The sequence below is a fragment of the Lygodium microphyllum genome, chromosome 5, assembly GCF_053477565.2.
Source record: "Lygodium microphyllum isolate KBCC chromosome 5, Lygodium_microphyllum_v1.1.10, whole genome shotgun sequence".
NCBI classification, from domain to species: domain Eukaryota; kingdom Viridiplantae; phylum Streptophyta; class Polypodiopsida; order Schizaeales; family Lygodiaceae; genus Lygodium; species Lygodium microphyllum.
The window spans coordinates 39,577,578-39,721,756 of NC_141139.1; the positions used below are offsets into that span (position 1 = coordinate 39,577,578).

At 39.4% G+C, this 144,179-nt stretch overlaps 1 protein-coding gene and 1 pseudogene across 1 annotated transcript; one reads left to right on the plus strand and one right to left on the minus strand.

Annotated features, from left to right (window-relative positions):
• Positions 1-50,613: 50,613 nt before the first annotated feature.
• Positions 50,614-109,812, minus strand: LOC148035713 (MFS-type transporter clz9-like; annotated as a pseudogene).
• LOC148035714 (sulfite exporter TauE/SafE family protein 3-like) lies at positions 109,008-114,309 on the plus strand. The gene is made up of 12 exons (XM_087677717.1): positions 109,008-110,138; positions 110,849-111,008; positions 111,126-111,311; positions 111,460-111,524; positions 111,650-111,692; positions 111,770-111,819; positions 112,074-112,160; positions 112,253-112,303; positions 112,411-112,647; positions 112,787-112,880; positions 112,974-113,114; positions 113,215-114,309. The coding sequence occupies exons 1-12, from the start codon at positions 109,902-109,904 to the stop codon at positions 113,292-113,294; spliced, it is 1,431 nt and encodes a 476-aa protein (XP_087533843.1). The 5' UTR covers positions 109,008-109,901; the 3' UTR covers positions 113,295-114,309.
• The last annotated feature ends 29,870 nt before the right edge of the window (positions 114,310-144,179 follow it).

The following is a 144,179-nucleotide window of genomic DNA, read 5'->3' on the forward strand; positions in this document are numbered from 1 at the left end:
AGAACATTTTATGAGTCAAATAGTACTTCAAGACAAATAGCCTTGAGATATCAGCCTACCAACACAAAGAGAAATCAAGGAGAGAATGCCATACGCTACATCAAAAGAGTCGATGATCCACATCAACTAGTTGATTCTCTCTATAATCAACGCTTTGAGGCAAAAACCCTTGTTCATATCCATCTCATCAAGTGAGGGTTTTGCCTCAAAATGATGAGTCCTTGTACGGGTCCATCACATCATTTATTTATCAAGTGTGGGAGATAAAATGAAAAACAATGAGATCTCTACAATCATCATTCCTAATCTTAAGGAAATACATGAAGAACTTGTACAAATATTCATTTTTTTGATGCAAAAACCTCACTTGATAAGATGGAGTAGATTCTTAGAGATGAAGATTAGAGGTAAGAAGCTTTGAAGAACATTCATAATGGCAGCTCTACAAGTATCTTGACAAGCACAACTAATAAAGCCCTCTTTAAAGCAAGAGGAAGAAGAAGATTCAACAATAAAGGAGGAAGAGAAAGACACAAATTGAACCAACTTAGCCACAACAATAATCACCTACATCAAGAAGGTTATCAATCTTCTTATGGAAGAGGAAGCCATTCCTGTAGAGGCTATCATAACTCAATTCAATGTCATTATTATTAAAATTATGGACATTTTGAGCACATTGTTGGAAGAAACGAGATGATCAGAAGGCAAAATCAACCGGCTTTGTTAATGGAGAATGAAGCTTTTAATGCTTCTCTTAAGACAACTCTCTACCTATTGAGGAGACTACAAAAACCAATAGTATAAACTTTTAAAATCAAAGAAAAACCATGGTGGATTGATAGTGGGGCAAGCTTTCACGTCACTTCTCATGCTAAAGACTTTTCTAAATTGGATTCTACTCATAATAGTAATGTCTATACTGCAAATAGTACTCATGATGCTATTACACGTAAAGGTGACAGAACTATCTAGCTCAACGTAGGATTGAAAAAGACACTTGGAGATATTCTCTTGTGCACTCCTTGAGCAAGAACTTACTATTAGTTGGATTAAAGACACAAAAGATCACTACAAAGTAGTAATCAAAGGGAAAAAGTATGGGAAACTCTTGAGACTTGATGGATCACCTTCAACATTTGTAGCCATACAAGATGATTGAAGAGCCTCTCTTTCTCCTATTGAACTATGCATAAAAGACATGGATGCTTGAATTTTAGAAGCATGTGTATGTTGAAGTCTTGAGGCACAATTTTGGATATACCATCATACAAAGGACTGGCAAAGTTTGTGAAGCATGTTGCATTGGGAAGTAAACAAGAACTAGATTCTCAATAGGTACAAAGAGATAAAAAGGAGTCCTTGATCTCATTCATGCATATGTATGTGAATCAGCCCATACACCTTGAATAGCTAGACATATATACTATATCAATTTTACTAATTATTTTTTCAGGTATATTTGGGTATTCTTCTAAAATCCAAGGTTGAAGTATTTGACAACTTTCATATTATGGTTGAGACTATGACAGGTAGAAGAATCAAGCTACTCATGATAGATAATGGCAAAGATTTCTTATCCTAAGATTTCAACCAATACCTCTTAAAATATAGGATAAGAAGGTGGCTTATTCACAACTATATGCCTTCGCAAAATGAAGCTTCTCTATTGTCTCACTTTCTTCTCTTCTTCCTCTTCTTCATCCATTGTTTAGAGGGTGAGAGGTGGAGTCAAGTTGAGGTTGGGATATCTCTTCTTCTTTTGTATGCTTTTTCTCTTTGATGGAGCACTCATGGAGTAGATTAATTGCAACAGAGAGGTGAAGTGGATTGATGGAGCCACAACTAGATTGTGAGGTCACCGTCAAGACTTAAAACACATTTGGAATACAATGCATGAGGGCAAGAAGGTGAGTCTATTATGAGATCTTTGATGTTTCTCTTCTTTCTTTTTGGGGATAGTGAGGAGAGAGTAGATTGCAATGAGATTGAATCATGAGCAAACTATGTGAGAGGCAGTTGACTCGAAGGGCATTGAAGCTCCTAAAGCAATGGGAGTCCATTGAAGTCTTGATTATCATGTGTGTAACTTGACAATTATGTATATTTTCCTCTAAAATCTAGTGGATGGTCACTCTCACAATTCTTCACTAGGACATCTCTTGCGGTACATGCAAGGATCAAGATCTTGCTAACCAAATTAGTCATCAAAAGAGCTTGTGGTGGAGAGGGGAGTTTTCTTCTACATCTTTGATCACATGCTTCCATCTAATGACCATGGGAATGGACAACACAAGAGCATTCCAAATTCATCCATTGCATATTTTGGAGTGGTCCATGCCCAACTCATGAACCAAAGACAACTTGGAAAGAAGGATAGTATTTGGATTTCCATACAGCTACGATGAAGCATGTTATGGGGTCTAAATCTATAAGCTAGTTTATTTGCCCATGTACACTTTTTGGCTAGTATGTATTGTAGAAATCCATGAAGGACACTCACAATGTTCATTGTGTGTTTGTAGCCAAGGAGGTATTGAATGAGTGAGTTTTTTAGAGATAATTAAAATAGAAGACTAGGTTTTGAGAAGGGTGACAAATGTAAGCATAGGTTAGTTATGCCATCACTTACCATAGGGTTCAAGAGTTATTCTCTACATCAATTGGGATATCAAAGGTGGATGTACAAGAGGCTAAGGTAGATTCCATTGGAAACAAAACATGAGCGACTGCCCATTATTGAGATCCATGTATCATTACCAAATAGAAACATAGATATTATAATGGCTAATATGTTATTATGCTTGTTAGACCTTTGAGAATACATTCATGGTACGATGGATAGTGCTTTTTTTCATGCTTAATTTTGCATCAATTATATAAAGGTATCTTCATCTTATAAATTTACTTTACATTAGTACAATTTAGTTGTGCTTATTTGGTCAATAAATAGCAATGTTTTAATGTTTGTAAATTAATAAGCAAGTGGAGAGCTCTAGACAAGTTTGGAGTGATTGTGTAGTTGCATTGCAAGATGGTTGTTAGAATTAATAAAAATATTTTTATTATATAAAAGATAATTTCATTTATAAAAATAGATTTGGTATTACTTTGTTATTTGTTAATTTTGGTTTTATAGTTTTTCTTTTTGTAATTCCATGGTTTTCCTTTTTTGGCATGTGAACTTTCTTACAAGTGTCTTGTTAAGTTTATACTTCCCATTCATTTTGATCATCTCTTTGTGCAAACATGACTCATGCTACTAGGACAACTTTCACTCCTTCATTGCCACTACTCCTTTCAATAAGAGATAGAGGTGGAGCTCCAAACATCATTTTGTATAAGTAGGTTGATGTGCTTGGTATGTATGGCACATACTTGGAGATCTTTAGGTCTTTAGTTGAATATATGATGTTGGTTCTTTCACCCTTTGTAGCTAGGTTTGATAGTGCATCACAAAAGTTATGGATTCATTATAATTTAGGTTATCACATATATGCTACAAAATGTGTCCATAGGAAGAACTTAGATATGTTTATAGATCTAACTTCCATCAAACTATTGAGAGAAGAGCATGGAAGAAGTTCAAGCACTTATAGATATAGACACACAATTCATTTCTTGTTGGGAGGTGTGCTTTTTTTTCATTTTACAATAAGAAATTACCATGAATAAGGGTAAATATAGCTACTTATGTCTCCTGGCAAGCTTAAGAAAAGACAATTGGAGAGTCCACCAAAGTGGAGGAAGATTTTTCTAAGCTCGATAAAGCTAGGCTAGCTTGCTTGGAGAAATCTAATGTTGGGAAGGGAGGAAGCGAGAGTCCAAGAGGACATTGCATGGAAGATGTGTTGTGATCAAACCTACCCTTCCTAATTCTATATTTTCTTGTGGAGGGGATACCTCAAGCCATTTTTCATGACTTAAAAATCCTCACGAGATCCAAATACCCTTCCTAATTCTCGTGAGGTTATGTTATCCTCACTATCCAAATTGGCTTTAAGTATTTGGTGCTTCTAGGTATATGTTCCATCCATTGATTTAGATGATTGTGGTCTATCAAGTAAGAAACTAGGCAAGGTATTCAAAAGGCTTTTAAACTAGGCAAGGTGGTGGCAAGGAAGGGGGGAGAGGATGGCAATGAAAGGTCTAGAGGAATAGGAGGATGGTAGGAGAGAGAGGAAGGGTGATAAGAGAAAGAAGGGGTGGCAACATGATGGAGGAGGGAGGGTGGATGGTTGCAAGGTGTTAACCTCAACACAAGAAGAAAGAGAAAAAGTGAAAAAGCACAAGATGGGACCTGAAAGAGGTGGCCTAGAAGGAAATCAGACACAACGGAAGAAGCAAGAAGGGAAACGACTGAAATCACAAGGGCTGCCTCAAAAGTTAAGTCAAAGGAAAAATTTAATTTTTAAATACAAAGCGCCCCTAAAACCATTTGTAAAAGAGTGCTAGGCTCCCTCCTATGCAAATTGTAAAGGTCAATGGGCATTATGAAGGAAGCTAGGAAGATAGGAGAACAATGGAAAAGAGGGCCTAGGCCACATCTGGCCATGTAAAAAGGGGATGACCGTCCAAGAGAGATTTAGGGTTTTGTATATAAAAAGTTGAAAAGTGAATGAGGAGCTCATTCTTTGGAGTGTGGCAAAAGTGGACTCATCTTCCTCTCTCATTCTCTTCTCTTTGCTTGTTTGTGAGTGTTCGAGGGAGGGAGTGTGAGTAAGTGAGGGAGTGAGTGTGTGAGGGTGAGGGATCTGGGAGGTGAAGCTCTCCATCATCTCCTCTCTTCCTATTCTCTTCTCTCGTCTCATGCATGGCTATGGAGAATGGAGCTTGGAGGAGGAGGCTTGAGAATGCTTGAGCTTGCATCACGAATCGTGGAGATACCAGCCCAAGTAGTTCAATACATGTATACCCTCTATATCACGTGCATTAAAGGCTTATTTATAACCCTTTTCTATCAATCTGTAAGTAACTCCTTTATATGGGACCAATCTGTATGTAAAAATTGTATTTTAAAAATACCTTATGTTGAACTCACGTGATACAAACATATATTTATGACTGATCTCCTTGAGGCTACCGGAGTGCTTGAAGGAGGAGGCAACTCGTTTGGGCATCAAGGTAAGCTCACTACACCATGGTAAGATCAAAGGCTTATCGGCTAGGTGAGAGATAGCCATAGGTACTTGCTTGAAACACTTGAGGGAATAAGTGGTCCATGGGTCTTGGTGGTTGAGGGTGAGATCCCATTACATTTTGGTTCCATTGCCGGGACCAACGGATTCAATCTTGAGCACTTGCGCTCCTCAAATCGAGCATCAAAGTAAGGGTTTCATCCCTAAACTAGAGCTTGAGTTGGATAGGAGATTTTGGATTTTTAATATGTGCTACAAGTAAGTATTTTTGGTTTTGATGATTAGTTGAGTGGGAGAAATCATTTCAGTACTTTGCTTTTGATTTTTGTTGCATTTGGAGTAGGTCAAAATTGAGAAATCAGAGTGGAAAGCTTAGGGTTTGTTGCTATGAAACAGGCCCAAACATGGCATAAACAAGGAAAAAATGGAAAAAATGAGTGCTTAGATGTGTTGGAATTGCAAGGGGAGTGATCGGAAAGATTAAGGTTGTGCCCAGCAAGGGTTTAAGACCTTGGGAGGCAAGGGAATGCCTCATTTGTAATCTTAGCTTTGTGTGTGTGTGTGTGTGTGTGTGTGTGTGTGTGTGTGTGTGTGTGTGTGAAAGAGAGAGAGAGAGAGAGAGAGAGCTTGCACGCCACAAGCTTACATCGGATCATTCAGAGTGTGTTAGAGTTTTTTGCAAGATTCAGGTATATGAGACCCTTGCCCTACACCCGCGTTTGATTTTTGGAAAGTCTTGCCAGCAATCGTAGCTTGAGCTTGTATATTTTGATCAAATCGTAGTGGAATGTGTGTTTTATCTGGCAGAATCGGACAAGCTTACCAGTATCTGATTCTGCAAAATCAAAAAATTGAACCAAAGGCCTTGTCTGATTTTGAAAATTGGATTACTAAAATTGGACCATATTGCCACATCATCACTCGGACCACCCTGTCCTGTCCGATTCTGAGAATAGGACATGTGAGAATCGGATTCACTGCCCGGCCGAGTGGGACCCTTTTGATCTCCGAAATCGAACACATCCAAATCAGATCAACCCCATTTGATCGAACACACCCTATTCGATTTTGATAATCGGACATACCATGTCCGATTTTGACAATTGGACACACCTAAATCGGACATACCTGAATCGAACTAGACCAAATTGGACCATTGGTGAATCGGACATTTGATTTTAAAAATCAAACCTTGCATAATTGGACATACATTGACAGACAAATTTGGAAATCTGACACATCCCGAATGATGTAGACTGCATCCTGCACTAAGAGAATTCACCGAACGCCTTACAGGCAATTCCAGACCTAAAAATCGTAGCCAAATGGCCGGGAACAGTACTAACGTACTGAGCGGCAAATTCAACACGATTAAAGCCATTGTAGGCTGACCCAAGTGGACCCTAAATTGACAAAAAACTAACCAAACGACATGACATAGACCCTGGCAAAGCAGCAAGAAAGGCCAAAAACTGGGCTTAGAGCCCCATCAGGCCACGAACACAAGCAAGAGTGCGGAAATTGAATAGTCATCGTGTCTTCGCACTCATATTGTTTTCCAACACTTGAAGTACACTTAATAAAAGCTAAAAGTCTAATTACGTGCACGGTGCATAGAAAAGAGTACACACACACACACAGACTAAGTGACTATAAATTGAAAATTGCTTGTAATTAACAAGGAACTCACTCAAATGTAATAACTTGAAGGAACCCACCAGTAGGAGAAGACCCGAAGACATAGTTGGGTGATTAAAACCCCAAGCGTAGGACCAAGCTGAAAACGCAACAGAGAAGTCAGGCACAACAAGGATAGTCTCCATCGAAGAAGTGGATTTCCATGGCTTCCTTTCATAGAGTTGATTAAAAAACATTTGCTTATCCACACAATCTATTGCAATCAAGCTCCAATGAGAATTGAAAGAAATCATATCTCAACAAATTAGTAGGATAAAATCTCAAAAACTCTAATAGAATATTGAATCATTTACTTTTCATTATATGGAATTATAAGGAGCTTCAAAGTATCGAAGTCAATCAGATTGAACCACTCCTCAACAAAACTTGTATCAAGCTCGTTCCTCATAAAGAATGAGATAGATGGATCAAGAACCTCAATTTTTTGTTGCATATTCAAAGGAAACTCATACATTACAACCTAGAAAAGGTATAGAAATAGTGAGTATAAACAAGAAAAATCTTATTGTTAAAAAAATATCAAAAAGTAGAAGTAATTATGGGTGGATATACCTTAGGCTAGCAAGAATAATACTGTCATTTATTTCTCTTCTTTTATCCTTAAGAATCTGAACACATGCAGCATTAAAGGAGATAACCTCAGTTCTTTTGCCTAAGTCACCAGGTAAGAAACAAAACACATTGAATCCTTTTGGATTAGCTACTTCAAGAAGGGTGGCCAGCTCATTTTCAAAGGGCTCTAGTTGCTATGCTTCCCTTTCTTCAGCCCTTTGCCTCCTATACTCTCTCCATTTATCTGCATGTTCCTCTTTAGCTTTCTCCTCTTTTTCATGTTGCCTTGTATCCCTCTCATGGGTGACATCCTCAACCTTGGGACCAGAATCATCTTTCTTTCTCCTAGCTGGGGGCACATTAAGGATATTAAATGTCTTCTCATCAGTGAGGGGAATTGGCTCAAGGACCTTTGAAAATCTATATCTTAGCCTCCTAAGAATTACCATATTCTTGTCCATAAGTGTGAGCCTATGAGCATGAGCAGCACAAATATAGGCATCTTGAAAAAACTCAACTAAAAAATCCTCTGTGGCTTCTTGTATACAATTAAGGGATGTTCTTGTCCATCTGAAACTATCCAAACTATATTTGTCACAAATCTCCTTGGCAAGCCTTTGAAAAGACAGCTTTGGAATTGCATTGTTAAGAGCCTTTATTGCCTTCCTAATCTCCCTTAGGCACTTGACATTTTGAGAAAACTTTCTCTTTGGCTTTGACTTTCTAGAGAGCTTCTGAGGCTTTGAAGATTGATGAATCTTTTATGTTAAACCCCTAGGATCAATCTTCTCCTTCCTTGATGTTGCTTTAGTCCTAGCCATCTGCCAAAAAAAGACATGTTACTTCTTGTCCAGTGTGTCCAGTGAAATGCGAGTTTCAGAAGAGAGACCTCCTTGCAGCATGTTATTTTCGTGTTTCACTAGACAACACATAAATAGCAAAAGAATCAATAAAACTAAGAAAAACAAAACATTAATCTAAGGAATGCCATAACAATTACCTAAAATCTCTACACCATTAAAGCCATAGAAGCAATATTATAAAACATTAGGAAAAAATAATTATTTATAGTGCTCATAGGCTCACACTAGGGAAAAAGTCCATTTATAGTGCTCATAGACTCATAATGTTATAAAACATTAAGGAAAAGTGTAGAAAACCATACCTTGTTTGGCGCTTTGCTGGGAAAAATCCGTCTAAAACCAATTTTGTCAATAACTCCGTGAAACGCAAATGCGTTCTTCACAACCACAGCTCGAAAACCCTGCTGCATGACCACAAAAATGTGCTCCATGACCATAAAAATATGAAACAAATTTGGCCATTGTTTCCCTTTATTGGGGGATTTTTTAAAAATTGATGGTACATGCATTACTTGGTGAAGTGTTAAGTAAAACACGTGCGACGTATTCTGAGACTGTTATTCTCGAAAAAAGGGAGTGCGCACGTCTTTTGAGATATTTGATATGGTGTGTTAAGTGAGGCACGTGCATGCGTATTCTGAGGTACTTCGTGCGTACGAAAATATTGAAACGCGAAATAAGTCTCTTGTTCTGTATCTATTGACCGATGAAACATGAAATAATGTCTCTGGTTAGTGGTGTGTTGCTAGCTGTTGTGTTTCACCGGTGAAATGTTGAAATAACTCTCGTTTTCAAGTAGTGTCCGATGAAACGCTAGTTCTTCACCAGCTTTTGCCTCTGGACACTTGTTTTCGCGTTTCACCAGTCACTTAAAAAAATTTCTCCTTTTTTTATTTTTTGTCTTGGAAAACGCAATTTTGGGGCCTCTTTCCATAGTTCTATCGTGTTTTATTGGACATTGTTGCCATTCTGCTTTGTTTGCAGGGATAAATCTTTTGTTGGTCAAGATGACAAAGAGAAAGCTATCTTTGAAAGGAATGGATGAGGAGGAGCTAATGGAGACTTCTGATGAAGGCTCTTTGATTTCTTACACACAACTGGAAATTCTTCCACATTTAGCTAGATCATGGAAATTTTCAATGTTCCTTTTGATTTGAAAGATTTATTGGAGGATCTTGAAGATAAACTTAAGGAGTACAGAGATTTTTATGATAGACATGTGCAAAGTTTAGAAGTCAATGGATTTGTTCATTATAGTGATGTCATGGGAGCCACCAGTATAGCCAAGTTAACTTTGCTAGGCAGGTTCAACCTCATTGACGAGGAATTCAGGAAGAGAGAAACATGTTGCCCTTTCCACAGGTATCAACACCAATGCCTTCTAATCCACAAGGACGTTGGATTTATTATGTATCTTCAGTACATGGAAAATTCTTCTCTAGATATAGCCCAACAAGGAAAGCTAGAGGATATTGCAAGTATGGATAAGGAGGTTGAAGAGAAGGAGGAGATGTTCTAAGAAGATATTGAGAATCAACTTGTCAAAGGTTTTGATATAGGTTTGTTTAAGAGTGATAATATCACAATGGTGGAAGAAAAGGAGATCGAGCCAAGTGCACAGGTTGATGAAGAAGGTCCTCTTGCATGTGTTCCAACATTTCCCACTTATCTTATCAACAAGAAGAGATATGTGTTGTTAAATGATATTCAACATCTTTTTTATCTTAGAGAAGATTATTGCTTAGCAATCCTTGTAGGTTGGGGCCAAAATGACATGAATTTTATAGGTTATGAACAAGAACCACTAGCAAGTCTTGATGTTGAGGGAGAGAATTTCCAAGACGGCTCTATAGCCTTACATACATGTATTAATCAGATCGTAGAATACGAAAAGGGGGGGCTACCTATAGAAGAAGAGTTATTGTAGGTCCAAAAGAGACTTCGTATTGATGATGTAGGGTATGAAGAGAGATTGAAGTCTCCATCAAATGAGAAACCCAAGAGTTCAATAAATCTTTATGATGATAATCTTCTCAAAGAAGACGAACACCCTAAGGTATGAAATATAATTCAAAGTTACCCATTGATTTTATGATAGAATTTATTATGCATTATAGATAAATATATTATATCTTATACTGTTGTGGTTTGTTGTGTAGATTGAGATTGAAGATCTGGACAATTTTCTTGGAAGGGCCAAGGGCTCTAGGCCAGTGAAGCTTGGAAAAATCAAAGCCTTGGCCATTATATTGGAAACTTAAACAATCAAACAATTGTAATATATCATAGTAGATTGTCAAGCTCTCCAAGTCTACCAATGATGGCTTTGAGAGCTATCTCAAAGGTAATTGGATCTCAAGTTTTCAACAAAGGTTTGGACAATATCATTTTAGTGGAGAATGAAGAAGCCATAAGAGTTTTTGGCTTCATGCTTGGATACAGTGGATCTAGAGCTATATATTTTGGAGTTCTTGGCTCCTATTTGCTCTCTTATGTAGAAGATAGTAAGAATTTGAAGCTTCTTCCAGGCTATCGAAAACAGGAGTTTTTGAAATACAGAGGTCTTATTGAGTGGGATGAAACAAAAGATTCCTCTAGAGGCCCTGTCGAGCTACTTGAAACCAAGGACTCCTTTGAAGGCCCTGTTGAGGTGCCTGAAACTAAGAACTTCTCTAGAGGCCCTGTCGAGGTGCCTGAAACTAAGGACTCTTCTGCAACACAATTAGACTAGAAGATGCCAAAGATCAAGGGTTTCTTGAAACCCAACTTTTTGTTTGGTTTGTAACCATTCTATAAATCTTTGCTTTGCGCAAGAATTTAAATATATATCTTTTCTTTTTTGGGTAACAATTTGTATAGTCCTTGCTAAAGATGATGTATTGCTTGATGTGGTTGTATCTTTAAGCTTGAATTTATGCCAAATTTGTCAATAGAACCATTGAAAGACCTCTAATAAACTGTTGGCTTTGTGTCTTCCACCTCCATGTCTTGTGTGTCTGAAATATTTTGTTATTGCTTGATAATGTGATTTTTCCATACCTTGGGTTGACCAAATAGCTAGAGATCCATATTGTTTAATAAAGTATGGAGCATGGTTGTATAAAATATGATGCATAGTCAACAAATAAAGAAATTTATTAAAAAACATTATATGAGTTCGACAATGAAGAAACAGACATATACAAACTTCTTACCATATAGTGTAAGGTGTTGATCACCCCAAGCTTCTGTCATCACCTTTTTGAAAAGGTTCAATTGGTTTTTAAAGTCTTTGAGATCATCATCATTCCATTCAGTCTTATCACAATAAAAAAACACTTTGTCTAGTGTTTCCCAAACTTTAGCTTTTCTATTCCGAGCTTGTCCATTATTAGTGTGATCCTTAACTGCATTATGTAGGGATTTCCACTAATTAAATTTAATAGTTGAGCCACCATTTCTCGAGTTTATCTTGCCAAGTCTCCCATGAAAGCCTAGAAACCTTCTAGCCTTCACTCCACCAATAGATGGTTTTTTTGGGACACAATTACCATCCTTAGACTTCTGAAGATCTGGTTCAATAACAACATTGCCACCATGCAAACCAATTGCAGAGAGAACTTTTTCAACCTTTGTTATAGCATCTGTTCTAGTTGATAATGGCTTCAGCTTCCATGCAAATCCTATATAGAGATGAACAAGCTTTTCAATTATCCTGCAAAGTGCATGAAGTGTACAAATATGGGCATTCGCTAAAGGAATGTCCAAGACTGGTTTAAAATGTGGATCCTTATTGTGCCTAGAGGGAGCTCTATTCCAATTGCTTGAGTTTAACTCTGCAGAGCTGGCAACATACAGTATAAGCAAGGAGATCTCGAGTTGGCTCCCTTTGATACATTATACATACATTTGAGTGTCTTTAGGTCACCAGCTATGTGCCACTCAATCCTGTAATTCCCAAATCCTTCAACAAATAGCTCTTCTCTTGCTTGTTGCCTTTGAATAATATTAGGTATTGATGTTTGATAAAAAACCCAATATAATATATCAAAATTCTCAGTATCTACATCAAATTCTCCTAGCCACCAAATGTTATATTCAAATTGAACACTAAATTATATTGAGTGATTGCAATGACTTGAAGAAAGTGCTCTATTCATCAAGGTGATAGAGATTCTCTCCAATTTTTGACATTTCAGAATCTCACTTTCATCAAGTTTAATCACAAATCTAGCCACTCCATGTGCCTCTATTACTGACAAGTCATAAAATTTGATCATTAAGCATTGTAGGGTGGGCAAGTCAAGGAAAATATTGTTAAATTCATTGAATGTAACCTCGTTTTTCTTGCCCTTGAAGGTAGCCTTGATATGAAAAGGCTCACCTAGAATCCCCATCACTTTGTTATTAACTCTCTGTCTGATAGCCCTAACCACAAATGGCTTCGAAAGTATGCAATTGCATACATGTCCTTGCTTCATATTTGATTGTAAAAGCTAGAAAAGTTGCATATAAGCATCTCGACTGATACCAATACTATCCAATGTCTTCTGTACTAACTCAGAATCCAAAGAATGATCCTTTACAAATGACTCCAAGCATTGTTTTTTTGCCTTTTTAAATTTCTTCTTCTCCAAAATATCCTTTGAAACTACTGAAGGAAGAAGATGATAATAAAATTGAGCTGCTTTTAAAGAATCTCTTTCACTTGCATTTGGTTGTAGAAGAGATCTAAGCAAAATTAACATCACAAATTAGTGCAAGTAATTTAAATAAAGCCATATTTAAGATTTTCTAAGTGAAAAAAAATATACCTTGCTACTTGGATTCTTTTACCACAGCCTCCTCCTCTTTGTTTGAGATTCTCAATATTTTTAAGAGCTCTTTGTCGATTTCGAAGGCCTAATAAAGTTTGCTTTCGTTGATAAGCTTTGATACGCTTTTCCAATGAATGAATTTTTTGTTGACAATCCTCTAGCTTCTGCAACAATTCTATATTGTGTTTCATCAAAAGATGATTCTCTAGTCCAAGGATATCCTTTTCTGCAACAAGGTTAAGTGTATAACCTAAAAATCCATTGTAGCCATCACCAATAAACCTCATTAATGATGAGCTATTATAGAAAGGAGGAGTGCCATTTCTGCTAGGATCTTTGGGATATAGCTTTCCATCTAACCAAAGATCAATATTCTTATTTCCTTCAAACCTCAGTATATGTTTCATAGACTCTGTAAAAACCGTGATAGATTTTGTTCTCTTTCTTATTGGTTCATACTCACTATCCAACTCAATATGAAGATGATAGAGAGGTCTTTTATGAGAGCTACAGAGATCATTGGATGATTGATCCATAGCTGAGTTACAGAGATCATTGGGTGATTGATCCATAGCTAAGGATATGATTAGAAGCAAGAACGAAAACAAAGAAGAGACTACTAAGGAGGAGAAAAAAAGAAGAGAGAAACGATGGAGGGAGGCAATCGAGTATCCACCAAAATTCAAGTTGAATATTAGTTTTCACTTTAATGAGGAGAGGTAAGATCTTCATTATGACAACCTTTGCCAACTTTATGGCAATCTAGATTTCTAGGTTTGATGTGACCACGAGAATATCATGACAATGACTTATTAATAAATTTTGATATTTTAACTTACCAATATATAAACCTTTTAAAAAATTTATAAAATAACTGTATTTCTTAAATTATTTTTTATGCCAGGAGGCATATTTCATGGTGGATTCCGTGAGGTTTTGCGGTGGATTCCGTAAACTTTGATGACTGGGGCTCATACACAAAGTGGATTCTTTGTGCGAGAAGTTGATGGGGATGCCTGTCCTTTTCGGCCGTTTCATTAATTTAGTGTGTACATTGGTGATTCCATAGCGGGTGATTCTGCAAAATACATATTAAATTAATAAACGTTTATGAGTTTAGAGTGCGCACTCGTAATAAATTAAGGTTAGGATTTATTTCTAACCAGTTGATTTATTTATGTAGCTGAAGACTGCTAGGTATTCACTTTTGTCGGTTTAATTGTATTATTTTACTAACGATTGTGAATGCTTCAATTGATGTGTAGAGATAGCAGCAGTGGCGAAGGAAAGCATTGGAGGATAGCGAGTATTCGATTTATGGATTATATTTTGATAGGTGCCACACCTATATTTTGTCATGCCTATTTATTGAGGCATCGATTATTTATTATTATTTTGTATGCGCATGGGCGCACGGTTATGTTATTTCTATTTGGACATTGTATTGGGCGTGCCAGATTCTTTGGGCACCGTCCATTAGCTTTATTCCTATTTTGTGTTAAAGCAAACTCAAAAGCTAAAAGCTTGCTATTTTGTAAATTGGGCTATTATTTGAGCTTGAAGATGAAATATACATAAAATACATGCTTTGTGGAGCGCTCACACAAGGCATGGGGGGAGATTGCACCCAATTGGTCTCTTGCTCTTGTCGTTCATGCTTTTTACCTTGTAATTTGTGCAAAAAGTAGAGTTCCATTGTTCTTGGGGACCTTCTGCCATTCACTACGCGAGCATACAGTGTCGGATCTGCGCACCAGTGGTATTAGAGCGAAGTTGAGATCAAGAGCTTCCAATCGCTACCCATCTCGTGCGAAGGCGGAGCTCCTGGAACGATCGGGCTCTATGATCAATCTCATCGCGAACCGTCGATACAGGCAGATTTCTGGCAATCAAGAACCCCTGTTTCCATCATCGGATCGTGAAGGACCGGTCTGCAGAGGCGGAGGACCACTCCTACATCCTCACATACAAGTCGTCAAAAACCAGAGCTAAGTTTCATGACTATAAGCCTAAAAGCTTAAAAATCAAAAGTTATAAAGCTTAGTATTAAGCTTTAAAAAGCTTAACACCCAAAATTTCCATTCGGGCAGCGTCAGTATGTACTCGACATCTTCAAACGCAACGTCAACATGCCGCGATACCTCAAAATTACATAGGGCTTAGTAAGCCATAAGTCCCGTAACTAAGCTAAGTCATAAGCCACACAGGTCACACACAGTTAGTCTGATTTGGCAAATCTATCAAGTTGAAGTACTGCAAGTTCCATAAATCGACTAAGATCTGCAAGTCTGCAACTCTACAGGTCACATTAGTCTGGTACTCTGCAAGTCAGACAAGTCAACTGGAGTCAAAACTGACTTCTATCTAAAACTCCTAGAAGGGTTGTTCCTGCACAGAAACTCCGAACTGCAAAGTTGTTCATTGGAAGGTACTCTACGCATACACAAGTTTGCTGAAGCATTTTTAGCATACGAAGAAGGATAAAATGCAGATTTTTCGAAGATTGTGAAAGCCATACCCAAAAATACATAAGCCTTGTATTCCCGAACTTGAGCTACGCTCATCCCGCTAACTTGATTTTGAGTGAGAAAGGTCTTTTGAGTTTTGCAGGATGACGGAACCACATATGGATGATCTTATGGCTGAAGGTGACCTACCTGAGCCTACGATGGAGCAAAAGCTAGACTTAATCATGATGCAATTGGATGAAGAACGAAGGGCCAGGCAAGCATTGCAAGTTCAATTGGCAAATTTACAAAGAGCGTCTACCGACAAAGAAGAACGTCAAGCTGAAGATCTTATCTGACGTACCATCGATGCAACTCTCGAAGCTCAAACCATCCGCAAGGAATCAAAGATAAGTAAAAGAAGTTTCAAATTTTGTACTTTCAATGGCATACGAGAAGGGAAAACTGTTATTGCATTCATTAGTCAATTTGACGACTATTTTCATGAGGAAACCTATGCAGAAAAAGATAAAATCAAGTGTGTCACTAATCATTTAGTGGACAGAGCATCTCTTTGGTGGACTGTAGTACGCAAGAGTATAGATTGTCCCGCTACTTGGGAGAATTTCAAGAAGAAGTTCATGCAGAATTTCCTTTCTCCACAATTTCATGAGAAAGCTATTAAGCAATGGGATCTTCTTCAGCAACGGGATCGTGAGCCTATTCCTCAGTATATAGAGCGTTTTTGGAATGCATTACTCCAACTACGCATGCTTGAAGACGTACCTGAAGCAACACACAAGCGCAAGTATATGTCTGGACTCCTTGGGAATTACTACGCTGAAGTTAACATGTTTAAGCCTACTTCTCTTGAAGACGCCATTTCACTAGCTCACGACACTGAAGACAAGCTACGAGGTAGAGACAAACGTCCACAGCAATTCCAAGCCAATGGTAATTATGGATCTAAGCAATTCAATTCCAATTTTAGAAGATTTAATCCAGGTCATTTCTCTTCATCATCTTTCCATAAAAATTGGGCAAAACCTCCTGCTTTACCATCTAATGTCAATCCAAACCCTAAGCCTATTCCACAGCCAAATCCTAATGTCCCTAGACTTCCCACCATTGCAAACAATGTAACCAAAGCTAAACATATAGTATGCTATAAATGCCACCAGCCTGGACATCTAGTAGCAAATTGCCATTCGAAGAAGCCACCTGCCCATATCAACTACCTTGGAGCAATGGACGAAGATGAACATGAAGATATGCCTGATTTCACAGGAGATGAGGACGACACTACTACTACTTTGGATAATTTACCAAGTATGCTAACTCCATATTCTTTATTGACTATGAAATGTTTGGTGCATGGAAAGGAAAAGATTATTTTGCATGATGACGGTAGTACTCATGATTTTATTTTAGCAAAATTAGTAAAGGAATTGAAGTTACAGACTGTACTTACGCATTATCGCATCAAAGCAGCATTCTTAGGCACTAGGTATAATGGTACATAGGAAGTGCATGACTTAGAGATTCAAATTGGTCAATACACTGAAAGAAGAAATTTCCTAGTTGTTCCATTACAGTCAAGTGACATTATTTTAGGTATGCCTTGGCGTCACCAACATAACCCAGATATAGATTATTCCACACATTCAATGAATATTAACTTTCAAGGAAAATCTATTACATTATATGGTATGCATGCATCTAATGTTTTTCCACTACTTTCGCATACTCAAGCTAAACGTGCATTACGCAAGAGTAGTAAATCTTATCTCATTTGGGTGAATGAACTGCAAGTAAAAGATAATCATATGCACCCTAGGCATAAAGAATTTCTTGCACATTTTAAAGATTGTTTTGCCGAAGACCTACCACCTGGTTTACCTCCTTCACGTCCAGAAGACCATAAGATAGATTTGATTCCTGGCACACAACCACCTTGTAAAGCACCATATAGGCATAACCAGATAGAGCAAAAAGAAATTCAGAGTCAAGTTGAGGAATTACTAAATAGAGGATTGATTAGACCTAGTAGTTCTCCATTTGGTGCACCTGTTCTGTTAGTCAAGAAAAAGAATAATACCTATCGTATGTGCATTGACTATCGAGCTTTAAATAAGATCACTGTAAAGAATAGGTATCCCATTCCTAGAGTTGATAACCTTATGGACAAACTACAAGGATGTGCTATATTTAGTAAAATAGACCTTAAGTCTAGTTATCATCAGGTGAGACTAGATAAGTCAGACATATTCAAGATTGCATTTAGGACACAGTTTGGTCATTATGAATTTTTAGTGATGCCATTTGGATTGACTAATGCACCTGCTACGTTTAGTAGAATGATGAATCGTATATTTCTGAAATATCAGTCTTGTGTAATTGTCTTCTTTGATGATATTTTGGTGTTTAGTCAAAATGAGAAGGAACATTATGAGCATTTGTCATTGGTTTTTCAGTTATTAAAAGATAATCAATTGTATGCCAACCCTGAAAAGAGTGAATTCTTTAAAACAAAAATTGAGTATTTAGGTCATATTGTATCATTTGATGGAATTAAAGTTGATCCTAAGAAAATAGATGCAATATTGAATTGGCATGTACCTAAAAACGTGCATGAGTTACTCTCATTCCTTGGTCTTGCTAGTTTCTATAGGAAGTTTGTACGTAATTTTTCCTTACTTGCTTTACCATTAACCAAACTTCTGAAGAAAGGAATTGTATATCATTGGACCGAAAATCAACAGAAATCCTTTGACTTATTGAAACATGCATTAACCCATGCCCCTGTTCTACAGTTGCATGATTTTAATAGACCATTCTTTCTAATAGTGACCGATGCTAGTGGATCAGGAATAGGAGCTGTACTTATGCAAGACAATCATCCCATAGCCTATTCTAGTTGTAAGTTGAAACCCTCTGAACTGAAATATTCCACATATGACAAAGAACTATTAGCAGTTGTACAAGCATTAAGACAATGGAAACACTACTTAATGGGTTCAGAATTTATGATTAAGACCGATCAACAAAGTATTAGACATTTACTTAGCCAACCCCAAATCTCTGATCGACATATCAAATGGGCCTCCTTTATTCAAAGTTTTCATCCTATCATTCAATACCAACCCGGAAAAGAAAATGTAGTGGCTGATGCATTAAGTAGAAGACCTACCATTCATAATATTTCTGTTATATCTTTTGATTCTTTGATTGCTATGAAAGATACTTATCATCAGGATATTACTTTTCATGCTGATTGGAATAAATTAGTTCAAAATAACTTGATTCCTATTGATTCATTGTCATATAATGATGGATTTATGTTTTATGAAAAGAGATTGTGTGTTACAATTCCATTCCGATCTTTTGTTTTGAATGAGATTCATTGTCCCCCATATCAAGGTCATAGAGGTATCATATCTACTTTACGCATATTAACTGAAGATTTTTATTGGCCGCATATGGACACTGATGTATCTAACTTTGTTTCTGAATGTTTGATTTGTCAAAGAGTTAAGAGACATCATGGTAAACAATATGGATTACTTAAGCCTTTTTCTATTCCATCTAAACCTTGGAAACAAATTTCTATGGATTTCATTACTGGTTTACCTAATACTAAATCTAACCATGATATGATTTGGACAGTCGTAGATAGATTTAGTAAACAAGCATATTTCATTCCATGTAAGAAAACTTTAACAGCATCACAAGCAGCACAATTGTTTTTGAAGACTATTTTCACTAACCATGGATTGGTAAAAGTTATTATTTCAGATCGTGATTCTAGATTTTGTAACAACTTTTGGATAACTCTGTTTGCTAACCTAGGCACAAAGATTGATTTCTCATCTACATTTCATCTTGAAACTAATGGACAAACAGAAGCCACTAACAGTACAATTCTAGATCTTTTACGTGCATATACTATCTCTAAACCTCAGACATGGGACACACATTTGCATTTATTACAGTTTGTATATAACAATACACCACACACATCTACAAAGAAAGCACCGTTTGAAGTGATTTGTGGATATAGATTACCTACACCTGTTGCATCTTTGTCAAATAGAATTCAGAGTGCTGATGATATTGCTAGTATGCATAATACCATTTTTTATGAAGTTAAAGACATGATTGCTAAAGCCCAGCAATCATATACCAAATAAGCAAATAAGAAAAGACAATCAATGAATTTCAAAGTTGATGACTATGTTTGGTTGAGAATAGAAAAACGTAGACTACAAAGTGTAGATAGACACCCAGTTGTGAAATTAGCCCCTAGATTCTATGGACCATTTAGTATCATTCATAAAATTAACGACAATGCATTCAAGTTAGAATTACCACCTCACTAGAAAATTCACAACACATTTCACATTAGTTTATTGAGACCATTTAGAGGCCAATTACCTGTACACCCTGTTTATGAAAACCCACCTTTGTTAGAGGAAGAGACTGAAATACTTGAACCAGAAGCTATCATAGATACTGACTTTATGACCACTAGAACTGGCCGAAGATATTCTAGATATCTAGTTAAATTTAAGAGCCATCCTGTAGAGGAAGCACAATGGATGCACGCTAGAGACTTAAATGCTTTCCCCACTCTGTTAGCTCCACATTGAGCTAATAGCAATTGAGGTCAATTGCTATCCCACCCCGGGGGTATGATGCCAGGAGGCATATTTCACGGTGGATTCCGTGCCACAGTGGATTTCGTGAGGTTTTGCGGTGGATTCCGTAAACTTTGATGACCGGGGCTCATACACAAAGTGGATTCTTTGTGCGAGAAGTTGATGGGGACGCCTGTCCTTTTCGGGTGTTTTATTAATTTAGTGTGTACATGGGTGATTCCATAGCGGGTGATTCTGCAAAATACATATTAAATTAATAAACATTTATGAGTTTAGAGTGCGCACTCGTAATAAATTAAGGTTAGGATTTATTTCTAACTAGTTGATTTATTTATGTAGCTAAAGACTGCTAGGTATTCACTTTTGTCAATTTAATTGTATTATTTTACTAACGATTGTGAATGCTTCAGTTGATGTGTAGAGATAGCAGCAGTGGCGAAGGAAAGCATTGGAGGATAGCGAGTATTCGATTTATGGATTATATTTTGATAGGCGCCACACCTATATTTTGTCATACCTATTTATTGAGGCATCGATTATTTATTATTATTTTGTATGTGCATGGGTGCACGGTTATGTTATTTCTATTTGGACATTGTTTTGGGCGTGCCAGATTCTTTGGGCACCGTCCATTAGCTTTATTCCTATTTTTGTGTTAAAGCAAACTCAAAAGCTAAAAGCTTGCTATTTTGTAAATTGGGCTATTATTTGAGCTTGAAGATGAAATATACATAAAATACATGCTTTGTGGAGCGCTCACACAAGGCATGGGGGGAGATTGCACCCAATTGGTCTCTTGCTCTTGTCGTTCATGCTTTTTACCTTGTAATTTGTGCAAAAAGTAGAGTTCCATTGTTCTTGGGGACCTTCCGGCATTCACTACGCGAGCATACAGTGTCCGATCTGTGCACCAATTTTCTCTCTCTAGGATCTCTTTACAAGGCATTTTCGAGACCTCAAAACTCCCCTAAAGGATGCTTCTACTGATGTCTATTGATATCGGATCACTTGTGGATGTTATGCCTCTTATGTGAGACGCATTTGGAGCTGATTTAGCTTAGCCATTGACTATTTTGAACAATCCCAGATCTGTTCAAAATGGGTTAGCCACCTGTTACTTCAATTTTATGCTTACATGTCTTGGCATTTGATGCCCGGTTGGTGCCTATACATATGGGAATGTATGCCTATGGATTTGAGCTTGGATTGAGCACTGATTTGCTCAGTTTATAGAGGTTATATGCTGCTGGAAACTTCAGGGCTGAAGCTATTTATGCTACAGTTGGGTTATGCCTATTGGCCACGGGGTGCTCCCTGCTACTCGGTATGATGTCATGATGTATTTGGACTATGCCACATGTCTTGTTTATGCTCCAGAATGCTTTTGAGCTGAGATTAGAGCTCGATTTGGGTATGACTGTCACTTCTTTGCAAGCTGGCATTTCATCTATGACATGGTTTATGCCTAGGCTACCCAATACGGGTTATGGCGTCTTAGTAAATGCTTTATGCTTTGGCTGTGGATGGCAGTTGTTTGAGCTCGTCCCGACATTCATTTGAGTATTCCCTTGAGCAGTTGGACATTGACTTGGATTTTTCTGTTATGACTTGGTTTTTTCCATTACGACCTTGGATGCTATTGAGGCATTGTGTTGGTTACCTGTCTTTGGTACTCTGACTTGATTTGATTGAGGCATTGTCTTGGTTACCTATCTTTGGTACTCTGACTTGATTTGATTGACCTGTTGAGATCGTTTATCGGCCTTTTGTGCCAGTGGGAGCATCTCGTATGCTTGATCGACATTGAGCAAGAGGTTTATACTATTTTGAGCATTTTGCATATACTTGAGACTTTGGGATCTATTACACTTAAATGTTACATGGTTCATGCACTAATATCTTGGAGTTGCTTTTGACTTGAGCTTGGGCTTTACACTCTTGTGAGCATACACTTCTGGTGTAAGGTCTTTCCAATGTTATGTATACTTTACCCTATTGTCCAGGGGGTATTCCTACTGATGGATGCTTTGGTGACATGTTTGGGTGTTTGCTCAGGGTCTTGATGACTTTTTGGTGTTGATTTATGCCCGTTTATGGCTGGTCATGTCTTGGCTATCATTTCTTGACTTGGTGCAATGATTTGGTCAGCAATTGACTCTCATAATACCTTGCTGTCATTTATTACAGCAAGTGTATAACTCCAAACTGACATCGATTTTTTATACTAAAATATTCTGAAATGATATACTTTCACTAGTACTTAGTGGGCAGCAGCTTTGGTTACACTTTTCTCGCCATTTTGTCTCGATTTTGGTGATTTTTTTGTCATTTTCTACAGTAAACAAGAAGCAGTTTTGAACTGTCTATAGTCTTCCAGCATGTATTATGGCAAGTTCGTCCACTAATCATGCTATTTTCAACATCACTAAGCTTGATGGTACAAATTACTATTATTGGAAGAGCTAGATTTGACAGGTGTTGGTGCAGAAATCGCAGATCAAACCATTGAGGTTGAGCAGGCATCCGCTTGCAACTATGCCAGATGAGGAATGGCTTGAGCTTGATGAGTTATGCAAGTTCACTATTGTATTATCTCTCACAGAATAGGTTCATTACAATATATTTGAGGAAGAACAGAGTGCATGGAAGTTGTGGGATAAAATCAAGAATCTCTATGACAAGAAAAGTCCAACGAGTCAAATGTATTGGCTGAAGCAGCTTATGGATCTGTGCATGAGGGAGAATGTGACTATGTCTATGTTGAGAGTGGAAAAAGACTGAATTTTTGACTGATTTTTGTTGTTTTTGAGGTCTGAATGATTGATTTTTGATGGATTTAGAGTGGTGTATGATTGTTAATGGGAGTATTTAAGAGTGTTTTGGATGATATTGATTATGTTTGGAAGTTCATGATGATTCTCAGTGGAGATATGAGATTCTGTGATGTTCTGATAGGGTCTGATTGGTTCTATATACCTTCTGTATAGCTTCTGTTTTGTTCTGATTGTCTTCTGTATGAAGCATGGATTGATGATTGATGAATATTGAGATATTTTGAAAGCTTATTGAATAGTTTTTGGGAGTTTGGAATGGTTTGAGTATGATTTATGAGGTTCTGATGACCTTCTGTCTCTGCTCTATCTCTGCTCTCTCTCTATACTGTAATTGTACTGAAGCTGTTCTGATGTTGTACTGTGACTATTTTGTAGACCTTATGTAGATAATCTGTAGAATGTATGTGTGACTTTGGGAAAGTTTTCTAACCTTTGTAAAGGATGAATCTAAGTTCAAAAGAGCTAAAACAAGTGGAAGAAGTAGCTGCTGAGACTGAAGAGAAGACTAAGTGACAGTGATAGTTGTGAGCTGTGAAAAAACACTGTAGTGGCTCTGGTGACTCTTCATATCAAACATACCTCTTGATATGTGCATCCACGACCTAAGAAGGATTATTGAGAGTTATTATGAGAGAATTTTAGTGAGGATATGATATACTATTGATGGAGAGAGAGAGAGAGAGTCAGAGATAATCAATTCTATCAAAACAGTGTAACTGTATATGAGAGATTGAGAGAGAGAACTATGAAGACATTGAAGATGAATAATATGTGATTGATTTCCATTCAAAGATGGTATATTCCTTTTTTTTCTTTGTTCTATTGATGGATTCTATGAAGATGTTGAATATTACGGTTGATTCTATCAAATCCGTGGGAGAAATCTATTATGATGTTGCGTGAAGAATTGTTGTTTTCTTTGTTTTGATGATCAAAAGAATGAAATAAAAGCTTGTTGATGTTACAAGATAGATTTTCTTGCAAGATAATTCCCTTTTCTTTGGTATTCCTCTTGGGGCTCCACGTTTTTGGTGCGCAACCGAGGAAGCTTGCCATCAACAAGCATCAGAAGAGGCTGAAAATGAAGGAAATGGCATCGTCAAGAAGAGAAAAAATCAATGGATCTTTGTAAAGTTCCTTTTTCCACTAAAGAGTTGAAATTTCTCATCATCAAAGCCACTTTCCACAAGAAGTTCATCCCACAATGGCGGAAACATATCACCATCATGATGCATGCTCTATGTGGTGGACTGTTTCCTCTTCCTGTTGAAGCAGCAGAAACTTGCATCTTGGTGGCAAACTGTTTGGGAACAAACTACATGGAAGATTTGGCATTCATTGAGAAGCTTCCAGACATCATCAAGTGGGATATTGTGAAGAAGCTTCAAGAGTCTTGGTCTGTAGAGGTTCACGAAGACAAGAAGGAAAAGAGTTGGAATTTGTTCGTGGATGCTCAACAGCAAGATACATGGGATGCTTGGTGCACTGATAATCTTCTGTTTGTCCAATTAGCAACCCACTGGAAGTTGGTAGACAGAGTGTTTTTCACAACATACACTGTTGAAACCCTTATAAGCATTCATTATTATAATGATGCAACAACAATCCTAAGAAGAATGAGTTTTGATACTTTCAGAACAGAATATCTTCCCCTCTATAGTGGTTTGAAAGCTGAATTCAGAGATGTTGAAAAGAAGGAAGTAGAGGAGATGTTGGCCAGAGAATCCCTCAGAGACTGAAGCCCTCTCTGATACTATCCTATTGAGTCCAGAACAACTGGTTGAAGCCAACCCCCTGATGAATGACGCAATAAAGAGGCAAGCGTTAGAACGAGTCCAAAGGTACGTGAGAAGAGAGAATGCAAAAATCAAAGCTGAGAACGAGCTCGCAAGCAGAAGCCTCCTTTGACGCCCTAAAAGAACTCTTTATAGAAGTCCCCATGGCGACTCAAGGTCCCCTTCCTAGTCAGATTCGTCCTGGAAATATTAATGATAGGCCAGCAAATGTAGTCCCATTGCCAGTTTTTAAGGGAGAGTACAATGAAGACCCTGATCTTCATGTAGCAGAGTTTATGGTAGCATGTGTGGCTAACAATGCCAGAACCCCTGAGCATTGGTTAGCAATATTCCCCGCCACTTTCAAGGGCATGGCATTTCAGTGGTATGAGAGACAAGCAGTAGGAACTTTTGGGACATGGGATGACCTGAAGTTGGCCTTCCTCACTAAATTCAGGAGTGAAGGTTTTGAAGAGCGGATGTGAGAAGAGTTCATGAATCTAAGTCAGTCCTCTGGAGAAAGAGTAGAAGCTTATGTCTCGCAAATGGAATCCATCCTGAAGAGATAAACTAGCCATTATTTGGACGAAGGTATCCAGAAAGGAGTGTTTCTCAGGGGCCTACAACCAAAAGCTCATAAGTTTGTGGAATTGAGAAGACCAGTCAATCTGCAAGCTGCAGTGGAAGGTGCAAGATTGTATGACGAAGTTGAAGCAAGGCTATCAATGACTCCAGGAAGGGGATTCTTACCTCCTCCTATGCCTAGAATGGTATACCCACCAAATGCAGTCCCAGGGATAGTTCCCTACCCCTATCCCCAGATGCAAATAGTGCCGCAGTATAGTGCACCTAATCCAGTGTGGTCACCGCAGACGACAGTGCCTCAGATGATGGTTCAACCACAACGATAGTGGCCTCAAACAGTTCCTCCAATGGCGACTCAATAACAGTGGAACCCTACCAACTAGAATCAACAACCCCAAGTCTCAACAGGAGCTCTGAATCAGAGCTAGAGTAGAGGACCTTCTGGATCTATCCAACCAGTGTATGGAATAATTATAGAAGCTTCCCAAAACCCTACCACAAGCATTTCAAGAGGTGAAAATTTAAAGGACTACTTATCCAACTCAGTTGCAAGTATCAAGAAAGAGCTTCCGGATGTGATTACAAAGCAGTTACAGCCGCTGAAGATGAATACTGCCAATATATCCACTCCTGCAAGAGCTGGAAGAGATGTGATGCGCTCTAATACATGGTGCAGAAAGTGTCATCAAGCGGGACATTTAGCCACTGAATGTACCCAAAAACCAACCATTCCTAGAGCCTTCTGTTATTACTATTTGCGAAAGAATCATACAGAGGATATTTGCTCTCTGAAAGAGATGCACGAACGAAGAGAGAAGGATGAAATTGCAAGATTCAACTTGCTGGAATTCAAAATGACAACACAGGATATTGGACCCAAGCCTAGAGAGTTTGGTCCTAATTTTGGTCCAAGGAGGTTTCCCTCTCAAAGTTACAAAGGACGACAGTCTGGCGGTGGTCAGAGATCAGAGGTGGAATGTTATAGGTGTGGAGAAAAGGGACATATCTCCCCAAATTTTCCAAACCCTAGACAATATGTGGACTATAAGCCCTTATGCAGCCAATGCAAAGGAGAAGGCCACACTGCAAAGGACTGTCCCAGTCCACAGCTCCTGTAAAGGCCAATGCCACTGATAGCCAACAGAAGGTACAAGAACCTACTTCCAATTTGGTCAAGTTGGAAGTTGCCACTGTTACGTGCACCAAGAAGAAGGAACCAATGGTTTAGAATGGAAATGACTCTCCTACCAAGACTATGAATTTCAACCTACCTACAGAGAGACAGAGCAGTACAGAACAGAACAGTACAGTACAGAGCACTATAGTGCCATAGAGGGATACAGAGACAGTCCCAGAGACAGGGCCAGAGGCCCAAGAGATAGAAGATACAGAAGTACTTTTAGAAACAGAAGAAGTGCCAATGTTGCAATTGTTAGAAGAAAAAGGAAAGATGAAAATGGGTGTAGCCCCATTCCCCAGCCGGCTGGAGAAGCCTGTGGATCCTATTAAAGATTATGAATTGGTCAAAGACCTAGACACTTTTAAACCAAACCTAATTTTTCGGTAGTTGTTGATGCTGTCTCCAAGTTGTCAAAAGAGATTCAAAAGCATCTTGACACGAAGGCGTGGACTAAGGATCACTCCTTCAATAGCAGCCAAGACCAATAAGGCCCCGGAACCTGTAAAGGAAGTAGATGTGGCTAATGCCTTCCTAGATCCTGGAACCCCAGAGATTAGTGTATGGATAGAAGGATGCTTCATTTCAGATGCATTCATTGATGGAGGCTCATCAGTAAACATAATGACGAATGTCACAATGAAGGACTTAGGGTTGCAAGAAATTCAACCTACACAGTGGCTTATCAGATTGGCAGACCAAAGTAGAGTCAAATTGTTGGGCATCCTCCCATATGTAAAAACAACCCTTGCAGGAAGAGACTATTGGTTGATATATCTAGTGGTTAAACCAAATTCTTATGGGACTTCATACCCTCTGCTGTTTGGAAGACCTTGGCTTTTTGAAGCAAGAGCCAAGACGGACTGGTTCAAAGGAACCCTAACACTAGGCAGAGGACCCAACAAAGCAGTGTTAAAGCTATATGGATCGCAAAAAGGAAATGGATCCATATCCATTGAGGTAATAACTGACTCCTCTAATGAGGTAACAGATGGTACGTCAAGAGATGAAGATGTTGTTAAGCAAATCTTTCCTAAGAAAACAGAGACACGTTCCCTAACAGTGGGCACTGTAAGCCAACTGCCAAGGGAAGTAAAATCCTTGTCCATGGGTGAATATCTCCTGCCTCAACTAGAATTAACCTCTAAAATCACCTCTGAAAGTGAAATAGAAGCATGGATGTATTGCTCTCCTTGTTACATGACAGTCGCAGAGACAGAGCGGAGTCAGTACAGAGATAGTACAGTTACAGAGCAGAGTTAGTACAGAGACAGTACAGTTACAAAGCAGAGACAATACAGAGGCAGAGCAGATACAGAGCGGCTACAGAACAGAGACAGAGTGGATACAGAGACAGTTACAAAGACAGTAACAGATGCAAAGCCAGGGGCAGAAGCAAAGTCAGAACTGGTGACAGAAGCAGAAGCAGATGCAGAGGTAGACAATCTGTTCGTCTCCTACAGAGCCTCTACAGAAGCAGAGACAGAGCCTCCAGAGGATGAGGATGAAACTAATGAGGAAGAAAATGAAGTAGGCTATGAAAGTGCAGATGAAGAATTCCCTCTGATAGAGGATGATCTGGTTGATGTTCCTACAGAGACCTCAGAGGCCGAATATCTTAGGGTACTAGATGGAATGACCATGGTTCGGTTTTGGTTGATCAATGGACCACAAAGTATGCAAAATCTGTATAAGCAATGGATTAAAAGAATAAAAATTAAGTTCACCAGTGGCTCCTGTCGCCCTGACTGTTCAGTCCAAAGAAAAGATGATGATGATGCCCCCTATCAACAGAAGCCCAAGCCCTCAAAGCCACGGCCTCTAGCAGGTCCGTGCTATGTGACATTCCTGGATGCATCTTCTGAAGATGAATCCCTAAGTCCAGAAGAAGTTACCACTCACACCGAAGCAAATAAAGCTTTGATACCTTTCCAATAACTTAAATAGACAAATGAGTCATATGTTCAGAAGGAGGACACTGGTTCTAGTGGGACATCAGACGAGGATATGACTCTCTTGAAAGAGTTAGACCTCTATCCAGAGGCAATTCGTGGGACATTTATCCCCCAAGTGGAAGGTGAAAGACAAGTAACGTTCTGGGATGCTGAGGGTACTGAACATCACCTAAAAGTGGGTTTCAATCTTCCAGAAGAAGAACTAGTGGTCTTGTGAGACCTACTAAAGGAGAACTTAGATGTGTTTGCTTGGTCCTATAAAGACCTAAAGGGGATTGATCCCACAGTATGCCAATATCAAATTGACCTAGAGCCTAATGCCAAACCTGTAAGGCAAAGACAAAGGCGGATGAATCCTAATTATTCCGCTCTGGTGAAGGCCGAATTATTGAAACTTCTTGAAGCTGAGTTTATCTATCCTATGGCTAACAGTGAATGGGTTTCGCCCATTGTGGTAGTACCCAAGAAGAACGGGAAACTTAGAATATGTGTTGACTTTCAAAAGCTCAATTCGAAGACGAAGAAGGATCATTTTCCTATCCCTTTTACATACCAACTATTGGACACATTGGTGGCAGGCCATGAGTTGTATTCCCTCTTGCATTTAGAGACCCATCTGGGCATCGAAGTCCGGGTTGCATTAAAGTACCGTTTCAACTTAATAATTTGTAATTAAAATTTTAAAAAGGAACCATCATTTTTTTATTAAGGTTTATCACTTAATAACAAGTCACCCATTGTTAATAATTTATTAAAATGAACCCTTCATTAAATTAATTCTCCGTCACTGCACTTCTTTTTCCCCCTTTTTAATAAACTTGCTTTGTGGGATGGCATACAATTCTTTAGTTGACACTGATGGTCAAAGTCTTGATGTCCATTTTTATGGTAGTCTGATTTGTCTATGTGTTACGATTACGGGTACGGTGTGTAGTTTTTTATCTTTTATTGCCTGATACGGGGATTTGGATGCTTGCATGTTGCATCGCATGAAGCTTTCGGTCGCATATGTGTAGAAGTCATGCCAAAATTTTTCCAGGATGTGTATTGTCTGGGGTGGTACCTGGGTTAGTTAAGTCTATGTTTGTCTGCGTGTCCTTCTTTTGGATTGATTCCTTTTTGATAGCCCTTTGGCTATTTTGCAAGCATTCTTTGTGACTGTCTGTGTTGTGGTTTGTGTGTTTACCATCTGAATGGTGCCTCACGCTCCTCCCCCTATCCAGTATGTCCCACTGGTCAGTAGGGATTACTCTTCCCTACTCACTTTTGAGCCTTTCATAAAGGCGGGACTCGCGACTTTCATGGCTGCCTCTTTTCCATTGCTTCCAGAGAATCCATCCATGTATGATGAGTTCCTGGCCTCATACAGCAAGAAGTCGGGACTAGTCCATGGTACTTCCATGACTTTGACACCTCGAGGATTAGGGAAGGCTCTGTCTCTTCCCTACAAAGGTAAGCCCTTTGTTATAGCTCACCAGCTATTCTCTAACGAGGAGATTTTGAAGTTGTTACAAAAACAAACCAGGGAAATTCTGGATGTCAAGAAGGTGATTAACACTTCAAGAGTTTCCTTTTCCATGATCCACTGATCCTGTATGGAAGTTGGTCTGTTAGTTTCTCCAAGACAGGTTTATGCCTGCCAAGACACCATCCCATTACTTGTCAAAAGAGCTCTTCACAGCTTCAAGGATGGTGTTAAAAGGAGTAGCTATTGATTGGAGCACTTACCTACTCACTAAGATGGATCAACATTTCGTAAAAGTAACCAGGAGCAATGTTACCAATGTCACCTATGGATCCTACTTGTCTGCCTTCTTGACCTACTCAGGTTTACAGAAGAGTGTGCCTCCACCTCCTCCATCTGATCCAGTACCTCCTCCTCCACCTTCATATGAGTCAGAACCAATTGATATAGAGGATCTGGATTCTCCTTCTCCCCTGGTCATACAACGTAAACATTTGAAGCGGGTAGCAGATAAAGCTCCTTCAGTTCTTCCTTCAGTGCCCATTCCTGCTACATCTGGCAGTGATCTCCCTGCTTATCTCACATGTAACAACCTTTTCAAAGCACATCGAGAAGGCTCATTGGACATATCAGTCCCCTCACTGAATAGTCTAGTCTCGAGAGATGCCACTCCCTTCTTATGTAAAGACATTCAAAGTTCCATTGAACTGTCAATGAGACAGCCTGTGTTCAATAGCTGTACGCTTCCTTTTATGAGGAACTGATGCAGTCTAAGGACCAGTTGCGTAAGGCAACATCTGAGTTAGCCTCTGCTAAGGACACACTAGCAGATTTATTTAAGCAGATGGAGCAACAAACCCAACTGCTTGAAACCCAAAGAGATGAGATATCTTCTTTGAAGATTCAATTAACAGAGGCTCAAACAGAGGTCACTAGAATCTCAGAGGAGAAGGAGCGGATGTCCAAAGAAGCACAAGAGTTTCAAACTCTCTTAGATGTCAAACTTTCAGCCTTACAGACTGCTAATGCCACAATGGAATCACAAGCTTCCCAAATCAAACAGTTGCAAGACCAACTGGCAAAGTCACGGTCTGTTCCTCCAAGCCCTAATGTTCCCTTGATCCCTTCTCTCTCATAGCAAGACTTGGTAGTTCTTCAGAGACAGGCTACCTTGTGTCCTCTCTTCCAAGATAAAGTGGAAAGATTGCAGTCCAGGATGGATCTGCTATGGTCTACATTTGAGCATTTCCAAGAATATGTTCCTACAGACGATTCTTTCTTTGTCCACTATCAATTACAGAAGTTAGCCTTCTACATGAAGCTTTCAACAATGGATCTTTCTCTTCCAGAGGATGGTTGGAGTGGGGATTGGACTCCTGAGTTGCTGACAGAAGTGGTCCGTATGGTGTTCGAAGATTCTGTCACGACCGATACCATGTTGATGTCATATATGTATCTACGAGGAGACTTGTTGATTCCAAATGAAGTGGATATGGCCTGGTGTATGGGAGACGTGGTTTTACAAGCTGTTTTGTATGTCAACTATTTGGAGTTGTGAATAGATGACATGTTCCAGAGTTACTCCTCAAAAGTGGCTACTTGCCCTGATAATTCCTGGCACTCCATGATTGATTTTGTGGTCCTGAATCAAAGACAAAACACACCTTCTACCTACGTACCTAGTACTAACCAACTAAGGATGGATCTCTTAGCTCACCTTTCCAAAAATAATCCATTTGATTCCACCTTTTTTTATGCCTATTAGAGAAGATCTATTTTAGGTCCCTCTGTTCCTACCCTACTGTATTATCAACAAATAGCTCACCATTATGATATACATATTTCCCTCTATCAAACCAATTCCACAGCCATCTTACCCCTTCTTTTCCAACCTCAATCTTTTCCTCAAATTCCCATATTTATATATTGCTCTTTTATTGAAGATAGAGTATTTTCCCCTTCTCCACCTTGTCCTTCTCCATCCATTCATGTACCTTCTATCTTTCCTATTTATCAATTAACACCCTTCCTAAGTGATTCCCTAAAATTTTTAGCCACTCCTTCTTTAAACTATTCCTCATTTTATGATTTTGCCTACCCATCTCTTTATCCACTTTTACTTATTCCACTCCCATCTCCTGCCACTTCTATCTCTCAACCCCCTTAGTTGGTTAGTGAATATGAAGGGTTTGATCATCAGATTCCCAGAAGAAGGGGATGGAGCTCAAATGATTCTCTTACAGGACCTCAGCTAAAATGGCAAATTATTCCAGGAGATTGGACCAATGCCAGTCAAGCATACTAGAACTATTAAGTCTTCTAATCGCAGCATAGTGCCTGCAAAGTCCAGTGTTAAAATTGAAGAGATCAATGTTATGCAGCCTGAGGATGTTGATGATGATTATATCCTTGCAGCTTCTTCTAGTGCTTCATAGATGACAGAGATACACTCTATGTATGCATAGTATTGGCTCTTGGACTCAGGTGCATCCTTTCATGTGACACCTTACCGAGAGTGGTTTCATTCATACCGTACTATTTCGGGTTCTGTGCTCTTGGGTGATGACAGCTCTCTTGATATTGTGGGCATTGGTGATGTTAGGCTGCAGTTTCCTTCTGGCAGCCGTTTTGTTATGCAAGATGTACATCATGTACCTACTTTGACATGCAGTCTCATGTCAATTGGACAGCTTGATGACATAGGTTATCATGTATCTTTTTTGGAGACTCTGTATAGAAGATCACTCGTGGTAGACTTGTGATTGCGAGAGGTGCCAAGGCTGGCAACCTCTATCCCTTGATTGTATCCACTTCTTCCCTTGATCATGTTTGGTCTATGGGTTCTATCCCACATGTATCTCTTTGGCATGCCTGTTTGGGCCATATATCTTTGAAGGGAATGAAAATGCTTTCTGGTTTGTAGTACTTACCGCCCCTTGATTATGCATGTGAGCATTGTCTTTATGGCAAGCAGACTAGGTCTACGCATAAGAAGTCTGGTAGGCCACGCATGAGTGAGCCCTTGGCATTGGTACATTCGGATGTTTGTGGGCCCATGTCTTGTCAGTCTATGGGTGGTGCAAAGTATTTTGTTACATTCATAGATGATTTTTCATGGAAATTTTGGGCTTATCCCATTAAGCTGAAATCCGATGTCTTGGCTGTGTTTCAGAGATGTCTTGCATTGGTTGAGAACCAGTCTAGGTATAGGCTAAAAGGCCTAAGGACAGATAATGGGGGTGAGTATGTATCACGTTCTTTTGAGCAGTTATGTGATGAGGGGGGTATTAAGAGTCACTTGACTGCCCTGTACACCCCCCCCAGAATGGTTTGGCTAAACGGATGAATTGAACCATCCAGGAGCGTGTATGCAGTATGCTTAGCCATGTAGGCCTACCATAGAGCTTTTGGGCTGAGGCAATTAGTACAGTTGTGCATGTCATAAACAGATCACCTTCTAGTGGTTTGGATTTCCAAGTTGCAGAGGAGGTATGGACTGGAAAACCTCCCTCTTATGCGCATCTTCGTGTCTTTGGATGTGAGGCATTTTGCCATGTGCCCAGGGACAAGAGAAGTAAGCTAGATCCTAAGAGTGTCAAATGCAATTTCATTGGTTATGGGGATGCAGGCGAGATGGGTTATCGTCTCTGGGATCCGCAGGCACGGAAAGTCATCCGCAATCATGATATAGTCTTCCATGAAGACAAGATGCATCGGTAGCCTAAGAGAGTTGTTGAGATCCACAAGGTCATATTTCAAGAGGTCCCGCACAGCCAGTTGGACAGCCTACAGCTGCAGTAGATGATCATGGTCAGGGTGTTGGACAGGCAACTAGGCAGGCAGCAGAGCCTGTCGTGAGATGGTCTACTAGAGACAGACGTCCACCTAATAGATTTCAGCCCTCAATGCATTATGTCTTGGTTACAGATGCAGGAGAGCCTTTCACTTATGATGAGGCTATGCGCATGGGGTGATAGTCACTCCTAGGAGAGTGCTATGTAGTCTGAGATAAACTCCTTGCATCAGAATGAGACTTGGGATCTGGTTTCCTTGCCTCAGGGAAAGAAGGCTTTGCCATGCAAGTGGGTGTACAAGCTGAACATACAAGGCTAGATTGGTAGAAAAGGGGTTTAAGCAGGAGCATGGTTTTGATGAGGTCTTTTATCATGTGGTTAAGATGACCACCCTGCGCTTAGTCTTGGCTTTGGTTGCTCAGCTTGACTTGGATTTATGCTAGATGGATGTCAAGACGGCTTTCTTACATGGGGACTTGCATGATGAGATTTATATGGAGTAGCCTAAGAGCTTTGCAGAACCTGGCAGGAAGCACCTAGTGTGAAAATTAAAGAAAAGCCTTTATGGCTTGAAGCAGGCACCTAGGGAGTGGTATCATAAGTTTGATGCCTTTATGCAGTCACAGGGCTACAACAGGAGTGCTATGGATCTATGTCTTTACATGAAGAAAGCTAGTGATGGTTCTTTATTGATTTTAGTACTCTATGTGGATGATATGCTGATAGCAGGGAAAGCTCATGATGAGCTAGATGCTCTTAAGGCTCAGCTCAAGAAGAGCTTTGAGATGAAAGATCTGGGACAGGTCACACACATACTTGGTATGCACATTAGACGTGACAGGCATCAGGGACTCCTCTACTTGTCACAGAGGGAGTACATTCATAAAGTCCTTGAGTGCTTCCGCATGCAGGGCGTAAAGCCTATTGGCTGTCCATTGCCTTCTTATGTGAAGGTATCATAGGCTGATTGTCCGCATAGACAAATGAGAAGAGGGCTGAGATGGGCAAGATTCCCTATGCATCTGCAGTGGGCAGTCTTATGTATGCCATGATAGCCACTCGTCTAGATATTGCCTTTACAGTTGGTGTTGTGGCATGCTATATGGCTACACCTGGCAAGAAGCATTGGGATGCTGTGAAGGGTATCATGAGGTACCTGAAGGGCACTACATATATGTGCATATGCTATGGTGGCTAGGATACAGGAGTCGTGGGGTATACTAACTCTGATTATGCAAGACATGCAAATAGTAGGAAGTTCACTTTCGGCTATGTATTCACCTATGTTGGAGGTGCTGTTTCTTGAATTTCCAAGGTGCAGAAATGCATGGCTCTTTCTACTACAGAGGCCGAGTATGTTGCAGCCACACCACTGAGGCTTCCAAGGATGCCATTTGGTTGGGTCATTTGGTTGCTGACCTTGGTATTGATGCTATCCCTACACTGCATTCGGATTCTATGAGTGCTATTCAGTTAGCCAAGAATCCAGTAGCCAAGAATCTGGTCTTCCATGCGAAGACAAAACACATTGAGATGAGGCATCACTTCATACGTGGGGTCATTGAGGACAAGTCTGTTGATCTTGTCAAGATCTCAACTGACCAGAATCCTGCAGATCTGCTCACGAAAAGCCTCTCTACAGAGCACTTTGCCTTCCTCAGGAGGTTGATGGGCGTGGGATGAGATGACGTCTTTCCTCATCCTGTTATACATATGAACATGTTATACTATCTTTTTCTTTTTCTTTTCACTTCTCCCTAGGGCAGATTCGCCTTTAAGTGGGAGGTTGTTGGGGGTAAAGGCGCCTCTACCTAGCTGCCCATGTATTACTACACTGACACTCACCGCCACTGCACATTGCAGGTGGCGGGCACCCGTCACCGTCACTTTATTCTTTATTCTTTTAGTGACAGTTTGAATAAAGAAAGGCCCAGTCACACATTGTGACTATTGGAGTTCCCATTTCTTGTCTCTCTCTTTCTTGCTCTTGCTCTCCCACCATAGCTCTCGAGTGCAAGCTTCGATCCTTCTCACATTTCAACAATCGACCTAACGTTCTTGGACTAGATGCATGTCCTTGCTACAATCAGCCTATCGTTCTCGAACAATGAAGAATGTAAGAAAGCTGATAAGGCACTTGGTAAGACCCGAGGAGAGCCCTTAGTACCAATCTGGATGATGGCTAGGAGCGCGCAGAGAAAACCCAATCCTGCCATATTCCAAGTACCGAACAACAAGAAAGAGCTCCATGAGACCTTAGAGCACCTGACCGACAAGCTAGCTGGTAGCCCATCAACAAACCTTAAACCACTCGAATATCTCTTAAACAAACCTAAGTGGGGATGGACCAAAGTGCACGACTTAAATTTAATGTACAATCGGTCCTTAGTCATTGGGCCTTAGTCACACCGATGAGAAGGACAAGACATATCAAGGCTTAGGAGATGACGAGCAATCGGACGAAAATAAACTCTAACGACGAATACAAGGACTATTGTTCCTTCAATGACAAGATTGAAGGGAAAATTAACATGATAGAGTACGATACAGGGGAACGGGTGATAGAGCAAATATGAGTAGGGGAACTGCCTTTAGTATCAAAAGAGAAGTCATGCACATGGATTGTGATCGCACGTGGTTGGAGCACATAGGTGCAATAGACTTTGAGCAAGCTGGCCGAGCCCAACCAAGTGCCGTGCCATTGCTTAGGACAGATTCACCATCAAAGCTACTACAACCACCGGGAGAGACTCCCTCTTCTGGCAAAGATAGAGAGTTTGATTCCGAATCGGAAGTAAGTTCAGATAGTGATCCTGAAATATCTCAACCTTCTAAGACTGAATGCACCAAGCGAGACTTACCTGTCCACCTTAGGCACGGAAGCTTAAAGGAGGAAAGAAGGAAGCAGCCTAAGGACACGTAGGAAGAGGAGCAAAGAACACTACACGACCTACCAATGAGATTCACTAAGTTCAAGAAAGGCAATAGGGTAGTGATCTTGCTGGGAGCCAAATGCCAAGGGCAAGCAAGAAAACCAATAGAAGGACTCGCAAAGGTCAAGGAGGTCAATTTAGCTAGGGAAGGGAAGACACCCCAACCTATCTTTATAGTCGATGACCTGACCGAGACAGAGAAAGCAAGTCTCATTGCTCTCCTATGAGAGTATATAGACATCTTTGCTTGGACCCTAGAGGAACTCAAAGGGATAGATCCGAGTGTAGTGACTCACAATATACCCATGACACCCAATGCAATGTCAATCAAGCAGCGACTGTATCCCATGAATCCAAAGCATGTTCATGCTATCAAGGAAGAAATTGATAATCTAGTGAAAGCAAGATTCATCTATGAGATTGAGCACATGGACTAGGTTTCACCCATAATCATCGTACTAAAGAAGAAGAGGAAGATCAAATTGTGTGTCAAGTACAAAAAGGTAATCGCTGCTACGAAGAGAGATAATTATCCATTGGCGTACATCGAGCACATGCTCGAGAGAGTGGTAGGTAAAGAGGCCTATAATTTCTTGGACAGCTTCTCGAGGTACAATCAGGTGTAAGTGCACCTTAACAATAGGCACAAGACCGCCCTTGCCACTGAGTGGGGAGTCTTTGCCTACATACTCATGCCCTTCGGGTTGACTAACGCACCAGCTACCTTCTAGAGGCTCATGTGTGCTATATTCAAGGATATACTTAGGAAGGAGTTAGAGGTTTTCGTTGATGATTTGTGTGTTCACTCCACTTGGAAGGAGCACAAAGACAAACTCCGAGTTGTCTTTGAATGGTGTCGATTATATCATCTCTTGTTGAACCCCTTAAAGTGCCAGTTATAGGTGCAACACAGATGCATCCTAGGGCATGTGGTGTCAAAGAATGGCATTGCCACCGACTTCTCAAAAGTCAAGATTATCATCGATCTTCCACCACCACTGATTACAAGGGAGTATTATCGGTGGTTTATGTTGAACTACGCATTGATTGCAAAACCTCTATACAAGTTGCTGATTATATTCGAATGGACCAAGGAATGCCAATGCATGTATGAGGCATTGAAAAATACTTTAACCACTGCACCGATTCTACGAGACCCAGACTGGACAATCACTTTTCATGTTCACATTGACACTTCTAAGTTTTCTATAGGAGCGGTGTTGTGCCAGCTTGGTGAACAAAACTTAGACTATCCCGTGAGCTTTGCTAGTAGACAACTCATAGATACATAAATGAATTTTTCGATAACAGAGAGAGAAGGTTTAGCCATGGTGTTTGCTATAAAGAAGTTTTGACATTATCTTTTGGCTATTCCCTTTACCTTCTTTGTTGACCATCAAGCCATGCTTTACCTTGTTAATAAACCATGCGCTACACGGCGCATAGCTTGATGGTTACTTCTGCTTTTAGAATTCAACTTCTTCGTGGTTGTGTGTAAAGGAAAGCAACATTATATGACTGATCATATGTCTCACATCCCCATGGGAGAAGCCACTGGACAAGGCATCGCAGAACTACCTAATGCCCATCTATTTAGCCTATCGAGTGAAAGAGATTTGTTTAGAGTTGATTTGACGCCTTATTGGGCAGATGACATAGTCCAAGTTATTGAGTACAAACTCCCTGAATGAACAATGGAAAAAGCCCAACTTAGGTGACTCATTTTCAAAATCCAACCTTATCAGCTGTGATAATAGGCCAACTCTATCAGCTAGGGCAAGATGGATTGCTGCGTAGATGTTTGTGCGAGAACTAAATACATGATGTGCTTGCAAAGGCACACATCAGAATAGAAGGAGGACATTTCAACAAAGACACAACAACCTGGAAGGTGCTGCAATCTCAACTATGGTGGCCTACTCTTTTTCGAGATGCAACATGATTTGTAAAGCACTATGATGAGTGCCAAAGGACCAAGGTACTAGTTTGCAAGGTCAAAATGGAGTTGAGTCCAATCATTGCAAGGAAGCCATTCCTGAAATGGGGAATCGACTTCATTGGACCAATCAGTCCCGCAGTACAATACTCACAAGTGAAATACATCATTGTTTCCACAGACTATCTCACGAAGTGGGCGAAAGCACGAGCTACGAGAAAGAATGATGCTAGGACCACTACCAAGTTCCTTTGGGAACAAGTAATCTCAAGATTTGGCTGCCCCATCGAACTTCTTAGTGACCAAGGCACGTACTTCATCAATGAATTGATAGCTCATCTCCTATCCACCTTTCTAATTATCCATCGAATCCTCACCATACTATCCTCAAGCTAATGGCTAGGCTAAGTCTACAAATAAAATTCTAGTAAACGTCCTAACCAAGGTGGTCTCTGCTTCGCGTAGCGACTAGGATAACAAACTCATGGCAGCCTTACGGGCCTACTGCATAGCTTATAAAGCAACTGTGGGACAGACTCCCTTCAGGTTAACCTACAGGGCTAAAGCAATTCTACCTATAGAGTTCTTTGTTCCTAGTTTGAGAATCACTTATCAAGAGAGATGGGATGAAAAATAAGCATGGAGAGAGTGCCTAGTTGAGCTAGAACACCTATTAGAAACTCGACTTCTGGCCACCCATGTGCTAATATGCAAGATGGAAAGACGCAAAAGCTGGTTTGAAAAGCGCGTCAAGTAGTGCAATTTCAAACATGGAGACTTGGCACTGCTGTACTCAACCAAGGGACATAAGCAAAAAATGAAGCTTAGAGGGCTAGGGCCTTTCCGAGTTTGCTCCATCAGTCAAACTGGCAATTGTAGAACTCGAAACCCTAGAGGGTGAGGGCATAGGCTTTTTCAATGGTAGCCACATAAAGAAGTACTACCCTCCTGCCCACCCACTGCATGAGCCGCCAATGCTAGAATCTCCTATCAATGCAGTGGCCACTATCACAAAGATTGACAATGAGGATGAGGAAGCAGTAGAACCAACCTACCTAAGCATAACAGTCACTACCAAGCAAACACACACCTTCAATGCATTGATCGATAAGGGAGTTGACTTTAATGTCTTAACTCACGATCATTGGACTCACATTGGCAAACCGCAGTTGTAGCCCACAAGGCCAAACTTAGCCCATATGGGGGCCGATCATATGCACTCTTGGGAAAGTCCAAGGCTACAATCTCTATCGAGTCTGAAAGTATAGCAATGATCTTCTATGTGTTACCAAACACCAAAGATGTAGGTACGAAATTGCTGCTAGGATGCACATTTAAAAAGCAAGCTCATTGCAATGTCGACTACGAGTCCCAGTGTATCCAGCTCGCCATAGGCAAGGTATGTATAGTCACCGCTTTCAGCAAGGGTTGCATAACTCCTTCAAAGTCCACACATCCCGCCAGTAGAGAAACCCCTCGTTAAGTCTAAAGAGGGGGTTTGTGACTTGCCACCACCCACCAAACCCAAAGACCTACAACCCACTGAAGCCAAAACTAAGACCCCTAAACCAAGGTTTCAATGGACACATAAACATCAAGGCATGCCACCTAGGAGTTGACACTCATGATCTTGCAAGACTAAGGCCCCACACTCGAAACTAAGGAGGCCAAGACGAAACTATAGACATCAACGTATGGTCAAGCCATGATATGTCCCCAAGACCTTATTGCAAGCGCAAGGCTATTATGCAGGTAACACCTAGATCTAGGTACCTAAAGCCAAAACGGCCAAAGGCCCTACTCAAACCTCACTCAATCGCTGCCCTCAAGATTGACCACATGAAACATCAAGATAGATTAGGCACTCGGGCTACTAAATTCATAGAACCTTTGAAGCCTAGCCCCGCAGAATCTAAAATAATCTATAGGCCAAAATTGCAACTTGCTACTAACAAACTGTCTCAACCTAAGCCCACTAGTGTTGCTCAAACCTCAGAAGCACCATTAGTAGCTGCAAAAATCTAGCCTATTGAAAAACCAACCAAGCCACAACCTCAGAAGCAAGTAGAGCTACAACAATCAATTGTGCTGAACTCTCTAGTTTAGTCAAGCCACTTGCAGGCCTTAGACCCCCTTATGAGCGGAGATCAATTCTAACCTTGGCCACAAACTTCACTAAGAACACGAGGGATGACTTGGTTGCTTGCCTTAGATGCTTAGATGCCACCTTCCAGTCACTTGCTAAAAGCTATGACCGCTTGGACTTAGACCTTTCGGAAGAGCGTGTAGCAAGGAGGTGCGTATGCTACCTTGCTTATGGGAAGAATCCAATTTTGTATTTGTTAAGGCTGCCAAAGTAGCTGAGGAGTTAATCATCACCAAGATTTCCTACGAACAAGCACAAAAACGACGCCTCATCACATCATATGACAAGTGAACTACTTATGCCACCAACCAAGAAATCAAAGAATTAAAGCAACTTGTTGACAATGACTCTTCTTTCTTGAGGAAATGGTATGCTCTCCGACTTCAATGGGAATTTAAGGGCTGTCTAATCATGACTAATGCTAAACAAAGTCATGCTGTCAAAACCTCAGAGTATGACCCTACTTATGTAGCTCCAACCTCCTATAGGGTTTTGACAACAATTTGTAACAAACCCCTAGAAGAGCACCTCTTGACCCATCCATCTTTAGATCATATTATAACTAAGGAGGAGTTACACATTCCAATGACTTCCTAATGGATGTCCTTACCTACATCACTCACATAGGCATTTGACCTATCGATATAAACTACTATGCTAAAATGGAATATAATCCAAACTGCTATGCTTGGCTCATGTGGATGTGAAAAGCACCATGCACAAGCACTGAATACCCTTAACCATTTAACCTCTAATCCTAGGAAGGATTCTTCTCATTCTCAAGGGGGGAGGGGGTAAGGTGAAATCAAATAGGTAATGTGAATAAGACGTGCAAGGAAAACTAAAAAGCCTCAGTCAATGTCCAAAATAGATGAAAATTTAATTTTTGAATTGAGGAAAAATGTCATAAAAACTTGGAATGAAGGATTTCTTGAAGGAAAAGTCTACTAATGTGCTTAAGCATCTCAAGCCAGCAAGCCTAGAGTCTTTCCTTCTGTGAGTAATTCTTTTGAAAATCACTAATGGTGTGTATGGCTTCATGACAGGAAACCATCATAGCAGGCCAAGAAAAGACTAGCAAATTTCCTTTCTCAGAAGAAGAACAGGTGAAATACAGCCTCTCGGTGGAGACAAGAGCTTTCAATTAGTTTAAATTTCATATCTTCAGCCTACAAGATGTAGCCATCAAAGAACGCGCCATGAGGTAGATTATTGAGCAATGTAAATTGCAAAAATGCATGGAAGTAGTGGGCCAAGGGGTAAATTACATCCATTATGTAAAGTTCTTACGAACTTTTCATAGGAACCACGGCACCGTGACCGTGCGGGAGGGAGAAGACACTCGTCGGGTGTAAATTGAACTGACCCTAGAGTTGGTAGAAAGAGCATTGGACCTGGCAAACAAAGTGGAGAGAAAGCAGAAGAGAGATGTCTATGCCACATGTTGGGGATGGATAAGGTGAAGGTCCAAGCCAACGATGGCATCAGCTTGGCATATATTTTGGATCATAAAATCCAACTCCAAGCCAAGATGGTGCATGCATTGTTCTCTAGTTAGAGATATAACACAATCATGAGCTACGTTAATGTCCCCTTGCTAGAGAGCATTGCAGCAGCACAATCACTAAATGAGGTGAACCTCAATGGCTTTGTGAGAAAGACCATTGAGACCTTGGCAAAGGCTCTGGCAACAGGAGGACAGGCTGCAAGAGGAGAGTCCCTTGCCACCAAGGCTAAAAGGAAAGCTTCATCTTCAAAGGCCTCAACCATTGGATTCGGTGGGGTCCTTACCACCATCATCAGATAAGCCTTGGGGCAAGGGCGAGGAGAAGGAGAAGGAGTTGATGAAATGTCAAGCATTGGATTCGGTGGGGTCCTTACCACCATCATCAGATAAGCCTTGGGGTAAGGGCGAGGAGAAGGAGAAGGCGTTGATGAAATGTCAAGCAGGTTGCCACCTCACCAGGAACAAGAGGGCACAATCCAGTGAAAGGACAATGAGTGAGGATGAAGAGGATAGGAAACATGAAGAGTAATCTAGTCGTGGAGAGGCTAAGAAGACAAAGAAGAAAATTGCACAAGAAAAGCAAGAAGAGGAGAGGAGAAAAAAAGAAAAAGCAGACTTGCAAAAGGCTCCTAGGGATTCCAAGAAGGTCAAGGAGGAAAGAAAGAGAAAGGCAAAAGAAGAGGAGGAGGAGTTGAAAAGAAAGGAGGAGGAAGATGTAGCCCTTACAACACGTAGAGATAAGCTCGTTTAGAGATGAAGGGCCAAGCTCAAGTGCCCATGTGCTGGAACTCATACCACCTATGGTGCAAGAAGGAAAGGGCAAGGCCCCAATCATCCCCATTCCTACTCTCCTAGCACCCACCACCATATCCACACCTAGCTCTATGACCTAGGTGGATGCCAGCAACCTAATGGCCTAGGTCCAACACTTTGTGAACAAGGAAATGGCCAGCAACCTAATGGCCTAGGTCCAACACTTTGTGAACAAGGAAATGAGCCAAGGAGTAGGAGAAGGGACCCCTAGCTCTATGACGCAGGTGGATGCCAGCAACCTAATGGCCTAGGTCCAACACTTTGTGAACAAGGAAATGAGCCAAGGAGTAGGAGAAGGGACCCCTCTAAGCAGGAACAAAAAGACCAAGCAAAAGGTGGCAACTTCTACAACCTCCATCCCCGCAATAGAGATGCCACCTGTGGAGTACAATGAATATGTCAAGGAGCTTCTCTCTCAACTAGAGAAAGCCAAGGAAGAGAAAAATATAGGAATGCTAGAGCTAGAAGTAGAAAAAGAGGCCATGGCTGCATTTTAGTTGGAGAAAGCCTACCAGATAGTCATGGCCCAAAGGGAGATCAGTGAGGTTCAGGAACAACTACGTGCTAAAGAAGATAAGCCGAATGGTAGGCAAGATTGGACGAAGAGACTGAAGCCATAGTGTGCTTGCAGACAATCAACAAAGATATCATGGGGCTTTATGAGGACTTGCAAGTGAAAATGGAGAAGATCAGTAAAGCCACAGAGGAACTAGAGGCGTTGAGGGAGGAAAGAGCATATGAAAAAGAAGTGGAGAAATTGACACAAGAGGCAACCTCAGCACCACAAGAAGAGTAGCAGAGATTGAAAAGAGAAATGGAAGATCAAGAATAGAGGCTAACAGTGCTCATTTTAGAGGCAGGGGGAAAGCCTCAAGGAGATGATGAAGAGAGTAGACGAGTGGGCAACTCATAATGAAAGAAGAGTCAAAGCCTTGGCACGTGGTCTGGCTCAGGTTGAAAAAGATAAAGTACTAGCTGAAATCCGAGGCCGCCCAAGTGGGCTTCGAAACCCATCAATGTACCTTCCTCAATACATTACTTGAGGTCTCACCCAGACGAAGGAAAGGGAGGCCATTGAAACCATCAAGAAGAAGCTGTTGATTGCATGCAAGGCCTTGAGAGCAGGCCTATAGATGCCACCGCAACTTGTGGGAGTCAGATTAACCCTAGAAGAGCAACGAAGATACCTACTATTGGTAGGCTTGACCCCACTAGAAATCAATGCAGTAGGGTTCACAGAAGGGGTCCAACAGGAAACCTAGCAAGGAGATGAGGCTGGACCAAGCTTCGAGAAGGGGCCCCATGATGGAAGAAGAGCTAGCCCCACAGCCTCCTTCCCCACCACGGCTGGAAGACCAACAAAAAACAGACACATTTGAAGAAACAAGGGCCACACGTAAGGAAAAAGAAAACAAATGGTGGAGGAAGCAAGGAGAAGATTGAATGCTAGACCTGCACAAGTGCCACCCGTGCCTATTCCACCGAGCCATGATAGTTTCCAAGTGAGCTTCCACGTCGATTTGGTAATCTAGGAACAATAGGAAACTTCCAGAAACTCCTTCGATCTGAGCTTCCAATTCCCTGCCAATTTTTGTAGAGTTCTGCCGATCAAGGTGGTGGAAGAAGCGATCAACATTGGAAGCAAGATCGGGGAGAAATGGCTAACTGAGAGAGAACAGAACCCCACCCTCTAGGGCACAGAGGATGCAAAATTTTGGCAAAACAAGGTTTTTGAGGTCACGAGATCAATGTTGAGCTATGAGTGCTAACTGACATGGAGAAGGCATATATGTGACGTAAATATGGGCACTTGGGTGACTTTCTGCAACACCCTCCCATCCAAATGCAACAACTTGACATTCATGCCATACCCCCAAAGGATGGGAGTGGATTTTGACCCCAATGTCCATGGCTAGTATGACTCGCCGTAATCTAGAACACGAGTTGTACTAAGCTTGAAGAGGCCCTTATTTTCACCCCAAAAATTATGTATGACTCTATAGTCCCTTTTATAGATGAATTCTCCTGGTGTCCGGGCCCTACATTCATTACTACCTGTAATTACCTTAGGCTACTTAGAATACTACTTAGGCAAAATCCCACTCCACAATAATGCAACCTTCCACCCTCTACTTTGATCCCAACGCCATTGACTGTTGCACCATGGCTTGACTGATAATGTGCGCTGCTCTTCTCCCTTCGTTTTGTTTATCCCATCCAAAAGACATGAATGATAGCCGCTTTATGAGTTGCAATCATACATTTCTCTCTACCACCACTTTGCAAGTCCGCTTGAACCTCAAAGGGTACTTGTAAAGTTGGCAATTCTTGAATAAGTCTCTTAGGCCCCCTTCTCCACCCCACTCGGACGACGAAGCTTAGCTCTCATCATGCCTATGTAATCAAAAAGAAAAAGAAAAAAAGGAAAAATGGGAGAGAGAGAGAGAGAGAGAGAGAGAGAGAGAGAGAAGAGAGAAGAAGAAGAAAAGAAAAGACAGAAAAGAAAAGAAAATGAATGAGAAAGAGAAAGAAAGAAAGAAGAAAGCAAAGATGAAAAGAGAAGAAATCACAACGAACAGCAGTTTACCCCACATAGGCCACAGTCACTGCACCTAGGGGTTCTCAAGTTAGGTGCGTCTGGTGGCTTCGATCTCGGTCAGCTTCGTCCCTAACCCCCTAGCCTCATTTTGATTCCCCACTTCACACTTAGGGCACATCAAGGGCAGGACATACCTAGGGAGGTAACACTCATCTATGGTTAACCTGTCACCCTAAGCTACTACACGCATCGCACCTCCCTTAAGAACAAACTGGGTCCTCAAGCGTGGGACAATATCCAAGCTTACATGTGGTCAAAGACCCAGCTCTTAGTTCCACTAGCATGTGCACAATGCACCACACAATAAAGCAGACACACCCCCAGGTAGTGTACCTTCTTTTCTTTTCAGGTACAAACAAAGGCTGCAAACCCCAACTTCGAAGGCCCTATCATCCATGCAATGCACTTTCGACCTCCACCACCTCAACCGGTTGATTAGTTTCTTCCCAAGACCAATTTCCCAAGACCAATTTCCTCAAGACCCCATCATCATCGACTCACACGACTGTCCTTTTAAATCACCACACCTTCATCAACTCAAAACCACAAGTGTCCTGGAACTAGCATCTGTCTAGGAGGGGGTAATCTTAAACGACTTGTCACCATGCAGACGAAACAAAGCAGAGGCAGACCAAGGCAGCCCCAGTCAAAAATCAAATGAAAAAACTCATTTGAAATAGTGCAGGAGAAGGCAAGCTCAGAAAAAATCCGTCCACCCGCCACTCTCCAAGGGGTGCCATCTAACACCATCGTCAATTTCAAAGATAGATTTGTCCACCCGCCATTCTCCAAGTAGGGATGCGTCCAAAACCATCTTCAATTTCAAGGGACAGATCCACTCAAGGTCAATATCAAGGAGGGATCAATCCCAACACCATATTCAATTTTAAGGGCCAGTCCATCCAATACCATCCACCACAAGGGCTTGTATATAAACTCAAAAAAGCCATCTGGTTGCGCCCATCCCACCTTCCAACTACTACCCACAAGGCCATGGGACTAGTAGTAGGCTAAGAGAGGGGGGCAATGTTAACCTCAGCATAAGAAGAAAGTGGAAAAAGTGAAAAAGCACAAGTCGGGACCTAAAAGAGGTGGCCTGTAAGGAAATCAGACACAATGGAAGAAGCAGGAAGAGAAACGGTCGAAAGTGCAAGGGTGGCCTCAAAAGCTAAGTCAAAGGCAAAAACACATTTTTAAATGCAAAGTGCCCCTAAAACTGTTTGTAAAAAAATGCCAAGCTCCCTCCTGTGCAAATTGTAAAGGTCGATGGGCGGTAGGAAGGAAGCTAGGAAGATAGGAGGACAATAGGAAAGAGGGCCTAGGCCACAACATGTGAAAAGGGGATGACCACCCAAGAGGGATTTAGGGTTTTGTATATGAAGTTGAAAAGTGAATGAGGAGCTCATTCTTTGGTATGTGGCAAAAGTGGACTCATATTCTTCTCTCCTTCTCCTCTCTTTGCTTGGTTGTGAGTTTTTGAGGGAGGAGTGTGAGTGAGTGAGGGTGAGGGATATTGGAGGTGAAGCTCTCCGTAATCTCCTCTCTTCTTATTATCTTCTCTTCTCTTCTCTCGTCTCACGATGGCTATGGGGAATGGAGCTTGGAGGAGGAGGCTTAAGGATGCTTGAGCTTGCATCACGAATCGTGAAGCTACTGGAGTGCTTGAGGAAGGAGGCAACTCATTTGGGCATCAAGGTAAGCTCACTACACCCCGGTAGGATTGAAGGTGCATCGGCTAGGTGAGAGATAGCCATAGGTGCTTACTTGAAACACTTGAAGGAATAAGCGGTCCATGGGTCTTAGAGGTTGAGTGTGAGCTCCCATTACATAAGGATAGGAAAGGGGGGAGGGTGGGTGGCAAGGAGACATAGAAGGGAGAAATGGAGATAGTGGGAGGATGAGAGGAGAGGAGAGAGGGGAGAGGGAGAGGAAGAGGAAGAGAGACAGGGAGTGAAATGCAATACAATAAAATGATAAAAGTTGTTATACAATCCATGCATTACAAATAGAATTTATCAATTGGATTAACTATTATGGAATGCCTAAAAGATTATTTACAAAGTGCGAATCAACCATTGTACGATGCATAACACATGATTTACATGTAAAGCGTGGTGATCGACTTTTTGGTATAAGTAATGGTAGCAATCAAGAATGCACCACCTTGATGCATTGAGGTTGGTATATATACATTTCAAAGCACTCACTTGTACTTGATTTGTTGTCCATATTGATATAATAAAAGTATTGTGTATTGTTATGCATAGTCTACAACATGCAATTGAATATAAGGAATATTATATAATATTTAATTTATAATACATATAACTTAGTCAAGTTGCATGACAAGGATCGAGAAAAGATGTGTTCGCTTCAACTTGAAACTTATTCACATTTTGGACATAATCCTTTTCAAATTTTTTGGAAGAAGAAAATAAGTCTTGTTTAAATTTTTCAAAATAAGTTATACATGCTCATTTATGTAGAAAACATCATTTCAATAGATACTACTTCCTTCTTAGATGATGATGAACTTACTTCTTGTTCCTTAAAGTATTTTTTTCAAACAACGCCGCACGAGGTGCATGCAATATTAGAGTGTGAGGTGCAATGTTATACTATATTGTCTTGTTGTATAACATGGGTTTGTCTATGTAGTTCTATCATGCAACTTGATTTTATATACACAACCAATAACTAGGCTATTTAGCATGTTATATAACTTCACTAGCTACATCATGCATAGGTATTGAAATCAAGGACTCCTGTAGTACTAAAATGAAGGGATTGTTGATGCCCAATGGTTTAGCTCCCTACCATAAACGTATAGTGATTGAATACATATACTATAATATAACCTATATAGGGACTGATGAACTAATAATATAAGGCGAGTTACACACAAGGACAAATGGCCAAATGAGCATGCAAATGTAAGGGCATGGCGTTGACATGTCAACATTTGATTGGATACGCAGAATGCGTGGGATGACGAACACATGGGGACGAGGGAGGTCCTCTGGCGGCTGGCCCAAGGGGCAAAGGTGCAAGGCTATACCAAAGTGGTAAAAATACAATCACCATGACTAGGCACTCTGCGCCTAGACTCGCCCCGGCGCGAAGCTTCGCGCTGGAGCAGGTGCGATTTTTTGGGGGGGAGGGTGGGTGCTAGACGCGTGGCACCCGCCCCCGCGTTCTCTTTCTTTTTTGGGGGGAGGTGGGGGGCTGCCACGTGGCACTCGGCCCCCACCTCCCGTTAACTAATAGTATAGATGAGTAAAAGTAACGTGAGCAATGAGCATGACTCCAGACTCCAGAGTGGCTGATTTCTCGTCGCCCGAATGGATATACCCGGAGGTGGAAGAAAGCGACTGGAATCACAAAGGTCCTTTCGAAAATCCACGTTGGATGGTGGATCAGGCCAAAAGTTCACAGCACGCGCTTTGGATAAAGCTGGAGCCTGGTTTCGCTCAGTCTGACGTGGAAAGCAGGCTGTGGGACCCACAGTGAATAGGTATACTATATAGTACTTTGTCGGTCCGACTTCCTTCTTTCCACCACACACATCGTAGATACGTACGTGGTGTGTGTCCACTTCGACCTTTCCACGTCGGACTGCGCGGGCTGCGGACTCCGGAGTCCGGACCCAAGACGACAGAAAACACGGGCTGGCAGCTGCTCCGTTTAAAACACGGCATGGAAATTTGGAATATATTTATATTCACAAACGCATTGAATATATATATGTATATATATACTTCGTATGGGTTCAGGCATCCACCACCTGGCATCGACTCTTTTCCCTCCATATTTTTACCTACACGAGAGACCCCTCCCCCCCCCCCCCCCCAAAAATGCAACATTTAGATGTGACATGATTGGTGTTTTTTCTTTTCAGGGGAGGAAATGTTAATATGTATTAGAAGAAAAAAGAGTAGGATAAGGGAGCCAGTAAAATAACACTTGACATTTTGTGCTTATTTGAAATAGAGAAATGTGTTTTTGGAGTGACATGTGAGTTTGAAGGGGTCTATTCGCAAACATGCTATTTCTATAATTTTAAAAGTTACAAATGCACTTTGCAATGATTTAAAAAATCATTTGGAACAAAAAGGGCCTTCCAATTCGACACATAGAAGGGGGAGTTATATGAACGCCTACTAACACTCCAAGTCAACACTAGATACATGGCAAAGAGGTCCAGTTATGTGAAGTCCACCATGCCTATACACTAACACTCCAAAACTAGTTGGAGTACACACACACACACACAAAGTTAACCTTGGAACAAGAAAAAAGTGGAAAAAGTGGGGAAGCGCAAGTCGGGAGCTAAAAGAGGCATCCCATAAGGAAATTAGACACAACGGAAGAAGCAGGAAGGGAAACGGCCGAAAGTGCAAGGGCAACCTCAAAAGCTAAGCCTAATCTTTTTGTAAAATAAAGCTAGGCTCCCTCCTGTGCAAATTGTAAAGGTAGATGGGCAATAAGAAGGAAGCTAGGAAGATAGAAGGCAATGGGAAAGAGGGCCTAGGCCATGGCCGACTATGTGAAAAAGGGGATAAGGGGATGACCGCCCAAAGGGAATCAGGGTCAGGGTTTTGTATAAAAGGCAAAAAGTGAATGAAGAAGCTCATTCTTGTGTGTGGCCAAAAGTAGCTCTGATCCTCCTCTTCTTCTTCTTGTTCTTGCTTGCTTGAGCTTGTGCTTGAGAGAGGGAGTGTGAGAGTGTGAGGGAGTGAGTGTGTGAGGGTGAGGGACCGTGGTGGAGAAGCTCTCCATCTTCTCCCCTCTTCTTCTCTTCTCTTCTCTTCTATTCTATTTTCTTCTCTTCTCTTCTCTTGCTCGCGGTAATGGGGCTTGGAGTGTGGAGCTTGAGGATCAAGCTCGCTTGAAGCTTGCACTTGGATCGTGGAGCTATCAGAGTGCTCGAGATAGGACGCAACTATATGCATATTGCTTGAAAACTAGCCTTAATATTTGCCTCCATACATGAGAGCTTGAAAGCTCTAGCAGCTATGCCAACCAAATCAACCTTTGAAGCATGATTATTTTTAGTCTGATGTTGCCATAGTGCTCTCTCTTTCCAAAAATGTGTTTTTAATTACTTGAAGACTATAAGATCTAGGGGCTGAAGCTTGCATGATGTGTGGGCTGGCAATGTCACTATGTCTATGCCCCATTCAAATGCCATTTCAACCACATTTATGGATACACGATTGTCATGTCCATCAAGTATTAACAAGTGCCTGTTTTCAAATCCCATACTTCCTTGAATGACATCATAGAAGTGCTCCAACCATATGCTGCAGTAAACAAATCACCCATCATCCATGCCTTCTTTTGCATGGCCATGATAGGTCCTTGCTCACAATCTTGGATGTAGTTACACCCAACTTTTTGACACTTGAAAATGTAGTAGCCAGGAATAGCTTGACCATCAGCATATTCACACATCATAAGATAGTCATTCACTCCCTTGAGTCAGTGGTCAATCCATATACAACATTTATCCCTCTGCGTGCAAGACCTCTGATACCCTTATCTCGTGACCCTTGAAACCCAGTCTCATCTACATTCCATATGTGGGTTGGAGGGTAGTTGTGCTTCTCATATAGGTTCTTCAAATTCTCATGTAAGGTGTTAACAACTTAAAGTTGCCTTTACATGCTCCAATAGTTCATAAACTCAAAAGACAAGTTCTAGATGTTGTCTATGAAAACTATCCCACCATGACTTTCTCAAGATACTCCCTCTAAATAAAGTATGACTTGTTTGACATATCTCAACAACCTTCAAGTTAACATCAATGATTGATACCCCATGGCATGCTTCACATTTCTTCCAACACCAATCTAGCAACAAAGCCTCCTCTTCATCACTTAGCATGCTAGGTGGGTCCTTCTGCCTCTTGTATGTCCTCCCTAGCTCCCAATTTGTGATAGCTGTTGTGCTCATACCATACTATAATGAACACTTTCTAAGGGACAATCTAGCTTCACGTGTTTCCAATGCCTTAGCCATCTCTTCCTCAATCTAATTTCAAGCACACTTCTTCTTTGGAAGATGGGTAGGAGTTTGCACTTGATTTGTTGCTTACACATCAACTGATTGGCTAGGCTTGTCTTGAGAGGGATCGTTGAGATTGGCTAGAGACAAAGCATTGAGTTGGATGTAAGAGATAGCTCTAAAATGAGAAGAAAGTGGGGCAACCGATTGATTGGGATGATTAGAAGGATGATGATTAGTTGGTTGTGAAGCCTCACAACACTTGTTGTAAATGAAGTTGCTCCTACCACGCCTTGAAGATTGGGTTGCTCTCCTTGCCATTGAGAGAAGCTACCTAGAACAAAGAAAATTTATGTGAGCATTCTTTATACCTTGCATAGGTATAAACATGAACAATATTAAGCATAATAAAAGCATGAATAAAAAATGGTTGAGTACATGTTGCTGTAATCTATTTTCCGCCTCAAAGCATCAGGTAGGCAAACTCTTTCACAAAGAACTTCTTCTTTGCTATGGTTGGGATTTGGTTTGAGATGGGTACTTCATTTTTGTTGTTGCACGAATTCCAGGTGCCACCGATGAAGAAACAACATGAATTCGAGGTGTCATTGATGAAGAGGTAGCAATCAATGTTGAATGGAAAAATTTAAGTATAAACAAAGTATTAATAAAAAATGGTTGCGTACCTATTGTTGTAATCCGGTTTCCACTTCAAAGCATCAGGTAGGCATACTCTTTCATAGAGAACCTCTTCTTTGCTATGGTTGGGATTTGGTTTGAGATGGGTATTTCATTTTTGTTGTTGCACTGATTCCAAGTGTAATTATAAACAAAGTACTAATACAAAATGGTTGAGTTCCTATTTTTGTAATCTGATTTCCACTTCAGAGCATCAAGTAGGCATACTCTTTCATAGAAAAACTTGTTTGCTATGGTTGCGATTTGATCTGAGATGGGTACTTCATTTTTTATTGTTGCAAAAATTCTAGGTGTCATTGATGAGGAGGTAGTAGGAATTCCAAGTGTCACTAATGAAGAGACAGTAGTCACTGTTGAATGACAGTCAATAGATTGATTAAAAGTTGGGATTGCAATAATTGGGGCTATAGACTTCAACTAAATCTTTTGTGCTTTGATTGTTGATTAACATAAACAAGAGGGCTCCACATGGATGCATCCACAATGGTAGGCCCAATATCCAATCTTGTTGATAAGATTGTTGGTGCAGAGCAAGCTGGCAATAATAGGAAATCTCTCAACCAGACACCTTTTGCACTCACAAGGAGGTTTCATGGATGACATTGGGAGAGTTGATGTTGCCTACTGCCATGGAAAAAAACTCTAGGATAAGAAAAAAACCACACCACACAAGGATGGTTAGGTACAACTATAAGGCAAGCTAATAACAACACACAATATGGTTAGGGACAACTACATGAGAAGCTTACACCACAAGATGGTATTGATAGCCATTTGAGAAGAAGGAGATATGTCTACAGGAATGAGATTTCAAAGATAAGTCTAGTTATCTTAATGTTTCCTCAAATAGAAGTGTGGTCTAGCTCCCTTTATTGACTTTCTAAAAAGGCTCTTTTGTTAGAGCATGGTTGTAATACTAATGGTTCTCCTTTGTCCAAAAAAAGTGTCACTTGAATGGCACCCATTTTTCAATTCGCTCGTCTACCCTATAACAATCTTGAACTTTATATCTGAAAGTTTAACCCTAGGCTAAAAACTTCATAGTCATTTACATGCATAGGGAGGAGTATCCCTTGAAAGCTGATCAAAGTTTAGGTTTCAGAAGTAGTGCTCTTCATTAAATTTGTTCCATAGCATCATCAATGTTTGTGTAGATTTCCTTATAGAAATCCTCTTCTTTCTTCAAAGTAAAAACCACAAAGAGGATCCACAAAAGCCTAATCAAATACTTTTTTATTTCTACTCAACCATATGTGCCATAGGTATAATCCTCTGATCCAATTCTATATAGCTAGTGGATTCCATAGATTTCCCCAAGCAAAAGTTCCTTCCATATGATGGTTGAAGGGTTGAAGGGAGATATCTAGCACTCCAAAAAATTAAGATTGTTAGCATGATCTTTACAATACATAAATAGGTGTGGAATTGTTTTATTCTTAATCTTACACCTTGGGCAGATGTCATCAAAATTCCCATTTTGTATGCTTTGTTGTTGGTCCATAGAGCTTGGTGCAAGTTTAGTCAAAATACACAAGACATTTTGGGCTAAATTGTATTAATCCATACCACTTGGTGCTTATAATTCCATTGAGCTTGATTCTAGTTCATGTTTCATCTTTCATCGAGTTTGATTATCATCATCATTTATTTTTCAAATTTGGAATGGGGAGGAGGGGTTTGTCATCCCAACATATACCTCTTGAGTTGAATTCAATATTCAACAAGTTGATCTTGTAGAGGGATGGCCCCCATCTACTTATTCTCTAATATATTAGTTGGAGGTCATCTTGGGATAAGCTCTTGCTTTGGCCTATCTGCTCTAGCCCTACCTAAGACCCAGTTTTGTAATCCCAAAAAATCTCTCCATACGATTATTCCTTTTTTATTTAATGTGTGTGTCTAAGTGAGTTTGTCTCTTGCAAGAGACATTTTCCCCATGCAATATTTAAAGTCCCTCGTGAATACCTTCCAATCCAATTTTGGGTCGGCTTGGATCAATTGAATCTAATGTGCAAAGGAGGAAGGAGGACCCGCACGCATATGAGGTCAAGGCCACAACCTTAACCAATTAGAGCTTCTGATTATGAGCATCGGAATGTGCATTCAAATCTAGTGATTCCAACCTCTATCAAAGGATTACTCTCATTTAAAATACTATCTCTCTTTTTTGTTTGAAAGAAGAGGTTGAAATGTGGCCAATTTTTGGGGAAAACTTTTTGACATTAGTGTAAGGGGGCCAATTACAAAACACCTAAGAAACAAGCTGTATTTTTTAGGGGGGATTTCATATTTTGTAGACTTTTTAAGATTTGAATATATGAGCATGTAGGGGATATCAAGAGGAATCAAACAAGTCCAATACTACTTTTTTTGAAAATAATCTTTTATGCAATTTAAGAAATGCAATTTTGGGATATAGTAATACACTTCCAATAATAAAACACTTTTTAGCAAATCAATGAGTAACATCTAAGTAAGATTCTTGTCATATTCTCTTTCTTTTATTACATTATTAGCCCAAAGGTGTTTGTTTTTCAACACCTATTTCATAATTGGCCCCCTTATCCTAGCCAAATTTATAACTAAAATCTTGAAAAGTAACTGATTTTCATAAAATTTTAACCAATTTTTTCAAAGTCTAGTTAGGAAAACTGCAATTAAAGTATGATTTTTAATGAAAAATAGACTTGCAATTGATCGTCCATCTATTATCTCAATATAAAGATGAACAACATAAAACCACTTCTTTCTAACATCAAATTTATGTGGTTTAATGTGCATAACATGAGGGATGTTGACTAAATTTGAGAATCAATTTAGCTGGTTCAAACCCGAAATAAACTCTCTTTACAACACTTAACATACTTTTAATGCCACACTACTTTAAACTAAGGTAAGCACAACCTTACTTAACATTTCCTTTGTTTTCTAAGAAATGCTTTTCGCAATATGGTCTTTTACATGTTAGTTCAATAATTAATCATTTAAGTTTCCATGAGGTTTTGAAATATTAAGTGTAATTAATTTGTCTCAACAAAAAGTAATAGTTGAATAAAGTTTGAAATATTAAGCATGTTAATTTTGTGTCTCACAACTTAACCAAAAGAAGCAAGTTCAAACATAAGGAGCTCAATTTTAAGCATTGCTCAAGTATATTTTTGTGATCTATATAATTCAAAAACCATTTTGAGTGGCTTGTAACATTGTGCATTCACATCACCTAAAACAACTTACAAAAATCTAATTCAAATACAAACGCAATTAGTATGTGAGGTTTGCACCATATTATAAGTGTTACATATTCTCGAAAAGTTCTTATGCAATATTGTTAAAGGCATGATCAAGGCATAACCTAGGAGTTCCTTATTTAGTTTTGTAAGGGTATTTTAAACCTTTGTCTTGATTAGATGTGACAAGTCATCAGTAGGATGCATATGTTTTTGGGAAGTTAGAAGGAGAATTCGTGAGATTTGTGTGTCTCCGTTCACATCAAGAGAATGGATAAGCCTGTAAACGATGTTGTGATTATGAAGGAACGGAACAGATTTACCTGCCTCTATTTCTCTCTGTATTCAAAACTGTAATCTGTTTTTATCATCGATTATCTGAATTATGAAATGGAGTCTGTGTGGTCGAAAATGAGCCTGTTGATGAAGGAATGATTCAGAATTAATGTTTAGAACAGACATATTAGTCAGGGTTGAAAATAGATTGGATATGTTTATTATAGAGGGAATTGTTTGCTTTGGTTAAAAGTAGGGGAACCTTTTAGGCCCCTAATACTTGGCGATCCTGCAAATTAGTGTTTGGGCATCATGCGGGATGGTTCCATGTACAGAATATTCATGAGTTAAAGGATAGAGTCAGAAATGGATTCATGGGCTTGAGGAATTTCAATAGTGTGGAGGGTAAGGCCATGAACTGGTTTACTCAGTATGGTGCAACCCATTTTCCTAATACACAAGCATTACAGACATTATTTTTGTCAAGATTCAGAAAGTGGAAAACACCCACTGACATTTTGAAGCAGTTGAAAACAATGAAGAAGAAGAGACTTCTTGTGGAAGACTATGCACAGTAGTTCCTGGATTTGAATGGAAGACTTGCACCACCTGAAAGACCAACCAATGAGATGTTGAGGGAGTACTTCTGTAATGGGCTGAGGGAATCCCTGAGAACTGCAATAGCTAATACATATATTCCTAGAGGTGTAGAAGGATTTAATTTGTTGGTAGCAACTGCTAGAAGAGTAGAGAAAAGGATGGGAACCATCAAACACAAGAAGAAGAAGAAGTATGATAGTGATTCGGATTCAAAAAATGATTCAGACTTAGACTCAAAATCGGAGTTTGACTCAGATTCATATTTAGAGGATGACAATTCAGCTTCAGACTCTAAAGTTTCGGAAGATGATGACAGGAAATCCAAAAGTAGGAAAAAGAAAGGAAATAGAAACACATGAGTAAAAGTAAAGGAAAGAAGGACAGCAAAGCAAACAAAAAATCAAAAAGCAAGGTGCAGAATCTCAATAAGCAGATTACTGCAACTTTGAAGAGTATGGGAATCTCAACTTCCCCTAAGAAGAAGAAACCATATTGTAACACATGTCAAAAGCATGGGCACACATATGCTACCTGTTGGTACAATTCCAACAATAGGGCAAACCCAAGACAGCTAGCACCAAGGGAAAATGCACCAGCTACAAATGCAATGGATCTAGATAGAAATAGAGCAATGGAAGGTCCACCTAGAATATTTTAGGGGAGAAATAACTAGGGACCACCTAATCCTCAAGGAAATGGTAATCTGAATGATGACCCATGCACATATTGTGGAGAAATGAATCACAGGAAGGGTCCTAATTGCCCATTGTGGTGTAAACACAGAGAGAAGAGAGGTGTTCCTATTATTAGATATAACAATCAAAGACCACCTGCACAGGAACAATAGAATAGGCCACCACAGGCTAATGTAGTCATTGTGGAGGAAGCTAGGCAAGTGAATGAACCTGTGTTGCAAAAACAACAAGGGGACTATCTCAATGTGTTGCATGTCCAGTGTGATTTTTCAAATTGCATACAGGTGGAGGAGATTCATGAAAAATCAACATCAGTTTTGGTTATTACAAGATCAAGTGGAAAATATGTGGCTGATCCTGTTATATCCCATACGGAGATGAAACACCCTCATTATTGGGAGAATCAAAGACAGGTAAGACATGGGTGTTTAAAGGAAATTCAGAAGAGTTAGAAAACTAACTATGGTAAACATAAATTGTAGTAGCAAATACTTGATATACAGTTAAGTATTTAGGAGGAGATCCAACATCAAGAAATAAGGGAGGCACAGTTGAGATCTGAAGTTTTGAGGAATACCATTGTTACAATGGATCAGATTTTAAGTTTGGTTCGTGAGTTCAAAAGACATGTACTCAGAAATCTAAGGAGGAAGAGCATGTGGATAAACCTGAAGGCTGTTAGATTGAGGCTGAAGATGTGGACTACAAAGTGCCCAAAATCACTGTTAATTTTCAAGAACAAGAGATTCATGGAGCATTGCTGGATGGAGGTTCAGGCGTGAATATTCTACCTGAATTCATGTATGCCAGATTGAAGTTGCCTGAGCTAGAAGAAGCTCCTTTTTAATTGAAGATAGCAAATCAGAGGAGTATCCAGCCTCTAGAAATTCTCCGAAATTAGCAGATTACTGTTTCAGGACTCACATTCCCAGTGAATTTTTTAGTGTTAAAAATGGATGAAGGAGACAGCCCATATCCACTTCTATTGGGAAGGCCTTGGTTTAAGTAGGCTAAGGTTAAATAGGATTGGGGAGCTACAAAAATAACAGTCAAGAAGGGGAAGAAGAAAGTTCACATGAATATGGTACCTAATGCAACCTTTCCCAGAGAAGCCAGAGCCTTGTATGCATAGGGTATTAGCATGGTGAAGGAAGTTGATGATGATGAAGAAGATGCTTCCCTTAAAGTTAATGAATCAGTTGTACCTATTTTTGATATAGATGTGGTCAAAATTCTGGAACAATTCAAGGAGCAAATAAGGAATCTGTAACCTCTCAACAACAGAATGAGAGTAAACACGAAGATCCTATAGAAGAGGACATAAACAAGAAGTAATCTAAACAAGAGGAGAATATGCACATTCAGTAAGATCATTTAGGCTAAAAAGGCTTTTGAGGAACAGATGCCTAAAACTGCCAGGGTCCAAGAAGATGATTTACATTATCATAATTTAGGTTTTGAAAAGGAGCCTCAGATGGTCTAAGTCAGTGTTCATATGGAAGGCCACTTCAAAACAAATCTGAAGTAGCTATTATAGGAATTTAAATATATTTTTTGCATGGACTTGCACTAATATGAAAGGAGTGGATCCTAGATTTTGTATGCATAGGATTAACCTAAAAAAAGATGTAGTCCTTGTTATTTCACAGAGATACAGGATGAATCCAAATTATGCAAAGGCTGTTAATAAGGAGAAGTTTGATAAACTTCTGAAAGTGGGATTTATTTATCCTTTGGAGAAGGTGACATGGTTATCACCTATAGTGGTGGTGCCAAAGAAGAATGGCAAACTCGGAATCTATGTTGACTACAAGAAACTAAATGCAACCACTATAACTTATCCTTTCCCATTACCATTTCAGGATACTTTGTTGGATGCAGTTGCATGTCATCAGATGTACAGTTTCTTGGATGGATTCAGTGGTTACAATCATATATCGATGCGGCAAAAGAAGATAGAGAGAAGACTGCTTTTGTTACAGAGTGGGGAGTATATGCCAGTAATGTAATGGTATTTGGCTTGAAAAATGCTCCACCTACATTTCAGATATGGGTACAAGAAGCCTTTGCTCCATACTTGACAACATTCATGAGAGTTTTTCTAGATGATTTTAGTGTGTTTGGGAAGGTTGTGGATCACCTTAATCAACTCAAATTATTCTTTGAAAGATGCAAAATGGCTAGGTTGAGTCTTAATCCAACCAAATGTGATTTTGATGTTAAAAGAGGGATTTCACTAGGGCATATCATTTCAGAAGAAGGAATGCAAGTTGATCCTAGGAAAGTGATAGCTATTCAAATGGCCAAGGCACCAACAAACTTGAAGGAATTGAGAAGATTTGTTGGACAAATCAAGTGGCATAACAGATTTCTGAAATATTTATCTCATGTCTACATTCCATTGACCAAGTTGACCAAGAAGGATGTGAAGTATGTCTAGAAAAAAGAACATGAAAAAGCATTCAAATTACTGAAGAAGATGTTACAAGTAGCACCAATAATGAAACCTCCTGATTGGAGTTTACAATTCCATGTGTTTGGAGATGCCTTTGATATTGCAGTGGGAGTTATGTTAATGCAAGAAAAACAGAGAGGCTGGTTTAGACCAGTATATTATGCAAGCAAGGTCATGAAATGAGTAGAAAGAATTTTATTCTGTTACTGAAAGGGAGTGCTTGGGAGTTATCTTTGCACTGAAAAATTTCAAACATTATTCGTTGGGCAATTCAATCACAATTCATGTGGATCATCAGGCATTGATCTATTTGGTCAACAAACCACAACCAACAGGAAGATTGGCTAGATGGATTCTACTATTACAGGAATTTGATTATTCCATTGTGCATAGACCTGGAAGGGAACATTTGATTGCTTATTATTTAAGCAGATTGGAGTCAGGAGAACCTCCTGAAGGGATAACATATGATTTACCTGATGCAGACTTATTTCAGATCCATGCAACCAACTCAGATGATTGGTATGAACAGATGCTTAATTACCTTACTGAAGGGGTATTTCCTGAGGGAATGACCAAAGACCATAGGAGAAAGCTGGTATTAAGAAGTGCGACCTATTCAATAATTGGAGGATATCTGTACAAGAGAGGAGTGGACTAGATTATTGGGAGATGTGTTCCTGACAGTCAGTAGGCAACAGTGTTAAGTGAAGCTCATACAAGAAGTTCTGGAGGTCACTTTTCAAGTGACATAACCAATAGAAAAATATTTTAGAGTGGCTTATGGTGGCCAACAGTAATCAAAGATTCACATCAGTATGCAAAGGCCTGTGATAAATGTCAAAGGGATGGATATCCAAGGAATCAGGACAAAATGAGGCAGCATCCAGTTTTGCCATTGGGTCCTTTTGAGAAGTGGGGAATGGATTTTATGGGTCCATTCAAGCCAGCAGCAGAACTTTCAAGAAACATATATATTTTGGTTGCTACAGATTATTGTACCAAATGGGTAGAAGTTGTTGCATTAAAGGATAATAAGGCAAGGAGTGTGGCATATTTCCTGTACAATAACATAATGACCAGATTTGGTTGCCTAGTGGAACTTGAATTAGATCAGGGAGTCCATTTTCTTAACAAGGTATTCAAGTTCTAACTGAAACTCATATGATTAGCCATAAAATGTCCTCAATATATCATCCACAAGCCAATGGATTAGCTGAGAGCAGTAACAAGATTTTGGTTAAAATTCTTAAAATGACTGTTTCAAAAAACAGGAAGGATTGGGATCTGAAATTGAATTCAGTAATGTGGGCATTTAGAATAGCCTAAGGTCTGTACATGACTCACACCATTCAAATTGATCTATGGCATGGAAGCTGTGGTGCCAATGGAGTTCATAGTACCATCTTTGAGGGTGTTAGTTTCAAATAGACTAACACAGGAGGATTCACTTAAATAGAGATTAGAGCAGTTGATGTCTTTGGATGAAGACATATTTCATAGTGCTTATGTGGTTATTGTGATTCTTTAGAATAGAAGATCTACATGGCTAAATCAGTACTTGAAGAAGAATAAATTCAAATAGGGAAATTTGGTCTTAATGTATAACTCTAAATTGGGCAAGCATCTTGGCAAATTAAAACTTAGGTATGTGGGACCATATAGAATTTTTAAGGACTTAGGGTAAGGAACATTTCAGTTGACTGATTTGGAGGATAAATTATTGGCTAAACCTGTGAATGGTTTTAGACTAAAGTTGTTTTTGCTCAATAAGTTCCAAGATGCTGATTTGAATACAGTTGTAGTGGAGACATTGGATAGTGAAATTCTGAAGGCACAAGTGCAAGAGCTCAAGGATAAATAAGAAGGAAAACCTGTCTTTACTCATCAAACATAATAATCAGCAGGAGACATAACAGATTATCAGGGTAAATTTAAGACTTTGTTGCAATTTTTAGGAAGACATAAGGATGTGTTTACAAATTTTTTTGGTTTATCTGAATGTGAAGAATGGCAAGATGTTGAACATTTGTTATTAGACAGTGCAACAAATTTGGATTTGTCAGATCCATTAATTTCAGTGGAATTTGAAAATTCATAGGGTGGGGTATTGACTGAAAATTGGGCTATTGTACCTGTTGGGGAAGTGCAAACTTCTGTGCAAGAGGAGAATGTTATTTTAGATGTTCAGTATATAGAAGTGAATGTGATTGATACTCAAAAGATGTGAGTGCAGAAGATGTTCAGAAAATTGATGAAGTTGTTCCAAGAGGTGAGGAGGAAACCAAAAATGATGCAGAGATTGAGAAATCAATTCAATCAGTTTTAACTGATATTCATGCAAAGTAGAATTGACAGTCAGGAATGTAGTCAGATGGGTAGAGTATATGTTGTGTATTTTGTGTAAGTTGGATGTATCCAGCCATTGCACTTCATACTCTATATAATTCTTGAAGACCTAGATGAAATTATCAGAACTAAAATGAAAACAAGGGATTTTGTGGGTTCAAGTCCACTATTTTGGGGAAATAGTAACCACTGGGTGTGCCAATGTTAAAGGCATGATTAAGGCATAACCTAGGAGTTCCTTATTTAGTTTTGTAAGGGTATTTTAAACCTTTATCTTGATTAGATGTGAAGAGTCATCAGTAGGATGCATATGTTTTTGGGAAGCTAGAAGGAGGAGTCGTGAGATTTGTGTGTGTTTGTTCACGTCAAGAGAACATATAAGCCTATAAACAATGTTGTGATTATGAAGGAACAGAACAGATTTCCTTGCATGTGTTTCTCTCTGTATTCAAAATTGTAATTAGTTTTGTATAATCGATTCTTTGAATTATGAAATGGAGTCTGTGTGGTCGAAAATGAGCTTGTTGATGGAAGGAATGATTCAAAATTAATGTTTAGAACATATAGATTAGTTAGGGTTGAAAACAGATTGGATATGTTTATTATAGAGGAAACTGTTTGCTTTGGGTAAAAGTAGGGGAAGCTTTTAGGCCCCTAACAAATATCACAAAGACCTAGTGAATAGATAATAATTACAACACTTCACGACATACTAGAATCCCGATTAGAGTCTCTATGCATAGCCACATTGCACCTACTTACACATACAAAGGAACACAAAAGCTCACAAATGCATTAGATCATTTGAAGGCATGAGGGTAGTTAAAAGGCCTATCTTGGAGGCCAAGCATAGCATTCCTAGCAAAAGAGAGTTTACAAGATAGCTAGGGTATAAGAGAGACTTGGTTTGCAAGTGAGGGCTAAGCTATCAATATGCATGAAGCATATCTCAACTCTGTGGAGGTTTACGTTATCAGCTTATAAGGGATAAATTTTAAAAGAAACTTGTCAAAGCAGCCCCTCAAATGTAGGTGCAAAAGTAAAACAATGCTTAGCCAAAGGTTATGGAAAATAGAAAAATTAAATAGGCCTTCTACTCTATGTTGAAGAGCCCATGTCCATCATACATTCAACTCACACTCAACTAACAAAGAAACACCTATGCTCATGTTTCATATAGCATTTGACTTTAAAGTTTAAAGTATATAATATCTTCACATTGGGAAAATGGGAGGACCTTATTTGCTAGCAACAAAAGTTGCAACCTACCTTGCAAGCTTTCAAATGTTATGGGTCCTCCAAATCTGATGTTCAAAGGAAGAAAGGAGGGACCCATGCATATGTCTATCTGAAGGCTATCCTCCTCTCTAGATAGCCTCTTCTCAATCAACACTAGGCATTAAGAATATCCCCAACATGATCACATCTCCTCCTCCTCCTCCTCCTCCTCCTGGTAAGTCACTTGTTTTTATTAACCCACTAACCCAACTTCAATTCTCCCTTTTGTAACACCTATATTAAATGACTATGTGGGATGTAGGAGTTGAACTGAAGACCTTTTGGTCACCACCTTGTTCAACTTAACCAACTGAGCTACACCCATTTGCTCTCTCTCTCTCTCTCTCTCTCTCTCTCTCTCTCTCTCTCTCTCTCTCTCTCTCTCTCTCTCTCTCTCTCTCTCTCTCTCTCTCTCTCTCTCTCTCTCTCTCTCTCTCTCTCTCTCTCTCTCTCTCTCTCTCTCTCTCTCTCTCTCTCTCTCTCTCTCTCTCTCTCTCTTTGTGGACACATGAACAAGGTCTATGTCCTTATTGTTGGCATTGAAGGATGCCCCTAACACCTTTTAAAACATAAGCCTAATTATGGAGTTTTGAATTTATGACTAATGGACCATATTGGTGTGTTCTTCAAGTAGTGGAAAGATAAGATTCAACAACCATTCATATTCTACCACATCATCCTTTTCTTCTCATTTCTTACCTAGTAGAAACTCATATTGCATGTGTGCATATCCTAAATAGCTTGCTCCAAAGGTCCTAGCATAGTTCAAGTACATATGTCCCCTAATTTTGAATGAATTTGATAGGTGGTTTTCCAATTTTGAGATCAAATAGATCAACCCATGTATGTAGTACTCATTATGTGTGTGTTTCACACACACACACACACACACACACACACACACACACACACACACACACACACACAAAATAATGACCTCTACTCTTTCTACCTTCAACTTTTTTCCTTTTAATTGCATTTGTGAGGCATTCTTGTGATTACAATCTTCATTGAATTTATACGAATATATTGTATCTTATCCTTTAATCTTTCCTTTCCTTTGGAAATGAATTATTGCAAATTGTTTTAAATTCTAGTCAAGTTTCTCTAGCTTCACCCTCACACAAACTATTTATTTTTGCTACAATCTACAATAACTCCTTTGCAAAGTATTTTAAAATCTAGTCACATTTCTCTAGCTTCACCCTCATGCAAACTACTTATTTGCTACAATCAACAATGATGTCAATGACCTCATGACCTTGCATATAGAAAGTACCAAAAGTATATTGAATCATGAACATAGTGACTAACATAGTATATCTTGCAAGCACTAATGATGGGTACAAGAAAGAAAATAATAATTTATTTTCATCTTTGATCATTTAAGGCTTCATGAGTGTAACAAGACATATGAACAAGAGAAAGACAAGATATGAGAACCATCCAACAAGTAGTATTATATATATAGTATATTTTTCCATAGAATATATGCTACAATTTGATGAAGGTAGAATCATTAAGACTCATAAAGCTTTAAAGAGGCCTAGCATAACTCCTCTTATTTGGGCCAAATTCTTCATAGAAACAAGGAACACTCATATGTCTCACAAATGTCTAAAATTGCTCTCACATACCACAACTTAGAAATAGTAGCTTTGTGATGTGAGAAGTCATTGTGGCTCATGCAACTTCAAAATAGTAGTTTTGTGATGCAACAAGTCACTATAGCTCGTAGAACTTCTAAATAGTAGATTTGTGATATAAAAGTCATAATGAGTCACATCATGATGTGCTCCTAGAAAATGGTTTATGGTTTCCCCCATAATAAGTGACATCTCCCAACAAAAAACCATCTCATCAAGAAGCTTGGGACAATTTTGACATGTCCAATTGGTTCTTTCAACAAGAGGAGCCAAGTGTATTGAGGGTGATCTTGCTATAATGCAAGGTAGGCTTGGTTGCACTTGTATGAACTATAAACAACCATTCACACCTAATAAACTCTCCAGTTTTTTATGTAGTTGATATAACAACACATGAACCACATAATGAAACATGCTACCAATGCATGACATCAACTTAAAACTTCCCTATGTCATGGAATTCAATCAATGTCACTCCATTTTCAAGTTCATCTTAAAAATATTTCTCGATGTTTGGAGAACTTGTCTAATTCGAACATAAAATCTATCCTTTAATTATAACCTTATAGAAATTTTGATGGGATGTCACAAAGAAGAAACTCTACAAAACCAAGTGTACAACATAGGCAAAGACATGAACTATGACTTGTAGATTGTGAAACATAGAAAATGATGGAAAGACTTGACCCATGGCATGTAGATTGTGCAATAGAGAAAATGATGTTATGCAAAAGATGATAGGAATTGCATAGAGTCCTTATTTAGAATACCAAAGAGCTAAAGGCTCATAGTAAAGACTTCTAGTAAATGACCCAAAATGGAACTTGACCATAATAAAATTTCTCAACAAGTGCACAATTTCACTTTTAAGATGCATATGCTTAATCCAAGAGGTTCTTAGAAGCATATATACAATTTCACTTTTAAGATGCATATGCTTAATCCAAGAGGTTCTTAGAAGCATATATACACTCACATACATATGAGTTTTATTTAATCCATTGTCTTAGTAGCTTTATTCCCTCATAATCTTCCATAAAATGAAATAAGGCAATCTAATATAAGCAAAATACATGCAAATTTGCTTGAAATTAATTTTTAAAAAACCTTACTAAATAAAAACAATAAAATTAAAGCAATAAAATCCTAATTTTTCTTATAGATGAATCAATTTAAAGCCCCCTATCCTCTTGCAAATCAACTCAATTTTACTAGCTACTACACAAAAAAACTAAGAAATTAAGCATTTGACCATGGCTTGTGAGTATTTGTCTAAGCATAAAGCTCCCATGCTTTCAACACTTTTTGTTATCAAAGTTATAAGCCTACATATGACAAGTTACAATCATGTGGCAATTAAACAATATTGAGAATCCATAAGTATGAATTAAATCACCATCTTATTTTCTTGCAATTTTGTTATAATTTTGATAACACTCTTGTAATCATCATAAAATTTTTAACTCAAAACCCGACTTGTTTGGTTTTAAAAATATTTTCCAACATTTAATTTTTTTTTGGGATTTTGATTGGAATTTGAAAACAATTCCAAAGGGTGATTGACTAAGTCTACGAGATGTTGTTGTAGGTTGGAACCCTTGAACATAAGCTTTGAATTATGAAATCCCCTTTAATTATGTTGCATCCTCAAAGAGATTCCTTTCTTGATTAAGCAAAAGGGTTGACATGTAGATTAAGCAAAAGAGTTGACATGTAGAATCCCCTTTCTTTAGTTTTTAATGGAAAAGAATTTCTTTTCCTAATAAGGAAAAAAGAATTATATGTAACCACATGGACCTTTCAAGTAAGAGAAGATCTAGGTTTATATGCATAAACATATTTAACCAAGGCTACATTATATCCTCGCAATTCTACAAGCATAATATCAAGTCCTTGATCATGCCGATGAAGGCCATCAAACTTTTGCTCAATTTTGATTCATGAAACACTATTTAAAGAATAAAGATTTTCACATAATTTGTAATTTAAAATTTGAAAATATTAAAACGTATATTGCTTTTAAAAATCAAGAAGATCAACATAATTCTCAATAATATGATGTACATTATCTCAAGGTTTTTGTATGCAATTTCATGTTTGAAACACAACCATCAACACATTTCAAATGTGATTTAGCACTACCATACTAAATTTTAATAGAGGGGATAATATCATGAATCCTTGCAATAATTGACAAAAGTTCTAGAGCTATTGTGTGCTTAGAATTTGATCATAAGAGTTTTCTACAACATAATAATGTTCCCATGAAATCTTGTCAAAACCAGTTGTCTTTGCTCAATTGATATGCTCTATACCTCACCATATTGTTGATGTAACAAGTACCCATTACATTGGCAAGAAGGTGGAAAAGTTAAGAAGTAGGATAAATATACCAATACTATGGAAAGCTATGAAATATGCCAATACTAGGTACGGCTAGCAATTTTCTCCTTATGACTAGTATCAACAACTCATTAAGGTTTTATTTGGAATATCAAAGAGCTAAAGGCCCATAATAAAGATTTCTAGTTAATAACCCAAAGTGGAACTCAACCATAATAAATTTCTTAACAAGTGCACAATTTCACTTCTAATATGCATATGCTTAATCCAAGAGGTTCTCGAATGCATATATATTGAGTCAAGGATACACACACACATAATTCAATTCACAAATGAGTATGTGAAGTAGTTCAAAAATATTTTCTTATACTACTTTCTCTGTGAAAGGTAGGGCTTTAGTGGAAGCACATAAGCATAAGCAAGAGCTATGGAGGATTGTAACGTACCCGCCTTTATTACATGACGAGTAACATTTTAGTAGTCGCCTAGGGTTTACCTTCCACCTGATGCCATCTGTACTCTAACCAGAATGATATGATTTTGTCCGGCTCTATAACCCTAGGTCTACCTTGCAGGGAAAGCATCCTGCCATTTCCCACAGAGGACTGACCTCAAGGTTCCAAATTGACCTAACAGTCACCTATCATTAACTAGCTCACATCCGGAGGTATCCTTCGAGAGGCTTCTTGTCCGGAAGGAGCAATTGCTATTACCCTTGGTTCATGGAGTACAACACTTTTTTTCTGTAGCAGACTTAGGATTTTGAAATCCCTCGTAGTGCCTTGATTACATGATGAGTGATGTTTAGTAGTCACCCAGAGTTTACCTTCCAATTGCCGCCATCCATACTCTAACCAAAATGATCAGCTAGTTAACCCTAAGTCTACCTTGCAGTGGAAGCATCCTGCCGTTACCCACGAAGGACTGACCTGAAGGTTCCTAATTGACCTAACATCCACCTATCAACAACTAGCTCACTTCCGAAGGTGCCCTTTGAGAGGCTTCTTGTCTGGAAGAAGCAATTGCCATTACCCTTGGTTCATGGAGAACAACGCTTTTTTCCAGTAGTAGCAGACTAAGGATTTATGAAGTCCCTCACAATGCTCTGGCACAGCCGTCGTACCTTTCCCCTAAGATAATTTACAATTCGGTTTTTGAGACCAAACCCTAGGTAAGTCAACGAATCGGCCCTTCCTAGAGTTTCTTCCTAGCGTTCGTTTTTGGGGAAACCTCTTAGCTAACCGAGACTACCCTGCGGACTGGATTCATCAGGAATTCATCCACCCGCTTCCCTCTATGGAAGTTCTTACTTATCTAATTACCTACCACATTACGTGAAACATATAAAAAAAGTTTCATTAATTAAAAAGAGTCATTTTATGCACAGTTTTTTGTTTGCATAATTTACTCACAAACATACAATCAGAATAAAACAAACTCATTGATTATGTTCCATAATGTGTGTTTTCCTACCCATATAGGAGAAAATTTACAATTTCATGTGCTGCCTCATTTGGCAGTGCATCTGCACGTCATCAAGATCAAATCCACCTATAGCTAGCATTTTAGGTGTCCCAAGTAGAACTTGGTCCCAAGTAGAACTTTGGCCATACAGGGGACCAAGTAGTTCCTAGGTGCATAAAGGATTTACTAGCCAGAGCCCCCCTAGAGAAGACCTTTCGCCATCAGAGTCGCTCCATGCTTCTGCGGCGGAAAAAAAAACATCCCTTCTTAGCATGGAGATTCAACACCTATCCTTGGGAGAGGTATAGGGCTCCTCAATTTATATATGTTCCAATACTTAATTCAATCAGAATTTAATCTAGAAAATCACAAACAAGATTGATGTCTTCAAGCAGTTATGACTTCAATCAATCATGCAACTTTCAAGTGATGATTAATCTAGCAGTAATCGATACTTGAATTTCACATAATGAACTCTTCACCTTGGAACTTAACTAAGGGTATCTAGATTTTTGGGTCTCTAACTCCACAGTTTAAGGTTTATTCTTGTAACCAAGTTTCTTGGCCTTAAGTCAATTTCTTTCCGGTCTTAAAATCTTCTATCAAAGCTTCTAGATTGAACTATATCCTTGACTAATCCATCTTGAAAAATTCCTCATGATTTCTCTTGAGTTCTAGAATTTCATAGTTTTCCTAACAGTTTCTAGCCTATAAGATGTTCTAATAATTTACCAAGTGAATACTCTAAGATCGTAGTATTTCTTAAGAAACTTATCTTATTTCTATTTAATTCAATTTTATTTTATTTTGCAAAACTTGTGGTATCGCGATTGGTAAAGGGTTGTTATCTGCGTCCGTGACTCCGTTAGTGACTTCCGTGCTCGCAACTCCAGTTGTTCCTTCCACGTTAGTAGGGTCGTTCCTGCTTTCGCTTTTGAATTTTTTTTCTTTAGGGCCATGACAAAAATATGATTTGTAGAAGAAGAAGGACACAGCAGTAATACTGGTTGGCAAGGGTGTAAGATTCTCGATGATGATGGTGGTTATTGCGGGATTCAATGATGTAGGCCTCGCGGATGGTTCTTCTTGCCTTGTGGAGAGCAATAATTCTCTCTCTCTAGTAGATGGAATAGGGAGGAGAGTAGAGGTATGACTTCTAATTGGATTGATAGAATAGGATAAAGTTCTTCAGTGTCTTCTATTCTCGAAGAAGAGGATGAGAGACCTTCTGCGTATCCCCTTCCTTGGGTTGAATGGAATGATGTCTCTTCGTCTCGCAGAATAGAGTCTCCTCCTTCTTGATTAGCATCTCGTCCTCGTCAAGATTGCTCTTATTCCCCTTCTCTTGGTCATCCCCAAGTCCTCAATTTATAGTTTTGTAGAGGGGGGGTAAAAGAGAGGATGCTTTCTTTTTAGCATGTTTTAATGATATCATCGATGACAAAGAGAGAACGCTTTCTTTTAGTGCTTCTGATGACATCAGAGAGGGAGCTCCATTTTTGTAGCGCGAAGATAAAAATTTACGAATCTATGGGTGAGCACCGCATGGTGTGTCATTGAGCGGTCATCACTCCAAGGCTTACGACTAAGATGATGACTAAGGCAGCAACTTGGGCATCTTGGCCTTGGCATACTTAGCAACGGCCTACAAAGGCTTCGTTGGTGCCATTGGCTGTGCGCGAGAAGCTCCCACTAGCTTGTAGGAAAATCTTCTCGAGATGTCACCCATCCTAGCAGTGTCGTCACCCAAGTGCACTTAACTGCCAAGTGACTATCCACTAGGCTAGTTCGTTTTGTTGTTCTATGCTACAAACATAGTTTTAATAAGTGAACTGGCATATAATACCTCATTAATAATAATAATTATCTTCATAATGAGAGTTAGTTTCATAATTAGATCAATTTTCTTTGGAATGTATACACACATTAAAATAAACTAAGTAATGGGGACATTACACTCACTTACATAGACTACCTTATTACTCTGTGCTGCCAACACACATATGCTTCACATAGTTTCCTAGCTCCTTATCCTTGCCACATGTTTACTCTCACCTCTTTTATTAAACTCTAAATGTTCTCCCTTATCTAAAGTCTTTGTCACAAGATATTTCTATCACATCATGCAACACATATGTTCCATCCTTGTATCTTCATTAAGTCTAGTATTCACTCTCTCTTGTCAACAAGTGGAATGCATAGAAAACTCTTTGATGGACAACCACAATACTCTACTAAATGGAATACATAGAAAACTCTTTGATGGACAACCCCAATACTCTACTAAATGAAGGCCCCTCACATCTATCTCTTTGTCAATATTAAAAGAAATCATTATATTTTTCTAGAGAGGAAAAATGTTAGAATGTACTCATATGAACATGTACTTAGAGAATATCTAGAAAGACAATATCTAGATATTTAGAATAACTAGATAAGATAGATTTAGAACATGTGGAGGATACTTCACTAAGAGAACTTACCATATCTAGACCTTTATTGTATATATATGTGTACTCTCAACTATTGCAATGCAAGTGTGTAAGCAAGTGTGCAATAAAAATGTGTGATTCATTATTTATCTCATTGTTTCATTGTCTCTCTCTCTTTCTCTCACCATCACTTTCACTACAAGCAACTAGTATGGCCTTACATGCTGGGTTGGGGTATCTAGGGGTACTCTTCAACTTGTACACCCACTTGTATGGGAATGCATGTTTCCCATTGGACAAAGGAACCAAATCCCATGTATAGTTTTTCTGCAATGAGTCATATTCTGAGTGCATAGCCCTCTCCCAAGACTGACTATCACCTCTACAAATGCCCCCCTCATAAGTAAGGGGCTCACTAGAATTTGTCACCATAACATAGTCCACAGAGGGATTAAATTGGTCAGGCTGATGTTCTCTAGTAGACCGCAAGCTATGGGGCCTATACATCCTATCCAATATCATGATCATGGGCAACTAGAACATCAACTAATAGGCTATCTAGCTAGTTGTATGGTAACAAGAGGCTCCTCTTGAAATATCACCCTATGTATCTCAACTATCTACTTAATCTACTTATGCATCTTCACCTCATGGAAGACAACATCATGGCTACAAATGACCTTCCTAGCATGCACATTCCATAAGTAATAGCCCATCTTACCTTCACCCCCATAACTAAGAAAGGCGTATTTCACTGATTTAGGATCCAACTCATTGTATTTGTCCTTGGGAACATGGAAAAAACCCTCACATCCAAAGGCACGCAAATTGGCATATAATAGATGTTTTTCTCTATATCATACTTGTTTGCAACCTGACAACCCATAGTAGTGTATGGAGATCTATTTATCAAGTGTACAATAGTAGTAATTGCCTCAGCCAAAAAATGTTGCAGTAAGCCTACTTGGCTAATCATACTATAGACTCTCTCTTGAATTGTCTTGTTCATGTGTGCTACAATATCATTCTAGGGTGGGGTGTGAGGGGCAGTTAACTTACACTTAATACCCCAATCATTGCAAAACTCTTGAAATTCTTTAGAGACATATTCACCTCCATGATCTAACCTTAGGAATTTTAGCCTATACCCAACAAGAGAAAACCAACACTGAAAGATAGCTAATACATCCAATTTTTTCTTTATGGTATATGCCCACACCTTATGCAAATAATCATCAATGAAAGTCAAAAAATTCTTTGCAACACCTAGGGAACTAACAAGGCATCGAACCACATACATCAAGATGAGCAAGAGCTAGAGGCTCATCCATGTGTGCAATGCTAGAATTATTATGAGAATCGTGTATCTACATGCTATAAAGACAATGATCACATGAATCAAAACATTTATAGTCAAACAGTGGTGAAAGATATTGCAAACAAGAAAGCATTTTCATTCATTTTAGGGATATGTGCCCAAGGTGATGATACCATAAAGATACATGTGGTATGTCAACCACAGCCAAAACATGGTCAATTGATCTAGATACAAGGAAGGGATAGAGGCTGCCAACCTTGGCACCTTGAGAAAAGACAAGATTCCCATGAGTAATCTTCTATGCTAATTTGCCAAAAGATACACGATATCTTGCATCATCCAACAATCCAACAAAAAGTAACATAGAGTAGGCTCTTGGTCAACACCGAAACATGGCATACATCATGCAAAAAAAAAGTACTTCATGAAGCAAACATCACCAATGCCAAGTCATTTCCTAGTTTCACAGAACTTGTCATGTTGCAATAGGAATGAAACCAAACCCTATATAGGGTAACATGGAAAGAACTCTTTAATTAAGTAGCCAACATTGAAAAAATTTGGATAAGGCATTAGCCAAGTGAGTAACATCAAGAGAATAAGCTATCAAGTTATAATCATAATCAAACTCAAGTTCTAGGGCATTTATCTCCTCAATTTTCACACTAGACTTACTAGGAATGCTACCATTATCATACTTTTCCTACACTTTGCTCTTTCCTTTCTCCTTGTTCTTATCATCGTGCATCTTATGGCACTGTGGCCTAATATGACCTTGCTCTCAATAGTGATGACATATATGAGAGGCCTTATGACCATGGGACTTACTATAAGACTGCCCACAAGACTAAGACCTCATTGAGTCTCTACCACAATGGTCATTACTACTCTTACCACCATGTATGTCCCTAACTATCAATACATAAGAAGGATAGGTTGCATCCACATTCTTTCTATTTATCTCCTTTGTGGATAAGGCACCCTCAACATCCTGGAGTTTCAAATCATTCTTAGGTATATCAATATACATGGAAGTATAAAAAGTATCCCATGACTTGCGAAGTATCACAAGCAAGAATAAGGGAGGAAGATTATCCTTAAACTCAATGCCTTGAGAAGTCAACTGGCTGAAAATCAAGTGAAACTCATTCAAATGTGCAGACACACTAGTCCCTTCCTTCATGACTAGGTCCATGAGCTTGTTTCAACCAATACATCTATGAAGCAAGACTTTACTTGCCATAAAGATTGCATATCATTTTCCATAACTACCAAGCATTATCCTCAAGTGCCACAATATTGAAATAAATATGTTTTGATAATGATAATATAAGAGTGGATTTACATAGCTCATTCAACTCATCCCAAATATCTTGATCAATGCCTTCGGGTTTTACACTCTTGGTTTTCAAAGGCCTAACCTACTTCTTTCGCACTAGTACTTGCCATATTTGTAGCTTCCAATATGTAAGATTTGTGCCATCAAGATTTTCAATATTAAAATAGCACTATCATTTGAAGAACCAATCATGATGATAGTATATCGATGCAAAATCCAAGAGAATGGGCTATTATAAATGACTACAAATCAGTCCCCAAAACTCGGCTAAAACAATGTTAGAACATGAGGGAATAGCAAAGTACAAAGTTACCACCAATTGTAAGCAATAAACTGCCAAAGTACCATGTTTGCTCTCCAAGACAATGCTAAAAACTATACTTACAGCAATGCTAAAATGAAGATAGCAATCTATGTCAATCCAACTATGGAAAAATAGCCAAGAAAGCAAGCTCCCACTATCAAGGATATCCAAGTAGCAATCGGGATATAAAGAATGCAACTAGCAGTGACTAAGCATAGACCATTAGTACCAAAGACTATCACAAACTCAAATTGTGAATAAGCCATACATCCCATAAGCATATACATCACTAACAAACTACTGGACATAGGTAAGTACTAATGTCAAAAGCATACAAAATCAAATCAGCCCACAAGCAAAGGTAATTGCATCCAATATCATACAAGAGAGTATATACATGAATCAAGAGTCCCAATGTCTCAAAGAACCAAGCTCTACGGAAGTAAGTACAAGCATCTCCCACTCAAAGTGAATTTAAAATGCAAAGTGAGCAAGAAAAACTCAAGACACATGCATCAAAGCATCCAAGAAGTCCAAGTGCATCACATATACATCTGGGAGCATAAGTGTCCAGTGAAGTTTCAATATCCTTATAAAGTGAGTAAGCACGAAAGCAGAAAAGAAACTAACCAAATCCCAAGTACATCAAATGTAGCTCAAATCCAAGTTCTAAAGCATGTCATAACCATATTCCGGCTCATACACTGATTTCAAACTATTATGATAGCAATAAACCTCTACCAAATTGAGCTAATCAAGCTCTAAAAAATTCAATTAGCATCCGAAAGCATAAACATACTATCTAGGCACCAAAATAGCATCATTGAGGCATTAAGCAAGCATAATGGAGCTCACTGTTTACTACCCAAACCATAACTATTCTGTTTTGTGTAAAATAGAGAATTGAAAACTACACGGAATCAACTCTGTGAGTGCTTACGTTTGTAGCTCTTATTACACTCTTTATTTCTAGCTATAGAACACTTGAATCTGATGTCATATAAAAAGTTATGTCCAAAATATAAAAGTGTTGTCAAGCTACCATAGCTATCCATGACTTTTGCAATATGCTTTGTATCCACTCAATTGAATAGAATAGCTACACATTAGCTCAGTAAGCACTCAACAAGGCTCAACTAAATCCTCATAAGCTTCTCGATAAACTCGGAGAAAGTTGAAACAAGCTTAAAGAAGGAAAAACTCGATGCAGATCGTATGAGGAAGAAACAATGGCTGCCATGAAACCTTGAGCTAAAGATTTGAATATCAGCTAAAGCAAAGGATGAATAAGATCCTTGAATGGTTGGCTTTGATACTTTTTGAAAGGTAGAGCTCAGGTGGAAACACACAAATGGAAACAAGAGCTATGGTGGATGAAGCAAGAGAGCAAGGGAGAGAGACAATGTATGTGGAAATTCCAATAGCCACATTATGTGGCTGACCTTTCCTTATTCAATAGTCATTCAAAGAATAAAGAATAAAGTGATATTGATGGGCACTATGTATAGGTGTGTGGCCATGGTGTGTGAAGTAAATACAAGGCAACATCGGCACATGTGCCTTTATCCCCAACGTTCTAATTACATGGTGTTCCATGGAAGACTAGCAATATGACCTTCAAGTTTGACCTCTAGTAGCCCTATATAAAGTGACTAACTTCAAAATAAAATATCTCAATACTGTCAACATAAGAATGAGAAGGAACTACTTACAAGACACTAAAATAAGATGATAACAAGATAGAAAGTGACTAACTTCAAAAGAAAATATCCCAATATTGTCAACATAAGAATGAGAAGGAACTACTTACAAGACACTAAAATAAGATGATAACAAGATAGTAAGTGACTAACTTCAAAATATTTACATTAATATAATTCCAATAATTGTTAATACAACATTGAAAATAAGCCAAAATATGCTAAATATGCAAGATAATTACATAAAGAATAGTCACACTACTAGCATCTAGTTAGGCAACTCTTTCCTCTTCTTTCTCCCTTGGTAACTTTAGTTGTCTCCTTATTTATCTCCATATGCCTTAAGAAATTCGTATAGTTCAACATCTACTACATCAACTAGGTCCCCTAACACATCAAGTAGTGGAGATATAGCCTCTTCAAATGCTACCATGGTCCTTTTAGTGTCTTCTTTAAGCTTGGCTCCCACTTCCTCTTCCTCATTAGGTAACTTCATAATGCCTTAATGACACATATTTCTAAAGGATACTTGAAAATCATATTTTTCTATACAAATGATTACTAAAAGCTTGATCATAGTAGCATTATATGTGCCTAAAAAAGGTCTAAGATGCATTGGTCAATCATTGTGGTCTTTTGGTAAGAGTTGACAATAGTATTGCTTTCATCCACAAGTTATGTGAACACATTCTCCTTAGGGTTGATTTTAATGGCCAATGTTTGCCAATTTTTCATTTTTTTAAAGATTAATATTAAAGCTTAAAACTTGAGTATTTTTGAAAAAAAGTTATGAAAGAAGATCTATACACTTTTTTGAATATATTAGGGAAAATCGAAATGGGAGTTGCTTCAAATTTTAAGAATATTATGTATCCAAGGATACATGAGGCATCTTCTACATCTATATTTTAATTTCACTAGGATTTTCCACATAGTTTATCAGTCCAAAATGTACAATTTCTTAGAGTCATCCCCAATTCTCTCACTAGCTCACCTTATCATTTTAAAGCAACTCTTGAACCAAAAACCAAGTATGTGGTCTATAAATGCTTTATACTTAAATACGTAAGAAGTAAAAGAGTAAATATATTTAAAATAGAATATATTTAATTTAATAATAACTACAGATATCAATAAAATGATCATGCCATATAAAAGAATCAGAACTATGGAGTTCATTCTTAAATGTATGTTCCACACTATTGGGTTGACTCATGCTATCAAATATGGCCATCCTAAACAATGAAGCCACATTCACCTTCTTAAAATCTTGAATCATCTCTAAAATCTCACAATAAGTAAATGACTTGTCATCATTAGTAAACCCTAGCATGTTGAATCCATAATTAATACTAGACTTTGGCATGTCAAGTACATATGGAATGCATTAATACACAAGGTACAATATAGTTCATTGGTTATGTTAGTGAGGTTATTCACATATGCATGAACAACATTATAAGAAGCTCCTTGAGAAGACTCAAGGGATGATTAAATGATCTCATCTCTACCATCTCTTTTTGTGTTCTACTTTTCCTTTAGCAAAAATCAAATTTCTCTTGCCTTGCCCTTTCAATATGGATAAGGAACTTTTTTTGGGGGGGGGAGGGGGCATTAGTTGCCAAGGTAGCTTGACCTTCGCCAATCTTTTTACTCTCTAGTGGTTCTAAATGTACAAAACACTATAGATAATTGCATATAACAATCAAGCTACAATCACCTTCTTAAAATCATAAATCATGTCTAAAATCTCATAGTGGTAAGTAAACTATTTCTCATCATTAGTAGACCCAAGCATGTTTGAATCCATATTCATTTGTGGATTCGCATCATGTCAAATCCAATGCAATATATTGATACATAGGGTATAATAATACTATTTATCATTTATACTAATGAGATTATTCACATATTCATGAACACTCCATGAACAAAATTATAAGAAGCTCCTTGAGAATATTCAAGGAATAACTAAATGATCTCATCTCTAAACTAGGCTTTTTGCATTGTACTTTTCATTTAACAATCTTCAAGTTTTCTCTTGCATTGCCCTTTCAATATGGATAAGGAACTTTTTTTTGCCAAGGGTTGTAGGCATCAGTTTTTTATTGTTTAATGGTTCCAAATGTACAAAATAATATAGATAATTGGACATAACAAGGCACAATAAGCATTATGCAAAGAACTGAAACTTAGCAAGACCTTAAAATCAAGGAAGAGACCTTTTAACACATTTGATGAACCAAATTTGAGGTATTCAAGATAAACTTCCTTCAATTAGGAAAATTTGAGGTGTTATGTTTGTCTATTCTACTTTCATATACACCTAATGCCTATAAATAGAAGCAAGAATGAGTATATTGTGAAGGTTAATACTCATATGTTTAGCTCTATTGCCATTATTCTAAAGATAGGTCCTTCTCAAATAACCTTGGAGAGAGTTGCAAGTAGCACCTTCTCATCATTCGTATGTTATGTAGATTACTATGATGGTAGTTTCATATTCATAAATAGTCACATCAATCTTCCATGACTTCCCCCTTCATTTGAATCATCATGAACTTGCTTAATCTTTTTTCCCTTTTGTTTATTCTCTGATACTCAAAGGACTTTTTCTTGTAGCTCCCAAATTTGACAAGTTCTAAATGCCAACAAAAACATTAGGCCATACTTTGACAACCCTAACTTCCAACAAGCGTTCTTTTCTCAAATTAAGATCTACATTGCAACGATTCTCCATATCTAGAGTGAAACAACATGATATTCTCAATAAATATCATTTCTTCTTTCCAAAATCAGTGTCATTATCATGATCCTCTACCTTAGACTTATCATCAATGGCAACCCTAACTTCCAACAAACGTTCTCTTCTCAATTTAAGATCTACCGTGCAAAACTTCTTCATATCTAGAGTGAAACAACCTGAACTTCTCAATAAATGAGATTTTCATTCTAAACTCAGTTATAGAACATTACACATAGAGTGAACCATCTGTTGCATGTAAAGTGTGCCATCCATCCTCTTTTATAAACAAAGGGAAGCCTTTGGTGACAAAAATGTGCAGTGAATGAGGTGCAAGTTTACGAGTTTTGCAATCCCATAACCACAAAACATGTAGTTAGCAACCAACTAGTAAACATCTAAAGAGAAATGCATCTCCCCCCTAAGATAGGTCTGATGATTAATTCCTCCTCGAAATATAGCTTCCTATTCAAACATTAAACAACTACCACATGCAACCTTACCAATAAGAAAATTTGAACTTGCCATATAAACATTTGCTAGACTACGGATGTTTAATCTTTGACTTTTACAACCTTTTAACACCATGTTCTTTTGTTCTTAGACTTTTTTGCACCCCTTTAAGGCTATGGAAAGAGTTGTGAAATTGAAGGTTTGCACCTCCTAACTGGTGATAAGCTTATCTAAACCATGTTATTAGAAAGCATGCTTTAGAACCTTTATCTTCATTTTTCATTTTTGGTTCTTCTACATTCACATGTGTTATGATTTTAAACCTATTTTCATAGGTGGGTATAAATTATTTTTTCCTCATTCTTTCTAGAGATAGGCTTAAGATGCTCCCATGTATACTCCTACAACATCATCTACCATGGGGTCTTAACTATTCCCCAAATATTTCAAGGCTATTAATGACCTTTATCCTCATGTGTAAGGCCTTTGCCTTTATCTAGTGAAGGGAAATTTTTCTTAGGTGAAAATTCTTTAAACAACAAAGATTTGCTATGCTATTGCACATAAGTAGAGAAACAAATATAGACATAAGCATTTAATGCAAATAAGAGCTATGGATCCTTCCAAAAATGTCAAAGTGGTATAGCCTCTCTATATGTTAGAACATAAAATGGTGCAACACCACTACTTTAAATCTTTATATTAAATATTTGGCAAAATAATACAAAATTTGATCATAAATTTAAATAGAGAAGGCACCAAGAATATATTGAAATGTGTAAATAGCTACCTCTAACCAAACATTGCCACATAAGCATTTAAAGTTTTAAATTGTATATATATTAATGGAAGGTTTTGGGGGTCACCACGTGGTTTACACCCCCCCTTTCTACCCCTACCTTGAGGCCCTAGACTTATCTTCTGTAATGAAAGAGACCTAACTGTCCTAACTAAGGGAAAGGAGAGAGAGAAGGACTGCAGAAGAAGAGGGAGAGGAGAGAGAAAGACAAGAAGAGAGAGAAAAAGGGAGAGAGGAAGAAGAAGAGGAGGAAGAAGAAGAAGCCATGGAAGCTTGAGAAGGTGAAAAGAGAGTTTCTTGATAATTTCTATCATGCCTCAAAATACCCTCTTACACCTTATATACCATCAGTGTGACTGGTATCTTCCCATGCCATGTTCCCGTGATCCCCGTTCATTACAAACCATCCTATCTCATAAAGTTTTTGTCCTAAAAAACAAGGGATGTAGTCATGGACTGTAAGGGTGTGCTAAAGGAAATCAGCCATAACTTTGTGTGGGAAACTCCGAATGGGACAGTTGAGGTGTCATTACGGAGCCTATGAGATGTACTTTCAGCCCATGTGGGTGGGGCGGGGCTGCAATCAGGTCAGGACCAAAACTGGTACAAAATAAAGGGCTGTCCAGGAATTACTAGTGTGCTGTCCCAGATGGTATAGCTGGAGAAAAACAACCATAACTTCCACTAGGGAACTCCGATCGAGGCAAGTAAGGTGTTGGCACGGAGCCCTCAAGGTGTACTTTCAGCCCATGTATGGAGGATGGGGCTGAAAATGGACCAGGACCAAATCTGGTACAAAATAGGTGGCTGTCCAAATGCAGACTGTAGCCCAAAACAAGTGTCATGGTTAAGTTCGAGCTAATACGGCCTCCTTGAGGTGTGGAAATTCATCCAATATAGATGCTGGGCACCAAGAGGCTTCCTCTATTGGTAGGCCTTGCCATTTGATCAGGTATTCATGTATGGAACGGATGCGGAGTTGCTTTTCACGTTGCCCAATGTGACCACTTCAGGAATGTACTGAATAAGGCCCTCCTCATCTATGGGTGGTAGCTTCTCTACATGATCTTTGGGAGTGCCAATGAAAGGTTTCAATTGGCTCACATGGAAGACATCATGGATCTTAGTGGTGGGAGGGAGTTGGAGATGATAAGCCAAGTCCCCGACCTTCTTAATGATCTTGTAGGGCCCATAGTAACGGTGTGCCAACTTGTTGCAAGAACCGTCCTTTACTGTGGCATAACGGGACTTGGGGACCTTGAGGAGTACCAATTCACCCTCTTGAAAGCCAAGGGGTCTTCTTTTTGCATCAGCATGGAGCTTCATGTGCTCTTGAGCCCTTTTGAGGTTTACCTTGCATTGTTGAAGTAGAGCTTGCATGCGGTCCAACTCTTCTTTTCCAAGGGGGTTGAGCTTTTCATTGAAGATCACGATAAGAAGGGGCACTTGATAACCATACAATGATTCGAAGGGAGAGACTCCAATGCTCGAATGAGTGGAGTTGTTGTAAGAAAATTTAGCCAAGTGCAACCATATGTCCCAAGAATTCTGCACATCATGACAAAAATGTCGCAAATAAGTTTCAAGCCACTTATTGACTCTCTCGGTCTGCCCATCCGTTTGGGGATGATAGGCTGTGGACAGAGCCAATTTGGTCCCTATGGAGCTGAAAATTGTCTGCCAAAATTGACTCATAAATTTGGTGTCCTGGTCATGTACTATGACTTGGGGTAAGCCATGCAACTTAAAAACATGCTCCATAAACTAAGTGGCAACCTGGGATAATGTAAACTGGGATTTTGTAGGGATAAAATGGGCTGCTTTAGTGAGTCGGTCAACTACCACATAGATGTTATCCCAACCCTTCTTGGTTTTAGGTAAACCAGTGATGAAATCCATGGTAATGTGGGTCCATTTTCCTTCGGGGATAGGTAAAGGATGCAACAATCCACCCGGTTTAAGAGTGCTATCTTTATTTTGTTGGCAAGGCACACATTGAGACACAAAGTCTTTAACATCCCACCATAGGCCTTTCCAATGGAAGCTTTTTGAAACTCGGTCATATGTTTTGAAGACCCCTAAGTGCCCAACAATCGGTGAAGAATGCATCTCTTCAAGGATCCTTTGGGTGAAGGGAGAGGCATGGGGAATCACAATACGGCCATGGATCCAAATGAGGCCATTGTGGAGCTGATATTGGGAATTGTCATCCATGACACCTTGCTGTAATTTCTGGAAAAGAGGGTTGAATTCAGCATCAAGCAAGTATGCCTCTTGGAGCTCTTCAATCCAATCATGGTGCAGCTCAGTGATGGAGCTCTTCAATCCAATCATGGTGGAGCTCAGTGATGGATGAAACCTTGCATGCCCACATGCGAGAGAGTGCATCAGCCACTACATTGTCCTTGCCACGGGTGTGGGTAATCTCAAAGTCATAGTTTTGTAGGGTAGCCACCCATCTACGTTGTTTGGGAGTGAGGTTGGGCTGAGTCAAGAAGTATTTGAGCATACGGTGGTCACTTTTCACCTTAAATCTGCTGCCATACAAGTAGTGATGCCACTTTTTCATAGCATGAATGACTGCCAACATTTCGTGATCATAGACATGCAACTCTCTCTCTTTATCATCCAATTTTCGGCTCTCAAATGCTATTACCCCGTGTTCTTGCAGCAAGACTGCACCAATACCCTGTCCACTAGCATCACACTGCATGGTAAAATCCTTTGAAAATTTGGGGCATACGAGGATGGGGGTTGAAGTGACCAAGTCTTTCAGCTGCTGAAAATTGCGGTTATCCAATTCATCCCATAGGAAAGCCTCTTTTTTTAGCTTGTCTGTTAATGGGGCTACAATTGTGGCATAATGGCAAATAAATCTCCGATAAAAAGAGGAGAGGCCAAGAAAACCACGTAAGGAGATAGTGGTAGTGGAGGTGGGCCACTTCCGGACACATTGCACTTTCTTGGGATTAGCTTGGATGCCTTTTTCACTAATGATATGTCCTAAGTACTCAACCTTTGTTTGCATGAAGACACACTTGATTTCTTTGGCAAATAGCCGGTGCTCTCTCAGTACATCAAAAATTTTCCTAACATGCTTCAGATGCTCATGTAGTGACTTGCTGTAAATGAGTATATCATCAAAGAATACCAACACAAACTGGAAAATCCATGGCTACCATATCTTATTCATTAAGCACTCTGAAATGTGGCGAGTGCATCGAAAGGCTGTTTTGACTTCATCACCCACCCTCATTCTGATTTGGTGGTAACCGGATCGCAAATCAATCTTGGTGAAGTAGTGTGCTACCTTGAGTTCATCAAGCAAGTCATCAATTCGAGGGATGGGGTATCTATTCTTGACGATGATCTTATTGAGATCACGGTAGTCAATGCATAACCGAAAAGATCCATCCTTTTTCTTAACCAATAGAACCGGGGAGGCATAAGGGGAAGAGCTAGGCTCTATGAATCCCATCTTAATGAGCTCCTTGACTTGCTTTGCTACTTCCTCTCTCTCACATTTAGAGAGTCGATATGGGGGTTTATTGATGAGCTTGGCATGGGGCTCCAAGTCAATCGGGTGATCCACCGATCTCTAAGGGGGAAGGGTAGTGGGGGGCTGAAATAGGTCCTCATGTTCAGCCAAAAGCGCTTTTAGTGCTGCATTTTGCTTCCCCAAGGTGTGTTGGTCATCATTATCCTTATGCAAATGCAAGACAAAGATTTGGGAGCATTTCTTGAATTCTTTTTTGAGTTGTCTTGCTATTATAAGCTGAAAATTTGTATTTTCCTTGATTCCCTCCAAGTGTACAAGCTGCCCATGCATTACAAACTCCATATACAGCTAAGAGAAGTCCATAGAGATTTTTCCCAACTGCTGAAGCCAATCATATCCCAAAACAACATCCACGGGGCCCATATCAAGGGTAATTAAGTCCACCTTTGCTGTGTAATTTTCAGCCAGCATAAGAGACACTTGTGTGCATACATGGGAGCTCACTTCCTCATTTCCGTTGGCCACTTGAACCCAAAGAGGTTGCTGTAATTCAGTGGGAACACATGTCAAACAGCCAAGAGTCGATTTATTCACAAAACTGTGCGTGCTACCACTATCTATGAGGATGTGTACACTCTTGCCATCAATGTTACCATGCACTTGTAGGGTATTCGGGCTCCTAGAGCCGGTCCATGTATCCATGGAGATCGAGCAAGCTAATATAATGGTGAATGAGGGGTGCCAAGGGTCATTCCCAAGCATGTCATCAATGGGGCATCCACCGGGGTCAAAAGGGAATCCGTCAGGTGAGTCATAAAATTGATCGGTATCAATATCCTCCTCATATTTAGCATTTTTAGCAAGTTTCATCATTGGAGAGTTGTCATGCATGTCCTCTTCCAGCTTGTCACTATCTTCCAACATGTTACATGCTATTAAACTTGACAGTGGTGTTCTTAAAGGGGCATTTGGATGCATGATTAGTCATGTACTTATCCTCGCATTTAAAGTATAAGCCTTTGGCATTTCTATCCTTGACAACTTCGGGAGGAATGAATTTTTGACTGTTAGGACTGAAGCCATTCCTTGTCTTATTTTCAGCATACTTTGGGTCACTTTTGGAGGGTGGTGATGTCCCAAAATTGCCATATTTCCTTTCAGCATTAAAAGTGGGATGAGTAGGAATTTTGGGGCTGCCATTCCCAGCATTGTTGCTGCGATAATTATTAGCATATAGGGGTTGCCTAATAGGATATCTTTGCTGTCCTGCAATGGGCTACATGCCCTCATTGCGGCGGTATTTTTGACCATAGCGTTCGGCCAATTGTATGGTTGCAAACAGGGTGGCTGGCTTTTGAGCCATTACATCAGCTGAGAGATGCGCATCTAGCCCATAAATGTATTTATGCAATTTGGCCTCATCACTGACTACCTCAACATAGATGGATAGGTTCATAAATTGGTTGGTGTACTCCCTCACGATGAGATTCTGCTGATAAAACTGATACCATTGCCTAGCCAAGCGTTCTTTTTCCACCAGGGAGACAAAAACTTGGATCATATGCATCTTGAACTCTTCCCAACTACGAAACTGTTGATTTTCTCTTTGAATGAATCTCCACCATGTGTGGGCAAAACCTTCTAAATGAAGGGAGGTTAAAATGATATTTGCCTTATTGGTACGGGGGTAGATGAGAAAATAGGCTTCCAGTTTAGAGGTCCATTCCTCTAGTTCAGCTAGGGATGAGGACTGTCCATTGAATTTAGTAAACACAATCTTATCATGCAGCTCATTTGAGCCTGGCTGCCCATGAATGCCATGTGCTACATGCTGCCCATACATGCCTTGCTGTCCAATCCCTGGATGTCCAAAATTCCCATGGAGGCCATGAGGACCAAATTGCCCATTAGGACCTTGTTGTCCAAAATGTCCATGCTACCCATGACCATATGCATGCTGCCCATTGCCATATGCATACTGCCCATTGCCATGTGCATGCTGCCCATTGCCATGTGCATGTTGCCCATTGCCATATGCATGCTGCCCATGCACTCTATGCATTCCATGCTGCCCAAGATTTGCATTGGAGCCATTCCCTTGAGTGTGCAAGTAGCTTCCGTTATACGAGGGAGTTGGGGTGCCAAGGATGGGCTTGAAGGATTCTTAATGGGGGAGGGAAGGAGGGGCTCATCATGTCGAGTGGAGGGCTCACCCATCTCATAAGTGCTATGGGGAATGCCACGGGTACCACCAAGACCTTGTGGGCTACGCTCGAACTCCAAGGGAGGAGGGCGGTTGGCCTCACGCGGAGGGATATGCTCCTTGGGTCGATCCGAGGGGGGGCAATGGCGGGGATGAAGGCGCCCATGCACTCTATGAGTAAGTCCATCTTGGCCATCATCTTAGAATGATGGTGATCTTGGCGGGTTTCCATCTCCCTGTGGCGTTGCTCCATCTCTCGATGTCGTTCAGCATGACGGGTCTCATGTTGGCATAAGGTTTGGTTGAGCAGAGATAAGCGGTCTATCTCAGGGGCACCCTCTTCAAACATGTCTTCATCATCCTTCTAGGCTGAGCTAGGATCATTCATTGAGGCACAGGAGTCCCTTATTTCATGCTGAAATTCCTCCTGGGCCTTTGCTTTACCCTTGTGGCCTGCCATCCCAAGTGCAGTCCACCAGACCCCTTGTTACAGAAATGACGATAACTTGAGCTAGGGAACTCCGATTGCCAAACTTTTTGATTCAAATGAAAGCCCTTGATTCCCTCTATAAGACTATGTAAAAATATCTCTGACAATAAATGATCAGGGCTTTTCTGTAATCACTTTTTTGGGCTGACTGTGTAGGACTGCTGCCTATCCCATAGTACCTCTGGGCACAAAACTGAGTGTATCTCCCAAATCGTAGGGCAGAATGGGGAGGTTTTTAGTTCAAATTGAAGGGTAAGATGCCCTCTTCGAATCAAGCTATAGATCCCATGCTCAATCACACAAGAAGGCTTTTTTGTAATCAACTTTTGCGGGTTGATTGTGTAGGACTGCTGCCTATCGCACAGTACCTCTGAGCACAAAATTGAGTGTATCTCCCAAACCGTAAGGCAGAATGGGGAGATTTTTAGTTCAGATCGAAGGGGAAGATTCCTCTTCTAATCAAGCTATAGACCCCACACTCAATTGCACAAGAAGTCTTTACTGTAATCAAATTTTGTGGGTTGACTATGTAGGACTAGCTGTCTGCAATACCCTACAAAGACTCCCTCAAGGAGCATGCCTTATCCCAATGGTGAGGGTCTTATCCCAGACATCCAGGGCCTCAATGGTGGTTCTCAATGCCACATAAAGCCATACATCCTTTGCATCCATAGTTCATTACTGAGACCATTTCCATAACTGCATACCCTGCCCTTCTTGCATTGCATCCACCATACATTACCAAATGGTTCGTGACATTACCAATGCATGTAGGGGCTTGTAGACTCAAATGATTAGGGTTTGGTCTATTCCATCAAATGTACCTGCACCTACAATAATTCTTTGGGCTCCGGATCACCGGGAGGTGGGCAAAGTTCCCCGGGTTGTGCACCCCTTCAGGGTCTTTGATGGGGCAAGGGGGAATCACCCCTCTTTTGCCTTGCCACCTCGCCTGGCATCGTGCTTTTCCTCACCCGGAATATACATGGTAGACATTTATTAATTAAACACCTAGCATGAGATGCATTTCAAGAATCAAAATTTTGGGCTTTTCATGAAGTGCGTGGAATTGGAATGGGGAATAGGGATAGAGAGCTTACCAGTAGTGACTCACTGCCTACTCACCCTTATACAATGGATTTTTTTTAATCACTTCTTGGCTCAGCCAATTCACAAGAAGCCAAATGGGTTATGGGTAAGAAATAATATAATCACAATGAAGCTTCAGCATGAGTAAAATCCATTTCAATACTATAAGATCAAAGGGAAATGACTAGGATTAATACTCAGCATGCATTCAATGTCTAGGACTCCTATTATCTACTTGGACTCATACATTCTCTCAAACAAGTGGATGGGATTCAACAAGAGGATTAAACGGAGAGAATGAGAGCCAAGAATCGATTACTTTGAGTCTTTTGGCGAAGAAGGCAGCCACTAATGCCACCTTAGTCCTTCATGAGAGCTCCACTTTGATCCCCGCATGCTCTATAGCTCTAAAATGGTTGTGCTTCGTCAAGAAAGGGTGAAGTCAAGCTTGGGGCAGGATGGCTCAGGACCTTCCCATGAAGAGTTCTTGCTGAAATTGAAGTTCTACTCCATAGCCATGGTTGCCCACAAGTGTATGCCTTCAAATCTTGCTTGTAATATTCTTCCCATGCTTCTTGATGGCTAAAATCTTGAGCTAGGTTGAAGAGGGACTCCCCGAGACCAAGAAGAGATCAAAATCTTCAAGATTTCTGAGCTTGATGCCAAGGTTCCATGGCTGCCATGGACTGCACTAGACCAGGGTTTCTTGAAGTGAAAAGGGGAGTCCAAGGGCTGAGGAAGATGCCTCTAATGCTGCCCAAGAAGGTTGCCAAGAGCTAGGATTGAGGTCAGGAAGGAGAGGAGGGCTAGGGGGGCTGTCCAACAGGCCAGGAAGCAACCCGTTTTTTGCTCCGCAAATTTCAGGGCTGCTCTTGGGGGCTATAGGTAGGGTAGATCAGAGTTTTTGCTACTCAATATGATGCTCCAACTGAGGGGAAAGCCTTGGGACAAGCCATTCTTGCTGAGGAAGAGGGAGGGAGCAAGATTTTTGAGGTTCTTGGGCTGGAGCTTCCATGGCAGCTTGGGGGAAAGAGGAGAGAGAAGGTCTTCTTGAAAAGTAATTGAGTTTTTGGCCTTCTCTAATTGTGCTACCCTCCTTTTTGCCCAAAACCCTAAAAAACTTACATGAAAATTAGTGACGACCTATCAAAATTGTCTGCCCGCCTCCAAATTTGTCCATGGTTCTTGGGAAAGCTCCAAGAAAGGCTGCCACAGTCTTCAAGAGGGCTGATAGCTTGCTTGAGTACTCCTGTGTACCTATGAAAGAGATGTAACTGGAGTTTTCTAACTGTGGGAAACTGTGAGAGCCCTAAATCTATGGGAAAAGAGAAGGATCAAGGACAAAGCTCTGATACCACTTCTAATGAAAGAGACCTAACTGTCCTAACTAAGGGGAAGGAGAGAGAGAAGGATTGTAGAAGAAGAGGGAGAGGAGAGAGAAAGGCAAGAAGAAGAGAGAGAAAGAGGGAGAGAGGAAGAAGAAGAAGAAGCCATGGAAGCTTGAGAACGTGAAAAGAGAGTTTCTTGATCATTTCTGTCATGCCTCAAAATACCCTCTTACACCTTATATACCGTCAGTGTGGCTGGTATGTTTCCATGCCATGTTCCCGTGATCCCCATTCATTGCGTCTTCTTGCATGAGTCTTTCATGCATGTCATCAACATGTTATCAATGCTATGGTGGATGCATGCGTTGGCCTCACATCCCAAACCATTTCAACTATATAAACATAAATGATGGCTGGGGCTTGCAGGATGGCAAAATCCTCAAGGTGTATACCTTAGAGAGTGTAAGCTCAACAATACAAGATCAGAGGAGAAAATCATTGCAAGTTATAGATTTGGGGGGAATGCGAGTACAAAAAGAGCATAGTGGGAATGATACCTATGGGATTAGCAAGAATCAACCAAAGATGCACAATGCTTGAGGCTCTAGGCCTTTAGAAGTGCAAGGTCTTGAATGGAATTGCATTGGAGAAGATTGTTAGACAATGTTGCACACTACAGGAATTGAATTTGGTTGTTTTATCTAGGGTCACGAATCACAATGTCATGTGGTTTGAGTGTGGTTCTATCTCCAATAGTTGAAAACTTACGAGAAGTTTGATAGTGAAGTGTCTTTTCTCTACTTGTGTTTATGTTGTCTTTACATTATCTCTATGGACATCTATCAAGATGTTTGAAGTGGTTTATACCTCAATGTGATGCAAAGTGATATGAACTTGATCCTCAACAAGAAAGTGACCATTTTATGGACCTTGGACAAGTGGAAGAAGAGAGTAGACAATGTAAAAGCCTCCATGGTTTCCTCTAATAAATTACCATGTAAATCACATAATATTTCTTGGCACTTGCAATAGGCATATTCAGTAGAGGAAAAAGCATTGTGTGGTGGCAAAGATAATAAGGAAAGCACTGAAGAAGACTAGAAGAGGATCTATTGAGGCTTCTGTGCGTGCATGAGAGGACTCTTTTGTGATCTCCATGATTATAGTGAACTATTCCAAATAGGGAAAATATGCAGTCTTCTACTATTCATGTAGCGAGTTCAAAGATCTACCTTGAATTTGGAGGAGATTATGGTTCTTTACTATCCCGAATAGGGTTTTTTTTTTTGGATTATTTTGAGTACTCTTTCAATTATTGTAGTAGATGAAAATAAGGATTTTTGGGCTAAAAAAGGAGTCATTGGAAGCTTCAAAATAGGTTATTATTGATTTTGTGGGATCCTTTGGTACCAAACTGTTCTCATATAGTTTCGGGCTTTTTTCTAAACCTCATACCTATTACTTGATGTTGATGCTTAATAACTTGTGTGGTAGACATTGAATCATATGGGCTGAACTCAATTGGGTCTTCATAGAGACACAGTCTCAATTTATAGTCTTTATCTGGATGCTTATGTTGTACAAGGATTGAGTTCAAGCTCTTACATAGGAAATATATTCTATACTTGGCTTTTATCTGTCTCTTGGATTTTTGTTGCTTCTTTCCTCCATCTTTTATTTTCTCCGTAATATGGACTCTTCTTACCCAAGTCCCAGCAACTTTTAGCCATACATGACAGATACCTTGATAGTAGGTTGCTTTGCCTTCAACTTTGACAAGTTCCTTGCCCTTCAAAGTTGCTTCTCTAGACTGTATAGTTGGTTTGAGTAGACTTCTCCATCCTCACACACACACGCACGCACGCACACACACACACACACACACACACTCTCTCTCTCTCTCTCTCTCTCTCTCTCTCTCTCTCTCTCTCTCTCTCTCTCTCTCTCTCTCTCTCTCTCTCTCTCTCTCTCTCTCTCTCTCTCTCTCTCTCTCTCTCTCTCTCTCTCTCTCTCTCTCTCTCTCTCTCTCTCTCATATATCACACAAGAGCACTCACTAGCTCTTTTCTTTATGCTTTTGAGTGAGTAAAGGAACTCATCTATGCCCATATTTTATTTATGCTTTTGAGTGAGAAAGGAACCCATATATGCCCATCTTTTTCTCTCTACTTTTCCATAGTCAATGAGCCCTTGTGGTTGTAGGTGATTATTGAGAAGAAATCAAGCATATGATTGATGTCATTGCCTTTGATGATTATGTGCCTATTGTTGTTGATTATACTCTTAGTTGTTCCTATCAATTGTTGTTGATAATGTAGGCTTCATTGCTCCTAAAATATTTTGATGGTGATGATAACCCCAACAATCAAGTTTCAATTGTTGATGGTCTTGATCTTCTTTTTTATTGTATTGTTGAGTCAAAGTAAGTAACTTTGATATTTAAGACGATGTTGTTCTTGCTAATAATTCTTACTAATGTTTGAGATGTTCTTCTTCTTGCAAATTTTACTACTATCAATTCATATGGTGTTTATATTGAACGTGCTAACCTTTATGATGGTATTCAAATTGATCATAATCACATGGATTTTGTATCCAATATAATTGCTTAACTTTATGCTTGGGATGATGATATTCATCTGCCTCATCAAAGTAGATAAATAGCATACTAACACACATTCTCCACACATTAGGGGACATATGAACTCCAAAAGGGCCTCATAAGGAGTGTATTAGAAAACCCTAAATTGGGAATAGTCCATTTCTGCCTCAAAACAATTTACCTTTTCCACACTCCATACATGTGGTGTGTGAGCACCTTTAGAGGCAATTGCATTTTTATATATCATTTTCCATTCAAATCTATAGCTTTTTTAAAGAAAATTTACGTAGTCTCCCTTAATAAGTATTGTTTTGTAAGTTTCAAAAAATATAATTATCCTTCTATTGAACTCTTGGGATATGCAAATTTTTGTATGTGAACTCCCCATGCAAACTAATATTACACTTAGAAAATCAATGTATACATTGTTCTTTCCTAGACTACATTGTCTAATGGAACCACTTCTAGAAATAATCAACTCATGATGTAACCTAGAAGATATTGATGAGTGAAAAGAAGGCCAATAAATTCTTGAGCAACATAACTTACAAGTCATCAAAAGTGGGAGTTTTAAAAATATGTATGTAAATATAGTATAGATTTTGAAAGACAACTCAAGCTAGTATAAGTTGGTATAATGTGAAACCCTAAATAAATCCTTGAACTCGAGCTAAATTCCATAAAGTAGTTCATGATTTTATGAAGCGAATTCTTGATATATGGGGAGAGACCAATATCACCACTACATGGTACTTTTTCAACTTCACTCGTGTTATTTTCTATTTGTATGATTCACCATCATAAATATAGATGGTACTTTTTCAGCTTTACTCCAAATGTCCATCTCTCAATCACCTACCTATACTCAAAGTGCAAATGTTGTAAGGTCCCCCAAATGAGGAGAAGCCATGATGAATACTGGGCATTGACTAGATCCTAGTTTATAAACTAGAAGGGTCTTTGACCTTGAAGGCCAAATGGCTACGAGATGGCCTATGTGGACTTGACCATTGGATCAAGTGGGAAAGAGCTAATGATATACACTTATTGAGAATATTTTTGGGTGATGGCTAGTGGGTTGGATGGACCATGTGGGTGGTGAGTTAAGGTGAAACATATGAGGATTGAGTTAAGGGGAAAAATTTTGGAGGATGTTTAATATCCTATCTGTTGATGAAGGATATTTGGGATACTACTCCCCAATAACCTTATCTATCCACCTCTCACTTTATGGATCCACCTTTTTTTTAACCTATCATATTGACCTCTTTATGAGGTTGTTGTGTATTTAAATACAACATAGACATGGAGCATGTTGTGATATACCTTGTATGCTCACTATCCTCCATGTGTGATATACCAATGAAGCTCATAGGACTACATATGCGGACAAACTATTCAACCATTAGTTGTATCTGTTTGGTAAAATACAAAAATATTTTCTTTTGTTCTTTCCTATTCTTCTCTATTGTACTTATGTTCATTGATATCTTATGTTACACTCTATTTTCTTATAGAATGGATTTGAGAAGAATGCTAGAAGGAGGAGAGGAATGCCACTTAGGAGCAAGTATGAAGACTATAAAATGTTGATAAAAATATAGATGGAAGAAAGGGAGAAGCTAGGGTCATGTATTTATAGCTATGTGAGCATTCAAAAGAGGTTAGATGAAAAGATTTGTGAAATGAAGGTAAGAGAATGCCCAAATTGGAAGCATTTCTTGCAAATAAAAATACAAATTTTCCTTTGACTATAGATGATATAAAATGAGGTTTTGGGGAAAGAAATGCCCTTTTTAGAGGGGGAAATTTGAAATTTTGGGCTTGGGTTTTCATACCCTCTAATGCGGCCCACCTAATAGATGATATAAAATGAGGTTTTGGGGAAAGAAATGCCCTTTTTAGAGGGGGAAATTTGAAATTTTGGGCTTGGGTTTTCATACCCTCTAATGCGGCCCACCTAATATTGGGCTAGTAAGAGTTTGTGCTATGGAGAGGGGAGATAAGGTGACAAGCCTATAAGAGGTGGGCCCAAGGAAAAAAGGAAGTGGAAAAAATATGCAAATCACCCCCTCTCCCACTGGTCCACCTCAAATCTCTTGCAATTAGGAGAGTCATCAACTCTTAAGCTAAAGGGTCCTTTGGGAATCCATGTTTCCCCTGATGACAAGATGATAGATATGGGTCATGACTCGTGTTGTTATTCAATATTATTACCAAATTCTATACCTGGGATCTTAATGTTCATCTTCCTCAACACGTAAACAACATATCGTCATGCCAATACAAGGTATATGTAATATGGCCAACTTTATTATTCTTATTAGTGTTGTTGTATGGCTTCTCCCATGTGAGATTTGGGCTTTTTTATTCAATTGCATTCGTGGTCTAATTCAATTGGGGTAGGCTGGGCATCAAGTGATTCATGTTGTCAGAAGAAAGATTTCCATAATTTTGATATTCATGCTACCATTACTACTATCGACACTAATGTTTTTTTCCACACAAGTACTGTCTTATGATGATTGGTAATGTTGATGTTGATACTACTATTACTAGGCATTATTTTTGTAATCTATTGAAGTATTGATGCTAGTGTTATTAGTACTTGCATTACTTTTGTAATAAATTGAAGTATTCATATTGGAAGTGTAACTTTTAGGGTTAATGAGCATGGCAGTAATCATGGTGGATGTTGTCTATTTGTAATGTTATGATTTTTTACTTTTCCATTTTAGTATTAAACCAAAATAGAAAAATTTAATGAGATTAAATATACTTACTTGCAAATAGTCCATTGTTTCTTTTGTTGTATAAATGCAAATTGTGTTGAAGTATGTCCTTTGTGTTTTATCTCAAAGATCTCTTCTTTATGCAAGCTGTGAATCATATCAAAATGGCTACTCCATAAGTGGACATGCCATTAGTATATGCTACATTAGTGCATGACATTGCAAGCTACACATGCAATGCCATTTATTAAGAATTGTGGATAGCCACATAGTTCAATCAATTCGAACCAATTGATTAATACATATAGAACTATTATGTAACATGATTGTTGCACAACAAATTATGACGCACTTTCCAAAAATCTATATATATATATATATATATATATATATCATAAAGAAAAAAAATTGGATAAATGGAGTTTAAAAGTATATCTTAGAATAATATAAGTATAAGCATTTGAATTCACAAGTTAAGTTACTTGAATCCCTACAGCTACATCACAAAAAATGACATGTTGAAATTGTGCTATTGCAATGGTGCTTGCCCATGCTATAATTAAGTACATTGTTGAACATGTATATTCGAATATCCCATTCACATTGACGACCTTGAAATTTTTACTATTTTCTCTTAGATTTTACCTTTGCAACCTAATGCTACATGCTATTAAAATATGCTTATGAGTACCTCAATATGTAGCTCTCTTGGTCCTATATTTGTGTATGAATTTTAAGATTACTTTATCGATAGGAGGAGGAGGAGGAGGAGGAGGAGGAGGAGGAGAGAGAGAGAGAGAGAGAGAGAGAGAGAGAGAGAGAGAGAGAGAGAGAGAGAGAGAGAGAGAGAGAGAGAGAGAGAGAGAGAGAGAGAGGGAGGGAGGGAGGGAGGGAGGGAGGGAGGGAGGGAGGGAGTGTGTGTGTTATAAGATCCGAGATACACGCTCGACTTTCTTATATATTAAAATATATATGGTAAATATTATGCTGGCACAGAGAGAGAACATATGAGAGAAAAGAAAGATGTCAAGAGAGAGAGAGAGAGAGAGAGATTGAAAACACACTAGGGACTAGAAGTTGGGCTAGTCCCCCCACCTTGTGGAGTTATATTATTGACAAGGAGCTAGCTCCTCCGTTGCACATAAACCAATTCTTAACTTATAGATCTTGAGAACAAGATCACAATTCCTCGCACAGTATACAACCGGCTAACACTTGCATGACTTAGAAGTTGGCACCTTTTGATTCTTCTTGAGTCTCTCCTACACAATATGTGTAGAGCTTTCCTCTTGGAGCTTGATTTCAGGAGAGCTTCCGCAGCACTTGTACCTTCTCTTCTCCTCTTGGAACTTGATTTTAGCAAAGCTTCCACAACACTTGCACCTTCTCTTCTCCTCTTGGAGATTGATTTTAATATAGAGCTTCTGCAACACTTGCATCTTCTCTTCTCCTCTTGGAACTTAATTTCAGTAAGTCTTCCATAGCACTTACACCTTCTCTCTTTCTCTTGGAACTTGATTTCAACAGGGCTTCCACAGCACTTGCACCTTCTCTCCTCCTCTTGGATGCATGCAAAGTGATGCTTTCTTCACCTCCCCCACACCCAAGGAGAGCCTCCTCTTTTATAGGCTTTCAAGAGCTTCTCTTCTTGGAGAGAGACTTGAGTGCTAAGATTGGAAAGGTTGATCTTCATGCAAGATCTGGATGTGCCAGGACCTACTTTGTAGCACCAATTTCGAGATATCTCTCTGTGTGTTGTTCGGATGGAAAAATGTCAAACATGAAAGTTGTAGATCTCTTGTTTTTGATATCCCACACGGGCCGTTTTTAGAGATCTTCTTTCTATTGCGAGATATTTTAAAAATGGATTCACCATGTCTATTTTAAGAAAAAAAACTTTTTAAATTGTACTCTTAACTTGTGGTCATGTAACCACCTTGAGCCATAGATAAGGAGAGTTCATTAGATTGCATTGTGCCTCAAACTTAAGATTGAATTCCACACAAAAGCTTGTGTCATTTTAGACCTTAGAAAGAGAAAATCACTTCTCTCCTCACTTCCAGGGGATCATGTCTCTCATCTTTCTTAGTGAGAGAATTACCTCTCTCATCTTTTTTAATGTGTATGCAAGATCTACTAAAGGTAAATAATTTTCACATTCTCTTTGATTATCAGAGACATAGGATTTCAAAAGGTCGAGAATAGTAGAATTAGCACTTTCACTCTGCCCATCCATTTGAGGATGATATAAGAGGATGAAAACTTTAACTTTTTCTCGAGGTTCTCAAAGAGAGCTTGCCAAAAGAGGCTGGTCATGGGGGGATCTCAATCACTTATAATGGACTTAGGCATGCCATGATGCTTGAAAATATGAGCAATGAATAACTTAGCCATATGATCGATTTTGATTGTCTTTCGCACAAGTATAAAGTGAGCTTGCTTACTGAATCTATCAATGATAGTCTAGATTTCATCATTGCCTGCTTGTGTGTGAGGAAGCTCCATGATAAATTCCATGGCTATACTTTCCCAAGGCTCATTGGGAATACATAATAGTTTCAATAGACCAGGTGGTTTATGCTTGTCATACTTTACTTTTTGGCATATCTTGCGCTCGTGGATATATCTTTCAATGTCAGTTCTAAGAGTGGGCATAAAGAAATATCTTTCCAATGTTTGAGTAGTGGGTAGAATACCCCTATGTCCAGCATATGGAGATGCATGCATCCATTACCTTGTGTCGTAATGGTAATGCTACACAAATTGCTTCTTGATTATACAAATAACCATCTCGAATTGAGTAAGGTCTAATCAACTAACCTAAGTTAAGATGATCCCATATGGTTGAGAAGTCGGACCAGTTGCATATATTTTGGGTAAATCCATGAACTCATTATGGTAAACAATTGTGATTGCATTCACTCGAGGTTGCCATGATAGAGCATCTGCTACCACATTCTTAGTTCTAGATGTGTGAAGGATTTGAAAATGAAACATAGATAAGAAATTTGCCCAACGCATCTACTTCTCTGAGAGCTTTGTATCTTAGACTTTGGTGATTTGTTTTAATAACAAAATCTACGCCAAGTAAATAGTGTTTCCATACTTGAAGAGCATGTACCACCACCATAAGCTCTTTCTCATATACTGGAGTATATAGCTCATGGTCCTTGAGGCATCGGCTCTCAAATTCTATTGCATGATGATCTTGGTTAAGCACAGCTCCAATGCAATCCCCAAAAGCATCGCAGTGAACTTCAAAAGGTTTTTGAAGATATGGAACTATGAGAACTGGTTCTTGAGTCACAAGAAACTTAATTCTTTCAAAGGCTTGTAGTTTCCTTGATCCCTAGCGAAAATGTATTCACTTCTTAGTAAGGTCATGTAGAGGAGATGCAACATACGCAAAACCTCATATGGCTTCCTGTAGTATGAACATAGGCGCAAGAAACTTCTAACTTCATGTACAAAAGTAGGTGTAGATCATTCAACAATGGCTCGAATCTTCTCAAGATCCATTCTCACCAAATTGTGAGAAACAATATGGCCCAAGTAATGAATTTTCGAAAGGAAAAATTCACTCTTCTTAGCACTTCCCAGTAGTCTATGCTTGCAAACCTCTTGAAAAACAATAGATATATGTTTTCTATGCTCTTCTTCAGACCGTGAAAATATTAGAATGTCATCAAAGAAGACACATGTGAACTTTGAATGAGGTCTAAAAATTCTCTCCATCATTCGATTGAATGTGGCAGGTGCATTAGTCAAACCAAATGGCATGACTAAGAACTCATATAGTCCAAATGTTGTGCAAAAAGCTGTCTTATGAACATCTTCAGGTGCTATCCATATTTGGTGATATCCGCTCTTGAGATCAATGCGACTAAAGATACTAGCCCCTTGCAACTTATCCAAGATATCATCTATCCTTGGAATAGGAAAACGATTCTTGATTGTGATCTTGTTCAAAGATATATAGTCTATGCACATATGAAAAGAACCGTCTTTCTTTTGAACAAGTAAGACTGGAGAGCAGTATGGAGAAGAGCTAGGTTGGACTAACCCTTTTTCCAACAGTTCATTTACTTGTTTTAGGATCTCCTCTTGCTGACTTGCACTTACTCAGTAAGGCGGTTGATTAGATGGTGAACTCCCCAGGATAATATCAATTGTATGATCTTCCGGGCGCTTAGGAGGTAACTCTCCTGGGAGTGAATCACTAAAACAATCTTCATATTGTTTAACAAAATCATGTATGGCTTGATCAATTAAAGAGAGGGGTTCTTTCAAAGTCTGAGACTTAGAAGCATTAGTTGGTATTGTGTGTTCATTAGAGGCATCAAGTGCCCTTGAATCATTAGCTTCTTTTGACTCTCTAACAAAAATCATGTATGCACAAATAGCTTTCTTCATTTCTTTAGAAATGCTAACATGACTAACCATTAGCACAGGCCAATCTCCAGCATCGACAATGCATACTATGTTCTGACCCTTGATTTGAAATGCAAGGGTCTTCTTAACAAAATCAGGAAGAGGTCTAATCTTGTAATGCTAAGGCATACCTAAGATAACATCACAGTTACCAATGGGTGCAAGGAGAAAAGATTCTTGGTCACGGTAATCCCCAATTCTAAGATTCTAAGTCCTTCAAATGCCGAACCTGATCCAAATGGTGTTCCCAATCGATCCAGTAGAATTTGTAGCCTTTCAGCAATATTTGTTGACACAAAATTATCTGTGGACCCTAGATCAAAGAGTATCAAAACTCATTGATTGTTGAGTGTCCCCCAACCCTTTAAGAGTCTTCTTTTCTTCTCATTTGAATGAGTGTTAGCTTGCACATTCGGAATATAATTTCAGGATGGCGGAGGAGGATCTTTAACCACATTTTCTTCCTTCATTTTGTGAGGACAATCAGGCTTCATATGCCCTAACTCACCATAAAGAAAGCACCTTCCTTCCTCTTTGTACTTTTGTATCTCAGAGGGTGAGAGATACTTGCGCTTCTTGTTACCCTCTAGCTTTGAATATTGGTCATGGGTAAAGGTAGGTCTTCTTCGATTAGTCATGTCTCTTATAAAGCTACTCATGTCTAGCTCTATAAGAACTCATATCCAACTTTTGAGATGTTCCAGGTGTATGCAAACTTTCAACTATGATGGCAGACTCCATCATGCGAGATAAGTTTCATGTGGATACACCTTCATGGTTCTGTGTACTAGTGACTTTTTCATGCTCTTTTTGGCCTAGCCAATCCCACTCCTTCTTGACATCATTCTCAAAATAAGGAGGCAAGAACTGAGCATAAAGCTTCTTCTTGAACTTTTTCCAAGTTGTAGGTTTCTTTCCCTCCAAAATGAGAGTCAACCACCAATTGCTAGTAGTGTCTTTCAAGTGCATGCCTATATGCCGTGGAGCTTGGACTTTTATGAGAAATTACCATAAGAAAAAGCAACTTCAAAATTTGGATGTGCTATCTTTCTTTGCTATTGAATAGTTCTACAAAGAGAAAAAGTTGTCAAACAAAAGTGGATTTAAAAATATTCAAAATTCACAAAACCCAAATAAATGTATAAGATTTCTAGGTTGAAAATTGAAAACACAACACAAGATTTTACAAAACACAAGACAAATGTACTCCAAAGGGAATCTTCCATAAAATGAAATATTGAAATTTGAGATTAAGTGCGGTATGAGATCCAACCATAAATATGTATGCTTATGTATCAAATCTCATGGATTATCCTGGCCCTAAGTTAGCATTAATTATGTTTCTCTTGCAAGAATCATATAGTAAAAATTTTGCCATGGACTTCGGTGAGAAGATCAAATTCTATTAATAGTGAGACTTAACCATGGGCTTAACCAAATGGTCAAGTGATAATGAAATGTTAAGTGTGAGTGTGGTATGAGATATAGTGAAAAATCATTGTGATTATCTAGAAAATATCATGGATGATTTTGTCCCTAAGTTAACATTGGATTTCTTCTCCATGTAAGTTTCCTATGCAAGGATCATACTTTAGGAACTTTGCTACGATTTTTGGCCATGTGGTAAAATCCTATTTAATCAAAGAATGAGATTTAGTCCAATATGAGATCCACCCATATATGCTTGACAAAGGCTAACGCCTTAGTAGGATCTCTCTTACTAGAGTAAGAGTCAAACTTTATGTCCTTATCCCCAGACTTGAAAGTTTTAGCCTTCTTAAGATTGCTCCTCTTATGGTCCCTCTTTGTCCGTTTACTGATTGCACGAGACTTAGAACCAAGAGAGTAAGTAGGAGGTAGAAGTTGATGACAAGGAGGAGAAACTTGAGTAATCAGGGGAGTAGCTCGTTTTTGAGGGAGATGACTCCCTCCTTATCTACCTCACTCGAGGTGAGGTCTTTTTACTCTTCTTGACCGGAGAGTCCTTCTTCCTTCTAGGAAGCTTCTCAGAAATTGGATGCTTTGCATCTTCACCATCAATTGGTGCAATGGTGTTTCCTCTAGTATCACCATTTTTTGGAGGATTCAGTCCTTCATAAGTAGCTTCTTCCCTTGCCCTTAAGATGTCAATCAATTGATGTACTTTAGGAATCTCCAAGAAGCTACAATACTCTATCAATTGAGCATGTCATTGCTCACTTGTAGGCACTTCATCAATTGTCATCTTTACCTTCTTCTTGCAAGGATGGCCTTTACTTTGAGAAAAGCAAAGAGATTTGCTCTGATACCACTGTTATAAGATCTGAGATACATGGTCGACTTTCTCATATACTTAAAAAGATATATGGTAAATATTATGCTGTCACAGAGAGAGAACATATGAGAGAAAAGAAAGATGTAGAGAGAGAGAGATAGAGAGAGAGAGAGATTGGCAACACACTCTTTTCCAAATTGTCATGCTTGACACACTTTTTGCATATCAACCACTTTGAACTTAGGCAATCCCATCACAGTTTCACATGACGGTATATTCTTCAACTGTTGCATATTTACATGGCTAATATGTTTATGCCAAATGTCAATATCAGCCACAACTCGTGCAGCTTGTGCAAACATAGTAGCCTTTGACTTAAATACTTGCCTTTTGTAACCAGTTTACATATGTTCCTGAAATCTTCTACAAAGCAATCCTTTTGATTGAACTTTACTTGAAATCCCTACTCAACCATTTGCACAATAGAAACCAAGTTCTTTGCAATGTTGGGCACATGCAGCACATCAACTAGATAGTTAACTTTTCCATTCTATATAGAAAATGGGACACTCCCAACATGAGAAATAGGATGTGTTGTCTAGGAATTTCAAGATTTTCATTTCTCTAAACCATTCTCCATGAGACGTCATATGATTAGAGGCACTTGAATCCACATACCATACATCATCAGTCATCAGTACTACTGATGCATTTGCATTTATTGCGGTCATCATTTGCTATTGCATAATAAACAACTTCTCATTGTCAACCCGATTACTAATAGATGCATGATTATTATGATGTCTTCTCCCATTTCTATTATTTCCATCTCTTTTCTTTTTTGGACAGTTCTACATAATATGACTAGGTGGCCACAATTATAGCATTCCTAGTTATCATAACCTACATTCTGCCATGACCTCTATTACTCTCTCTACCTCCAAACTGGTCTCTACCACTTGTATGAGTACTCCTGTGAGTCATGAGATTGCTCGTGATTTTTCCCATAGCAAACACCATTGTAGCCTCTACCTCTACCTTTACTTGTGTTAGAGTATAGAATCTATTCTGAGCTGTTCTTACTTTGTGACAAAGATGCAGCAAGACCCAAGTTTTTCTCTTCTAATATCAACATAAACATTAGATTTGCAAAATTAGGGACCGTGTTTCTTATGTTGATGGAGGTTTGGAACTGCTTGTACTCCTCGCCTAAACCATCTAAACATCCAGCCACTATATCATCATCATCAACATGTACTTTAATAGATCCAGGAGCTTCAAAAATGCTCTTAATATTCAATGCATAATCATTAATAGGTAGATTGGCAAGCTTGGCATTATTTAACTCAGACTTAAAATGCAACTTTCTGGCTTTGGTATTTCTACCATATAGTTTGACTAGGTTATTCCATGCTTTTGCAAGACTGTCTATAGCCAAAGTAAGCCCAATTATGTTATTTGAAATATTAATGGAAAGACAATACATAACTTTTCGAGCACCCTAGTTCCGTTTCTTAAAAACCTAAGCTTATTAGGCATGGCATTTCCCTCTAGTAACTATGGAGCCTCAACGTTATGTCCTTCAATGTAGTCCCAATAACTTTTACCCATAAGAAAATTGGTCAATATGAACTTCCAAGAATGGAAGTTATACTTATCAAGCTTGTCACTAACAATCTGATTAAATCCCTCAGACATTGTGCATCAAAACCCAATAATCTACTTTTATTAATAGCATGCTAATTTAGGTAAATTGTCACTCATACTGAACTCAATACATAAGCATACCCTGAGCGAGACCTATAATGTTTGTATGAACAACCTCTAGCTCTTGAATGGAGGTCGAAACACACCCAAAATGTAAATCCAACCACATAGGTTTAGATCAAATATTTGAAACATTCCTTCAAGCACTTCAATCTTGTGAAGACAACTCAACAATTGGAGATTGCAGGAGAGAGATCTCCACAAGTGTTCTCCACATCAAGGCTTCCTTGTATAGACTCTTCGGCTTGTGGCTCATAGCTCCTCACTTAAACACCACTCTGATACCATGAAAGGATGGGGGGAGAGAGAGGAAGCTTGAGCTCTTGCAAGACACACAACACATAGAGAATGCACACAAGATAGGATTCAGCTGAATAGCTTGGTCCATAGAGTGAACACACTAACCAAAAAGATGACTAGATAGATATCCCATAGGTTGGGTAGGTGGACTAATTGATTTCTAGCTATAAAGTATTAGTGGAATGATATGGTGATGTAGGTACCAACCACGTCACTTATACAAATGCAAAAACAATCATCTAGGTACATGAGTGTCTACTCATGTTGAGCTTGACATCTCAAAAAGGGCATGGCCAATTGAGTTTCATATTTTGTCTTGACTCTTTAGGAAACCGCAACAAAACTTCCATCATCTCATCTTTTGACATGTCAGCATCTAATAGCTTTGTTATATCAAGCAAAACTCGATCCTTAACCAATTCACAAAACAGAGAATGGCTTGTTAGGATTGTATTTGAAATAGATGACTATGACCCAAGAAAATACATAAAGTAACCCTTGCACATATGTAAAATAGCTTGGGGATTTGTAATCATTTTCACTTATAGAATTGCTTAGTCAATGACCATATTTTCCCAGGCAAAAGATGTAATGTAGACCATAATAGAATTTATGGAACTAGCAATTATTATCTTGTAAGACCTCTAATAATGCAACAATCTTAGCCTATTGGTAAGATCACATTTGAAATTTATTGATGAGCTCTAACAATCTCACAAAGGCAAAGAGCAAGAGGTGGTCCTATAGCAAATTCATCAAAAGAAAATGCACTTTGCTAGGAGTTGCTATGTAGCCTACTATCTTTATCTGCAAAGCGTAGAATGATGTATCCTATATTTCCTTTTAGTAGACATTTGCACATTAGAGTTCAAGAGATCAAGCGAGGCAATGCCTTTAGAAGGAAGACCTAGTACAAACGTTAAATGTAATAATTGTCATACATAGCTATAAAATATTTCATGTTAGTAAAAGGAGGAATTAAAGCACAATTGCAAGTTACTTAATAGGGTGTTTAGGCATCTCAAACACTAGAGGGAAGTGATCAGAGAGTACATAGCATTACAAAACCTAAATATCCAAAACCTTTGGAAGCAACAAATTTTCATGTAGAACATGCATGCCATCCAAATGGCTTCAAGTTTCCAAGTGTCACGTTGAATGAAAGGTAGCAATTTTTCAAAGTTGGCCATTGGCTTCTAGGGAACAACATGCAATAACTTGCAATCATAAACTAGTGGTAGCTTGCCCAAAAGTACATCACGGTGATGAGGAGCTTTCAGCATGGCCTCATAAAACCCTTGGATAAGAAAAAATATTCTCAACACAATCCTCTTTCAAAACAACTAGTAGCCATGGCCTTATAAAAGACACCATTGGAATTTCAATAGTGGAAAACAAGATGACCCCTTTTTCATGAAAAGAGGAAAAGGAACACAACACCTTTGTATCCACATAAGTATCCAAAAAATCATTTTCGTCAAAATCCAAAAGAATATTTCGACCATGCTCCACATGCTACCGAATAAATTAATTTGCAAAATCCAAAAGAGGCTCCCGATATAATTCCCAAAAATAATCTAACTAACTGGTTGCCTGAGCATAAGAAAACATTCAAAACTCTCCAAGAAGTGATGTGGTTGTCTCACACATACGGGATCCAGAAGAGGCTTGGTTTGCTTGATGATTAGCATAACAAGTTCAAATTTAGACTTTAGGACCATGCCATCCTCATCCAATTTGTCTCACATGCAAGAGGGGGATTTGTAACATGCTTGGTTCACTTAATGATTAGCACAACATGTTCAAAAACAAAGTTTGGGATCATGCCATCTTCATCTAGATTAGGGCCCAAGGCCTCTACTACTTGATTAATGAAAGTTGTAGGACTAATCACAAAATATATGTCCAAAACTTGTTCATACACTAAAGGTCATAGAGGGTTGTTTCAAAGTAGGCATTTTAGTTGTAGATTATGCAAATCACATGATTCATAGAACCTGATCATAGGGTACACAGATTGTAGGTTTGGAGAGTAGTGCACTCTCTCTCTATGTTAGCTACTAAAAAAGAGAGCACTTAGGATAAAGGTTTACATGAATAGAAGGTTAAAGATTTACACGAATAGAGATAGAAAAGTAGATTATTCAAGAACACTTGATCTATGCATAGTCCAAGAGGAAGAAGAAACGTAGAGACCAAATTGTAGCCTCCATAATTGTTGCTCCTAATTGTTGGTAGGAGAGTGCTTGCACAATTGACCCTTGAAGATAATTGTTAGAAGTGGAGGAACACCCAATCTACTTCAGATATCATTCTGTCTCTATCTCTTTATCTGTCTCTGTTTGTCTATTTGTCTCTCCTCTCGATATTTATTCACTTTCTCTCTCTCCACTATCTTTTTTTTCCATCTCCCTCCCCTTCCCCTTCCCCTTCCCCTTCCCCTTCTCTCTCTCTCTCTCTCTCTCTCTCTCTCTCTCTCTCTCTCTCTCTCTCTCTCTCTCTCTCTCTCTCTCTCTCTCTCTCTCTCTCTCTCTCTCTCTCTCTCTCTCTCTCTCTCTCTCTCTCTCTCTGGGGACAATTCACCATTGTAGGTACCCATGCAACCTCTTACCCACTTACTAGCATCATTGCCACTTGTCTATGTCATGACTACTCACATATCATTGCCTCTTGTATGCTTACTACCACTCATCTACAGACATCAAATTGTCACTCGCCATCCTATTGGTATCTCCCATCATTTCATTTGCTTTTTAGCCTACTTAGCATTATAGGTCCATGATGCATCCCCTTACACACATTATTTTGCCTACATGCCATAGAGACGTATAGAGAGAGAGAGAGAGAGAGAGAGAGAGAGAGAGAGAGAGAGAGAGAGAGAGAGAGAGAGAGAGAGAGAGAGAGAGAGAGAGAGAGAGAGAGAGAGAGAGAGAGAGAGAATCACAAATAATGAAACTCAAATTTTGCAATGTTATATGTGAAAAGAGAGGCAATCACACAAATAATCAAATTCAAATTTCAAAATCCCAAAACATGCTTAGCATGTTATAGAAAAAATGTGAAATTTCTTAGAGAGAGGGAGAATAACCAATAATCAAACTCAAATATCACAACACTATATGTGAAAAGAGGGAGAATAACCAATAATCAAACTCGAATATCACAATGCTATATGTGAAGAGAGTGAGAATCACACGAATACTCAAATTCAAATTTCAAAAAGCTAAAATTTACTTGGCATGTTACATAGGCTAAGGAGGTTTGGGAAAAGCTTAAATGGTTTGGAAATTACCTTAGCCACAACAAAAATGATAGATAGCATAAATGTTATGTGTCTTGTATGATTGGACCAATGTGAAAATATGTTAGATACACAAATGTTTGGCTATTAAGGTTCCTCCCTTGCTTGCTTTAATCTTTCTATACTTTGCCTCACTTCTCTTTCTCTTTGTTATCCTCTCTCCATCCATTTTCATGTGCCTTCACATGCACACACGCACACAATTTTTCTGTAGTGCCTTTTATTTGGCCCTAGTCTCATTCACAGATTTACTTTGGAAGACCTTTTACTTGGCCCTAAGCATGTGTCTATAACCTTATCCTCTTCTGTGATCATTGTTGTTTCCTTTTGGATAACAAAAGAAGCCATGTTTAAAAGTATATAGCACTAAAAGGGAAGTTGAGAGATTTGCTCGACTTATGACCTCAGCATTTGGATCACCAAAGTGACGTCGGATATAAAAATGTAAAATTTCCAAAATTATCATCTTTCAATGTTTTACCAATAACATTTAAATTGTTGAGAACTTACTACATTTATGTCTAATCAACCTTTTCCTTTGCTTTTTCTTAAAAGTGGGGAGGAGCCCTATTGTTGAGGGGCTTCTAGGATTCAAGGCTCACATTCAATAGTTAAGTAGTACCACAACATCTCACTCAATCACGCAATCATTGTTTGAAAAATATTCCTTTGCATCTTTTTGTATCCCATAGAAATTCAACTCTAGAAGTCTATCAAGAATCTCGATTTTAAAGTAAGCATGTGCACAAAACATTTATAAATTGCAATGATTATTTGAGATCAACATTTCTCGAAGACCCACCTCAACTCCCAAGGGCATTGGAGGCATAGACAAGAATTGCATGCGAAAAAAGAAAGAGAACAACAAGCCAAAGCTGAATAAAACAAGAATTGTATAAGATAATTGTCCTTTGATTAAAAGATATATATGCCCTGCCAAGTATTGCTCTAGTAAATGGATGTTCAAGTTCAAAAAGGATACGCATCTATCCATGACTGTAGTTTGCTTAATATATTATCTCCAATAAGCAAAACTAAAAAGTAACTCAATCAAAAAGGTAGGTGTGCTAATAACCATTATGCATAATATGGAAGTAACAACCATAGGATCAAGCAAGTGGAATAACCAAGTAATAACCTAAGTATAATTCCTATCTATGTGAAGCAATAACTGACGTAGAAAAGCAAGCGCAATGATGAATAGCCAATATATTTTTTATTGGGAGTTTGTTTTTATGTCTTCCTTGAGTAGCTACAAAGGTGGATTATCAATAAATGTACAAGTGTTACAACTTGCATGAAATCTAGATCAAGTTGCAAGCTTTTGGGTTTCACTTGTAGTTTCATGATAACAATTTGGGTTTGTCCATTTCTAGTCTTTTTCTTTTGTTCAATGAAATACTTGCTCATTACACTTCTAAGCAATGCTCTCAAAATAGAGAAGTAGGGGAGTTTGACTTGAAGCCTAAGCTTAGGAAGGGCTTAATGAAGAAGAAACTAGAGCAACAACTTGAGGTAGTTGCTACACTTGGTACTAAAAAGTTTTGATGGGAGAAGCTTATAGACTTCATACCTTAAGCATACAAGGAGAGTACACCTATGAGATTGCCAGTTGTTGCAATATGTCTTATAACTTGCAAATGTAGGAACTATGAAATGTAGTGAGGCCTTCTCAACATCTTCTAGTTAGTAAAGGCGCCACATTGTGAGGAGGTCAATGTGCCCAATGGTTCTTCTCCAACCAAGCACATGGTTATATTTTAGCTTCTTAAACTAGGGTCATGCCACAACCAACACTGGTTTCTGATGCCGCGGACCTAGATGACATGGAGGGTCCACCATTTTAGTGCAAATTTTGGTATTGTACTAGTAGCCATAGTATCTCCAAAAATGGACGTACTTTGTCGTGTGAGAGTTAACAAAACATGCTAGATATAGTTTTGTTAACACTACATCAATTTTGCTTCTCTCTCCTTTTTCGATTGAACAATGTTCACTTCTCTCTCCTTGTTGCCCTTGGCTCCACACCAAGCATGAACTTACAAGTGTTTGCAACACATGAGCTTCACATAGTTGCATGTGCAAGTCCATTTACTTGCATGTGCCTTGGCCCTTGTCTCTTAGCGAAATAGAACCCTTGCAAGTTGGAACTTGGAATGTCATAGCCAGATTTAGGGCCCACAGCTACCATCTTTGGTGATACGTATCAAATTTTCAAACAATTTTTTGAAGGAAGTAGATTTTATAATAAATGAATCATAAAAGGACTTCATAGAAATTGGGACTAATAATAATGAATGTTTGTCCATCTATAAATGGGTTAAATATTCTAGGACCCTCCACCTTTGTACCATCAAACCCAAATTACCATAAAAGTATACGTGACAATATATAAACAATAATAAAAGCACATATCACGATTCATGTGTAAGGAAAAGTAAGTATGGTAACAAAAGGGCACATGCCATAAATCAACAACACAAATAGAAGTGCATATCCTATGAAATAACAATGCATGTACCAATGTTTTCTAAATTTAAAAAACGTGGAAATAGTATTGCAATGCTGAATTCATCTCTATAAAGGTGCTATACATAAGATAATGCCTGCAACAATTTTCATGATAATGTCTGGTGTCCATTTATAAATGGGTCAATTAGTTAATTCCAATCAAAGAACATGTCAAAAACATAAGAAGACTATGGGTTAATTAGTGAATACTAATAAAAAGACATGTCAAAAGCATAAGAAGTCTTGCATTAATGGCTCAAACAAGGAGGAAATGTGATGTTCCATGTGGTTAGAATCTTAGCCTTCTCAGCAATCTCGAAAGCAAGAACTTGCATGGTCTTCATAAGGTCTAGATTGTAGATTTCTCTAGCATAAGTAGTGTACAAAGTCTCATGGTATTGAGAAGTATCTTATAAAATAGGTAAAATCAAAGATAATGAGCTAGCTAAAATTATTGGTGCTTCAACTTAGCTAGCCTTTGGTACCTACAATATATATATATATATATATATACAATATTTTGACCTCTATGAGTGAAAGAAATCTTGTGCATCCACAAATGGTCTAATTAGACTTTAAAAAATAAGAAGCCTTGTCCATCCATAATGATCCATTAAAAAAATGGGTTAATTAGTTTTTGTTTAAGAGGGAAAAAGAAAAAAAAAACAAGCGTTGCATCTATAAATCTATAAATAACTACTCTTCGTGATTCCTTGGTGTAACGTGTTTGGATTCTAAATCTGGGTTGGGTTCATAGCTCATGAACCCCTCCTACTCTCCCCTGCCTCCTCTTTTGATCCCCCAATCCTTCCAGATTAACTGGGTCCATTAGTTGCATCTATAAATAACTACTCTCTGTCATTCCTTGGAGGTTGGTGTTTACATTCTAAATCTGGGTTGGGTTCATAGCTCATGAACCCCTCCCTCCTCTTTTGATCCCCCAATCCTTCTAGATTAACTGGGTTCATAGCTCATGAACCTCTCACCCCCCAAAGTACCTCCTCTGTCAATGCTGCTGGAGGGAAGGCGCCATTGAAGGCTGCACAGAAGAACACATCGTAAAGAAGAGAAAGTTGTGCTCCTGTGAACAGAAGCTCCACAATTTCAAGGCTGCACAGACGAATACAGATACTTATAAAGAATAGAAGCTGTGCTTTTGTGAGAAGAAGCTCCACAAAAGCCCGAGTATTAGTAATCGTAGTAGCAGTAGTAGAAGAAGAAGAAGGGGAAGAAGAAGGACCACAAGAAGAAGAAGAGAAGGAGGGAGGACTTCAAGAGGAGGAGGAAAAGAAGAAGAAGAGAAAGAAGGAGAAGAAGCAAAGGAGGGGAAGCAAAACAAGGTTCGGCAAAGAAGAAGAAGAGGAAGAAGGAGAAGCAGCAAAGAAGAAGAAGATTCAGTACCGCATGCACCTGCAGGATCTGCAATTTCAAACCAGGGACCACAGCTAGCCTGTGCATTCCGGCTTCAAAACCAGGATTCACAGCAGATGAACTATCCTGCAGTGGCATCATAAGCTACATTACGCTACTCGGGGCTGACCAGTTAAATAACTGTTTCTAGATCACCCTTCTGGTGGGTTGGGACTCATCACAGGTCCATGGACGTCTTCCAAAGTGGATTTTACAGACATGGTGACACCAAATCCATGCTCTCGCTTGTTTTGTTTGGCACACTGTTGTGCTTGATTGCAGCAATGAGTGGGCACATGCAGAAGGCTTATCTTCAAAGCGAGAGTATGGTGTCACAGAACAGCATTTGGCCTTATTTCTCCTCCATACAGCTCCTGCCGAGAGAATTCGATCTCAAGGAGAGTGCATATGATCATGTTTGGCCGGTAAGGTGTCAGGAAGTTAGTTGACCAAGTTTCGGATTGTGCAATTATAGTATTTGGATGTGCAATATGCAAAATCATTTTGCTCTAGCTGGTTCAGTTCTTTTGCTTAAGTATTCATCAATTATCATAACATTGTAAGCTTGATAAAATTTCAGAACATAGATGTGTAACTTTCCTATTCTAATCTTACATTTGGATTTTTAAACATATTTGTTTGAAGGCATTTATTTTGTAGATCTGAGTTTTGCTGCTGTGATATTTAGCTTCAGTAAATATCGAGTGCATCAAGTAAGCACTCTTCTGTGCCATACACAAAATCAGAATGGTTCTTTTTACACTCACGTACTGTAAGTTGGTTGCCTTGCCTCGCCTTGAATCAGACCCAATCTCTGGTTTAGGTCATTGAACTGCACTGTATACATGAACCTTTCTGGTTTTCGGTGGTTTACTTCGCTGTCTTATGGTTACTAAACTATCTGTATACATAATTTTCTAGCATTGTTTCTGTTAATGTTGAAAAGGTGCCATCCCTATATTTGTGCATGTATAACTCATGCATGTGTGTGTGATTATGCAAATGCAATATGTTCACAACTGGGCTTCCTTTCTTCCCTTGGATTCATTTGATGTGAGATTTCCCCTGCAATCTAATCTTGGCAATCTTGATGGTTCTCCTTGTTATCATAAAGCATATAATTTTCTTACTGCAGGATTTGGAATTTAACTGGCGGGTCGTAGTGGGAACCATAATTGCCTTTGTGGGTGGGTCACTAGGATGTGTCGGAGGTGTAGGCGGAGGTGGGATCTTTGTTCCAATGCTGACACTAGTGATGGGATTTGATCAAAAGTCTTCTACAGCTCTTTCTAAATGTAAGCTCTTAAAATTTCTGTGGGCATCTTTGGTCCTTTTAAAACTTTGGGGTGTTTTAGTAAAACCAATATATGTGTATATTAACAAGTTGATTTTTCTCATCACTCACGTTGCAGGTATGATCATGGGAAGTGCTGCTGCATCTGTCTTGTACAATTTTGGGCTTTCTTCTCCAATTATTGATTATGATCTTGCTCTGATTTTCCAACCTGCATTGATGTTGGGAATCAGCATTGGGGTGGTCTTCAATGTGATATTTCCAAATTGGATAGTCACTATTCTGCTCTTAGTGCTTTTCACTGGTATGTTTCTATTGAGCTGCTAGTTTATTGCAGCACAAATTCATTGGTTTTAGGTTTACAGTGGTGAAGGAAGAGGGATTTTTACTTGTTGCATGTTTCTGGCAATGGATAGGCATTTTATCTTTTGTGATTTTTTTTTGGGTTGCAGGGACTTCATTGAAAACATTCTTCAATGGAATCTCTCTATGGAAAAAGGAGACACTTGAAAAGAGGGTAAGTACATTTATCGAAATGTGTACGTCTCTCCACATTTCCATCTCTAGTTACTAGAAAAACTATCAAAATTTAAGCTATCAACCACTTTCAGATGCAGATTTTTGAAGTGCCATTATGTGCAGGTGGTTAAGGAAGCAAAGACTTTGTGTGCGCCTTGTGAAGCAGGCTAGTATTTATAACAAAATGTTTTATGCTGTTCACTGTAAAGAAGTATCTTACCTTTTATATAATGCATTGTTCAGGTCTTGAAAATGGAGACTACGAGGCTTTGCCTGCAGACTTCACTGGTTTTGTAAGTGGTAGACCTAAAGTTTCTCTAATAGGAAATCTCATGGAGAGCTATGGGAAGGATGTAGCGATACTAAATTCACTCTAATGCATGCATCTTATATTAGCAATATGCTGCCAAAAGGGAAAGATTACTTATTGCTGCAGTGGCTATTTGGCCTGCAATATACCCTTTAAACTTTGAATGCTGAGTATCGTGATGACTTTGGAGAGGGCTGAAGCTCATGTGATGACTGCATCATTTCATGATGATTGTAGGAACATTCATCCCCAAAAGTGAAGTGGACCAGCATTGCAGCGCTATTTTATGTGTGGATATCTTTCTTGGTCTTGCAGGTTTTAAAGGTAAACCATTGTTTGCTGGTTATTGGCCAAGTTTTTCTCTTGACAAGCAAGAGCAAAATCTAAGCCTGATTTCTTTGTTTATGATATGGCAGAACTACACGAAGACCTGTAGCAAGTACTATTGGCTGTATAATCTACTGCAGGTACTTCTTTCAAGTGCTAGTGAGCAAACAAATTGCTATGTTTCCAGCAGTGGAAGTTGAAAGTGTCCCTCAGCAGGCTCATCTCTTTGTAACAATGTTGGTTGAAGGTTCCAGTGGCAGCTTCAGTATTTTTCTCGAAGGCTATCATTCTGTATCTTAGGAAGAGGACCACTACGAAAGAGGAGGTGTACTCTAATTCGCTTGTTAAGATCCAGTGGTCATTTCCTACGCTGTTTCTGTGTGCTTTTTCTGGCCTTTTAGCTGGCATGGTGGGTGGTCTACTGGGACTTGGGGGAGGCTTTATTCTTGGACCGTTATTCCTGGAGTTGGGAGTTCCACCCCAGGTTTGCTATGTAACATTTGTTGTTATAAGATACTAGTATGGGCTGTTTCTTTGTTTAATGCTAGAAGTATAGACTGAACGATGCTGTTTTCAATGACCCATAATGCCTAGTTTATAGCAGTTGAAGTCGTGTCTTGCAGGTGGCAAGTGCAACAGCTATTTTTGTCATGCTTTTCTCCTCTTCAATGTCAGTGATTGAATATTATCTGCTCCATCGATTTCCAGTCCCTTTTGGTATGTGGTTCTGATATCATTTAGTCTATGCAGACCATGTAAATTTCAGGTTTTAGTAAATTAATTGATGGTCTATGCTGCATGTGTCTCCAGCTCTCTATCTAGTTGCAGTAAACGCTGCAGCAGGTTTCTGGGCTCAGTATGTGCTTCAGAGAGTTTTGGCGTTCTTCGGAAGAGCGTCAGTAATAGTTTTTATCTTGGCATTGATTATTTTTATCAGTGCAGTCTGCTTGGGTAAGCCAGTACTTTGCATGATGTTTGAATTTTCACTTACAAAGTTTGTTCTTCCAGGTTAGTGCACACCGCTTTTCTTGAGCGTTTCTCTTGCATGCAGGTGGCTATGGGATTCGTGATGGTATCATCAAGCTCAACAACCATGAATACATGGGTTTTCTGAATTTGTGTACAGCATGAGAAGCAATACAGCATTCATTATGCTAATTACATGATAAGGCTTCAGCTTTGTTCATGTTCTAGGTGGATGGTGCACTTCAGAAATTGCTACTTATGAGCTTCTTGATGCTAAATCACAATTGTGGTAGTGGTGAACAAGGGGGGGGGGGGGACACATGTAACATTGCATTTTTTGTTGAAATTAAGTCAAAATTTCCTATTTTTTCTGCAAGGTGGTCATGCTTTTAGTGTTCATGCCCCCCCTTCTGATGGTAGGAATTGAGTGTGCACGCACATTAGGTCAAAGTGGTAATTATCTTAAGGTGTGCCCAGCATAATCTAGCTATTGAGAGGGAATTTGTGGGATTGTATAGTGTCAAGTTTGAAGCAAGGTTAATAGTGTCAACAACCAAAAGCACCGAACTTTCCAAATTGCATGAGGAAAGTGCAATGCTATAAGCTTTTAGCTTTAGGCATTGGAAGCATTCAGAATGGGGTTGGGAGCGAGGATGGAAATGCGAAACCTAGGGAATGAGGGCGAGGATGGAGATGGCATTTAAAAAGCATATAAAATTGCACCATAAGTGTCAGGTGTGGTAACCTCAACCTAACCAACCTTAGCTCAGGTTTAGTTGATCATGATTATAAGTCTCTTAATTCAGTATGATAAGCACATTGACGTTGAGAGCATTGTGACTAGATTATTTTTACTCGTGGATGGGGATGGTGGATTTGCTCGAATCCATGATACTGCACTAAGCAAGAGCAAGTATAGGTGGTAAAAAAGCATTTTGTTGTACTTGAAAGGAGTATGGAGCTTTTATTTTTTTCTATTTAAAGGTGAGAAAAAGGATATTTTGGATGTAAATCTTAAAGCAACTAATGCACGGGGGAAATGACTTCATTGGCCAACATGTCCTCTTCCCTCCCTTGCAATTTGCACTCTTTGTACAGTAATGATGACCTTCTTTGGCTTGTAGCACTCTTATGGAGTAAACTCTCTCTCAATTGAATTAGGGCCCCCCCCCCCCCCCCCCCCCCCCCCCCAAAAAAAAAAAAGAGGAAACATTTCCAATACTAAGGTGCAAATACCATTGATGATAGTAAAACATAATATGTGTAAAATTGTTGCACATTGCTTTGAAGAGTAGATAATAGACATGAATATAGCTAGTCAAAGGAGTGTCTTTCAACAAATTCTTATTTATCCTACTTTCCTACTTTTTCAAAATTGTAACATGCACCAACCACCTTTAGGCTTTGATGGTATTGACCATTGGTATTTCATGGATTGGTTGCGATTTCCTCAACAACCATTGTGTTGATGATCCTTCCAAATTTGTGCATTAATGTTATCAAAGCTTTTAAATTTTAGGGATTTGGAGAAACTCGGTAAATGTAAGGTCATGCTTTAGGGCTCTATCCCTTTTCTTTGAACTATTTTCAAGTACCATCCTATGCTTTAAAGTGGAATTAGTAGTTCTCTCATTTGGGGTTGCACATGAAATGCTTTAAACTTGGGAAGTATGGATTTAGAGCTTTATGTCGCAATTTACAACTAATGTAAATCCAAACTACCACTTCTTTGAATAAGAAATTTAAATCTATGTTTCACTTTAAACTTCTTGATACCACTATAAATCCATAACAAGTATTCTTTGAGGTACTTTTAACGATGTCTTATAGGACTAGAGTAAGAAGCTAGAACCCAATCAATCTGAAGTGGAATTCCATAGTGTTTTAAACCCATCCCATTTCTTTAAAGTGCTTTCAAGTAGCATCATGTACTTTGACGTAGAAATTTGTGGTTCTCTTATTTGGAGTAGTACATGAACCTATGTCAAACTTGCAACTATAGACATTAAATCTATGTTCCACTTTAAGGTATTTGCTACCAGTATAAATCTACAACTACTTTTAACCATGCCCTTTTAGGACTTGAGTAAGAAACCTGAGATTCAATTAATTTGAAGTGGTGCCCTCAATGCTCTAAAGTCATATCCCATTGCTTAAAAGTGTATTCAAGTAATGTACTTTGCTTTAAAGTAGAAAGCTGTAGTTCCTGCATTTGGAGTAGTATATCAAACTACTTTAAACTTGGAAATAGTAGATTTAATGTAATGTTACACTACTTCAAAGTGGACTTGAGCATAATTCTATGCTTTTTGGTAGAAGTAAATAGTTCTCTCATTTGTGGGAATAGTTGATGCTATCTAGACCTAGAGCATTTCTTCTCTATAGTGCTTCCAATCATAAGGCTCTACCTTATAGAACTAGACTTAGAATGATTTCGAAACATTGGAAACACAATGCTTCAAAATTCAATCGTGCTTTAAAGTACACATTGTACTATGTGGCTTACCAAATTGTCAGAAGTAGTTGACATTTCTTTTAAAACCACAACAAGACTCATTTTTTTGCTTCTATTGTAGGCTCAACTTTGCAATCATTTCTAATGGTTGCACATGCATTAAGATATCACAACCACCAAATGAGTTGAAGCCATTTTTTTGTGTGCAATTTGAAGGACCACTTCACATGTGTGGATCACATGTAAATGGTCTCTTTTCAAGGATGCCATGAATCACATGCACAATGCCTAATTTGGTCTTCACTTGCCATCTTACATCTACATTATCCTATTTTGTGGAGCTATTTAGCTACCCTCCCACAGCAGTACCCAATGTGCAAGTGTGGCTAGTATTTAAGTATTTATATTTTTCTCTATATCTAAAGGATTTAGTTATCGTGCCTATGAGTGTGTTGTTTGCACATATGAGTGTGTTGTTTGCACATGTAATGCTTGTGGCATTCTGAAGTTGGATCTCCATTCTTATGAATAATTACATATAAAAATAACTTTACTGACCACTATAAAGCTCATTGAGGATATAGAAGCATGTATTTATGAGAATGGGAAGAAGAAAAGAAAGGATATAATGGCTAGAAAGATCTCCTATAGAGGCTTTGTTAGCTTGTTTTAAATCCATCTCAAAAGTTCATCGAGCACACCTTTACATGTAGACAACATGAGCACTCCAAGGACTCCTTAAAAAGTCTCGAGAAGATGTAATGGTCATAGTAGTGGACTTTGTTGAGAATTACTCTTTTAAGGAGCAAAGTGAAATTTGAATCTATGCATTGGCATTCACAACACAAGCAATGATTGTGGTGCACATTTCATATGCTTGCACAAAAATGGGTGAATTGAAGAAGGCTACACATTTCTACATTTTAGATGATAAGATCCATAGTACTTTATTTGTGCAATATTAGTTCCTATTATATGATGCATGGTTGAAAGATGAAGGGTATCTTCTACAATACAACTAGGTTTGGTCTTATGGAGTGATGTCACATCTCAAAGTAAGGTTCATGTTCTACTTCGTTGCTTGATTATTTCAACTAACATGATTACAAATGAATTGGAATTTCATTGCTTCTATCCATGGAAAGGGAGAGAGTGATGGAGCTTGTGAAGTTATCAAGACAACACTCACCAAGAATGGTTAAATATACAAACACATGATAACACCTACCAAAACCACTTTCCAAACCCACCATTTGTAAGGCCTTTATAGAGGCACCTCATTCTCATGAATAAAAAATTTCGTTTGCTTTGCTTTCATGCTGACTCTACTACATTGTGTCCTCATTCAGAATTTTAACATGGTATCCTTGAGAAGGTATGAATATTTTGAGGCCTCTCTAATTCACAACTTGGAAGTGGTCCATACCATCACTTCAAAGTTTTCCATTCTAACACTTTCAAATGGACCATATGAGGACTTCCAGGTGGTGCTTAAAACCACTTTTTCCTCAAAATCAGCTACCCTAAACTATTGACAATTCATTCCAAAGCGAGATAAAACCTACTACTCTATTGATGCGACCACACTTGGTTGAGGATGCTTGACATATATAGAATTGTGAAACATAAGACATGCACAAAATTGATCTAACATTCAATGGGAACTCAATATTTTATCATTAAATGTTGTGTCGATAATAAAATTATCTAGACATGGATATAAAGTAAAAGACTTTGAGTCTTATGGAAGTAACACATGTGAACACTTATGCACATATATTATATGGATTATAATAGTCATCTCTAGACATACATTAGGTGAGTATATATCAATCATCTTGTTTTAGTGGCTCAAGGTATATGATATCCAAGTATGATATCCAAGTTTTGATGATTCTCTCACTCTCATGGTCATGCTTATGAAGTAAAGGGTGCTCAATTGCCCAACCCTGTCGATCCTTAACTAGAAGCCACAATTGCAGTAAGCAACACACTTCAACTTCTAGGTAGGATTGCATATGCCCTTTTGTTAGTGCCTCAAGATTTTGCACAATGGCTATAATACCTTGTGGATTCCATATTCACTATCTTTAATCAACAATGTGTTGGTGATGTTGTACTCTAGTTGGTGCTTTCAAAAGCTATCATGCCTCTTGTAGAACATGGCCCTCTTGGTGGCATCACCATATATGAACTTGAGCCCCTTTTCACAATCCACTTGGGAGCAGATTTTCTTGAACCTCCTATGCTGGTTAGGGAAGTATGTTGAAACCAATGCCAATGCATTATCACATATGCAACATGTCCAAACAAAGATATCAAATTGGTCAAAACACCGATGCAAGAAAGCTTTTACATTGATTTTTGCTACTACTTGCATTGTTCTTTCTACAAAACTTATCTATTGGAAGTATGAGGGAACATCTAAAGCTTTTCTCATGTGCCTTGATGTTTGGAGAACTCCAATTGGATCTAGAATGAGGGATAGCTTGACCTCAAAGATAGGGTGTAGTTGGGTTTTCCCACCATAGTGATTGTCATATCCTTCCTTCAATATAGCCTCGCTACCTACCCTTTATTTCCACAAGTTTCAACCTACACTTTAACCTCTCTCATGGAGAGTAGGTTGCACCCCAATTGTAGATGTAGTGTCTTGAACATCCACATCATGTTTCTCTATTGCCTTCTAGGTCAAATTGGCGTACATAGGCTATGGTTGAGCATTCTTGTATTCCTTTTCAATAGTACCCAATGTTACCTATTGTTTCATGGGTATACACATCATATTCTTGCGTTTCAATCCTAGTTGAATTAAACATACACATGTTTCCCCTTAGCATTTGTGCATTCCTCTTTTGCAATCGTACCTCTTAAGATAGGAGTAGACTATATCCCATGTGTAATTGTAGTTTCATAAGCATCCATATCCTACTCATGTGCTACATTCCTAGTCAAATTAGCATCCATAGATTGCCCCTCAACATTCATGGATTCCTTTGCACTAGTTGTATCAAAATTCTTTGCATCAACTTGTCCTTTGGCACATGCATCCACATCTATATAATTTGATTGATGGCCTTCCCTGTCATCCATCAATTATTGTGGCCCCCCTTTGCATCCCCCCATGCAACTTTGCCTTCTTCCATATCATCTATATCTCTATATTTCATAAATATGCATCAATAAATTCAATATGTCAAAAAAAAAATCCAAGAAAAGAATTTTGTAATAAAGCATGTTGAACACCATCGTACAAAAATTTACATGGCCAAGCTTACAAGAATTCAAAAGAGGGCAAGATAAACTTGTTATGATTTGTCCTTACAAAAATGATAACATGAAGGCCATATGGCCTATGAAGTTCTACATAAATGCCATTTGGCCATGTGGTAGAAAGGGATGCTTCAACATGCATTCTTTGAAGATACATATATAGAAAACAAGGGAACAAGACAATATGCTAGGCTTCTTGCATAGAGATGGCTTACCATTGCTTAAGAAAAAGGTACAACAAGTTGCACCATCTTACCAAAAATAAGGTTTTTCTCCTCTATTATCCACTTCTTGCATCTTAATTTACTCATATGTATCAACATTAGGTCTATTTTACATACGCAATAACAGGGACAACACCATTTTTAAAAATAAACCAATGTGCAACACCTCTCTTTGTACTTTTGTAACCAAACATCTCAAAATGAATCATATCATCAAAAGAGAATGTGCTACATTCTATATTCACACCATCTATTACATTAGGAACTTCTCTTTGATCTTTTGTTTTTGGAAATCTTTGTTTCTTGAACCATTAGCTACTATATCAGAACTTTCTAGAGGACCACCTAGTGTAATAGACACACCATGACCTTGAATATGCCCAAATTTATACCCTAAAGTTTGTTTGTGCTCCAATCCTCCAAGTCACATCTTTGGCTTTTCCAATGAACTTCGAGTGCTACATGTTGCACTGTATGCTTTTTGGACATGCATGCCACACAAGCCATGCCACTAGTGTGCTTTTTGGACATGCATGGCACACAAGCCATGCCGCTAGTTTTGGAAAGATAGATATTTTGGAAAATGTTACATCATATCTAGATTGTTTGCATCAATTAGATGTTCCTTTTTACACGACTCCCTAGCATGCACTCTATCATTAGAGCTCTACTTCATTGATAGCTCATGGTGCATAACAATAAGCATGCATGAATATAAGAGATTATGTTTAAAAAAGAAGCCACTTTTTATAGTGAGTGTAGTGAAATTTGTATTTAACGGAAATCATTGTCCACCTTCTCCATTCACCTTGAGAGGTTTTCAATAGCCCATGTGCTTTTCTTTCAAGCATTGCCTTCAATGAATATGCGTTGCTTGTTGCCTTGAAACCATGCCCCTATGCAAATGGTTTGTCTAGTTCAGTGACATATGCACCTTTTAAGGATGTCTCCACTATCCACATAGAGAACAAAAAAAATTCAATAAAAGATCTAGAGATTATGCTTCCTAAGAACCAATAAAACATTGCAAAAAAACACTATGGGAGAACTTGCAAAGATAGTTAAACAATAAAGAATAAAGAGGAAATTAAGGATGAAACATAACAACAAAAACTAGTATGTGTACTTGAAAGTACTTATTTAGTACTTACAACCAAGAAATACATTTCCTAACCACATTTTTGTACGCGCCCCTCTCGAGTGTGCCATTTGTCATACACATGGATTAGCTTGTAGTATTAAAAACCTCTAATCAATGTGCTGCCGTAATTGCGTGAGAGAAATTCATATGGGCCACATTCATTTGTAAGTCATATGGATATGTTCAATCTATGGTACCGATAGTTAAGAAGCTACAAATTCATATGAGCTAGATTCATTTTTAAAGTCATGTGGATATGTTCAATCTATTATGCATGTGATAGTTAGCTTCACGTCTTATCGTATTAGAAGGTAGCATCACCCTTGTCACCTTGCTTGTAAGCTCTTAATAATTGGCACATAGTTTGTGCAAGTTTTCACAAAAATGTAGTTATCATGTCGAGTAAGGCACATTTTAAAATCTAGATCAGTACTTTACATGGCACATCTTAATATATTTTATCCATTATACCTATCACTATTCCTACAAAATTAAGTATAAAGATTTATGTCACACATTAATGATACTATTTTGCAGTGTTGTTATGATTGTTGTATAAAAGGAATACTAGACTTGGAATCATAATAAGAAAATTGGTTTTGCTTATCTTTATGTAACATAGACCTATGATAAGATGGACTCTCAAAGTTGTATAATTTAATGCCAATCAATAGTCAACTTCTGTTCTTTACTTGACCCACTTTATCAAAATACAATGGTCAATGAAGTCATAGCCATACTTTTCTTGAGAGGCCATTAAGATATTAGAACAATGTCCTTGAAGACCAATATTTTCTAGCTCATCCACTTTGTTATTGAAAAGTTGCAAATCCCAACATCCCTTTCTTAGTTTAAAACCAATTACTTTCAATGGAAGTATGTAGTATTTTAAGGTTTATGTATTTGTGTTTGTATCCTTAGACAACAACCATCCTATGAGTCGACATGTTATTGGAAGAACCATTGCTAAAGATCTAATAAAGGTGATTATGCTTCAAATGCTTAAAATTATTAACTTGTCCGCTAGCAATTATTTTGCGAAGAATTCATTTGCAATGGTGATGTGTAATATAATAATGCCTTTAAAAATTTCTCAAGCAATTTGCAAAAACATCTTTCATATGTTATACATGATAATAGGCATGTACACTTCCAAGAATATCAAAAGTCAAGAAATAGGTTAAACATGTACTATATGGAGAGTATTGATTTTTCACTCATGGCTAATGCTAATTGTTGAAATGTAGAAGGAAATTCATTTTTTGGGAAAATTGATGTGCACTCTATCCTAAAAGGCCTTAACAATTGTGATGGAACACAAACAATAGAAAATGCCAATAGCAAAGTCACATGTATGTCAATTATGTGCCAGCTTCCCTCCCCAATCCATAAGCCATGCCAATTTCTTGAAACATAGAATAAATTTAAATTCCTAAAAAGCTTATATAATGCATTGTATCCTAAAAAGTCATCAAATTGTGGTGGAACATAAACAATAGAAAAGGCTTACATCAAAGTCACACTCATGTCAATTATGTTCACCTTCTACTCATGGCAACAACTTTATCATCTTAATGGGGTGCCATATTACATAAAGTTAGAGAAAATATGTTTGATATGGGAGGTGTTATGCCTCCCTATCACCTATAATTAGGTGTTCATTTGTTGGCATGCTTATCCTTCTCACAATTTTGAGTTAGTATTATTTTGTTAGTTGCTATCTTTGATTTACAAAAGATGCATTTCAAGTGTTGAATTCCTTGATTTAAATGTGTCTTTGCTTGGCCAACATTTATTAGTTGTTTGATTTTCCATGAGAGAGAGAGAGAGAGAGAGAGAGAGAGAGAGAGAGAGAGAGAGAGAGAGAGAGAGAGAGAGAGAGAGAGAGAGAGAGAGAGAGAGAGAGAGAGAGAGAGAGAGAGAGAGAGAGAGAGGGGGGAACCATCTCTATGTTTGATACATTACTTTCCACTGTTGATCTACAATGATTGAGAAAGGGAGAGAGGTAGATGTGAACATATCATCTACATATTCTTTGTATCAATAGTGTAGGGAGCTTCTTGGTATGACAAGATAGCTAAAGGTGGCTAGATTTCACATGTTTTGCTCAATCTAACACAACTCCTCATCACATTGCTTAGGCATAGCAGTAGAGGAGTCTAGGTGGCGCCTTTGATGTGTTAATGGAAGTGTGATTTGGCCCTTAATAGGAGCATATGCAATCTAAGATTGTCAACCTATAATATGATATATAGTTTGGGATTAAGATGAAATGAATTAGACAAAAATATCTCATATATGGAGCATTGAAAAGAAAGCCTACATGGTTTTAAAAATGTGACAAGACATTGGGGCATGGTTGCCAAATCAAGGAGTGCTTGGAGGTTCACATAAGAATCCATTCTATTGTGACATGATTTCTAACGTCCACAATAAGCATGATATATTTAGAGACAATACTACCTCTTAAATAATATAGGACTTTCTACATCTTTCTTAAATTAGAGATGAATGAGTGCCAAGCTTTAGTTGAATAATCATGACATAACAAATAAGTTGCAACATATCCAATTACTAGAAATATGTGATGTGATGTTGTGCATGTGAAGATGAGTTAGTTCCAAGTATACTCTAAATGAATGTAAATTAACTTGTTTTGCCCATATAACTCCCCCATTCTCTTCAAATTGACATGGCCAAGGACAATGATTTTCCTCTTGCAAACTTCATCCTCTGACTCTAACATCAAGCGGTCGTTCTTGTTGGTGGGCAGCCACTTGTTGGAACACGGTCTTTGTTGGGTATAAATGTGTCACCTCCTCGATCACTGGCCCTTTCACTCTCCTGGACAATTTTGAAGGAACATTAAGGATCTCAAAGGCCTTTTTATCAATAGTGGGCAAGGGCTTCAATACCTTGTCCTGATTCTGGTGACCATACTAAAGTCTTTGTTCATCAAAGTCACTCTATGAACATGAACAACAGCAATGTAAGCATCGTTCATAAAATCAATAACAAAGTCTTTAACTGCCTCCTAAAGACAAAGAATGGCTACAAGTTGTCATTTCTTTTGTATGCCAAATTTAGTGGGCACCCTTGATAATCTATAAGAAATGCATTTGACAACTCTGATAAATGCTATATTTGGAATGACATTCTGTGTAGCTCTTTGTGCATTCCTTATCTCACTAAAACATTTCTGAACATAATAAAATCTAGACTTTCTCTTTTTCTTAGACTTCGAAGAATCTTCTCCATGGGCATAAGAGGGTCCATGTTGCTCTGTTTGCTGAATAGGGGCTCTAGAGGAGGTTGGAAACTTAGCAGTTGTAGGAGAGGACTGTCCAGCAAGGTCATAGCATTGGTTGTCAACATAATGAAGCTTCCTATGGGCATGGGGAGAACACATTGTCTTTGCACTAGATTGCTTTGATTGCATGGTAGGAGACTGAGGGAAACTAGGGGTAGGAGGGATCTCAAGATGGAAAGATTGAGAACCACTGATGGCCTTGTCTCTTCCTCACTATCCTTGCTGTCTATATACACCTCCCTTGTAGTCTACTTTGTCCTGGCCATCACCTACTAGAAAATGACACAAATCAGAAACTTTAAGCTTAAATCAAAAACCTTAAATACAAATAAAAAACTTTTTTAAAAAAAGAAACTTAAAACATAAATCAGAAACCTTAAACACAAATCAAAAACCTTAAACCCTAATTAGAAACTTAGAACATCATATACGATGCGATTTGAGGAAATCCCAAGATGGTAATTGATTCATTCGCATCGTATTTGTGGATGACAAACACAGCGTGAAGGCAAAAAAGCGTCAAATCACAGGGGATACATTCGCACCTTAATTGTGGACGACAGATATAGTGCAAACGTAGTCGAACGGTACTACTCACGCCGTATTTGCAGAGAGAAGCTTGCATGGTTGTTTTTGCATGACCAATATGGCGCGAATACACTCAAGCATTGTATTGAAATTGGACTTCTCACGTTGTATTTGCAACTAAAAATTGATTGTATATGTGAAGCAGTACTCGTTCGACTCGATGTTTAAGTAAAGGATAGATATGGCACGAAGCAACACTTGTTTGGCTCAATGTTTTCATGTTATCGTGCCGTATGTGCAGATAGAACGTAAATCGCAATGCATACCAAGATAACACACCGAGGTATTTGTACCGTATCTTTGTTCTAGGTCATCCTAGAGAGCGTGATGGTTGAATAACTTGAAACACGATTAATCGATATACGGTGTGATCGTTGAACAACGTTGGCAATGCAAGTGGTCACTCACTCTGTATCATTTTCGCGGTCGTGGATGTGAAAAGTGATCCACGTAAGCCAGCTTTGGTCCTTTTTACTTGTTGGATAGGCAACATGTTGCATTTTATTATTGGCTAGGGTTTGCGAGGGCCAGCCACGTGGCTACCGACGTGGCTGTCCACGTGAAAAATCCCGGTCCTTGTCTATATATATACATAATTAGGCATTTATGATTTTTTTGGCAAATTATCAAACCTAGGTAGATTTTAGAGCTCCTCCTGTTGTTTTACGTTTGCTCTTGTATGGTATCGTTACGTGCACTCCTTGATACGAAGCGAGGATGCATTGTTCGTGAGGTCGAGTGCACCCTTTCACATTGTATCGTGGATCCCCACATATGAAGCGAGGAAGCTTTGTTCATGAGGTTGGGTGCACACTTTCGTGCCGTATCATGCTTTCACTCATGTTTGAACCAAAGGATGTTGCATGCTCCCAAGAGCAAGTCACCCCTAATAAGAAAAGAAGAAGATTGTCATCACGGTCAAGGACTTTTGGTTGTCTTACCTTCTCCCCTGAAATTGCCTTTGACCGTGATGACAATCTTCTTCTTTTCTGATGGAGAAACCTCTATTTCAAGTCTCAAGTCAGAAATAGAAGATTGTCAAGTCTCAAGTCAAAGGCAAGTCACTATTGTTCTTGGATTGTCTCACATAATAGAGGTTTCTCCATCAGAAAGGCTCCTAGATTTTCTTCTTTAGAATGGCATGGAGTTATCTTACTTTGGAACTGCAAAGGATATTTTCAGCCCTAACTGGGATATTGACCATGTCTTGATTTCATGCAAGAAGTTTTTTCTAGAGGAGTTTGTTGAGTTTTGAAGGATGGATTTTAGGCCCCGGAACATGCCTAAAAATAGGGGAAAAATATGGAAATGCGGGGGAAAATGCTCAACCACGAAGGCGGCAGCTCGACCTAGGACGATTTTAAGCATTAAGTGCTTGACGGGCGCCCGTGCGACACTCCGTGAATTTTCATAATTTTTCCGTGCGCCTGTGCCAGTCAGTGAAGCTGCAGGCCTGTCCGGGATGTTGAGACGAGCTCATAGGAATTTTCAGATCGAAGTTCCGAGTCCGGGTGCGGAAGATGGCCCGAAACCGGCCGGGGTGCCCAAGAGGGGGTCCAAAATGGAAATTTGAAAAGGTGTGAAGGAGGGGGGGTGACCTTTGGCACCCCCCCCTCAAAAAATCGTGGATATGGAGGGGGGGCGGCGGCTGAAAACAGCCGCCGAAAAAAACGCGACCCCCCCCCCCACAATCGATTGCTGGCTCACAAAGAAGCCATGGTTATGGACCTCCAGGCCTGATGAAGATGATGTGCCGATCAATTCGCCGGTCTCCGCTCCCGCAATGGTGGACTGGTTGAAGAGAGAGAAAACCAGTCTTTCTCTCTCCTCTCTCTCTCTCCTCTTAGCCCCCGTTCGTGCTTGAAGGAATAGGATGAAGATGGACGGCCGGATGGATGCCGATTCTTGACGGGATGAAAGAGCAATGCAAAACCATTGTAGATTGCTGATTCCAAGCAGAATTCATGGCTGGAAATCAATCGTGGGTCGTGCCAAATTTAATGGAAAAACCCGCAAGACACGGTAATAATTGTTTTTTCAAGGAAAATGGTCTTTTGATGCAAATTTGGTTGATAAAAATGTGTTCATATGGATTGAGTTTTGAGTATGTCGTGCTTTGAGTTGGTTTCTAGCTGTTCATCATTTAAAAATCAGGAAAACATGTGTGGGATAGCAGAAAATAGGGAACCGAGACACGAAAAACCATAAAAATGAAGGAAAACAAGGGTTTTGGGCATATAAATGGGGAAAACCGTCGATACACATCAACTAATCTTTCAATTTTGTTGCAAATGAACTAAGGGCCACAGCCCACAAACTGGTTTCAATTTTCAGCAATTTAAAAAATACAAGAAAATGAAGAAAATGGGGAAAAATGATAAAAACACCATGAAAAATAGGGGAAAAATACATTTGGGGCTACGAAAAATACAGAAAAATAGGATTTATGTTTGTTGATGTATAGCAAGGTTGGGGCATGAAGTTATGCTTCAGTTCAGCCTTGTTTATATGTTTTGGTGCGTGTTTCATTCCTTTCTCCACATAAAATGACAAGGAAACCCTAAAAGAAATGAATATAATGATGCACTATCAACGGGGAAGGGTAGAGTTGTGGAAAAATGGTTAAATGACACTGAGCATGAGGAATAATTTGCTGATTTTATATGCATTGCATCTAGGACGGAATAATAATGATAAGAATTAAAACCTAGTAGCACGAAGATCACTTCGGTGCTAGGTGTTGCAACGAAGCACAAAGCGGTTAGAAAGAAAAGCATGAAAGAGATGATTTGCACTTGCACGCTGCTGATTTTTAAGATGTTTGAGCACTAGGCATCCACCTCTTTGCATGATCATTTAGAGGAAATTAAAAGTATCAGAGTTAGCTCCTGGATATGCATTGCAATTGTTTTTGGGATATGACCTACGTTGAGAGGCAGTGAGGTTCCTATGTCGTAGGCTAGTCGTGGGATCATAAAGGGGAAGTCAAGTAAGGACAATGGTACATTCCTGGATACGTTTATTTGGTACCTTGAGTGACGTTTGTGCGAAATGTCTAAATGTTGAGCGGCGCATCGAGGGGCCAATCCCCAAGGTGTAGGAGAGTCGCAGAGGGTTGACGGCATTCAGCCGTAGGAGGAACCCCATGTGTATGTGATTCGAGCCTTTTGGCTATGTGAAAGGGACTCCCTCTGAGGAGTAATATTGGGTTAGGATCAGTTGGACTACAACGTATTACAAACGCAATGTTTAGGAGGGCAGAGATTTTGATAGACGCTCCTGGCCGCGAGGCCGAGGGGTTGTCTTGTGCATAGTGACGAGGTCCGGCTAGTGCATGAGCCAGTGCCGGCCCGTTTTTAGGTCCATCAGTGGTGCGTCTGCCGGGAGCTGCTTAAAAGTGGCGGTTCTCGAATCCTGGTTTTCTAGGGACCAACTAGCAGTTTATGCCAAAGGATACTGAGCTTGATCCGTTATTTAGTGATAAGCATCGTCTAGCAGAAATCCAAAAGCAAGAAAGAGACGAAAGAGCTAGGCGACGTGCTGAAATTTTTAGGAGATATTCCCCTAAGCGTAGCGGTGCTGAACCCTTACGAGGGAGTGGATCTAGTGGTCTTAGGACCACAAGCAGTAAGTTAGGAGAAGGTGGAAGCTCTAGTACTCCCCTTCCTTCCATAAGCCAGTCCACGTCAATTGCGGGAGGTGTAACCCCACCGTTCCCTATTCCTAGTGCAAATCCAATCCTCGTCATGGCGCAGCCTATTGCAATTCCAGCAGGAACGACGGATTTGCCGGCTCTAGGTTACCCGCTACCCATTTTTAATGGGCTAGTTGAGGAAGATGCGGAACTCCACATTAGGGAGTTTCAAAAGCTGATGTTTAACTGTCGCATTCAAGAGGAAGGACATTTAATGATGTTCTTCAACATGACTCTCAAAGGAAGAGCCGCTATATGGTATCATGGTTTAGAACCCGGTACCATATTGAACATTGATGCATTTTATGGAGCTTTTCGAAGGGAGTTTGCCCCTGAAAGGGGTGGGCAGTATTGGTTGCGTGTACTCAACGTGACCCGCCAAGATCCACACGAGGATATTCGTGCTTATGCGAAGAAGATAAAAGAGGTCTTCCGTAAGTTGGACACCTCTATCCCTATCCCCGCAGCTGCCCAATTGCAATATTTCCTACATGGTTTGGACTTTAATATCCAATTGCAGTTGAGTAGTGTTCCCTTGGGGGATATAGATACTGCCATTACACGAGCACAAGAGGTGGAATCCCGACTACAAGCAGCCTATGCTTCTCGCGGCAATTCGAACATGGGTTTAGTATTGGGAAACAATATGGCAATAGCCAATGGCAGTAGTGGCCAAGGGATAGCGATGGCTAACCCTAATGGGAGAGGGAACATGATACAGAATGTCCCTTTATTACCAGCTCCCCCTAGCATGTCGATGCCTACGGGCAGTCAAATGGCTCCAAGTAGTGGAGGCCAGGCGGTCAATTCTAATACCATGCCTGTGGCTCAACAACCAGTGCCTAATCGAATTGTTAGGCCGATTGAACGACATGGTAATGACCAAGGCTATGAGTCGAGTTCTTCCAATGTTCTTGGCGAGGTTAAGGACATGATGAAGCATTATACCGACATGATTACGGAGCAGTATCGACAAATAGCTGTTGATGTCAACTTCCTTAAAAAACAACAAAATTTGATAGGAAGTAGATACCCAGAGGAGGGTGCACCGGCGAGGTTTAGTTGCAAATGGTGTGGCGGGCAGCACTATCCAAGAAATTGCCCAAATGTTAAGTGCGACATTTGTGGAAAATCCGGCCATCTAGCAGCTACTTGCTGGAGTAAGATCAGTTCTCTCCAGCGTGGAAGTCGGCAACCAGGGCCTGTTAATCATCGTGCCCAAGGAAATGACCCCCAGCCAGAAAATGGGCCTAAACAAATACTTCAACGACCAAAGACTACAGTGGAAGAGCTACCAAGTGGTAGTGGGGTTAGTTTGATTGAGGCTGTACGCGTTAATGATGCTGAAACCTCTAATCTACGAGCTGTCCTTACAAGAGGTAAAAAGGGTAGAGAAGCCGACATGGATAAGCCTGTTGACGGAAACCCTAAACAAGGCGACAAAGGAACACAAGTTTTGGATCCTGCCCTAGAAGGGGGACCTTTGAAGCCCGTAGAGAGTAAAGCCGATAAGGAAGCACCAAAGAAGAAGGTGAAAGTTAAGAAAGAGGCAATAAAGCCAGTTCAGCGACCTAAAGAGCGGAGGATTTGGCGTGAAAAGCGAGCTCTTTCGAACTATCATGAATTCGATTTGGCGGGCTCTCTTTGCGAAGTCAAGCCGGATGTGAACCTTTTGCAGCTTATTAAGCTTTCCCCAGGAGTACGTAAGGAATTTAGAAAGATCCTACGTACCGGGTATATTGTAGAACCTTTGGGTATTGCGCGAGTTGGTGATGACTGGTTCGAGCATGCTGAGAAGCATTGCCCAAGGGTTGCAGCCTATGTCGATGGGATATTAGTAGATTATGCCATTGTCGACACGGGATCATCTGTTAACATTATGAGTTCTGAACTGATGGAAAGGTTGGGCCTTGCGATCCAAAAAGATACCTCCACAATTCTCAGAATGGCAGATGACAGTTTGAGACAGCCGGAAGGCTGCATTACTAAGGTCCATGTCACTGTTGCAAATGTAGAATGCCTGTTGGACTTTAGGGTGATTCGTTTTGCAGGGCGGCCAAGTTACCAAGTATTACTTGGACGACCTTGGATCTTGCAAGCGGATTGCCAAGTGGATATACCCGCCGGTCGATTGTTATTCGGCAGAGGTGCCCAGCGTGTGGTGGTTGATGCTTATCCTGAGTCCCCGCAGAGTGAGAGAGCTCCTCTATCTTCTACAGAATTGGAGACATTAGAAGATTTATCTGCTAGTGAGACATCATCGAGTGATGAGTCCAAAGAGGGATCCACCACGGAGGACATCTATCAGATCACTTTGAACGAGCCGATAGAGGCCCAAGATCGTATAAGAGATGCAGATGTTATCGAGCTAGACCTTGGTACGCTTGATGATTCGCGGCCAATCAAATTAGGGTCCATGCTCAGCACAGTAGAAAGGGAGGACTATGTGGCCTTGATCCAGGAATTCCGTGATATCTTTGCCTGGAGTTATGATGAGTTGAGAGGCATCCCTCCCAGTCTTGCTGTTCATACAATTCCGTTGAAAGAGGGCAGTCGTCCTGTACGGCAGAAAGTAAGGCGTATGCCTTTCGAATTAAGGGACGGGTTGTTTGAAGAGTTACAGAAGCTTCGAAAAGCGGGTTTGATTTTCCCTGTACAACACACGGAATGGTGTTCGCCAGTTGTGATTAGAAAGAAGAAGAATAATCAGATCCGTTTATGTGTAGACTTTAGGGAGCTGAATAAGCAGACAGTTAAGGACTACTACCCATTACCATTTATTGACCAGATTTTGGATCAATTAGCGGGTAGGGAGATATATTCGTTTATGGATTGCTTTGCAGGATACAACCAAATGGCAATTGCAGAAGAGGACAAGTTGAAAACAACTTTTATCACTGTATTTGGCACTTTTGCTTACCACGTGATGGCTTTTGGTTTATGCAATGCGCCTGGTTCGTGGCAACGAACAGCCGATAAGACATTCGGTGACATATCCCCTGAAGAGTTGAGGGTGTTTATTGATGACTTAGGGGCCGCCACCGTGAGAGAAAGGCAGTTGATCATTTTGAGAAAATGCTTTGAGCGCTGTAGACAATTTTGCATCGCCCTAAACCCACGGAAGTGTGCTTTTGGAGTACCTTATGGGCTATTGCTGGGCCATGTGGTCAGTTCGGTAGGAATTGCGACAGACCCCGAGAAGGTGAAAGTCATAGTTGCCATGGGTCCACCACGCACTCCGAAAGAAGTTCATAGCTTTCTGTCTTCGGTTGGTTACTACCGTAGATTCATTAACGCCTTAGCAGAAAGAACGTTGCCACTTACAAATTTATTGTCCTTTAGCTGTTCGTTTGTATGGGGTGACCCTTGTAAGGTAGCATTCGAGGATGTGAAACAAGAGCTAGCAAGAGCGCCCGTTTTAAAAGCACCTAAAAGAGGTGAGGCGTTTTATATATTCTCAGCAGCCACCATGTATAGTATCAGCTGCTGTTTAGCCCAAATTTGGGAAGAGAAGTGGTACCACCCGATTGCTTTTGCTAGTCGGAAGCTGGGGGTATCCGAAATCAATTACACCTACATGGAGAAGCTGTGTCTAGCGATGGTCTTTGGGGCCAAGAAGTTCAGGCATTACATTCTCTATGAGAAAGTTGTACTTTATACGAAGGCGGAGGGACTTCGACTATTGATGAATAAGTTACAGCCGCCTGATCGTTTAGCGAAGTGGTTGATCACTTTGCAGGAATTTGATTATGAAATCAAGAGTAAGCCACCAAGGTTGCAAGGCATCGTGGAATGTCTAGTGGACTTTGGGGAGCCGAAAGAATTTGTGGCTGAAGGTAGTGACATGGAGATGATATTTAAAATAGATACGGCATCTATTCCCTCCTGGTATGCTGCAATAACGCATTATTTATCAACAGGAGAGGCGGGATCCGAATTATCTAAGGCTGAGAAAAGGAAAATTAAGCAGCAAGCATTAAAGTTTGCCTTGATCGCAGGTACATTATATCGGCAAGGGGTTGATGACATCTATCGCCGATGTGTGACGCCTGACGAGGTGCCATTCATTTTGGAAGAGTGCCATGATTCTGCTTGCGGTGGCCATTTTGCTGGACGGCTTACAGCACAAAAGGCTTTAAGAGCAGGTTATTGGTGGCCTGCCATCTTCCAGGATTCGTTTGCGTATGTTAAGCGATGCGATATTTGCCAACGACATGATAGTCGAGAGAATAGGAAACGACCACTCACCCCTATTATGGCGATACTTCCATTTGAGAAGTGGGGAATAGACTTTGTGGGTCCTATTACTCCGTCATCGACTACGCAAAAGAGGTACATCATTGTAGCAACTGACTACTTCACAAAGTGGTCAGAAGCACGTGCAACAAGGAAAGATGATGCTAAAGAAACTGCTAGTTTCCTTTTAGAGCAGATAATATGCCGGTTTGGTCCGCCGAAAGAATTAGTGTCGGACCGCGGAACCCATTTCCTGAATAAGGTGATCAAAGGTTTGACAGAGTTGTGGAACATCAAGCATAACAAGACAACCCCATATAATCCGCAAGCCAATGGGCAAGTTGAAAGCACCAACAAGCAGCTTGTGGGCATCCTGTCCAAAACTGTGTCGGAAAAGAAACGGGATTGGGATAAAAAGTTATATGTGGCAGTGTGGGCCTATAATACGACTTTCAAACGAGCCACTGGCCATACCCCGTTCAAGTTAGTATATGGGGAGGAGTGTGTCTTGCCTCTAGAAATTGAGCTGCCGACTATTCGGTTTGCCATCAATCATTCTTTGAGCGATGAAGATGCTCTTTTTGAGCGCTTGACGACATTGGCACATTTAGATGAGCTTAAGTTGCAGAGCTTGTTGCACCAAGAAGTGGCGAAGCGCCGAATGAAGCAGCTACACGACCTCAAAGCCAAGAAATACACCTTCAAGAAAGGACAGCTTGTTCTGTATTATGATGCACGACGAGAATTATTTCCAGGCAAGTTAGAGCCCAAATGGGATGGGCCCTATAGGATCGTTAGGATAGGAAAGAATAAATCTACAGTATTGTTAGCTGACCTTGAGGGGATAGAATTTAAAAATAAGGTTAATCTTAATAAGATTAAACCTTATTACTTCTGATTACACTAATGCTATGACTGCCTTGCAGGTCTAGGCAAGATCGATCAAACATCTGCAAGGAAATCGTGATAGAGGTTGATGGGTCGTCTGATCCCTTATTTAGAACACCCATATTTGGAACAAAGATATCATCAGGGAAAGCTCATTTGGTGGAGCAAAGGATACAAGGTGATTGAGCAAGAAGGCGGGACATTCATTTGGGAAATCAAGGTCTTCTGCCATCACTGCCTACAACTTTTGACGAGCATCCCTGTTGAATTCAATGATGATGGAGGGATGGAGCCTACAGTCCACCCGTTGAAAATGCTGAATTTCGATTACCATAATTACGAGTAGAGTTCTGGATGGCGGGATATGTAAACGCTTTATGGACATACACCTTGTACTTTGATGGGGCGTCCAGGGGTGCATGCAAAAAAGGAAGTGTAGGAGTTGTCATCCGAGACCCCCGACGACGCATTGTCATGAAGTTAGCTGCTTATCTCGGGGTGAATTTTACCAATAATATGGCAGAATACAAAGCCCTGATTATGGGTTTGAATATTGCAAAGAAGGGTGGTATCCGCCAGTTGTTGGTGAAAGGGGACTCTCAGTTGGTTTTAAATCAACTCAATGGGACGTACATGGTACGGAACCCCATCCTTTGTATGTACCATCATACTGCCATAGCCCTGCTAGACGAATTCGATAGAGTGTCTTTTCAGCTGATTCCACGGAATTGGAATCAGTTTGCCGATTCATTGGCTAATCTTGCGTATGAAGAGGACCTCTTCTTTAATTGTGGCCCTTGTCCCGATATATCTATTGATGGTGAGACAGGACCTGGTCGTTTGTGGGGTATGCTTTCTGAACATGCCCTCTTTGGCAGACGATGGTTGATTTGGGTGATGCAGAGGGTAAGCGAGACTCATCTACCTTTATTATCGGGGACCCATAGACTGATTCGACGCCATGTGATGCGAACACCTCTTGCGATATACGCAGGAGGGATAGGTCATAATTTAATGCACCTAGTTTAGGGCTACGAGCCTTTGTTTCCCTGGGAATGGTATGCTTTGATGTCTATCATGGTTGTTTCCAGGTGGATGTTCTGCATAATATTGGTTTATTTCATTAGGCCAAGAGGGCCGATTCAGTTTTGTAGCAAAGTCATGTCTGATTTCATTAGGCCAAGAGGGCCATTTTCCTGTCTAGTGCGGGTGCGTTTAATTGGGTTTTTGTTGAGTGTTGTGCTGGACAGGTTTCGTGGTTCGTGGAATTTGGTGGAGCCTGGAGGAGCCTTTGCTGCGATGGAAGCTTCTTGTGGCCACTCCAGGTGATATTTCTCCTTTACAAGTACCTTTCTTTCCTGTTATATGTGTATTTGTACTTGTTGAGGGGATACTTTTTGTTGGGGACCGGCGACCAAGGCATAAAGTCCCAAGTTTAGGCTAAGTATGTTTGAGGGAGGTTGGAGTAGTCATTACCTCCTGTAAAGACATTGTTAGACATTAAAAGACCTGTTTGAGAAAGAAGTCCTAGTGACCCTGTTCTGCCAGCCTGCTAGGCAGCCGTTCTAGGCGTTCTTGTTAGTAGTGAGGCAGTTAGAGAAGCCTGCTAGAAGATAATAATAATGATGCCAAGAAATCCTGAACATCCCAAAAGATGAATATCAATACGAAGGTGTGTAAAAAGGGGTTCTAACCCCTATCACAGAAAAGCAAAGAAATAAAAATATATAAGCAGTTGATCATCGCCTTGCGAAGGCCTGGTAGGTTCCTGGGGACGAGTCAGACCCGGGGCCGATACCTTGTCTTCCTAGGGGTGGCTTCTTGCTGGAAAAATAATATCAAAACAAGGAAGGTTGGAGCGAAAATAAAAGTGAGCGTTAGAAAAGGATTAAGTGTCGCCTTGCGAGGGCTTGGTAGGTTCTTGGGTGCCGAGACAGGTCCTGAGACCGATGCCCTGTTCTCCTTGGGTCACTACGCTCAGCTCCCTCCTTTTTACATGCCAAGTATGTTCATCCAATCAAAACCCTCAAAGAAGAGATATACTGAAAGAAAATATCCTTTGCTCAGGCTATAGGAGTCCTCGCCTTGTAGGAGCTCCTAGTTGCGTTGTCTTTAGTTGGTAAGTAGTTCAGACTACCATTTAGGGCAACCTCTTTGACAGTTCTTTTTAGTTTGGCTGTGTTGGAGCAGCTGGTTCGTGACTCACTTCGGATCTTCTATTAGATGATGCTAGGCCTACTCCTTGTGGATGTTATGCCTTGGTTCTGTCAGGGGTAGGGGGAGCATTGTGCTGAGTTTTATGGTGATAATTGTTTTGTATCAGTTTGATGCTTCTTTGGTTGTTTATGTGCAGATATGTTCGTGGGTTCGACGGACTGAGTCGTCCTATCCCGTGGTCGCCAATGAAGGATGGATTTTAGGCCCCGGAACATGCCTAAAAATAGGGGAAAAATATGGAAATGCGGGGGAAAATGCTCAACCACGAAGGCGGCAGCTCGACCTAGGACGATTTTAAGCATTAAGTGCTTGACGGGCGCCCGTGCGACACTCCGTGAATTTTCATAATTTTTCCGTGCGCCTGTGCCAGTCAGTGAAGCTGCAGGCCTGTCCGGGATGTTGAGACGAGCTCATAGGAATTTTCAGATCGAAGTTCCGAGTCCGGGTGCGGAAGATGGCCCGAAACCGGCCGGGGTGCCCAAGAGGGGGTCCAAAATGGAAATTTGAAAAGGTGTGAAGGAGGGGGGGTGACCTTTGGCACCCCCCCCTCAAAAAATCGTGGATATGGAGGGGGGGCGGCGGCTGAAAACAGCCGCCGAAAAAAACGCGACCCCCCCCCCCACAATCGATTGCTGGCTCACAAAGAAGCCATGGTTATGGACCTCCAGGCCTGATGAAGATGATGTGCCGATCAATTCGCCGGTCTCCGCTCCCGCAATGGTGGACTGGTTGAAGAGAGAGAAAACCAGTCTTTCTCTCTCCTCTCTCTCTCTCCTCTTAGCCCCCGTTCGTGCTTGAAGGAATAGGATGAAGATGGACGGCCGGATGGATGCCGATTCTTGACGGGATGAAAGAGCAATGCAAAACCATTGTAGATTGCTGATTCCAAGCAGAATTCATGGCTGGAAATCAATCGTGGGTCGTGCCAAATTTAATGGAAAAACCCGCAAGACACGGTAATAATTGTTTTTTCAAGGAAAATGGTCTTTTGATGCAAATTTGGTTGATAAAAATGTGTTCATATGGATTGAGTTTTGAGTATGTCGTGCTTTGAGTTGGTTTCTAGCTGTTCATCATTTAAAAATCAGGAAAACATGTGTGGGATAGCAGAAAATAGGGAACCGAGACACGAAAAACCATAAAAATGAAGGAAAACAAGGGTTTTGGGCATATAAATGGGGAAAACCGTCGATACACATCAACTAATCTTTCAATTTTGTTGCAAATGAACTAAGGGCCACAGCCCACAAACTGGTTTCAATTTTCAGCAATTTAAAAAATACAAGAAAATGAAGAAAATGGGGAAAAATGATAAAAACACCATGAAAAATAGGGGAAAAATACATTTGGGGCTACGAAAAATACAGAAAAATAGGATTTATGTTTGTTGATGTATAGCAAGGTTGGGGCATGAAGTTATGCTTCAGTTCAGCCTTGTTTATATGTTTTGGTGCGTGTTTCATTCCTTTCTCCACATAAAATGACAAGGAAACCCTAAAAGAAATGAATATAATGATGCACTATCAACGGGGAAGGGTAGAGTTGTGGAAAAATGGTTAAATGACACTGAGCATGAGGAATAATTTGCTGATTTTATATGCATTGCATCTAGGACGGAATAATAATGATAAGAATTAAAACCTAGTAGCACGAAGATCACTTCGGTGCTAGGTGTTGCAACGAAGCACAAAGCGGTTAGAAAGAAAAGCATGAAAGAGATGATTTGCACTTGCACGCTGCTGATTTTTAAGATGTTTGAGCACTAGGCATCCACCTCTTTGCATGATCATTTAGAGGAAATTAAAAGTATCAGAGTTAGCTCCTGGATATGCATTGCAATTGTTTTTGGGATATGACCTACGTTGAGAGGCAGTGAGGTTCCTATGTCGTAGGCTAGTCGTGGGATCATAAAGGGGAAGTCAAGTAAGGACAATGGTACATTCCTGGATACGTTTATTTGGTACCTTGAGTGACGTTTGTGCGAAATGTCTAAATGTTGAGCGGCGCATCGAGGGGCCAATCCCCAAGGTGTAGGAGAGTCGCAGAGGGTTGACGGCATTCAGCCGTAGGAGGAACCCCATGTGTATGTGATTCGAGCCTTTTGGCTATGTGAAAGGGACTCCCTCTGAGGAGTAATATTGGGTTAGGATCAGTTGGACTACAACGTATTACAAACGCAATGTTTAGGAGGGCAGAGATTTTGATAGACGCTCCTGGCCGCGAGGCCGAGGGGTTGTCTTGTGCATAGTGACGAGGTCCGGCTAGTGCATGAGCCAGTGCCGGCCCGTTTTTAGGTCCATCAAGTTTGAAGGTCTTGCATTTCCGGAAAGGATGCAAAGGAATATGTTCACATACCTATTGGGAGCCCACCTTCAGAGAAGGCTTTGTTTTCAAGAAAGTTTACATCTCATTCTCTTGATAGGTTTTGTATCTCAGATTTGTTTTGTTCTGCTCATTCTAGGAAATGCAGGTAGCTAATGTCAAAACCAGTTGCATTCATTGTGTATACTCTTGTTAAATATCATGTTAAATCTAATGAACAACAAATAGAGGGTCCAAAATGTTCAAGCTTTCGCCTTTTGGAGCATATATTGTTGGCAAACTAGATGTTGCCCAATTCAAAGCTAAGACCATTATTGAAGAAAACCATGCAAATGTAGATCTTGTAAGTGACTCTTCTTTCTATACTATTGCTTCACTTCCGACTTTCCCTATCAAGGACAACGAATACATACTACTATCAGACATCTAAAGGCTCTTCAATCTTAGAAAGGATTATTGTTTAGCGATCATTGCACAGAGGCTTCTAATGCTACAAATGGCATTGTTGACGTAAAAAATGAATTGAAAGAAGAGTTACTTAAACTTGACACTGAAATTACAGATGACAAGTTTATTGAAGTAGGGGATGCCCTTTCTCTTTGTTTTAATAAGGCAAAGAATGCTAAGAAAGACTATGGGGTTACTGAAGAGGAGTTCCATGGTCTTCAAGTTTGACTTGGAATTTCCAATTTTGGAAGAGAAGAGTCGCAATATGTTAAAGAATTGGAAGATACCAATGACACACAATCATCAATTAACATATGGAATCCAACTAAGCTAGAGAATGATGAAAATCAATTGGTATTATTATCTCGAATTATGTAAGATACACATCAATATGTTTTATTTCAACATTCATTTGACATTTATCTTTTTTTGTAGTTGAAAATTAAAGATTTTGATAACTTATTGGGACGGGGTAAAGGGACGAGAGCTGGTATTAGTTCACTGAAAGATGTGCACTTGGCCATTACTTAGCAATGATTGATCCACATGTTTTCTTGGTATTTCATAACATCTTCTCAGAGGAAGCAACATGGCCTATACTATGTATCAAGGCACTTACAAGGCTACTTGGTTTCTTTGGGTTATAGTATAATGCACACAAGGTGATGTTTTTGGAGCAGATTGTGGCAATTAGGATTTTTGGTTATGGTCATGGTTTCTCTGCTTCTAGAGTAGGATATTTTCTGGCCCTCTCATCTTATGCTTTGGTAGCAAATCAAATTGATATAAAATCAATAGTTGGCTACAAGAGAAGAAAATTTCTACGTTACAAAGGAAATATCCCGGAGGGGGAGGATGATGTAAAGGATCTTGAGAGCTAGCTTTGTACTTTTCTTTCTTGAAAAATACTATGAATTCTCAAGTTTTATTGTCATATTTAGTATTCATTCTTTGAAGCTGTCATTGAAAAAACCAATTGAATAGCTCCTCAAGAGTGTTGCTTTTTGTAACTCCTCCTCCATGTCTTGTGCTTCAAAAAAAAATTGTACGTGCTTGATAGTGAGATTTTTTTCATGCCTTGGCCACTATAAGTTGCTAGGGGGCCTTGCTCCTCCATAAAGTAAGGCCCATGGATATGCTACAATTATGCCATTAGAAATTTTATCGAAGAAGGCTTGGATTAAATATTATCTCTTACCAAATAAAATGTGATATCCTTTTCTCCCCATGCCTCCTTTATTGCTCGAACAAGATTTGTAATCGAACATTTAAACTCTTCTGGATATGTATAGGTTTTTGTTTGTTACTTGAGGAGCTTTAGAAAGATATCCAGGTGTCTCCAAACCTCCATCCTTAGAAATGCAAGTCATGGTGTGCTTGCAATGTTTGTTGTTATCCCACAGAGCTCTTTCCAAGCTCCCAAGTACTGCTCACCTCTTTTCATGTATGGTTTCCTAAACAGTGTCTAGCTTTTGAGCCTCCCATTGAGACATCAACCAATACATCTCTTGTTTTCCCTGAAAGTGTTGGATCTTTTCTTAAGTGAACTTGACCTCCATGAAAACCCATTTTGGAGAGTAATGCCTCACATTTGCCAATACACTCATCCGATAAAGACAAGGGCTTAATTGAGTATGCATAGTCGAGATGCAACTTGAGAAGTTTATCAATAATTCTAATCTCTGCATGCAAAGTACATATATGAACATTTGCAAGAGGAATTGAAATAATGGGATCCCATATATCTTCCTTGTTTTTATTTTTACTCAGATCTATAGAGTCTCTAGTTGGGGCTTTTCTTGTAGGGTGTAAGTTGCTCCAATCTTTAGACCCAACACTTTCCATGCAATAAATACAAGGATATTTTGCATTTGCCCCATTACATATTCCAAGAATATATTTGATAGTTTTCAAGTCATCGCTCATGTGTCATTCCACATTAAAATTACCAACCTCATCAAACAACCAATATTTCTCCTACACTTTGAGACTTAATAATGTTTGGAATACCTGTACAAGAAAACAACCATTTTAGTATTTGATGATTCTCAATAGGTACTTGAGATACAACCCACCAAATCTCCATCTTAGACTAGAACTTATGCACTGGTGGTTGACCCCACCATTGTTGTATTCCAATACCCTGTTCATGATGCAAATGCTGACTCTTTTCATCTTTTGTCCTTTTTGAATATGTGCGTATCACTATGTAGTTCCGCTCTCGGTCGGTTACTTTTTGACTTGCATAATAGATTGGTTTATCTAATTTAGAGGGGCCCTTTTGGCATAAAACTGCACCTAGACCTTCAACTGATGCATCGGTGTCAACATGGAACTCCTTTGTCCAATCTCGAGGCTACAGGATGGGAGCTTCAATCAAACACTGCTTCAAGGTATTAAATGCCTCGTCATAATCAATGGTCCATGTAAACTTGGCATATTTTCTTAGGAGTTTATGCAAAGGAGCTGCCTTCGTCCCAAAGTGTGCAATGAACCTTCTGTAATAGCCCACATGACCTAGATATCCCCTCAATTGCTTAAGGTTAGTTGGGGCTGTTAATGTTGCAATCTTCTCAATCTTCGCTAAAGAAGAACTCCTGATGAGACACCAAAGACACATTTGTCGGGTTTGAGAGAAATCCCATACTCTCGGCATCTGTCAAAACATTGCTCTTGGTGTCCCCAATGCTCACGGATTAGACTATAGACACAGAAGTCATCGAGATACACCTCAATGAAATCATATAAATGGTTCTGGAAGGCAGCCATCATCACTCATTGGAAGGTAGTAGAAGCATTACAAAGCCCAAACAGCATCACTCTATAAGCATAGGTTCCCCATTCTGTTATGAAGGTTGTTTCCGATTGGTCCTCTTCTCTAGGATTTGGACTTAGTTGTATCTGTTGAATCCATCCAAGAGGGAATAGAGCTCATGACATGCCACTATGTCCAACAGTTGGTTTGTGAAAGGGATAGGGAAATGATCCTTCTTTGTCTTGGAATTCAACTTTCAAAAGTCCACACATATTCGAAGTTTCCCATTCTTGGGTATGATCACAATGGGTGAAACCCACGGGATAAATGAACTCAGCTTCAAGGAGATTTAATAATTTGGCCTTCACTAGAGCCGAATAATTGGGATTCATGCACCTCTGTCTTTGCCTCACAGGTTTGGCATCAGGCTCTAGATCGATGTGGTATTGGCATACTGTGGGATCAATCCCCTTTAGATCTTTATATGACCATGAAAGCATGCCTAAGTTCTCCTTTAGTAGGTCTCACATGACCACTAGTTCTTCTTCTGGAAGATTTAGACCCACTTTTAGGTGATGTTTAGTACCATTAGCATCCAACAATGTCAATTGTCTTTCACCTTCCAGTTCACAGATAAATGTCCCATGGATTGCTTCTGGGTAAAGATCCATTGGGTAAAGATCCGCCGACTCCTTCAAGGGAGTCATCTCATCTTCTGATGATGCACTGGAACTACTATTGTCTTTTAATGGAGGCTTAGCTCACTCTTTGGAAAGCTAAAAGGGTATCATGGGTTGGGGATGAGTTACTTCTTGGCTCGAGAATTCGTATTCTAAAGATGCATCCAAAAATGTCACATAACGTGAACTTCCCGCATTTTGTTTGAGCTACAGGGCTGGGGGTTGTTGGCAAGGTGCATCGTCATCATCTTCTTTAAATAAGGGTAACTTTGGAGGACAAGAACCACTTCTGAAGGAAGGCTTATTCTTATTAATCTATTTCTTATAAGCGGCTTTGTGCATGACATGATTCCTAGATTAGTCCAAAGGGTGCCACAATCATTCTATCAAACAGAAAGGGATCTTCTGTTTCTGAGGCTTCAGCAAAGTCAGAAACGTCTTCCTCATCTCTGCCTTCTATGAGTAGGATAGATCCTTCTAGCTCACTTTCATAATCTTCATCTACATTATCACTTTCTCCTCTTCAGGTTCTGTTTCTACATTTGTGGGTGTTTTGTAAGAGAAGAACAAGCTCTCTATTATGTCCTCTGCTTCTACTTCTACTTCTGCTTTTGCCTGTGTCTCTGTTTCTATCTTTGCTTCTGCCATTGTCTCTAACTTTGCAACTGTGACTACCATGTAACAGGGAGAACAATACATCCATGCTTCTATTTCGCTATCAAAGGTGATTTCAAAAGTCAATTCAGGTTTAGGCAAGAGGTATTCTCCCATGGATAAAGACTTTGCTTCCTTCGGTAGTTGGCTTACAGTGCCCACTGTTAGGGATCGTGCCTTTGTTTTCTTGGGAAAGATCTATTTGATAGCCTCTTCGTCTCTTGATGTACCATCTGTTACTTCACTGGAGGAGTCTGTTATGACTTCAATGGACATTACCTTTTTGCGATCCATACAACTTCAACACCACTTTATTAGAGTAAAAGACTTTTGCAGATTTGGTATTCATTGAAACTCAGTTAGTGCTTTTTAGCACTTGTGTCTCTCAATCAATTCTTCTGTTGCTCAAATCTAATAAAGTCTGAAGTTGATTTGCTACTGTTCCCGTAAATCTAACATGGGCAAAGACTCTTCAAATGCTCGATTCAAAGGAGTCGGATTCCACACTTGGCAAACCCGCATCAAGCTCATCCTGATGAAGAAGGGTCTCTGGGCCATCACAAATGGCAAAGAGAAGAAACCCAGGGACGCGGACCTTGCAACTACTTGGCAAAAGAATGATGACAGAGCCCAGGCCATTATCAAATTGGAGCTAGACGACAGTTATATCCATCATGTGGATAACTGTGAGACCTCACAGGATACATGGAAAAGACTTGACACCCTGTTCGGTGCACAATCTAAATCATCAAAGTATGGTCTCCTAATTGAATTCTTCAGGCTTGAAATGAAGTCCAGTACATCACTTGCCACACATCTTAATTACATGGAAGGACTCCTAACCCAACTTGCAGGAATCAACATTAAAATGGATGAAGATGTTTGCATCAGTGTTCTACTTAAGAGCTTGCCTCCTGAATATAATAACGTATCAACAACTTTAATCAACATGCCAAATCCTGAACTTGTTGATATCCAGGCATCACTGTTAGAAGAAGAAAAGAAGCTAAAAACTAAAGAAGAACCAAGTACCTCTAGAGATGAGCATGCATTATATGTTGGCAACAGGTACAAAGGCAAGAAAGATCAGCTCTTTTGTGACTTCTGCAAAAGGACCGGACACACCGAGAAGTTCTGCCACGCAAGAAAGAGATCCCAAAAGGCCTATCTAGTCGCAGTCAAAGAAGAAGAAGAAAATGAAGCAAAGGAAGAAGAAGATGAAGATCACCAGGATCGGAAGGACAAGACTCATCAGTCCTTGTACTCTCATAATTCTGATAGACTGTTTTAATAGCCTTGTATTTTCCTTGCCCTAATGCTTCCTGCCATAAGCTTTGTAAACTCCTTATGTAACTTGGCATTACAGTCCCTGTACACTTTGTGAGGCCCCTGTTACAGCCTCTGGATGTCCACCATGTTTATGGTACCCACACTTAGCTTTTTCTGCGACAGCCTCTGGTGTTTTTGCCATGTCTGTGGTATGCCCACACTTTGCAGGTGGTTCTCATTACAGCCTCTACACACTTTGTGCCTTTCCTAGTTGTGATTGAGGAGGGGTGTTGAGAATCAGCAATCACACTCAAACAGCCTCTTTGTATGGAGTCTCAGGGTCAAGGACATGCAGGCTAACTTATCCCATATGCACAATGGTGCCTACTGCAGTTTCCTACTTTCCTATAAAGCATTGTACTTGCTTCCTTTCTTAATGCAATGATAGTACTCTTTTCATTTCAGTAAAGTGTCAATGTCATTGTCCACATACACAAGATTGTGTTTATGAGTCCAAGTCTCAATCTTGGAACCTAATTCACTTGTGTAACAAACAGTGTCCATTCCATCATGAGTCTACACTTCTCCTTCCATCCTCCATAGCTTCCGGTTATGTCACGCTCTAGATCCCGCATTTCTAACAATTAGGTCCTCTGCCTAGGGTTAGGATTCCTTTGAACTAGTTCGTCCTTGCTCTTACTTCAAAAAGCCAAGGTCTTCCCAACAACAGAGGGGGTATGAGGTCCCGTAAGAATTTGGTTTGACCACTAAATATGCCAACCAATAGTCTCTTCTTGCAATGGTTGCTTTTATATATGGAAGGATGCCCAACTGTTTGATTCTGCTTTGGTCTGCTAATCTGATAAGCCACTGTGTAGGCTGCATTCCTTGCAAACC

Coding starts and splice junctions, on each gene's coding strand:
- LOC148035714 (XM_087677717.1), top strand. CDS start 109,902: ATGGACGTCTTCCAAAGTGGATTTTACAGACATGGTGACACCAAATCC. Junction 112,304..112,410: donor GGCTGTATAATCTACTGCAG/GTACTTCTTTCA, acceptor TGTTGGTTGAAG/GTTCCAGTGGCAGCTTCAGT. Junction 113,115..113,214: donor TATCAGTGCAGTCTGCTTGG/GTAAGCCAGTAC, acceptor TCTTGCATGCAG/GTGGCTATGGGATTCGTGAT.